This window comes from Haliotis rufescens, unplaced genomic scaffold (assembly GCF_023055435.1).
Source record: "Haliotis rufescens isolate VD_foot unplaced genomic scaffold, xgHalRufe1.0.p SCAF_7, whole genome shotgun sequence".
Lineage (NCBI taxonomy): Eukaryota > Metazoa > Mollusca > Gastropoda > Lepetellida > Haliotidae > Haliotis > Haliotis rufescens.
Window position 1 is genome coordinate 39,539,561 of NW_025964361.1, and position 132,107 is coordinate 39,671,667.

The window sequence follows — 132,107 nt, forward strand, 5'->3', positions numbered from 1 at the left end:
AGGCCGGTTCTGGACGTATGGAAACGTAAATGGCGGTATGTTGCTTGGCAACCACCAAAGGGCCAACGCTGTGTACACCTTCCACTTCTTCTAAGACGACTTTGCGCAAGCAGTGGCTGGTGAAGGCGGTGTCTGATCGCCAGAAGCAACCTTCCATTTTTGGCACATATTTTGACATCTCACTCTGTCCAGTTCAAGACTTGAGGATCTACCCGAAGGCCTCTTAGACCTTACGTCGTTCACGCAAGCGTTTATTCATACCATTATTGACGGCTGCAAATTCAGAGGTATCTCTTTTTGGCTACGTTCCATCATCCTAAGAGCTTACCAGTTTGGGGTATTACCACCTCCAGTTGCTGCCAACCCTCAGGAAACATGGGCATCGGCTTCCACCTTGGCATTGCACAGCAACTGAACACTCTCAGCCATCATGGAGGGATGCTTCTTGAGGTATGACACGGTTTTTGCTTCCCACTACCTTTGTGATGTCTCAGTCGCCCATGTCCATGGTTTTTATCACTTTGGTCCTCTTGTTTGGGTGGTGAGGTGGCCTAGTGGTTAAAGGTTAGCTCTTCACGCCGGATTTTGATTCCCCACATTGGCGCAATGTGTGAAGCCCATTTTCAGGTGTCCCCAGCCATGATATTGCTAGAATTTTGCTAAAAGTGGCGTAAAAAAACATACTCACTCTTGTTTGGCCCAAAAGCTTACAGCTGGTCCCAGTTGCACAAAGCGATCTTAGTGCTACGACTATTGTAAGCCTATGTTAAAATATGGGAGTTACAATCATCTTAGCAATAAGATCGATTTGTGCAACTGGTCCCATCGATTCCCGGATTTTATTTCGTTTTAGGAATTTTGACATTGTAGATCCGTTTACCCAACATTTTTTTTGCAATTTCTGTGCCACTAACTTCATTATTTGTCAAGGTGATAAGTAGATCTAATTGTTTCTCTGTTTGCTTAATTTCTTTCAAATCGGTGTCATGATTAAGCAGACGACATGTCAAGCTCCTCACAGCGATAGTCCGTTCGCGGAGCTCTATGTTACCGAGAGTGTAACGAAGGTGTCACGCGCTGGGAAGGAGCCAGACGACTATTAAACCAAGGGGGGTAATTTAACCAATTTCGTGTTCATGTCCCATGTCAAAAGTACCGGTAAAAACTGTCATTTATCATGAATTAGGACTTCGAAAAAGTGGAGGGTGAAGGGTAAAACTGCAACCGTCTTGTTGAATTAACTTTTTGCACTTGGGTGGACATACCTGCGTATTAATTATTGTCGGATTAGATACTAGACTATCTGTGCCAACTGAAAAAAGGCGATCCATACCTAAAATACTCGACAGATCTGTATACCTCTTTCGAAGCATAGGTTGTCTGTGATTATACTACTGTTACGTGAAACGCCAAACAAGCACAGTCTTTATTAAATACCTGACAGAAAATGACTCGACATCCAGAAGGATAAATCCTACCAAAACTCATTAAAAAAAACAATCACGGGTCAAGTTTCAAAACGAAGGCAAATTTCAATCACAGATAAACTCAATGGCCGAACGGTCGTATCAAAAACTGGGAGTGACATGACAATCGGCACTAGGAGAAAAGGTACAGATAATCGACGTGAGGATTGTGAGAATATGCGGGAAATACCACACTTAACCCACCTGTTCGTAAAAATGGACTTGTCCCACATTTCCCAGGTCGCATTCTATACAGGGAGTCATCGTTATTAAAATTTTGGTAAACATGGTTAAAGTTTGATCAACAATTTGATCAGCTAGCGAGCCCTATCGGCCAGTGTCCGACAGCCGAGAAGAAGGTTCTGGAAGCCAGAGATTAATTCCCCTTTAAAGAGACTGTATATACATACCTCATAGGCCTTTATACTAATTATAGGCCGGCTGGCGTTATCCCTTTTATATACATCTGCCTGTATTTTACCAAATTGAAATATTATTGTATACAACGCCGGGTGACACTTAAATAAAACAATTTTCCTTTTCTCTTCATAATTTTCCAATGTTAGGGTTTTGCTGTATCGATGTTATCATTATAAGGTCTAGTGAACTAAAAATGTTAGTTTCTGTCGCTGCATCTTTTTAACGAGTGCAAATAGCGGAACAAAATTCGTGTTATTTAAAGATGTACAGTAGTGTACACGGTGTAGAATATTTTTATCTTACATATATAACCACGATTCATGCATTCGATAATTAGTGAATACTCGTCAGTTCCAGCTTTGACGTGAATTTGTATTTCGAATTGCCGTTGAGTTTCCCATTGCAAAATGTACTGTACAATCTCGATCTAGTTCCAAGTGTTTGCAGCAGCTTGTTAGAAAATCCACATAGCTAAATGCTAGATGCATCTAGTGATTACTTTTCTAGATATTATATAAAATCATTGTTCATGAGTTTTCAACAACATTACGTAAAGTAGATCTACGTTTCCAGGCAGATATCCAGTTTGAAAAACAGTGTTTGTGTTTTTAGAATGTCTACATAATCGAAACCTAATTTGAAATCCTCAATGTTATTTCAATGCGTAGATTAATGTCATGCTTTAACACATGTCCCAAAACGTATCAGAATTAGCATGGAGATTCAATAAAGTAAAGTAATCAAGAGATCTACAGGACAGATCTAATGTTTAGGCACTGGGATAAAGGTTATATAGGATTACGGAAACAAAAGCCACACCTACTACAATGTCATTTCACAAAAGAAGTGATCGCATGTTGGACTGTCCTTTAATCCCACGATTAACATATATTTGGCAGCAGAAAGTTAATAACTGGGCAAGAATGCAGTATACCAGACATCTAGTATAATGCAGGCCTACTTGAAACCCATAATACATAACTATCAATTTGCAAGAAGTAGAATACACATAGATCACTCACATATAATGCTGGACCTGGCGACCCGTGAAGATCCTGGTTACAATTTGTCCTCAGCATCACATGCTTGTCCTAAGAGGACTGTCGTAAGAGGCAAGTAACGGGGTCGGGTGGTCAGCTATATAGGCTCGCTGACTTGTTTGATGCATGTCATTGTATCGATGTAGATCGATGCTCGTGATGCCAATCACTGAATTGTCTGGTCCAGATTAGAGTATTTACAGATCGCTAAATGCTTAGTTAACCACAAAAAAACTAAAACTGAACCTGGCATTCCTTGTCAGTGCTCGCCATGTCATGACATATCATGGTCATTTATGACGTCACCTATTAATTCCTGAATGACGTCACTTTCAAATGACGTCATGACCACGTACTGTTTGGCTAAAAGCGAATACCATTGTTCAGTCACAACAATAACAAACGACTCTTGAAGACAAACTAATTATGTTCAAAACGAGGTCCTAATTAAAGTATAGATTGTAATTTCAATAAAAGGGAGTTCCGTATTTGAGTACAGTTCATAAAAACAATAGAAAGAAAACATGCAATGTCAAACGAAATGGCATTGATAAAGCACCACTTCTTGTGCAGCAAGCCCCTCTGCAAATCCGAGTTTGTATGGATGACAATTTTCATTTTTACAACAATGAAACCTTAAACAGATGTCTGAAATAATTGAAGATATTGTTATTAGTTCAGTGGGCTAGTTGGCATTCACGTGCAAGTTTGTTTGTTTGTTCGTTGCTACCCGGCACTCAGCAATATTCCAGCTATATGATGGATGCCTGTGTATATGATTGATAAAGCGGTCTGTAAATAATCAAATCTGGACCAGACAATCCAGTGATTCACATCATGAGTATCGATCTATGCAATTTGGATACAATGACATCCATCAACCAAGCCAGTCGGCCTGATCACCCGATCCTGTTAGTCGCCTCTTGCGACAAGCAGTCGCCTTTTACAGCAAGCATGGGTTGCTGAAGACATATTCTACCTGTCACGGGTCTCACCTGCAATGGAAGAATCTGTTTCCATTCAATGAGTGCATGGCTTTATGTCACCTAGCAATATCCCCGCATTATCACGGGAGAACACCAGAAATAGGATTCACATTTTCTCATGTGGAGAATCGAACACAGGCTTTTGGCATAACAAACTAATGCTAGGCTACCCCACCACCCAATTTCCATTGAACTTGGTTGAGTCTGAGCGTGGAGCGATGTGCATGTCGCCTTCATACTTAATGGTATATGGCAACGCGCCATGACATATGAGCCCATGAGCAAATTTTCATGACAGTTTCACACAATCAGCCACATCAACAACAGGAAAGAAGACGTAGAGGAAATGCCGGTTTTATTGCATAAAATGTTAAAGCTGAGTTCAAAGCATATATATATATTTTAATTTCTCTGGTGAATCCAGTCACAACCTGAACCCATATTTCTTGTATCAAACACAAAATCCTACAGCTCACCAAGTGATACAGTAAACAACCAACAAAGTAAGATGAGTATCTACATTTGAGGACCAAACATACAAATACTGGCAAGGCATACAAATGACAAAAACATCGTCATTGTAGATCACTGACATGTGAAAACTAATCGGAATGGCAGAGTGGGTTGAGGAAATGGCTTCATCTCAAGGTACTGAGGACCATGAATTCTTTGGCACATACACACAGGATGTATATCTGTTGCATAATAAACGTCATTTGGACACATGATTAATGAGCTACGTGCAAGGTAAGACAAAGTGTTCCAAATACTAGTTTTTATTCCACATCCTACAATTTATTTCGTGCCTGCAAACACTTGACCTTGTTGGTATTATAACACGTCTCATTTGGGGAAATCTCAACTTCTGAATTTGAAATCATTATCACATTTGTATTGACAACATGATTCAGAATCATAAAAGAGAGAGAGAGCAAATTTCAATTTCTGAATTTTGGAAAGATTATCATTATGAGTAGATACCATTAGTTATCGTCTATAAAAAATAAACATGTAATGACCTGTTGACATAATACCCTTGTGTTGCACAAGTTTGGCACAATGCTCCAAACAAACAAATATCAGTGTAAAATCTTAACAAAAAAAGCTATCTTAAATACAGCATGTATTACAGCTGTAACAACATTGCCAACCATTTTCTATATGTTGGATAACATACTTATTAGATGGGTGTACTAAAGCAGTCAAATGACTTCGAGAACATAACTTATATTGTGACTGATGACAATTGGTAGATCTTCATATGCAAAATTTTCCAGATTTGTGCGGAAGGCTCGGGGTTCGATTCCCGGCCGCGTCATACCAAAAGACGTTAAAAGATGGTACTTGTTGTTACCCTGCCTGGCGCTCGGCATTAAGGGGCTAAAACAAGGACTGGTCGGCTCGGAGTCAGTATACTGTGTCTGAGTGGGATATTCATGTTAAACTGCGGCATGGTATCTCAGTGGGCTAGCACTATACATCGGCATCAGTCCGGACTAGTACAAGCAGCGACACACGCACAGACAAGTCGCTATATAAGTGCAATAATCTTGGACGCGACGTTAAACCCCATTTCACCTCACCTCACCAGATTTGTGTTGACACTGTGGATTGGTGTCCATGTGAGGCATGTAGAACTCCAGAGAAAAAACATATCTATTTTGAGGTAATTGTTAGTATCTCTTGCGTAGGCTGATGGGCTGTCAGAATGGTAGGAGGTAAGATATATACCCCAGATGTAGGAATTGGTAAGGGGGTGCAAATTGGAGCAGGGTGCTTAACAGAGCAAATACATTATTTACATTTTCAGTTCAAAATTTTGTGCCAACCTTCACATAGTTGCCATCTTCCTGAGGAAAGGGCTTTAACTGACTATAAAAGTCCAGATTCCATCCTTGCCAAACTAGGCGGGCATTTCCGGGATCGCCACCAGTGGCAATTATGAGTTATGTCCCTTCTATGTCCCTCCTACGGATCAATCAGATTCCATCTCTCATATCACTTGCAATTCCTTCAAACAAAATGGCAAACATGAAATTCTTACCATGAACACGTTTGTGGCACAATTGAAGGCACTGGAGGTTTATGGTGGGATTACTGGAATGTCTCATATAACACATTCATAAAAAAAGGTTTATTCTTTTATCAATATTACAAATCGATAATAAACCCTCAGAAACAATGCAATCAACTCATTTGCACATCACCCTCATTAAAATATTAATCAATGCACAATGGACATCAACTCATTCACACATGACCCTCATAAAAATAGTAATGAATGGACGAGCCACATCAACTTTAATCATCATGAAAGTGTCCCTGCATTTATGAGAAGCCCATGTGTGTCCGAAGACATAACGCCTATAATCCCTGAGTAATGGTGGTCAACAGCGGCGGCAGTACAGGCTAGTATTCTTGTCTGTACAGGTTGCCTCCTCTTTTATGATGTTGACCTTCACACTTCATCCTTACTGCCCTGAAAACAAACATTCATATTTTCTTAGAATAGGACAATTTGTTTTCATCAAGATTCATGATCTTATCATCCCAAACCGGCTTCCACAGGAGGTATCATTTGGGTAAGTAAGTATAATTGACAGGGTATGGCAATTTCATATTTGTAACACAAGCTAAGTTTGCAACAAGTGATGGTCTCACAAGTGATTGGACAACACTGAAGGGTCAAGGTCACTGTGTGTGAAGTAGGCCTCTAAAAAAACCTTATATATTAAAATTTGATAAAACTTTATATACATGGGCAGTCATGCCAGTTCATGGCAGATTGAAGGTCAAGGTTATTTATCGCCAGAAGTGCTTATAACTTTGTTATTATGTAGTTAGAGGCATGGGACTTTCTGTTTCAAAGTTGTACTGTACTGGGATTTTAATTTCTATCTGATCTGTCTGTCAGTATGCAAAAGTGGTTATTGAGCTATCAAAACAATACCATGGTATTAGGATTCGGAACTTTGTATTTCTATTTCAGGTACACACCTGAAGATAACCGAATAAAAATCAGACTTGTTGCCATGGAAATGGAAAAAATATAAATCCTAAAAATCTGCACCAGAAACAACACCTACCTCCTTCTCAGCTAAGTCTAACTTGTTTCCATGGAAACAGGGAAAAATCAAATGTTGTAAACTTATTTTGAAAAAAGATATTGAACGTTTTTTGAGTTACGCTACGGAAACAAAATTATTATGGACGGACAGACAGACAATGCGTCGACTTTAATGACAAAAAAGAAAGTAGAAACGAGCTACAGGGCAGGCACTTATTTAGGACGCTGATTCCACCACTCAGATAAAGAGAATGGTTAAAAATTCAAATGGAACATGCTGACCTACCTCATATGCATCCCTCCCGACATTCCACTAGGATTTCATTGATGCCGACATATTCAGGTTGTGAGGCAGCAAAAACCACAGCACGGGCGACATCTTCTGCCTCCAGGACTTTACCCGATTCACTCATGTCAAACTGGGACTTTGCCTGCAATGGTCATGATGAATTGTTGCCTTCATTACCATCCTTGACTGTCCAGGGTATTATATCTCCTGGCACAATCCCTACCAAAGTGTCATATGGTATTAGTTCAGCAAAACATAACAAGAGTCATCTTAAGATGTCAAAGTCAAACTTGTTGCCATGGAAACAGAAAAAAAATGTAAATTCTAAAATCCGCTAAATAGCATTTGGCAACCTGGTCTTTGTGTGTGCACAGTTTCAAGAAAGAATACCTATTAGTTTTAGAGATATGGTCCGACAAACACACCACTATGAACAGAGTCAAAGTCAAACTTGTTGCCATGGAATCGGAAAATGAATATATTTTTTAAGATTTCTAAATAGCAAAAGGGACCACTTCAGCCCTTGATTAATACATGTACCAGGTTTGGACATAAAATCTTTCACAGTTTTCAATTTGTGCTCCGGGAACGACATATACCCTCACCTTTAAGAGAATTAGTCCAAATTGTTTCCATAGAAATCATGAAAAATAAAAATGCCCAAAATCTGCAAATAGCAAAAGGTACCACTTCAGGATCTGTTTGGTATATCTGCTAAGTTTTGTTGAAAGATATTGAACGTTTTTTGAGTTGAGCTCCGGAAACAAAATACACCCCACCTTTAGAGAGTAAGTCCAAACTGTTTCCATGGAAATCAGGAAAAATAAAATGATTACAGATGGATGGACAGACGAGGCATCGACTATATACCCCCTCATTATATGCCAGGGGGATAAAAATGTGTCCAAAACATATTTACTCAGGGCAATTATTGCATGACTTCACAGCACATGATGGTTGTAATTATTTGCTCAAATTTCATGACTTAATTCCCTATAAGCAAAGGCATTACATAAGTGCTACAGAATGCCTTTTATATCAATTCACTTGATAACAATTATTGATCTTAATTTCCATCCAGCGAACAAAGTGTGAGTCCTAAACATGTGTGAGAATAGCAAGCTCATACCTCAGCATCTGTTGTGTGGCCTTGAAGTTCCGTCTTTACGTCTCCAGGCTGGATACAGGTGACCTTGACCCCCAACCCCTTGACCTCATGGCGCAAAGCCTGGGACATTCCTTCCACAAAGAACTTGGTGCCTGAGTAGACAGCCAGTCCAGGAAATCCCTAAAGTGAGACAAGTGGCAAGATGTAAAACTGATACAAATGATGACGTTGATGGTTTGTTTGTTTGTTGCAGCAGTCGGTAATATACTAGTTATATCATGGTGGCTGTATATAAGGGAGTCTGGGCAAGACAAAACTGTGACTGATTACTGAGCAAAGTATTTGGCAAAGTGCTATGCTGCCTGGGTGCAATGACACAGTCAACCATGTTACCACGCCTCACCAGCCAATCCAGTTCTTCATTTCTTATGACAAGCCTGGGTTAATAGGAAGTAATTCTAACCTGGAATCCCTGGTATACCCCCAGGCTAAAACGTAAAATATCACCATTGTATTCAGAGACCATATACCATATGTTTTAGGGCTGGGACGAGTCCAAATTTACTACCCGGATCCCCACCCCACCCTGGGTACCCACCCCACCCCTATTACCCCACCCTACCCGGGTACCTGCTGTAGGTCATAACTTGGGCACAAAATGTTCAATTGGGAATTGTTTTACCGGAGCCCTGGCAAAAAGTGTTTAGATATAGTATAAAACGATCTGATTGACCGAAGCTTTGTCTTTACTTAAACATAGAAAAGTCAGAAGGAATGTACATATAGCCAGAAGGAAATGCGAACATTAGCGACTTGTACTAGTGTAACCATGGCGTTGTATTGTTATTATCATTTAACCATATATCACATGACTAACCACGGGTCCAGGTAGTCCTGTGGGTCCCTGGGTCCTACTCAGGACCCACCTGACCCGAGTACCCGAGTATTAGATGCCCTAACATATGGTATATGATCTCTGCTGTACTGTTTCAAAAATGTACCGATAGTGCCTGTAAGCATGGAAAGTTAAATCAAGAAACTTTTATCAACTTTGTTTTAAGCTTACATATATCAAAAAGCAAGGCCATTGCTGATAAACCTAGAAACATAATTGGGTCGAACCGGGATTCGAATCCACAATCATAGGTTTCTGGTGTGCCAAAGGGATTCAATTCTGTTTGCCTTAGGGGACTGGGCCACCCATGCCCCTTCTAACATGGAACTTTAATCTCATTAAAAAGGGTTATATTGATAAAGTATGATTGTGAAGTGGGAGGTTGTGTGGCTGCTGTTGTTACATGTGAAGCAACAACTTTCCTAGTTGAAGGTAGCCTAGGCATCAAGCATTCATTCCAAGAGTTGTTTAAACCCCATTAACGTCACTGCCTATATGTCCTTTATTGCAAGATACTTCTTGTAGTGGTTTCATATTACTGGTGTTGTCTAAAAAGGGAATTGCACTGTGGCCAACTTTGGTCACATGCTACTTTAGGTCTTCTAGCCTTTGGGTATCGCTCACTGACTTTCTTTAATATCTATATCTGTTTAACTCTCACCTTCCTGCCTGCATCCGATGAGATGTTGATGATGTGACCCTTCTTTCTCTTGACCATCCCATCAAGGACACTACCAATACAGTTGGTCACGCCCTGCAAACAGAAGACAGTTATTCAAATATATATTCAGGATCATAAATATTAAAATTCAACACATCGTTTATGGTATAATTAACCTATCCAGTGCTCCAGACAGATGCCGTATTTATGTTCTGAAGAAACGAAAACTTGTCTAATATGGATGGATTGCAAATTATAACAGTCTTAAATACGCGGGTAAACAATACTATACGCTATCATGATCAATTGTTACCATACCATGTCTATTTATTATCAAAAATGTTCTTCAAAACTTAGTTAAACTACCGTTTACCGTATCAGGCATTACCTTCCCCTTAACAGGAATATGTCATTTTGTGTCAGCAGGAAATCGATTTCCTCCCAATCCTGCATTGCCATTGGCTATTGACGCACTCAAATTCTCTTGTCTTGGTTATGTTTACGCTAGTTTGACATCCAAATCCGAATGTACAACAATGTACAACAATGTACAAGGCCTTTGAATGATGCCAGAACAATAACATACCAGTACTTGTCAATTCTACAAACGAGCAGTGTGGTACTTTTCGGTTTGAAAAAATATGTCAGATTATTGTCAATTTTGATACTGACCAGTCCTGTACTCATGTTGTTGAAAAGTTATCTAGGCCACTGCCTATCCATCAATATACTGCATGAAAGAGTGTTCTAAATACACACCAACAATTGAAGCGCCACAGGAACAATTGGAAAAACTCCAGACATGGTGAAGGATTTTCTTTGAATTTAATCAACTCTTTTACGAATGTTTCATTTGTGTAAATTGTGGAATTACTTATCCCTTCCTCTAAAATGATAGTGACTTATAACTAGAAACAGCTACCAAAGCTTTGTATTGAACTTAAGGTGATATGATGTGAAAATACCTGTACAATAAATTTTCACTCAACAGTCAACATGGTCAAGAGAAATTTTGCGGAACATTACCCACAGAGAAATGGATATGTGGTAATCACTTCCCAAAATAGGTTAGATTGTTATTGAGTGAAGTGTAAGTTAACAGGGTATGAAACTTCCCAAAATTTCAGCCAGACCACAGGACTGGCTAGCTGAAATACTTGCCAGCCCTGACCAAAACCTGCCTGCCCTCTATCATGTCTATAATCATATGTTTCTCAGGATAAGCTAACGGGGTTTCTTTTTGGTTACATTTTATCATTCATCTTTACATGTGAATTAATGCTTATCATCGGGAAATATTTTGAATATTTTCACATATGAAATATAACCCGACCGTCGGGCAGGGGGATTTGAAAATCTGGCAGCCCGAGTTGAAATCAATCTGTCTCGGACGGTCGGGCAGGCAGGTATTTCGAACACTGAAGTTAATGACAATGGAAGGGGGGTGGGATATAATACACTGGATTCTCAGGATGTCCCACAAGGGGCAACAGCACTTACTTTACAGTTGAGGTCTACTTGTTTGTCCCACTCATCGAAGTGCAGGTTGGTCATCAGCGTGTAGTACATGATGCCGGCATTATTCACAAGGATGTCCACGGGGCCAAGCGTCATCTCTGTGTGCTTCACCAACTCCGCAACCTCAACACACAAACATCACATGTATAACACACAGGTTTGTTTGTTTGTTTGTTGTTAACTCTTCACCAACTCCGCAACCTCAACACACAAACACCACATGTATAACACACAGGTTTGTTTGTTTGTTGTTAACTCTTCACCAACTCCGCAACCTCAACACACAAACACCACATGTATAACACACAGGTTTGTTTGTTTGTTGTTAACTCTTCACCAACTCCGCAACCTCAACACACAAACATCACATGTATAACACACAGGTTTGTTTGTTTGTTGTTAACTCTTCACCAACTCCGCAACCTCAACACACAAACACCACATGTATAACACACAGGTTTGTTTGTTTGTTGTTAACTCTTCACCAACTCCGCAACCTCAACACACAAACACCACATGTATAACACACAGGTTTGTTTGTTTGTTGTTAACTCTTCACCAACTCCGCAACCTCAACACACAAACATCACATGTATAACACACAGGTTTGTTTGTTTGTTGTTAACTCTTCACCAACTCCGCAACCTCAACACACAAACACCACATGTATAACACACAGGTTTGTTTGTTTGTTGTTAACTCTTCACCAACTCCGCAACCTCAACACACAAACACCACATGTATAACACACAGGTTTGTATGTTTGTTGTTAACTCTTCACCAACTCCGCAACCTCAACACACAAACATCACATGTATAACACACAGGTTTGTTTGTTTGTTGTTAACTCTTCACCAACTCCGCAACCTCAACACACAAACACCACATGTATAACACACAGGTTTGTTTGTTTGTTGTTAACTCTTCACCAACTCCGCAACCTCAACACACAAACATCACATGTATAACACACAGGTTTGTTTGTTTGTTGTTAACTCTTCACCAACTCCGCAACCTCAACACACAAACATCACATGTATAACACACAGGTTTGTTTGCTTGTTGTTAACTCTTCACCAACTCCGCAACCTCAACACACAAACACCACATGAATAACACACAGGTTTGCTTGTTGTTAACGCTTCAACTCCACAACCTCAACACACAAACATCACAGGTATAACACACAGGTTTGTTTGTTTGTTGTTAACGCTTCACCAACTCCGCAACCTCAACACACAAACATCACATGTATAACACACAGGTTTGTTTGTTTGTTGTTAACTCTTCACCAACTCCGCAACCTCAACACACAAACACCACATGTATAACACACAGGTTTGTTTGTTTGTTGTTAACTCTTCACCAACTCCGCAACCTCAACACACAAACACCACATGTATAACACACAGGTTTGTATGTTTGTTGTTAACTCTTCACCAACTCCGCAACCTCAACACACAAACATCACATGTATAACACACAGGTTTGTTTGTTTGTTGTTAACTCTTCACCAACTCCGCAACCTCAACACACAAACACCACATGTATAACACACAGGTTTGTTTGTTTGTTGTTAACTCTTCACCAACTCCGCAACCTCAACACACAAACATCACATGTATAACACACAGGTTTGTTTGTTTGTTGTTAACTCTTCACCAACTCCGCAACCTCAACACACAAACATCACATGTATAACACACAGGTTTGTTTGCTTGTTGTTAACTCTTCACCAACTCCGCAACCTCAACACACAAACACCACATGAATAACACACAGGTTTGCTTGTTGTTAACGCTTCAACTCCACAACCTCAACACACAAACATCACAGGTATAACACACAGGTTTGTTTGTTTGTTGTTAACGCTTCACCAACTCCGCAACCTCAACACACAAACATCACATGTATAACACACAGGTTTGTTTGTTTGTTGTTAACGCTTCACCAACTCCGCAACCTCAACACACAAACATCACATGTATAACACATAGGTTTGTTTGTTTTCTGTTTAACGCCACACTCAGTAATATTCAAGCTACCGGTACATGACGGCCGCCTGTAATTAAACTGTCTGGACCAGACAATCCAGTGATTTATATGAGCAACAATCCACACTGTTGGGGGACAAAGACATGTAATTAACAAAGTCACCAAGCCTAAACACCCGATCGATCCATTTGGTCACTTCTTACACCAGCGTAGGTTGCTGGGGACCAATTCTAACCTGGAATCCCCACAGGGGAACACAACACGTTTATTTGTTTGTTGTTGAACAACACACTATGCAATATTCCAGCTATATGACGGCGGTCTGTAAATAATCGAGTCTGACCAGACAATACAGTGATTGATATCATGAGCATCGATCCACACAATTGGGATACGATGACATGCATCAACCAAGTCAGTGAGCCTGACCATCGGATCCTGTTAGTCGCCTCTTACGACAAGCATAGTCGCCTTTTACGGCAAGCATGGGTTGCTGAAGACCTATTCTACCCCGGATCTTCATGGGTTCACGTGTATTGTGGCATAGAGTATCGCGATGCACTCAGTGACCCTGCCTACGACAACACGTAGGCAGGGTCGTTCAGTACTAACTACTTAATGACTATATTGCACATATTCCAATTTTGTGCTACAGCGACTTAACGCAAGTCGTGGTTTTAAAAAGAAAAATAATATATATTGTCAATACCTCACTTCTCTTCGTTACATCAGTCTTAACAGAAATCGCAACTCCACCAAATTCAGCCATGCTTTTCTCGACTTCCCTCAGTTTATCCTCTCTCCTTGCTGCCATAGCAACCTTGGCGCCTTCGTGAGCCAGTGCCAGTGCAATGGCTGACCCTATGCCAGACGATGCTCCTGTTACTATGGCAACCTTTCCATCTAGAGCACCTGATCCTGTTTCCGGATGAAATAAGGAAGATAATTATCACACAGATGCAGTTTTATGGTTTACATAACCTTTTACCTTTTCTCAACGAAACCGACATAATATCATTCATGAAAGAATAAATTTCTCCATGAATAAATATATTCAATAACTTGCTTGGGGCCGGGCATTAAGGGGATGAAACAAGGACTGGTTGGCTCAAGAGTCAGTATACTGTGTCTGAGTGGGGTATCCATGTTAAACCATGGCATGGTATCTCAGTGGGCTAGCACTAGCACTGTAAAACCATCATTAGTCCAGACTGGCATGTGCATGCACGCACAATGCATTGTTCAGATTATTATTCATCTTTAAGTTCATTTGGATTTGAAATGTAAACAGAAAAAAATGACAATTTCTGAATTTTTAAGGTCGGCAAATCTATGAACAAACCAAAAACAAATGGCTTTAGATGAAATCTTATGTTGTTCTAGACCACCAAACACCCCTCTCTATAGAAAAAACAAAGAGGGGTGACCTTTGATCTAATCACTTGAACAATAATAATTAATTTTGAACATACAAAATGAAAAATAATATGAAGTTAAATTTTCTCCCAAAAAACAATTATGGACTCTTACAATTAATCAATGCATCAGAGTCAAGTGAAAATCACTAAAATTAACTCATGCGTTAAACAATAAATATGATACTTTAAACAATACCATATTTGTTCTAATATGCAACCCCTGACCAACTTCTAGTCAAATCTAAAAGTAATCATCATAAATGTGCCCTATACAGACTGAAAATGTACATGACAGTCCATAATATTTTGTGATTAATACAGACTTATTCTTACAGGCTACAGCAGCACAGAAAGAAAATATAGCGCTGGAATATAAGCAACTACTCTAAACAATACATTTAGAATCATCAGTGTTAGAACTATTGATAGTTTGTTCTCTACTGCTCAAATCTAAAAACAAATTGAACTCCACCCCCCTTTAATTTGCTACACACCAGGGGAACTTAGTAAGGTGAATACGGTAAGTGATTATTGTATTATCTACTCTATATGATCAGATATATCTGAGATAACACTTTTATTCAATATCAGGAATAGATGCCAGTGTTAAATCCCACTTGTTGAACATAGATTTTACGTAACGCAAGTCGAGGTTTAAGTATGTATGGGGTAATCATCTAAACCCTGAAGATGACATTGTGGGAACAGTGTCCTGATAGGTAGAGAACATTCCCATCGTGCTTACCCTCAAAATTGAAAATAAATAAACATTATTAGCATCATAGTATGTGTACATATTCCATGTCCAGGTTCAAGTATGCATGGGACAGTCATTTAAACCCTAAGATGATATTGTGGGAACAGTGTCTTGAGAGGTAGAGAATATTTCCTGTATGGGACAGTCATTTGAACCCTAAGATGATATTGTGGGATCAGTGTCCTGAGAGGTAGAGAACATTTACTTTGTACTTACCCTGGGGATTGAAAATGATTATTATTAGCATCATAATGTGTTTATATATTCCAAATCACATACATAAGCTGCAAAATTAAAACAGAAGTGAGAACTGTCATGCTGGAATGAATCTAACCCTTTGTGGAGGCAGTTTGGGCAGCCATGTCTCTGTGTCGCTTGCTAACAACTGTTATAGATGCCGGCTGTTGTACTACCAGCTTAATCTACAACGCTGCTGAACTTTTGAACTCTCCAAGCCAAACTGTGTCCCATATAGCATAGAAAAATAACATTACAAAGAGTTACTTCCCTTTAATTGGCTGAGAAAGGAGTATTGTCCTTGGAATGTCTTGAAAGTAAATTCCTTTGATACTAAAACGATTTCATCAGATTTCTTATGATATTATTGTTTTATTAGAATTTTCTTTTCTTTTCATCGACATAGCAAACATTTAAAGATATAACTATATTAGGGCTGGGACGGGTAACTCTACAACTTACTAATGTTAGCATTTCTTTCTGACTAAGCACCATTGCTTTTGACCTTTATAGGTTCGAATAAAAATATAACTTCTGTCAACTTCATTGTATGCACAACCAGAGCATTTTATACATGTATCTAAATACATTTTATCGGGGGGGGGGGGGGGGGGGGGTACCCGGGTAGTTAATTTGGACTCGTCCCAGCCCTAAACTATATTGTACATTGTACTTAATATGTCCAGACCATTACAATCTATCAACAGAGTGATGGCGCCCTAGAGTGCTCTACTAAATAAGAGAACATTTCATATGAATTTTCTATTTCACTTAATGCTTATTGAAAGGCAGTTGTGATGAATTTTACATACAACCCTCAAACGATATGAGCATTTTTAACCTAAAGAAAATGTTAACAGAAATACATATTTTTCAGTTGTTGCAGTGATGACTCTAATAATAGATGGTATTTTGATATACATGTACCAGTACCAGGTCCCCTGTACCTCCAGTTCAAGTGAGTGAGTATGGTTTTACCCCGCTTTTAGCAATATTCCAGCAATATCACGGCGGGGGGACACCAGCAATGGGCTTCACACATTGTACCCATGTCGGGAATCCAACCCAGGTCTTCGGCGTGACGAGCGAACGCTTTAACCACTAGGCTACCCGACCGCCCTCCAGTTCAAGAGCTGACTAAAACCGGGATCAGGTGATTAAGGCTTGGTGACTAATTATAATTGGCTCATGTCTTCAGTCACGCTGCCTAGCCAAGATTACTAACATGCAGCCATGATATACGTACAATATTGCTGATTGCAACACAAAAATCTCTGTTTGTTCATAAAAACAAAATATGACAACAGTGATTAGCAGAATACAACTGTCATATTTTTTATCATTTTCTGTAAAATCTCATTCTCTTAACTCATTCTTCCAAATGATATTCCAATATTCTGTTAATTGTAAGCTGTAATTTCAAACTTTATGAAAAATTTAGAAAGACTGTTTGTATGAGACTCGATCATTACCTGTAAGTGTCAACCGCTGACGTCTCTTCACGATAAGTTTGTTGTTGAGAAGGTTTGTGAAGTAGTGGTTGAGCAAGACACTATCGGTGTAGGCGTACGAGAGACCAAGTTGTGACAGCATGGACAAAAGACTGTCATTTGTATATGAGCTCAGCTTTTCAAAGAATGATGCATCTCTGAAAAATAATTAAACACAATAAGCAATTTACAGGGATGGAAATAGATGCTTACCTGCCATAACATTTCCCCTTATTGAAAATAGTTTTAAAATATAAACTGTAGTTTATTCTTACAAGTGTTTTTGTTATAGCTGAAACGAAGTAAAAGAATTACCGTATTCAACGTAATAAGCGCCCAGGGCGCTCTCATAATTAGAAATAGGGGGCTCTTATTAGAATATTATTTGGTGAAAAAAACAGTTGAAAGATAAATTTCGTGATTTATGCTGACAGCCTGAAATGTTTATGTATGACAGATATATGTTTCAAAAATTTAATTGCCGATAATAAAGGGTGCATATATCACACAGTGCGTATTATACGCGAATAGGGGAAGGAAGCGGTGCGTATTATATGCGAATAGGGGTCGGAAGGGGTGCTAATTGGAATTGTTCACTAGCCAATATATCAGCAAATCTCGCTGTGGGCGCTTATTAGAGCGGGGCGCTTAATATGTCGAATACGGTAGTCTCATAAACAACAGGAATATTGGGAATATACAATTTCCTTGAAATCAAATCTTTGCTATGATGTAATGACTCTCTGCATGAAGTTCATACTGGAGTAAATGATGGGACTTACTAAGGAGAATGTCCATAGCATTTTAGTTTCTAAGTTAATTAATGGGTCATATTTTTCATGATATATTATTTAGATGTGCCTGCATCAATTTTTCTAAAGGCATGCATAGCCTTAAGAACCAGTTATTCTTATTTTCCTGCATAATCATTAAATAGATTTAATTAATCCATAGAAAATCATCTTTTAAAAAAGACAATACGCAATAATATGATATACATATATTTACTGATTTATCAATAAAATCTTAAAACCAGCTGATCAATTATTCTTTATAAATTGCACTTGAATCAGCCAAATTAAGAAAAATTTCAATCTGCACTAGATATGCTTACGTGATGTATGTGTCCAGAAGCTGGGATAGCAGACCTGTCTGGTTGCTGTGACCGTTGGACTGTCCGAGAACAGCATCCCGCCATTCAGAGAAGGGGACAAACTTAAGGGAAAAACCATTGCCCTGCATCCGCTCAAACACCCATCTGGAAGTCAACACTATCAAGTTGTAAACATATGTTTTAAATTATAACATAAGATGCAACACCAATTAATGTCACCGCCTATGCAAGACGTAAATTTAAGTATACTTATCAGTAAAATTCCTCCTACAAGGTACAGATGTTGTAATGATTTCTTATTTATTTCTTCTTTTTCTCTCCAAACATTATACAAAAAGTGTCTGTTTACCCATACCTTGCTTTGATTAAGTTTTTCTTATTTATTTCTTATTTCTTTCCAAACATTAATCAAGTCTCTGTTTACCCATACCTTGCTTTGATTGGTTGTGTGTTGATAACATGGAATGTTTTCCCCATTACAGATGAAGGATTCTGGGTAATCTTAACAATGACTTTGGAAGCAAAATCCACAGGTGTCATTTCCATGTTCCAGTTCACTTCTGGAGCCAGTCCTAGTTTTGTACAAGCCTGCAGCACCAGCAGTGTGAAGTCTTGAGGGTTCCATTGTCCTGTTAGCCTGTCACCGGACAGGTTACCTGCAGCAACAAACTCTTAGCTAAAAGAGGTTCCCATTATGGATTCATGAAGTTGTTATGTGAGACCAATTTGTTTCACATGTGAACCTCAATGGATGTGGCACTGGTGATCCAGGTTGTCAAAGGCTCTGTAATTTTTTATGCAGCTGAACTGTGCCTGTAGGCTTCACAAAAGTGATCAACATCTAAAACCTTAACCTGATATGCCATATTCTAAGTGAATTATTGTTCAAAGCAGCATCAAACAAAACTCTCTCTCACTCATTCCAAAATGTTTTTCCAGAGTACAATGTAAAGGGAGATAACTTTACCTTCTCTGTAAATTCTGACTGAATAACTGTTCAAAGCTGCGTTAATCAAAACTGTCACTCAATCCAAATAAAGTCTCAGTAGATTGTCAAGGGAGATGACTCTACCTAATCTGTAAATTGTAACAGGCAGTCCCCTCTTTCCAGCTTTCTTCACCAGCTGCTCGGCAACCCATTTAGATTGTGAATATCCATCTTCCAAGTCGTCATGGTAACTTGATGCATCATCTTCTTCTGAACAACCCGCTAATCCATTCGGAAAAACTGCATCTGTGCTAAAATGACATAATTTTTTACACAAATGCGGATCACAAACAACCCCTAGTTTTGCTTATTGTCCGGTCTATCCAAACTCGACTGTTGGCAAGATGTTTAAAGGTTTAATGTAAATATACTCCTGAAAGAAATACAAACTGATAGACATGTTTTAAAGACAGTAGCAGATAAATGATACGTGAATACACATCAATATGATGTCATTTAAAATTGGTACCAATATAAACATGTTCTGATTGTACTCATCATAACACAGCAAAGATCACATGTATAACCAAACGTAACAATACAGAAAAATAACACCGCACGAGAAGCACAGGACCAGTCCACATGCATGGAAGCAGAACAACACCTTCAGAAGACTGGTGCACGAGAATTTCAGGCAGGTGTAGCCAGGTCATTCGATGTGTCTCTGAGCACCATTTCAAAGGCTGGATTATCCATTAGAATATTGTATAAATTTGATATTAGAACAACAGTTTATAAAACATCATGACTTCTAATTAATTAACCAGACAGAAAGAGACTTTTCCAGTCACGGGCTTCGAACAAGTGGCTACAGTCGGAGATTGCGTTATTTATGTCAAACTATATGGTGCGTTACCTGATGTAGTGGATGGGCTTTACTTTTCCAGTACAGGCAAACAGAATGATGTTGGCAGTGCCGAGAACATTGGGGCCATGGAGAGCCTGAGAACACACACACACACACACAACCATGTATATTTGTACAATCAACTCACCATAGAAAAAACACAAGAACCTTAAATTAGTCTGATTAAACTGAAGTTGAATGTTAAAGTGAAAATGATGATTATTCTAAATCACTGGGTGATTTATAATATTTTATAGTGCTAGTCCATAGATACCATACCGCAGCTTAAGACGAGCACACACACACTCAGTATATGGTGACTCTGACGAGCCGATCAGTCCTTGTTTTAGGTTTATATTATAATAACTGATATAAAAATATAAATATGGGACGTCACATCCTGGTAAGAATAGGTCTTCAGCAATCCCATGCTTGTCGTAAGAGGCTGTTGTTGTCGTTGTTGTTTAACGCCACACAATATTTCAGCTATATGACGACGGTCAGTAAATAGTAGAGTCTGAACCAGTCAATCCAGTGATTGACATCAAGAGCATCGATCCACGCAATTGGCATACGATGACATGCATCAACCGAGTCAGCGAGCCTGACTACCCGATCCCATTGGCCGCTTCTTACGACAAGCATAGACGCCTTTTACGACAAGCATAGACGCCTTTTACGACAAGAATGGGTTGCTGAAGACCTATTCTACCCGGGATCTTCACGGTTCTTAGGTACGTACACTATAGGGGTAGGCCAGGTTGACGATGGCGGCGGTGTGGATGATGAAGTCTATGTCGGTACAGAGGTATGTGTAGTCGTCCTCACTCATCCCCAAGTTTATCAAGGCCACGTTACCTGGGGGATGGGGTAGAACATGCAATAAGTGTCAATTAAAGCGACAGACCCTTTTCCATGTTCATAAGAAATTTCTACCAAAATCGATTGAACGATTTCAACTGTATCATGAGCAAGGAAAGATCTGATTATTACAGAATTTCTGCAAATATGAAAATTGAAGACAACCTTGACAAGATGAATTGTAAACTTATGCCGTAGTTGACAAAGGAGGTTCGTTCAAAGAAATGTGAGTTTATGAGGATCAGTATTTCAATGGCAATAGCAACTCCAGTTTAATGCTGATCCCTGAGGACTGACTTTACCATTCAATCTCAATGTTTCATTTGAGTACACTGAAAATACCATAGACAGACAGTTTTTTCAGTATTCAAGGCCTAAATTCAGTGATTAACCATACTACAAGGACCTTGAAATAGCTTTCCTTATTACTAGTATCACTAATATAAAAATGTCTCACATTTTTCATTTTCAGCAAAAACAAATATTCTCAACCAGTTTAAAAGACGTTTATTAAGATGTGGTGTGTCGAGGTGAAAAGTAGCGTTCAAGATTGTTCCACTTCTATAGCGTCGTGCATGCACGTGCGTGGCTGCTTATACTTTTATAGTGCTAGCCCACTGAGACACCATGCCGCAGCTTAACATGATTACCCTACACAGACACAGTATACTGACTCTGAGCTAACAAGTCCTTGTTTTAGCCCCTTAATGCCGAGCGCCAGGGTAACAACAAGTTCCATCTTTTAACGTCTTTTGGTATGACGCGGCCGGGGATCGAACCCCACCTTCACGCTCTCGAGCAGAGGCTCTACCACTAGAGCATGATGTACTATCTGTGATGAAGTTTGTTACAACATTACCTTTGATAACCGTGACTCTCCTGACGAGCATGGCTTCCACTTGTTTCTGCTCTTCTGTCGCCTCACTTTCAGATTTACCCAGAATGCCATACTTCCTCAAGGTTTCTTTTATTCTGTCAAGTGCCTCCACCTGCGGCAGTTCCCGTACCAGGCAGTATATCAGCAGCTGTTGAGAACGACATAGACATCCTTTCTGTAGAAAGTGCCAGCAAACTGTACATACCTTCTCACCCTACCCTTGGAAATTGTCCCATATTGTTTCACCCTTTGGGGCTGATATCTGTAAGTGTTTTAGTCAAGATTTGACACTACCAGCTATTACTTATGTCACAGTAGCGGGGCGATCGGGTAGCCTAGTGGTTAAAGCGTTTGCTTGTCACGCCGAAGACCCGGGTTCGATTCCCGACATGGGTACAATGTGTGAAGCCCATTTCTGGTGTCCCCCGCCGTGATATTGCTGAAATATTGCTAAAAGCGGCGTAAAACTATACTCACTCACTCACAGTAGCATAGGTGATATATTGATATGTATAAATTTGGAAAATGCCTAATGATAAGGACGCGATTGAATTTGGTTTTACAACCTTTGAACAACATTTCCATAACGTCGTAGAGAATTATCAATTTGGTGAATCCTACGAACATGAGTGTAATGCTAACAAGGACCATAAACACCATCTGTGATTCAAGCTATGATAGCCAGACCCTGGTACAGCTAAGGGAGGTAACTCTACGTAGGGACAATATTGGTTCAATAGTTGTGAGAATAATGTGATGTAGAATTGACTTGAAAAAAGTAGAAACTTTGCATTGTTTTCAGAAGCATGCTCTGTCAGATGAATTGTTTTCACTTTTAATCATCAAGATTAAGCTACACTTTCTTACTGAAGTGCAAGAACAGTAACATCTATTGCTATCAAGCTTTCCTTTCTCTAACATCCTAATTCCACAAATTACATTTATACTTTCCTAAAACATCGTCAGTGGATCATAAGTGAGTATTCTGTCTGGTAAGAAACATAAGTGACAGGTCCCAATAATCCAAGACAAATTAGAATCGCGACCAACCTTGGTACTCAGTAACAACTCTCTGAGTATAAATACTCCTAGGAATCCCGTTGCCCCTGTCAACAAGACTCGCCCCTTATGGAAATGATGGCGATGATGGAAGGTCCGCCAGAATGCACGCAGCTGAATGTCCAGACTGGAATACACATATCATACTATTAGATCTTGTTATCTCCAGCCCATATAACTCCACATACTGTTGAAGACGTGTAATTGTATCCTTACCGTAGAATCCACCTTTTTCGGATATCTTCCTTCTGCTTGTCTTAAACTATACACAAAACTTCATATAATTCGTTTTTCGAGGTACTAATATAGTTTCAATGTATGCATTAAATATGCTGATGAGGGTTGTGAAACATTTGTTTATTGTTTTATCCCACAGTCGCCAATATTCCAGCAACATCAGGGCGGGCAACAAAGCAGTAGCTGAAAGCATGAGCAACGATTCACGCCGTAGGGGAACGATGACACAATCAGATAAATCACAGAGCCCGACCGCCATTTCCATTTTATTCGACCCTTACCGACAGCATGCGGCAACAATGACCAATTCTAACAGGGGATAGAATAGAAAACTACTGCGTTTTACAAAAATACGAAATTATTTTTTTTAAAAGATCATGAAACCTATCAGGTTACCACTGTACCGTTGTGGTTTGCGGGTATTACGATACACGTCTGGAAAACTCGTTTTGCGTTCAGCCAGTATTCCGTCTTTTGGTGTTCCTTAGATCTGGGATTCGCCTGCTTCAGTCTTTTCTAATATAATCCAATTATTTGCAAAGTGTTTTTGTTTGGTTTAAAAACGTTTCGTATAATGTTTCAGTCATATTGTCATGGAAGATCTAGACGTTTATCGCGAGCACGGTTGTGGAGCTGACAAACCAAGAAACATATTCAAGGCATCGGATTCTGGCACGATTAAAGGGGGCGAATTGCTGCGCTGACCATATAAGTGTCTTGAGGTTGGACATCTGGGGTCACGGTCAGTCTCAGCAAGTGTACTTACTTGAGGACGCCCTGGTCGTGTTTCTCGACCTCCGTCTGGAGGTCCAGCTTGGGTCTCTGGGCGCAACACTTGGTGACGGTGTTGTTTAGTTTGCTGTCCAGCATGCGGCTCAGACTGTACACGGTGGGGTAGGAAAACAGGTCCTGTACAGCGATCCGGAAGCCGAACTTCTCCTGGATCACGTTCAGCAACTGGGCAGCGAGGAGGGAGTGACTGGAAGAGAACAGTGCCCAATTGCACAAAGTGATCCTAGCGCTTGCAACTCTCTTACTTTACCACTGACTTACGATAGCCGAAGCGCTAAGGTCGCTTTGTACAAACGGATCCAGAACATGTAGGTATGATGCCGGTATGATACGATGCTGATGCTGACATGAAAACACGTGAGGGTCGTAGATGACAGAGTTGGGAACAATACACATTGGTTCATTCACAGAAGAATATGGTAATGAAAGAGTAAGATGTGTGTAACGCCGCTTTGAACAGTATTCGGCTATGTCATTGGGTGTGGGAAGAAAGTCCCAAGTGATCCAAGTCTTGAACGTTAACCAATTTGGCGAAACACACGAGCACAGGTATAGTGCTGACATACCAAGTGTCCATATAAGGATGAATGCTAGATAAAGAACCTGTAGATGAAGGTAAAACTTATATCAAATTACCAAAACATTTTGCGAAAAGGGCAAGAAGAAAATGTTTAAGAAGTTGGAACAATAAATACCAAACTTACTGGTTGTCAATATCATTAAAACAAATCTTCTCCGAAGATCAGATGGCACCTCCATAAGATGTCGCGTCAGATAAACCCTGAGCGAACTTTGACCACCCAATCAAAATGAAGGAATCGTTAGTTGTTGAGCCAATCAGATTTGTAAAACGATTCGACTTAATTTCTTTACCACCTCGGTTCGGAAATTCCGATCTTAGCAAAACAAAACCGCCACAGAAAACAAATATACCCTTGATATAAAACCAATTTGGATGTAAATGCCATGGCGCTCTGAAACGACATAACAGCGCGGCTTTCTGGTTTGGCAATCGGAACTCTCCGGTCATATTCGTTTTAGAGATACAGCAATCAGATATGCTTGTATGGATGCTTCGCTCACTCGTACCAAGAATTTAGAAGCCTCGACACAGGTTGGCTGGTTAGAATGTTCTCGTGACATGACGTCCCCCATGCATAGAGGGATCGAAGTCAGAGGGGATATCTTTATCAGGTTGCACTGGTTGTCATGTCAATATCTTCGGTTATATTTTCAATTTATTTCCAATACTTGAACATTTGCACCTTGAATTTAATATACTATGCTATTTAAATAAACGTGAAATAAAATTGTTTACCCTCCCATATCAAAGAAACTCTCTTGAATGTCGATGTCCCGCATCTGCAGGACTTTACTCCAGATGTCTGCAACCTTGACCTCTGTTTCGGTTGTCGGGCGACCTTCAACTTCACCTTCCTCTGAATCCTGCTTCTCAAACGGTGGGAGTGACTTCTTGTCCAGCTTTCCTGTCGCTTTTACGATCGGAATACTGAGGGGAGGAATGAAAACCACACGTTTTAGTTCGGCAAAGGGAAACAGGAAAAGGCAGTGACAGAAACTATGTTGTTTTGAGGAATCCAGATCATGCCAATTGGACGCTGAAAGTTTAATGAATGGAGAGCAAAGTTATGCCATAGCTGGACAGTGTGTTCGTAACGTTGCTCTCCGATACATATTCATGAATATAATACCATTGTTATTATAGCATAACTATATGTTTCAGATATGTAAACTGACAAGCAAACGAAACTATGCCTACCAGTTGTTTTTATCATATGTTTGATTTACAGTTGCAAATATCTTAAGTCAGCGATATTATATCCTAAACATTAACTGTACTGGCGCTTAGTCAGCACTTCAACGTGGTTTTAGGTCTTTAAATATATATTGATTTAAATCGTCTATAAAATTAACCCCCCAAAAGCATAATACACATCATATCAAATGTCCATCATAGACATCTAATCTTTGAACACAATAAATTTGTTATTTTCGGCATTTTTATTTAAAACGTGGTTGCAAATTCATTTCTTACCCCCGTCTTCATTGAACCAATTTATTTTTATAAAAACATACCCAGCCATCACGGCCTACGGTGACATACGGATATGTCATGAAACTAAATTTATCTACCTCACTTCACCTGCATCCCCAGCTGCAAGGTGGTCGAATATTATGTAGAGGGGAATGTCCGAGTAACTCTCCATTCCTTAAAAATAATGGAGCAGAGGCCCCGCAGGGGCCGAGGCCCATTATTTTTAAGGAATGGAGAGTTACTCGGATATTCCCCTACTTAAATTATATTTTATGTGACTTGGTATAACGCGTCTTTATACATTCCCTACACCCTAATGCAGGAATGTGATGACATCACTTCAAAATTATTGCGAAAACGATTACATTTTAAAATAACAATCGGTTAGAAGCGGTCCCTCGTTAAGTGACTCACAACAACCAGCGTCACGCTGTAGGCCGTACCCGCTTAACATGTACACAACATGTAACACGTGCACTTAAACAACAACTCTCCATTACTTGGGATAAACTATTATCATAAGGTGATACAATCAGGTGAGTAGTGGACAGATTATAACAAAGATTACATGAAGACTTGTTGACTAATAATATTAGTGTGACAAAGTGCTTTGTTTATTATTGCTGAATATATTGGGAGAATGTTTAATTTTAAAAATTATAGGTTTGAAGGTGTTGATGTGCTCTCTACTTTCCTCTGGCTGTAATCGTATCGTCCGTACCCGTGGATATATATTTGCTTTTCACGCTGAATTCTGCCTTTTCCGGTCTGCTAGTTAATGTAGAAATGTCAGACGAAGAGGATCTCTTCATTACACAGAGTCGGACCTCTGTCCCCCCAAAAGACAGTAGTAGGTTAGACAACTGTGGGGTTTTGTCTGCTTGTGGAAGTACTAGTTTCGAGAGGCCGTATTTTGAATTGTTTTCGGACATAAGTGACACTGAACTCGTATCAACTTGTGAAAAGGCTGAACGAATTTGTGAACAACCAACTCTCGAGTTTTCTGACATAAGTGAGGATGAGCTGACAGCCACGTGCGAAGCTGCTGCGACGGCTACGGACAGTGTACTTTCTGCTATGTCGTCCAGGTTTGGGGTGCCTAAATCGGATGAAGAAATCATGTCCTTTGGACATAAAAGGTACGTTATTCAGTACCGTAGTATATTGTAAGTATTAGGCAATGACGTCGTCGTAATAGAATGATTACAATACTCCATTAATATGAACGTTATGTTTATAGAATTGTGCGCAAATAGCAAATATGGAACGTTAAATCGTCAGCAAACACGTGGTGCATTTCGTTCATTTTTATCATTAATATGGCTTGTTAAAGAAATTAGGTTAATTTGTTAGAATGATGTACACATATATTCCACTTGTTCACATTTCAAATTGAAGCGGTATGGTAGCCCGAACGTTATTGGTGTAGTATTTGATGCTCGTTTTGTTTCTACTACCACTCAGTGTTTTCAAACACCTCCATTACGATAAATCCTTATGCTCGCATTCCTCACTCCCCCCCCCCCCCCCCCCCCCCCCCCACACACACCACCCCAACCTCCACCACACACACACACACACACACACACACATCCCACGCTCCAACCCTTGACGCTCGCATACCAACATCCTATCATATCCAATCGTAGTTGATATGTATTGTGACGGACGAGACAAAAGCTAACGCTGCTTTCCTTAATCCCGCAATAAGTGGGTGCAGCATGAGAATTTCTCCTCGCCTCACACCACCTAACGCTGCTTTCTTTATCCCGCAATAAGTGCGTGCAGCATGGGAATTTCTCCTCGCCTCACACCACCTAACGCTGCTTTCTTTATCCCGCAATACGTGGGTGCAGCATGAGAATTTCTCCTCGCCTCACACCACCTAACGCTGCTTTCTTTATCCCGCAATAAGTGCGTGCAGCATGGGAATTTCTCCTCGCCTCACACCACCTAACGCTGCTTTCTTTATCCCGCAATAAGTGGGTGCAGCATGAGAATTTCTCCTCGCCTCACACCACCTACACTCACATATTGTATGTGATACATTACAACCCCAAACCCTTGTCAGTTTCCTCACTGTCCTGACATATACTTGTGTTCAGAATTATTTAAGCATCATTATTTCTTTTGTATTTCAGATTTGCTGACAGTACCATGACGAAAATTAGATGGTCAGTTAAAAGTTTTAAGGACTGGCAGACGCACAGGAACAGATTAGCAGATGACTGAAACATAAGTCATATTTTCACAGAATTGGAAGATATGACCCGCGATGAACTGAACTACTCGGTCTCCTGTTTTATTTGTGAGGTAAAGAAGTTAGACGGCTCGGACTATCCTCCAGATACACTGTACAGTTTTGTCATCTGCATTCAGCTGTACTTGGATACGCTTGACAAGTGCTACAAACTACTAACTGATGACTCGTTTTCCCAGATTCGGAATACTGTGGATATGTGATGAAAATCAAAAGCAAAACCTGCAAACAGAAGAAACAAGCACAGATTATTACACCGGAAGAAGAAGACGTGTTATGGTCAAAAGGCTGTTTAGGAAGTGACAAACCTTCCCAGTTGCTAGACACAATGGTATATCTGATTGGTATGAACTTTGCACTACGTGGTGGACAGGAACATAGAAACTTGCGCAGAGGATCATTTTCACAATTTGAGATCTGTGAAAGTCAACATGGACGTTATCTTATGTACACTGAACAAACTTCGAAAACAAACAGTGGTGGACTGAAACATCGCAGACTGGACAACAAACGAGTTGTTGCGTACGCAAATGTGGACAGGCCTGGTAGATGTAAGACAGCCTTTTTGGGGTGATCCCAATAACTGTCAGGCCTCGGTTTGGGGAATTAGCTATTGGGAGCTAGCCTTGAAACAAGAGAGAAGAGAGCTGTGAGGTCCTTAGGGTTTATTCAAGCAAGTGTCTATATCATTCAAGTTACATCAATTAATATATTATAGTGACATACAATGATAATAATGATAATGATATGCTAACACAGTGTCCGTCTCATAAAGGCATAATAATAAAAGCAATGGAATTAATATTGGAGTATGTACGGTAACATTATACAACAGATGCGGTATTTACTAGTATAAAAACGGTAATGCCAAATAACATTTCTTAAAAGCTAAATTGAGAAGTCGTAACATTTTAATAGAACATGTACGGTAGACTGCACCAACTGCTTAGATGAGGAACATGACATTTACTTATGAAAAGACGGTAAACATTAATATTTGTAGTTTCAGTAATAATTATCACAACATAATAATTTCGGCTAATACGGAAGGTAAATACTTGATCTAAATAAAGATACGAATGTACGCGGTAGAAGACATAGCTCGGTTTTAGTTAGTGTAATTATTAGTTTTAGTGGTGATTACTTTGGTGACTACGGTAATGAATCACGGCGGCTATGTTGCTATTGACTACGCACATTTCCTGTATATATACGGAGCTAGCTAATGGAGTGAATACGGCAATTGTATACCTAAACGATGCGCGTTTAAATGTACCTTGTTATGAAGTATAAAAGATGACTATAACACTATTTAAATGACTACGGTAATAAAATTGTAGTATAGGTTGTGTTGTAGCGTATGCAACTATATGAGGAAAGGGACTCTTTACAATATATTCAAATACTTACTTAATGAGGATAAAACCTAAGAAATATGGAATGCGTTGTTATAGCCTATTCTGTAAGCGCACACGGAAGGTAAAGCTGCTCATATAACCTTTGATCGGTGGACTGTCGGAAAATATGGACTAACCGACCTACGTATAGAATAAATCGCTACGCTACCTGCACTGTATATGCATCTGGCATTTTGAACAGATGATGTTAGACATAGAAGGGGAATATAATCATGGATGTCGAAATATAGGAGAGAACTATTGGTGCCGCATATTAATGACACATAAACTGGAGGAGCCCACGACGCATTACACTTCAAATAACACTGGGAAGTTACTGTGTATTAAACAGTAAATACTATATATAATGAGCAGTCATTTAGAACTTGTACACAGTAGATTGAGAGTTACAATATGGCAGTACTGATTCAACTTAACTATAACATTTTCTAGACAATAATAACAATGAAATAAGAAGTTTAGTCATAAAATAGGAAAATTTAAATGTTTCTTACCTTGAAACAAGAGAGAAGAGAGCTGTGAGGTCCTTAGGGTTTATTCAAGCAAGTGTGCTGAGGACCAACACCCAAGGAGTTATATACACCCACAGCTCTACTCTTATCACATTAACAATTACTTTGAAGTTGTAATTTCGGTCTCTGTTATCTGCCCTGGGCTGTCAAAGTTGACTACACAAAAGCTGGTGGTAATAGAATGGTATCAGTATTGCCTAAGAAGAGTTTTTTTTAATTACAGTTTAAGATGGTGGTCAAAACCTGCGCCAGCTGGTAACAAAACATTTATCAAGAGAACAAGGGCCGGGGCGGACGTACGCGCCGACTTTATCTATGATTACGTAATTTACTGTTCGCGTGAATGAGCTTGCCAAGGAGCAGCCGTCATGGTCGACCAGTGGCGATAAAAACGAGAAATACTGGTCTAGCGACTTTCGAATTTTAGAATTTCCCAGTTTAAGTTTAATTTGTTTAAAATATAAAAAGTGTAATGAAATATATGCACTGTAACAATACCCCTGTGCGTCGTGGAGCTTTTGTCCTCAAAAGCCAAAAGAAAAGGATTAAAATGAAGCGAATATACATAGATAATCAGAATACAATGATACAATAGATTACGTTGGACATGAACAAATGTGTGCATGAAGATAGTTTGATCAGTTGAAAACATAAGGCACACGATTTCCATTACAAAGATTCTGAAACATACCTACATATTAAACTACAAGAAAAATGACAATTTGAAGTAATGAACAAGCATTTCTGTGAAAAGGAAACCGGTTAACAAGAACATACATAATATGAGGAAAGGTTGTTGTGTGATGAGGGAGTTTTTAGCGTTCCCCAACAATTTGCCCTTACACTGTCAAACATTTCACATCACGCTAGGTCTACGATTGAAAGTATCCGTTGTGAAATATTAGGATATAGGTGGCAAAGGGGTGCTTAAAGAGTTTGTGAATGTGCGGGAAGTGAGGCACCAGAAGGAGGTTGGATGTGCAAATGGGAAGGACACAGAGTGAGTGGAAGAATTGGAATTGTGGCACACTCAAGTCTTGGAGAAGACAGTTGAGATTTTGAGACAAGGATGAGAAATGCTGCCCAAGGAACAGCCAAGATTCCTAACGAGTGGAGACATTGTAGTCCGTTAAGGTGGTGATGACAACGAGAAATTAACGGTAGTTGACGTGTACATATCATAGTTAGGGATTGGAGGCAAAGCAAGTTCACTCAGGACAGGAGGCACGAATATCAGCCGAACTCAAGGATAGTGGCTCTCCATGATGGACCAAAGACAAAAAGAAACCAAAGTACAAGTCAGATGGGATGACCATTGATGCAGGAAAGTTGTGGCCACAACATTTCACTGCGTAGCACTTATAGAACACAAGGCAATTTGATTACCTGTAGGGGGTGGTCAGAGCTCATCTACCTTGACAAATGATGACTTGTTGCCAGGAGGAATAGCATGGAAGGTCAAGACCTATGATTTTGCAAAATATCTGTGTTTCCGTTTCCGTCTGTGACCAGATCCTGTTCTAAATGTATGGTAATCACTTATCATTTCCGCACTAAGGTTGGAGGCAGGTTCCCAGGTGCGTTGGGGGTAACCTTCCCATTCAATTAGGTAATGAGTTACTCCTGACTTCTTTTTAGCTTTGTGTATGCGTTTTACAGCATAAAGTTGATCATCTGGTTGGGCAGATGATGTGGGACTCTGTGGAATAGTGTCAGAGTTATCAGACGAGTGAGGTAGCATAATGGGATGCTCCACGGAAGTGTGCTGTGTTGTGGTAGGGTTGTCAGGATGGGAGGATGTTGACTGAGTTGGAGTTGATTGATGCTGGGCTGTTTGTGAGGCTTCTCTACGAGGATTGTCGGGCTGGGAGGCCGTCGACTGAGTGGGTGTTGCTAGATGCTGAGCTGGTTGTGCAGTTTGTCTTCGAGGGGTTGGAGGTGTATAAGTTTTAAGTCTGTTGGCATGAATGAAGGATTTATGTTCTTTGTTTGTGTTAGTGTTCAGTAGTTTGAATGTATGGTTTAGACCGATGCGAATGATTCTGTAAGGTCCTATCCATTTCTTTGACAGTTTGGGGGAAAGGCCAGTTTTGAGTTGGATCAGTCATGAGAACCTGATCACCAACTGCAAATGAAGGTTCCTTGGCTCTGACATCCTGAAGATTCATGCTTTTATCCTGAGCAGCAGACATGTTGTCCTTTGCAAGGGATTTTGCAACATTCAGATTTTTCAAGAGATCTTGAAGATGACCCTGTGCATCTTTGCCGAGGGTAGATTTAGGCAGCAAGGTTGTGTCAAAAGGAAGATTCATTTCCTTTCCAAACAGAAGGCAGTGTGGTGAATACCCTGTAGATTGACAAGGTACATTGCGCATGGCCATCATAACACATGGAATGAGTTTGGCCCAATTGGTCTGATCAGGGTCAGCATATGTTCGGAGAGCCTGCTCTATGACACTGTTCCTCCTTTCACACATCCCATTAGTCTGGGGGTGGTAGGACGAAGTGTAGTAGTGCTTGATATCGAGGAGTTCACAGAGAGCATTTACTAGCTTGGAAGTGAACTGCCTACCTCTGTCAGTAAGAAGAGTACGGGGAGCACCAAACCGTGAGAAAACCTCAGTGAACAGGATTGATGCAACCTCGGAGGCTTCTTGAGTGCTCTTGTTGGCTGAGTGAGAATTAGCATGTTGGAGAGAAGAGGCAGTCGAGGGTGTAGGCCTCTTGTTGCCTGCATTGGGATTGGCGTAATGGCAAGAATGAGCAGTCGAGGGTGTAGACCTCTTGTTGCCTGTATTGGGATTGGCATAATGGGAAGAATGGGCAGTCGAGGGTGTAGACCTCTTGTTGCCTGTATTGGCATTGGCATAATGGTGAGAAGTGGCAGTCGAGGGTGTAGACCTCATGTTGCCTGCATTGGGATTTGCATAATGGTGAGAAGTGGCAGTCGAGGGAGTAGGCCTCGTGTTGCCTTGGTGATGAGGAAATGACACTTTGGGGCTGCTTGATGGTGACATCAAATGTGAAGTTGGAGTGGGTAAGAGTGGAGATGAAGCAGTGGCAGCTACTTGTGCATATGTGTGGGTTGATGAGATGGGTTCTGTTGAAATGGGTGGGGAGGGTATTTTGTCAGTGTTCGGTTGATGTTCTTGCTCTGCATGAGGAATGCGAGATAAGGCATCTGCATTTGTGTTGGCTTTGCCTGGCCTGTGTATGATCTCAAAATCATACTCTTGCAGCATGAGGGACCATCTACTAAGGCGACCAGAGTCATGTTTGGTTTTCTTAAGCCAAGTCAGAGCTTTGTGGTCTGTGTAAACAGAAAATGATCCATTTGCAAGGTACACCCTGAAGTTTTTAATACCTTCTAGGACGGCCAGGCATTCTAGATGTGTGATACCCCAATTCTTTTCAGCAGTATGGAGAGAGCGGCCGCCATAACATATTACATGTTCTCTACTTTGAGGATCAAGTTGGCCTAAGATGTACCCTATTGCAGTTTGTGATGCATCAGTTGTGAGGATGAAGGGTTGGTTTTGGTCAGGGTATGCGAGGATAGGTGCAGTTGTAAGGGCATGTTTTAGCTTTTCAAATGCCTGTTGACAATTGTATGACCATTCGAAAGATGCATCTTTTTTAAGAAGATTGTAAAGAGGGGAGGCAATGCCCGAAAAGTTTGCTACAAATTTCCTATAATATGATGCCAAACCTAGGAAATGGCGCACGTCATGGACATTTTTAGGAGGTGGAATCTGTGTGACTGAATCTATTTTGGAAGGATCAACATGGATGCCATCTTTGCTGAAGATATGCCCTAAGTAGGTAACTTGTTTTGTCGCGAATTTACATTTGCTGGGTTTTAGAGTGAGGCCTGCTTCACTGATCTTTTGGAATACTGCCTTGAGGTGATTCAGATGTTCAGAAAAGGTTTTAGAAAATATTATTATGTCATCGACATATATCAATATGTAACGCCAATTCATCTCTTTTAGTGCCTCTGAAATGGTTTGCTGAAATGCCATAGGAGCATTTTTGAGGCCGAAAGGAAGGCGATTCCATTCAAAAACACCATCAGGCGTAATGAAGGCGGACTTGTTTTTTGTATCTGGGTGGAGTGGTATTTGCCAAAAGCCACTAGCACAATCAAGCACACTAAAGATTTTGGCATGGCTGTCACCTGCGGCATCAACGACATCTTCAAAACGTGGCAGAGGAAAAAATATAGGCTTAGTAACTGCATTGAGGCGTCTATAATCTACGGCAAAGCAGTAAGAGCTGTCACGTTTCTTAACCATGACAACAGGTGAGTGCCACTCAGAAGAACTAGGTTGAATGATATTGGCATCTAACATTTCTTTTACCTGTCTTGAACATTCTTTTCTAATGGCTGCGTTTTGCCTGTAAAAAGGGAGTCTAATCGGTCTGGCATCACCTGTTTCTATTCTGTGTTGATGTAAGTGGGTGTGTCCTAATTCTGACCAATCTGAGGCAAAAACTGACCTTTGTGATTGGAGAAATGCACGTAAATGTGTTTGTTGTTCATGTGTGAGGTCTGCATCACTAAGATCAAAGTCAATGTCCTGTGAATGTGTTGTGTTAGCACTTGTAGTAGTAGGAGGATCAGAATCAGAAGTGTCAGGAAGGTCAAGGACAGATGTGGGGTCAATCTCTGAGGCTACAGTAACCACTGTTTTTGAATATAAAGTGACATGGCTGTCACTCGCATTAAGCAATCTCATGCAAGCTGATTTTGGATTGTTGGTTATAAGGCACTTAGCACCTTGGAGCTGCATGTCATTTAATGCCGGAACTGGTTCAAGAAGAAAAACTTGACCTTGTTGACAATGAGAAACTTTGATGGGAATGTCAGCTTGAGAGTGTGGAGGAATAATTACAGCCTTGCATGGTCTTGCGTAGCCTCCATTGATTGATGCCAGAGAGACTGAAACAAGACCTTCGTGTATGTGAAGACATTTTGAGGGCAGGTCTATAGTGACTTTGTTTAATTCAAGGAAGTCAATGCCTAATTTGAGAGAGTGATGTAAGTTGTGAAAGACATGAAAGATTTGGGGGAGGTAGATATGCCCTATGTTAATGTCAAGAGAGACAGAACCTAGCACAGAATGTTTTTCACCACCTACACCTATGATTTCAGTTAGGTGAGATGGGCGTAAATGAGAGGGTTTGATGCCAACTTTATTTAAGTAGCCCATGCTGACACAGCTAACTGATGCACCTGTGTCAACAAGAGCTGTAGTTCTCACTTGTTTAACCTTGACATGAACAGTGTTCTTTGTCAAGGGAGCAACAAGTGATACAAAGGCTGACTCTTGCCTGACCCCAGAACGCTGAGTATCAGGTATGAGTCCCTGTGGCTGTTGATATTGTGCATAGTATGCGCGCATGCATACCTTTGCATGGTGACCTATGCGTGAGCAATAATTACAGACTGTATTTCTATGAGGGCAATTGTGAGGGAACCGAAAAAACTCACCACATCCGCGACATCTGCCTCGAAGGTGCTGTGGAATTGGCAGACTTTGACTGTTGCTGGAGCTGTACGGGTAGAAGGATGGCGTCTGTTGTTGTTGCTGTGCTGTGTGGTGGGGCTGAGGTGGTGGAACTGGATACTCCTTCTGTGGTGGCTGATAGTGCTGTGGTGGTTGATATTGTTCCTGCCGTATCTGGTATTGATGTTGTAGTGGTTGGTACTGCTGTGGTGGTGGTTGGTATGGTTCCTCTGGTGACTGGTATGGTTCCTGTGGTGACTGGTATGGTTCTTGTGGTGACTGGTATGGTTCCTGTGGTGACTGGTATGGATCCTGTGGTGGTTGGTATTGTTCCTGTGGTGGTTGGTACTGCTGTGGTGACTGGTATGGATCCTCTTGTGGTTGGTATGGTTCCTGTTGTGGTTGCTGGTGGTATCTTGGTGATGGGGAGGGTGGCTGTTGCTGGACCTGGGGCTCGTGCTGCTGATGGTGGGATGAGGGAGTTGCTGATTGTACAGCACAGACCTTGTTTGTAGTGATCAGCATGGTCACCAAGTTCGTTAATTGCTCAACTTGTTGGACCAAGCTGACCTCTTCCTTGCTTGGGGCCTGCGATTGTACAGCCAGTTGGGCATGGTGACGAACCTCATCCAGGGTCAATGGCTCCTTCATATACACCCACTGCTTAATCTGTGGGAGTAGCCCATTGATGGCAATGGCTACTATCACAGATTGTGGTAAGCAGGAGTGTAACGTGGATGCTTTGACCCTGGTGATGAAGTCTCCAACGTCCTCCTGTTTCTTCTGTGTCATATCAAGAAGACTCAAATTGAAGGCTGATGAACTGCGAAATCGTTGCTGAAAGGCCGCTTTCAGCAAGTGGATGTCAAGCTGTGTGTGCGCAGGCAGGTCCCTGAACCATACTTTAGCAGCTCCGTCCAGGTAGAAGGGTAGAATTCTACAGGATTGGGTGTCTGTGTGACCATGGAGGAAGTTGAAGTTGTAGAAATCTGCCCACCAACTTTCAGCATCCTGCTGACCTGTGTATGTGGGGAGATGTATCTGTGCCATTACTGGGGGTTGTTGCTGGGTAAGATGAGACTGACTGTGTTGTTGCTTCTGTAGGGGACGATGGTGTCAGCAGGCATAGTGTGGTGTCAAGCCGTGGAGGTGGTGGTGATAGTGTGGAGTCAGGTACAGGTAACGTCACAGTCTCAACTTGTAGTTCACAAGGCTGGCTCCAGGCACCGAGGATCGAACGTCTCCACCAATTAAGACAGCCTTTTTGGGGTGATCCCAATAACTGTCAGGCCTCGGTTTGGGGAATTAGCTATTGGGAGCTAGCCTTGAAACAAGAGAGAAGAGAGCTGTGAGGTCCTTAGGGTTTATTCAAGCAAGTGTCTATATCATTCAAGTTACATCAATTAATATATTATAGTGACATACAATGATAATAATGATAATGATATGCTAACACAGTGTCCGTCTCATAAAGGCATAATAATAAAAGCAATGGAATTAATATTGGAGTATGTACGGTAACATTATACAACAGATGCGGTATTTACTAGTATAAAAACGGTAATGCCAAATAACATTTCTTAAAAGCTAAATTGAGAAGTCGTAACATTTTAATAGAACATGTACGGTAGACTGCACCAACTGCTTAGATGAGGAACATGACATTTACTTATGAAAAGACGGTAAACATTAATATTTGTAGTTTCAGTAATAATTATCACAACATAATAATTTCGGCTAATACGGAAGGTAAATACTTGATCTAAATAAAGATACGAATGTACGCGGTAGAAGACATAGCTCGGTTTTAGTTAGTGTAATTATTAGTTTTAGTGGTGATTACTTTGGTGACTACGGTAATGAATCACGGCGGCTATGTTGCTATTGACTACGCACATTTCCTGTATATATACGGAGCTAGCTAATGGAGTGAATACGGCAATTGTATACCTAAACGATGCGCGTTTAAATGTACCTTGTTATGAAGTATAAAAGATGACTATAACACTATTTAAATGACTACGGTAATAAAATTGTAGTATAGGTTGTGTTGTAGCGTATGCAACTATATGAGGAAAGGGACTCGTTACAATATATTCAAATACTTACTTAATGAGGATAAAACCTAAGAAATATGGAATGCGTTGTTATAGCCTATTCTGTAAGCGCACACGGAAGGTAAAGCTGCTCATATAACCTTTGATCGGTGGACTGTCGGAAAATATGGACTAACCGACCTACGTATAGAATAAATCTTGCTTGAAACAGTTGTGTTAACTCTAGGAACCGTTTTGTGACTAAGCTACATGTACGCTACGCTACTGCACGGAAATATAAACTGTATATGCATCTGGCATTTTGAACAGATGATGTTAGACATAGAAGGGGAATATAATCATGGATGTCGAAATATAGGAGAGAACTATTGGTGCCGCATATTAATGACACATAAACTGGAGGAGCCCACGACGCATTACACTTCAAATAACACTGGGAAGTTACTGTGTATTAAACAGTAAATACTATATATAATGAGCAGTCATTTAGAACTTGTACACAGTAGATTGAGAGTTACAATATGGCAGTACTGATTCAACTTAACTATAACATTTTCTAGACAATAATAACAATGAAATAAGAAGTTTAGTCATAAAATAGGAATATTTAAATGTTTCTTACCTTGAAACGAGAGAGAAGAGAGCCGTGAGGTCCTTAGGGTTTATTCAAGCAAGTGTGCTGAGGACCAACACCCAAGGAGTTATATACCCCCACAGCTCTACTCTTATCACATTAACAATTACTTTGAAGTTGTAATTTCGGTCTCTGTTATCTGCCCTGGGCTGTCAAAGTTGACTACACAAAAGCTGGTGGTAATAGAATGGTATCAGTATTGCCTAAGAAGAGTTTTTTTTAATTACAGTTTAAGATAGTGGTCAAAACCTGCGCCAGCTGGTAACAAAACATTTATCAAGAGAACAAGGGCCGGGGCGGACGTACGCGCCGACTTTATCTATGATTACGTAATTTACTGTTCGCGTGAATGAGCTTGCCAAGGAGCAGCCGTCATGGTCGACCAGTGGCGATAAAAACGAGAAATACTGGTCTAGCGACTTTCGAATTTTAGAATTTCCCAGTTTAAGTTTAATTTGTTAAAAATATAAAAAGTGTAATGAAATATATGGACTGTAACAATACCCCTGTGCGTCGTGGAGCTTTTGTCCTCAAAAGCCAAAAGAAAAGGATTAAAATGAAGCGAATATACATAGATAATCAGAATACAATGATACAATAGATTACGTTGGACATGAACAAATGTGTGCATGAAGATAGTTTGATCAGTTGAAAACATAAGGCACACGATTTCCATTACAAAGATTCTGAAACATACCTACATATTAAACTACAAGAAAAATGACAATTTGAAGTAATGAACAAGCATTTCTGTGAAAAGGAAACCGGTTAACAAGAACATACATAATATGAGGAAAGGTTGTTGTGTGATGAGGGAGTTTTTAGCGTTCCCCAACAATTTGCCCTTACACTGTCAAACATTTCACATCACGCTAGGTCTACGATTGAAAGTATCCGTTGTGAAATATTAGGATATAGGTGGCAAAGGGGTGCTTAAAGAGTTTGTGAATGTGCGGGAAGTGAGGCACCAGAAGGAGGTTGGATGTGCAAATGGGAAGGACACAGAGTGAGTGGAAGAATTGGAATTGTGGCACACTCAAGTCTTGGAGAAGACAGTTGAGATTTTGAGACAAGGATGAGAAATGCTGCCCAAGGAACAGCCAAGATTCCTAACGAGTGGAGACATTGTAGTCCGTTAAGGTGGTGATGACAACGAGAAATTAACGGTAGTTGACGTGTACATATCATAGTTAGGGATTGGAGGCAAAGCAAGTTCACTCAGGACAGGAGGCACGAATATCAGCCGAACTCAAGGATAGTGGCTCTCCATGATGGACCAAAGACAAAAAGAAACCAAAGTACAAGTCAGATGGGATGACCATTGATGCAGGAAAGTTGTGGCCACAACATTTCACTGCGTAGCACTTATAGAACACAAGGCAATTTGATTACCTGTAGGGGGTGGTCAGAGCTCATCTACCTTGACAAATGATGACTTGTTGCCAGGAGGAATAGCATGGAAGGTCAAGACCTATGATTTTGCAAAATATCTGTGTTTCCGTTTCCGTCTGTGACCAGATCCTGTTCTAAATGTATGGTAATCACTTATCATTTCCGCACTAAGGTTGGAGGCAGGTTCCCAGGTGGGGGTAACCTTCCCATTCAATTAGGTAATGAGTTACTCCTGACTTCTTTTTAGCTTTGTGTATGCGTTTTACAGCATAAAGTTGATCATCTGGTTGGGCAGATGATGTGGGACTCTGTGGAATAGTGTCAGAGTTATCAGACGAGTGAGGTAGCATAATGGGATGCTCCACGGAAGTGTGCTGTGTTGTGGTAGGGTTGTCAGGATGGGAGGATGTTGACTGAGTTGGAGGTGATTGATGCTGAGCTGTTTGTAAGGCTTCTCTACGAGGATTGTCGGGCTGGGAGGCCGTCGACTGAGTGGGTGTTGCTAGATGCTGAGCTGGTTGTGCAGTTTGTCTTCGAGGGGTTGGAGGTGTATAAGTTTTAAGTCTGTTGGCATGAATGAAGGATTTATGTTCTTTGTTTGTGTTAGTGTTCAGTAGTTTGAATGTATAGTTTAGACCGATGCGAATGATTCTGTAAGGTCCTATCCATTTCTTTGACAGTTTGGGGGAAAGGCCAGTTTTGACAGTTGGATCAGTCATGAGAACCTGATCACCAACTGCAAATGAAGGTTCCTTGGCTCTGACATCCTGAAGATTCATGCTTTTATCCTGAGCAGCAGACATGTTGTCCTTTGCAAGGGATTTTGCAACATTCAGATTTTTCAAGAGATCTTGAAGATGACCCTGTGCATCTTTGCCGAGGGTAGATTTAGGCAGCAAGGTTGTGTCAAAAGGAAGATTCATTTCCTTTCCAAACAGAAGGTAGTGTGGTGAATACCCTGTAGATTGACAAGGTACATTGCGCATGGCCATCATAACACATGGAATGAGTTTGGCCCAATTGGTCTGATCAGGGTCAGCATATGTTCGGAGAGCCTGCTCTATGACACTGTTCCTCCTTTCACACATCCCATTAGTCTGGGGGTGATAGGACGAAGTGTAGTAGTGCTTGATATCGAGGAGTTCACAGAGAGCATTTACTAGCTTGGAAGTGAACTGCCTACCTCTGTCAGTAAGAAGAGTACGGGGAGCACCAAACCGTGAGAAAACCTCAGTGAACAGGATTGATGCAACCTCGGAGGCTTCTTGAGTGCGCATAAGGAAACCTTCAGTCCAGCGTGAGAAGGAATCAACTGCAAGGAGAACATACTTATAACCTTCCTTAGTCTCAGGCAATGGCCCAAGGATGTCAACATGGAGACGAGAGAATGTGTCCTCAATAGGCATGGGCACCATTGGTGCTGGCTTGGCATTTGTCCTTCTTTTGGAGCGTTGGCAGTCATCACAGGACTTGACATAATTCTCAATATCCTGGTATAAGCCTGGCCAGTAATACTTTGTGAGTATTGTCTGACGAGTGGCATCTCGTCCAAAGTGGCAACCACCAGCTTTGGAATCATGGTAGGCAAAAAGAAGCTCTTTGCGACAGCAGACAGGGACAGCTAGCTGTGTTACCATAGGAGGGCGATTGTTTTTCTGACCTCGATGCTTTGCATGATAGAAGTGGTACAGAATACCATCACGTATGTCATACTCTTGAGCAAGGCCAGTTAGACCCTTGACTTGAACATCTGTATAGGTGGAAGGAATTTCACCTTTTTCAATGTAGTCCATGATTGGACAAAGGTCAGGGGATTTACGTTGCTTTTCTGCCAAGTCTTTATCATCAAGATCAGTTCCTATAGCAAAGACCATAGGGCCTGAAGGAGGATCGTGAGGACACGACTTGTAGACAAAGTCTACAGATATAGAGGATGTTATGTCATCTCTACTGATATCTTCTGATGAGACACTGTGTGAGTCAAGAGTGTCATTGTCAATGTTTGTATGCTTTGGAAAGTTGTTTTGTGGAGATGAGCATGATTTGGTTGAAGAGGAAGAAGACCTCAGTTGGCTGGAGGGACGAGACATGAATGGTAGTTTGGTGTGGACACTGTTGTTGGAGGATTTTGTAGCAATGGTGACCGACTTGTTTGTCTTCTTGTCAGTAGGTGGCATGGGACTTGGATGAGCATGGCTGGCTGGTTTGTGAGATAAGGCTGTTGAGGGTGTAGACCTCATATTGCCTGCTTTTGAATAAGCATATTGGCGAGTGAAGGAAGTCGAAGGTGTAGACCTCTTGTTGGCTGAGTGAGAATTAGCATGTTGGAGAGAAGAGGCAGTCGAGGGTGTAGGCCTCTTGTTGCCTGCATTGGGATTGGCGTAATGGCAAGAATGAGCAGTCGAGGGTGTAGACCTCTTGTTGCCTGTATTGGGATTGGCATAATGGGAAGAATGGGCAGTCGAGGGTGTAGACCTCTTGTTGCCTGTATTGGCATTGGCATAATGGTGAGAAGTGGCAGTCGAGGGTGTAGACCTCATGTTGCCTGCATTGGGATTTGCATAATGGCGAGAAGTGGCAGTCGAGGGTGTAAACCTCATGTTGCCTGTATTGGGATTGGCATAATGGTGAGAAGTGGCAGTCGAGGGAGTAGGCCTCGTGTTGCCTTGGTGATGAGGGAATGACACTTTGGGGCTGCTTGATGGTGACATCAAATGTGAAGTTGGAGTGGGTAAGAGTGGAGATGAAGCAGTGGCAGCTACTTGTGCATATGTGCGGGTTGATGAGATGGGTTCTGTTGAAATGGGTGGGGAGGGTATATCATCAGTGTTAGGTTGATGTACTTGCTCTGCATGAGGAATGTGAGATAAGGCATCTGCATTTGTGTTGGCTTTGCCTGGCCTGTGTATGATCTCAAAATCATACTCTTGCAGCATGAGGGACCATCTACTAAGGCGACCAGAGTCATGTTTGGTTTTCTTAAGTCAAGTCAGAGCTTTGTGGTCTGTGTAAACAGAAAATGATCCATTTGCAAGGTACACCCTGAAGTTTTTAATACCTTCTAGGACGGCCAGGCATTCTAGATGTGTGATACCCCAATTCTTTTCAGCAGTATGGAGAGAGCGGCCACCATAACATATTACATGTTCTCTACTTTGAGGATCAAGTTGGCCTAAGATGTACCCTATTGCAGTTTGTGATGCATCAGTTGTGAGGATGAAGGGTTGGTTTTGGTCAGGGTATGCGAGGATAGGTGCAGTTGTAAGGGCATGTTTTAGCTTTTCAAATGCCTGTTGACAATTGTATGACCATTCGAAAGATGCATCTTTTTTAAGAAGATTGTAAAGAGGGGAGGCAATGCCCGAAAAGTTTGCTACAAATTTCCTATAATATGATGCCAAACCTAGGAAATGACGCACGTCATGGACATTTTTAGGAGGTGGAATCTGTGTGACTGAATCTATTTTGGAAGGATCAACATGGATGCCATCTTTGCTGAAGATATGCCCTAATTAGGTAACTTGTTTTGTCGCGAATTTACATTTGCTGGGTTTTAGAGTGAGGCCTGCTTCACTGATCTTTTGGAATACTGCCTTGAGGTGATTCAGATGTTCAGAAAAGGTTTTAGAAAATATTATTATGTCATCGACATATATCAATATGTAACGCCAATTCATCTCTTTTAGTGCCTCTGAAATGGTTTGCTGAAATGCCATAGGAGCATTTTTGAGGCCGAAAGGAAGGCGATTCCATTCAAAAACACCATCAGGCGTAATGAAGGCGGACTTGTGTTTTGTATCTGGGTGGAGTGGTATTTGCCAAAAGCCACTAGCACAATCAAGCACACTAAAGATTTTGGCATGGCTGTCACCTACGGCATCAACGACATCTTCAAAACGTGGCAGAGGAAAAAATATAGGCTAAGTAAATGCATTGAGGCGTCTATAATCTACGGCAAAGCGGTAAGAGCTGTCACGTTTCTTAACCATGACAACAGGTGAGTGCCACTCAGAAGAACTAGGTTGAATGATATTGGCATCTAACATTTCTTTTACCTGTCTTGAACATTCTTTTCTAATGGCTGCGTTTTGCCTGTAAAAAGGGAGTCTAATCGGTCTGGCATCACCTGTTTCTATTCTGTGTTGATGTAAGTGGGTGTGTCCTAATTCTGACCAATCTGAGGCAAAAACTGACCTTTGTGATTGGAGAAATGCACGTAAATGTGTTTGTTGTTCATGTGTGAGGTCTGCATCACTAAGATCAAAGTCAATGTCCTGTGAATGTGTTGTGTTAGCACTTGTAGTAGTAGGAGGATCAGAATCAGAAGTGTCAGGAAGGTCAAGGACAGATGTGGGGTCAATCTCTGAGGCTACAGTAACCACTGTTTTTGAATATAAAGTGACATGGCTGTCACTCGCATTAAGCAATCTCATGCAAGCTGATTTTGGATTGTTGGTTATAAGGCACTTAGCACCTTGGAGCTGCATGTCATTTAATGCCGGAACTGGTTCAAGAAGAAAAACTTGACCTTGTTGACAATGAGAAACTTTGATGGGAATGTCAGCTTGAGAGTGTGGAGGAATAATTACAGCCTTGCATGGTCTTGCGTAGCCTCCATTGATTGATGCCAGAGAGACTGAAACAAGACCTTCGTGTATGTGAAGACATTTTGAGGGCAGGTCTATAGTGACTTTGTTTAATTCAAGGAAGTCAATGCCTAATTTGAGAGAGTGATGTAAGTTGTGAAAGACATGAAAGATTTGGGGGAGGTAGATATGCCCTATGTTAATGTCAAGAGAGACAGAACCTAGCACAGAATGTTTTTCACCACCTACACCTATGATTTCAGTTAGGTGAGATGGGCGTAAATGAGAGGGTTTGATGCCAACTTTATTTAAGTAGCCCATGCTGACACAGCTAACTGATGCACCTGTGTCAACAAGAGCTGTAGTTCTCACTTGTTTAACCTTGACATGAACAGTGTTCTTTGTCAAGGGAGCAACAAGTGATACAAAGGCTGACTCTTGCCTGACCCCAGAACGCTGAGTATCAGGTATGAGTCCCTGTGGCTGTTGATATTGTGCATAGTATGCGCGCATGCATACCTTTGCATGGTGACCTATGCGTGAGCAATAATTACAGACTGTATTTCTATGAGGGCAATTGTGAGGGAACCGAAAACACTCACCACATCCGCGACATCTGCCTCGAAGGTGCTGTGGAATTGGCAGACTTTGACTGTTGCTGGAGCTGTACGGGTAGAAGGATGGCGTCTGTTGTTGTTGCTGTGCTGTGTGGTGGGGCTGAGATGGTGGAACTGGATACTCCTTCTGTGGTGGCTGATAGTGCTGTGGTGGTTGATATTGTTCCTGCCGTATCTGGTATTGATGTTGTAGTGGTTGGTACTGCTGTGGTGGTGGTTGGTATGGTTCCTGTGGTGACTGGTATGGTTCCTGTGGTGGTTGGTATGGTTCTTGTGGTGACTGGTATGGTTCCTGTGGTGACTGGTATGGATCCTGTGGTGGTTGGTATTGTTCCTGTGGTGGTTGGTACTGCTGTGGTGACTGGTATGGATCCTCTTGTGGTTGGTATGGTTCCTGTTGTGAATGCTGGTGGTATCTTGGTGATGGGGAGGGTGGCTGTTGCTGGACCTGGGGCTCGTGCTGCTGATGGTGGGATGAGGGAGTTGCTGATTGTACAGCACAGACCTTGTTTGTAGTGATCAGCATGGTCACCAAGTTCGTTAATTGCTCAACTTGTTGGACCAAGCTGACCTCTTCCTTGCTTGGGGCCTGCGATTGTACAGCCAGTTGGGCATGGTGACGAACCTCATCCAGGGTCAATGGCTCCTTCATATACACCCACTGCTTAATCTGTGGGAGTAGCCCATTGATTGCAATGGCTACTATCACAGATTGTGGTAAGCAGGAGTGTAACGTGGATGCTTGGACCCTGGTGATGAAGTCTCCAACGTCCTCCTGTTCCTTCTGTGTCATATCAAGAAGACTCAAATTGAAGGCTGATGAACTGCGAAATCGTTGCTGAAAGGCCGCTTTCAGCAAGTGGATGTCAAGCTGTGTGTGCGCAGGCAGGTCCCTGAACCATACTTTAGCAGCTCCGTCCAGGTAGAAGGGTAGAATTCTACAGGATTGGGTGTCTGTGTGACCATGGAGGAAGTTGAAGTTGTAGAAATCTGCCCACCAACTTTCAGCATCCTGCTGACCTGTGTATGTGGGGAGATGTATCTGTGCCATTACTGGGGGTTGTTGCTGGGTAAGATGAGACTGACTGTGTTGTTGCTTCTGTAGGGGACGATGGTGTCAGCAGGCATAGTGTGGTGTCAAGCCGTGGAGGTGGTGGTGATAGTGTGGAGTCAGGTACAGGTAACGTCACAGTCTCAACTTGTAGTTCACAAGGCTGGCTCCAGGCACCGAGGATCGAACGTCTCCACCAATTAAGACAGCCTTTTTGGGGTGATCCCAATAACTGTCAGGCCTCGGTTTGGGGAATTAGCTATTGGGAGCTAGCCTTGAAACAAGAGAGAAGAGAGCTGTGAGGTCCTTAGGGTTTATTCAAGCAAGTGTCTATATCATTCAAGTTACATCAATTAATATATAATAGTGACATACAATGATAATAATGATAATGATATGCTAACACAGTGTCCATCTCATAAAGGCATAATAATAAAAGCAATGGAATTAATATTGGAGTATGTACGGTAACATTATACAACAGATGCGGTATTTACTAGTATAAAAACGGTAATGCCAAATAACATTTCTTAAAAGCTAAATTGAGAAGTCGTAACATTTTAATAGAACATGTACGGTAGACTGCACCAACTGCTTAGATGAGGAACATGACATTTACTTATGAAAAGACGGTAAACATTAATATTTGTAGTTTCAGTAATAATTATCACAACATAATAATTTCGGCTAATACGGAAGGTAAATACTTGATCTAAATAAAGATACGAATGTACGCGGTAGAAGACATAGCTCGGTTTTAGTTAGTGTAATTATTAGTTTTAGTGGTGATTACTTTGGTGACTACGGTAATGAATCACGGCGGCTATGTTGCTATTGACTACGCACATTTCCTGTATATATACGGAGCTAGCTAATGGAGTGAATACGGCAATTGTATACCTAAACGATGCGCGTTTAAATGTACCTTGTTATGAAGTATAAAAGATGACTATAACACTATTTAAATGACTACGGTAATAAAATTGTAGTATAGGTTGTGTTGTAGCGTATGCAACTATATGAGGAAAGGGACTCTTTACAATATATTCAAATACTTACTTAATGAGGATAAAACCTAAGAAATATGGAATGCGTTGTTATAGCCTATTCTGTAAGCGCACACGGAAGGTAAAGCTGCTCATATAACCTTTGATCGGTGGACTGTCGGAAAATATGGACTAACCGACCTACGTATAGAATAAATCTTGCTTGAAACAGTTGTGTTAACTCTAGGAACCGTTTTGTGACTAAGCTACATGTACGCTACGCTACTGCACTGTATATGCATCTGGCATTTTGAACAGATGATGTTAGACATAGAAGGGGAATATAATCATGGATGTCGAAATATAGGAGAGAACTATTGGTGCCGCATATTAATGACACATAAACTGGAGGAGCCCACGACGCATTACACTTCAAATAACACTGGGAAGTTACTGTGTATTAAACAGTAAATACTATATATAATGAGCAGTCATTTAGAACTTGTACACAGTAGATTGAGAGTTACAATATGGCAGTACTGATTCAACTTAACTATAACATTTTCTAGACAATAATAACAATGAAATAAGAAGTTTAGTCATAAAATAGGAATATTTAAATGTTTCTTACCTTGAAACAAGAGAGAAGAGAGCCGTGAGGTCCTTAGGGTTTATTCAAGCAAGTGTGCTGAGGACCAACACCCAAGGAGTTATATACCCCCACAGCTCTACTCGTATCACATTAACAATTACTTTGAAGTTGTAATTTCGGTCTCTGTTATCTGCCCTGGGCTGTCAAAGTTGACTACACAAAAGCTGGTGGTAATAGAATGGTATCAGTATTGCCTAAGAAGAGTTTTTTTTAATTACAGTTTAAGATAGTGGTCAAAACCTGCGCCAGCTGGTAACAAAACATTTATCAAGAGAACAAGGGCCGGGGCGGACGTACGCGCCGACTTTATCTATGATTACGTAATTTACTGTTCGCGTGAATGAGCTTGCCAAGGAGTCATGGTCGACCAGTGGCGATAAAAACGAGAAATACTGGTCTAGCGACTTTCGAATTTTAGAATTTCCCAGTTTAAGTTTAATTTGTTAAAAATATAAAAAGTGTAATGAAATATATGCACTGTAACAGATGCATTGTCAATTTGTTTGCAAAGTATTGCTCACTGTGTCCATCTTCATCGAAAACTGATAGCTTTTACTTACGACCATTGGATAAGCCATTTAGAGAGGATCTGTGGTATTGTGATCAACCTTTGGGGAGACATAAGCTTGCGTGTGTTGTTTCAAGACTATGCAAAACAGCAAGTCTTACTGGATACCGTACGAATCCCTCACTGCGCGCCTCAGCAGCAAGCCGACTTTATGAGGCTGGAGTAGACGAACAATTAATATGTGAAGTGACTGGTCATAGATCCACGGCTCTGCGTAACTACAACCGTACAACAGAATCTCAGAAGAAGGCTGTGAGCAGTGTCATTCAGGGTTCGACTGAGACGGCTACCAGCGGCGTTCGCAGTGGTGTAGTCGCTCTTGACAACGAGAAATTGAACATTACCATAAATGTGAATGTGCATTAAAATGAAATCAGGAGTATATGTGCTTAATTTAAAAAAAACCCATTTTGGTCATTAAAGGTTGTTATTTTCCTAATCGTTTGTTCAGCTGCTTTGTCGTTTGAAAGATTTTTTTATTCGAATCCCATTCTAATACTCCCAAGAGTAGTAGAATCGAGATACTGATGGCCTCAGCAACTCTCCATTCCTTAAAAATAATGGAGTGCTTAAACAATAGAGTGACGTCACAAATGTAATTTAAGCAGTGCTGAAACCGTTTACCTTTTAAGGATCACGAAGTAGGATGGTATCATGTAGAAGGGCAGCCTCCTCTTCAGGGCGGCTCTCACCTCCTTCTTGTTGGTCTGCCCTTCTGGCACAAGATAAGAAACGAGGAACTTGTCCTCCCCTTCTTCCCCAATCACCAAGACGACACACGCGTTCACCATCGGGAGTGACATCAGGGCGGACTCCACCGCCTACAGCAAAAATGAATCACACATTATGTTTGAAACAAGCATGTAAAATATATGGCAATGACTTATAATTAAAGGGTTACCATGAACTGAACATGATCCATCTGAAAAGCGAGACCCGTGTCAGAGTTTCTTCAAAGAACATTTCTGGTGTTCCACCGCAGTGATAATGCGGGAATAGAGCTAAAAGGGGTGTAAAACCATACTCACTCACTCATAATATTTTGGTGCACGAGTGACCCAATCGTCTTGTCTCCGAGGTCGCAATTTATTGTAAAGAGTTGCGTCTCTTAGGCGTGCGAGAAACCTATGATCGTAGGTTCGAATACAAGATTCGCGCTGATTATGTTTCTAGGTTTGTCAGCCGATTTCACCAACAGATTTCATGCCGATTCCATGACTATGCTTGTCGTAAGAGGCGACTAACGGGATCGGGTGGTCAGGCTCGCTGACTTGGTTGATGCATGTCATCGATCTTAATTGCGTGGATCCATGCTCATGATATTAATGACTGGATTGACTGGTCCAGACTCGATTATTTTTAAACCGCCGTCATATAGTTGCGGCGTTAAACAACAAACCAACCAACTAAAATGGTAAACGTTCAAGGCTTTCAAAACTTGGAGCCTTCCTCCCACATCAAGCTGACATGCTGGGATATAAGTGAAATAAGGAACCAGTATCTTACCTGTACTTCAATGGAGTACCCTCTGATCTTCACCATAGAGTCACACCTGCCGCATATTTCCAGGCTGCTGTCGGAGAGGACGTAGCCCCAGTCCCCAGTCCTGTAGAGGACGTCCCCGTACGACGCTGGCACCGTGTCTGGCCGCTGGATGAAGCGCATCTCCTGGATGTCGGGCCGCTTCAGGTATCCACGAGCCAGTGTAGGACCACTGACGAATATCTGGAGAACAATGAAAGGGTTAGGTCTTTGAAAGGCATTTAGAAGTGATTCACATAAGGAAGAGAATATATGGATGTCAACTTCTTTATTATGAGGAACACAACGTTTCGGAGTATATGCTTACTCCTACATCAGCCAGCCCCAGAACCACCAACAAGACTGTAGTCAATTTGAGCAGCAAGACCCTCACACCCGCACAGACCTCCCTCCTCGCCAAAGGCCTAAAGTATGTCCCAGTCAGTTTAAGGAAGAGAATATATGGATGTCAACTTGAATGATGTAGGAGAAAGCATATACTCCGAAACGTTGTGTTCCTCATAATAAAAAAGTTGACATCCATATAATCTCTTCCTAATCAAAGGGTTGTTCATATTCGTATCTCGATAACGCGCAAGGATAGCTTCAAGCGGCTGGCGAATATCTAAATTGAAAACGCCAGTGCCTTAAATGTATTCACATCTTTGCCACAAGAGAAGGGTTGATTGAATGTGATTTTGCGCCGCTGAGCAATATTCAAGAAATATAACAGAAATATAACGACAGGGTAGCACAAATGAGGAAGCAATTCAAGCAGCTGGCGAATATCTGAAAAAGGAAGGAAGAAAGGAAGAGCACAAACCACAGACGAATGTTTGATACGTGTATTCGTAATCGTATTCGTATAGGATATACATGGATATATACATTCGTGAAGGATGGGAACATGCAGCGTCAAAGGAAAATATGCGACAAACAGTTTCCAAATATATGAGTAACGGTATTATAACATGTTTCCGTAAAATGACGTCATGCTTAACAATTGTAACAAACCGAATATCATTTCTCTTAGAATTCATACCTCATCAAGTTTGGACATTGAACAGGATCCTCAAAAGCACCCTGTGCCCTAAAAGATGGCTATCGTGACTACAAGGGTGTTTATGGTACATTCAACAGGACCTTCTTGGGTTACTGATTTAACGAGCGCTTCCGGTGGATCCGGTTTCGCACTCGAGAAACAATTATGGCAGCAGTGGGAATCCATATTTTGTACCATATATTCCCGTGTTTTTTTAAGGTGAAAATGGACTTGCCTTTGCATGTGTTTGTGACGGGTGCCACAGATGGGGCAGGATACGTTGCTCTTTTCATGAACATCTGTTACCATCACTATTTTATAGATATTTATAAACAAATGCTTATGATATAGTCGGAATCCTACAATGAAGACGGATCTCCCGAACCTTGCTAAGCTTAGGCTGTAATCCTACTTCAGTTAAAATGATCAATACTAACAGTATTGGTTATTGGCTTGACTGTTCCGCAGTAGTGATAATGTTAAAATGCTTTCATACATTCCCTCCAGGTTCACTTACCTCCCCTGGCATTCCGACAGGCTGAACTTGTTGGTCCTCGTTCAAGATGGCGACATGAACGCCTGGTAACAACTTCCCGACGGGACAAAACTTTCTCGACATCATTGATTCCTAAAAAAAGAACTTACAACATTGAACTGTGTGTAATCCAGGTGTCCAAAAAAGAAAACCAGTAACAGCTTGAACTCATCGAGGTACATGGTTCCGCCACGTTATTGCTGGGCTTGTACAAAAAGCAGGATAGGGTGGTCAGGCTCGCTGACTTGGTTGATGCATGCCATCGTATTCCAATTGCGTGGAGCAATGCTCATGATTTCAATCACTGGATTGTCTGGTCCAGACTCGATTACAACAGACCGCCGTCATATAGCTGGAATATTGCTGACTGCAGTGTTAAACAACAAATAACAAGAACAACATCCAAAAGCAGAATAAACCCCTACCCTATCAAAGTCAGTCCTTAACGAATCAGAAAACGAAAATAGCAACAGTTTGACACAACAAAACATCACCATTTTACCTACACGTAAGTAAACGTCACTTCACATTTATCCCTGTTTGATGCAACAACCACTGATATGATAACATAGCACCCGCTTTTCTTCACAAACCTTTTGGAACAATATTCCAGCTTAAAGCCTTGGAACCGTTCATCATTTAGTTACGTAACCAAGGTAACATTGGCTACGCCCTATACAAAATATATTATTACTTTATTATTGGTGTAGTAAGCTGTGAGATCTTCGCAAGCGACGTCATGACATTCCGAAATGCTGTACAGGTTGACAAAGCGTATCCATGGCAACGTCTTGACGCACCTTCGCAGCAATGCTGTTGTCACCACCTCACCACAGAACCATATTTGTCTGGGTCAAAGAACATGTCTGTTAATGAACCTGTATTCCCAGACAAATCGATGCGTCATGCAAAAGCAAGCTAATTAAATATACCACAGCAGGGAACATCAATTTCATGCTTTAAATTAACAATGTTATTGAATAAAAAATGGTTGTTCGATATTGTAAATGAGATTTTCGGGTCATTAAACATATGTTTTACAAAGGTGATGGTAAATACATTGTATCTGTATGTTTGAAGTTTCGACATTCAATACATTAAAATATCCGTATCCTTTTCCTGCTGAAATACAATTCCCTGTTTTGCAATCAACACAGTCTTTGGTAATGATTATTGTTTGTTTGTTTGTTTGTTTGTTGTTTACGGCGCACTCAGCAATATTCCAGCTACATGACGGCGGTCTGTAAATAATCAAGTCTGGACCAGATAATCCAGGGATTGACGTCATGAGCACCCGGCTAGGCAATTGAAATACGATGACATGCATCAACCAAGTCTTTGAGCCTGACCACTTGATCCCTATAGTCGCCCGATGCGTGCCGTAAGAGGCGACTAACGGAATTATCTCCGTGTCCCAATTGCGTGGATCGATGTTCATGATGTCAATCACTGGATTGTCTGGACCAGACTCGATTATGTACAGACCGCCGTCGTATAGCTGGAATAGTTCTAAGTGCGGCGTTAAGCAACAAACAAACAGACAAACTATAGTCGCCTCTTACGACAAGCGTAGTCGCCTCGTACCACAAGCATCGTCGCCTCTTACGACAAGCATAGTCCCCTCTAACGAGAAGCATGGGTTGCTGAAGACCAATTCTAACCCGTATCTTTACGGGTCCTTCGGTAATGAGGTCCAATGAAATGGAATTAACGCATGATAATACACATGTGTTTGAGTATCAACATCATATTAACATATATATCATGTAGAGAGGTGTTATATAGGCCATGCATCTCATTACCTGGGGAATAGTCTTAATGTTGAGTCCTCGCTGTCCCAGTCCAGTCTCAGCAGCGAGTAGACACGATGCGCAATAGCTAGTGTACATCCTGTCTGTCTCAAAGGTCTTCCCGTGATATTGGAAGGGCAGTTCCACTATACATATTACTCAGCCTGATAGGGACATGGTAAATGAATTGTTCAACTGTAACCTTTGCCTTATAATCAGTATGTATATGTTATGGCAATGGCCGTTTGATCAACCCGTCCAAACCAGTATGTCAACAGGCTTATTACGTCAATAGGTCATCTGTATTGGGGTTATGCAAGGGGTTATGATTATCTGCGTCCTTTACACATTTAAAGAGGATTGGCCGAGTCCATTCTATTCAAGTGCCACGTGACCATTTCCAGAACCCGGATGGACGTACCCTATCGCCATACGCTTATCATAACCGTTTCATAACTATATTTGTTTGTTGTTTAACGCCGCACTCAGCAGTGTTCCAGCTATATGACGGCGGTCTGTACATAATCGAGTCTGGACCGGACAATCCAGAGATTGATATCATGAGCATCGATCCACGCAATTGGGATACGATAACATGCATCAACCATATCAGCGAGCCTGACCACCCGATCCCGTTCGTCGCCTCTTTCGACAAGCATACTTGCTTTTTACGGCAAGCACGGGTTGCTGATGAACTATTCTAACCCGGAACTTCACGGGTCTATAAACAACGTATAAAATATAATGGCATAAGACGCCTTACATATGACATGCCATTATATCTTCTCCGCTTTTCCGCCACAGTAAACCACACGCCGTGATATAACTGGCATAATGTTTAAAGCGAAGTTAAACCCAACTCACTCACTCACTCACTCACTCATTTCTTCTTCAACGATCTATGCTCTTTAGTGAAACTACCGTATTCGACGTAATAAGCGCCCTGGGCGCTCTCAAAATTAGAAATAGGGGGCTCTTATTAGAATATTATTTTGGTGGAAAAAAAGAGAGTTGAAAGATAAATTTCGTGGTTTATGCTGACAGCCTGAAATGTTTATGTACGACAGATATATTTTTCCAGAATTTAATTCCCCATAATTAACGGTGCATATAACACACGAGTGCGTATTTTACGCGAATAAATAAGTCTTGTGTACATTGATCAATCGGAAGGGGTGCTAATTGGGATTGTTCACTAGCCAATATATTAGCAAATATCGCCGTGGGCACTTGTTAGAGCGGGGCGCTTATTATGTCGAATACGGTACTTTGGGACTTTACCCAGAGGAACTGTTGGTCGTCAGTGGTCAAGTGAATTCAAGCAGTCTTTAAGATTCCCCAAATGCACATCTCTACAAAAACAGTGGCGTTGTCGCGCTTTGGTTAATTTGTCAGATTTTATTTCTTTTTATACTGGCGACAATGACCCTTCTATGATTCCATAAATACCTGTAAATAGTCGCGTTAGAATAATTTAAAGCTGCCTTAAGAAATGTCATGAATCTGATCGTGTGAAAGTTGATGTCAAGGCAATGGAAACCTTGAGAACGTCAACGATCGAGTCACGCAATGGTACGCACCTGAGCGTCTTCAGCGACTGTTTGAAATCTATGTCTGCAGTGTTGAGAATTGTCTCCAGCAAGGATGGCGTGAAGAGGATGCGAGTGATGACGTTGTTGCTGATGCTTTGACACAGTAGGTGAGGGTCGTAGATGACGGAGTTGGGAACAATACACATTGGTACACCTAGAGCAGAATATGGTAATGAAATAGTGAGTTTTACCCCGCTTTGAACTGTATTTCAGTTACAATCACAGTGTGTCAGCTTGATGTGGGAGGAGGTGACGGCAGGTCTTAGGCATTTACCAGTTTCGTTGAATCCGCGAGCATGGATATAGTGCTAACAAACTTAGACATATTATCCGGCCGAATCTGGGATTCGAACAACTACGATAGACTTCTGATACACCTCAGAAACGCAACTCTGAAAAGCGAATTACAACATCTTGGATAACTGGAAAACGAACCCACAGTATTTTGAGACGAAACATATATCTCACGTCATTATGAACATCTACACGGTGAGGAACTAGCAAAGGAAATGTGTCACGTTTACAATATGCTTATATCAATATCAATAATGAGTGAGTGAGTGAGTTAGGTTTAACGCCGCTTTTAACAGTATTCCAGTTATATCGCGGCGTGTCAGCTTAATGTGGGAGGAAAGCCCGAAGTGATGCAGGTCTCGGACGTTTACCACTTCGGTGAAACCCACGAGCACGGGTATGGTGCTGACAAACCTAGAAACATAATCGTGGCGAACCGGGATTCGAACCCACAATCATAGGTTTCTGGCGTGTCCAAGGGACGCAACTCTGAACAGCGAATCGCGGCGCCTTAGACAACTGGGCCACCCGTGTCCCCCAATATCAATAATAAATACTACCATATACTACCTATAAATCCAACAATGTTTTGATGAAGATATTCTTCTATTATTTTAAAAAAGGAAATTTTATTTTAAAATCAGGTAAATTCATATAAAACTATATCTTTGAATTAGGTCAAAGTATCCAATTAATATGCCGCAAGAAACCAAATGGACATATCTGTGAACCGCAAGGTCCCTTATTTTTCCGAGCGTATGAATATATCCCCATACATGTACTAAACCAGACGTCTAAACTTCAGTTTCTGGATTTAGCAAAATAAAGAATTGATGCATACCTTTTAGGATGGGCCGGAGCATCTCCCATACAAAGAATATGTTGCTGCCCTCTCTTTCCCCTTCCCCATATGGGTAACTGATGTGACGCCAGTGGTAGGAAAATACGGCACCCCGGTGGGGACACATTATACCTTCAAGAAAGACCAATATACAGTTATACACACACCTTAATACATATAACATTCTGTGTCACAAGATAAATTACCATATATCGGTATTCTATTTAATATAATAATAATGATGTCATAATCAAAGCTTCCATAATTAAATAGTTTCAGAACAACGGATAATTGCCCTGACTAAAGAAGGCACGGGAACTAAACATGCATGTGCGACAGTTCTAGGTTTGCTATAGTTTACTGATGTCAAACAGTCACAATATTTTATCGGAAAGCCAGTTTATTTACTTACTTAGCGGTTGTAAAACTAAAAGATAAAAAAAAAAAATCAACACCTAACGTGCATGCATGGACAATTAATATTTATTGATCTTTCCTTCATGCGACCTATTGTTTTGCTTGTTTGTTGGTTGTCGTTGCCCATTGGCTCACGTCCCAGCGACACTCTGGCTCAAATATTGCTTAATCGGCGCCACGACCTAACTCTTGACCAAGCATGAACCGCACACTGTATTGAAAACAAAGGTTCTGAATAAAAAGACACCATTGCCATCGAGTTCTATTTGGTAGAGTTTGTTCACCTTTAGGTCTGCCCGTTGTGCCAGATGAGTAAACTATATAGGCCAGGTTGTCAAGCGTCACCCCATGGGGCATTTGGTCGCCTTTCTGTTGGTCGATCTGCTGCTGTAGGCGATCTTGCCAGCCATCCGCCAATTCAATCACCTTGTGAGAATCTGGAAATGTTCACATTTTTGGTTAATTTTTAGGTATTTGTTTACAAATTACACACACACGCACAAGCACATGCACGCATACGCACGCAAGCACACACACACATTATATATTAATATCAAAATCTAATCAAACAAATTGTAAATATATTTTGTAAACAAGAAATACTTTTCCCCTAAAATACACTCATCCACTCAAACAAATGTCATTTTAATGATTAGTACATGAACTATGATTTGCCAATGGCGCATCCTTCACTCACACTGTATCGGTCCATTAAGTCTGATTCTGGCAGTAAAAATGTGTCTGTCAATCAGTAGTTCAACCACACATTGATCTCATTATATGTTGGATAAAAAATATATTGATTGACCTATTTTTTCGACGTTATCAGTTATTGTGTTAGATACATTTCATTCGAGCAGCCGGGATGCCAGGAACACAGTTTGGACATCCTGCTTCGGTGACATCATGCGAAACAAAAAATAATATGAATATATCTCCAAGTTATACGGACGCCGAACGCCACCCCTTTAGAGTGCAATTCTCGAAGGCCATTTTTGGTGTCCCTCAAAGTGGCATTATCCAGGGTATTATACTGCCATTTGTCAGGATATATACCCTGATAGCCTTCAGGAGCGAGAGCAATATTCCAGCTTTATGACGCCGGATTCGAACATTATGGAAAGATGGTGGCGTCACGAAGCAATGGTGACGATATGGTCCAGGGTATTTATTATAATAGACTCTGGATAATCGAGGATGGAGAGATCGTTCTATCTATGGGAAATAAACATGCATCTTCGGGTGTTATCAAGTATTTGATCCATCCATATATATCAATATTAAATATCATTTTCCTCAGTTACAAAGATATTAACCGATCTAGTTTTGAAATACATATTGTTCACAGAAATAACATTTTGAATACATTAGACAGAAAATGGAAGATTTGGCCTCACATTCATCAAATCCAAATTAAGATTGTTATCGTAACATAATATTTTAGTGCCCATCTCTTTAATTATCAATATTTCTTGTACATAAGTAAGTTTCACAAATTGAAATAAAAATATTGAATTACGTTACAAAATTAAGTATTTTATCTTCGTCGAATTTTGTAGGAAAAACCTTAAGACAAAATGCTAACAGAACTTTCTATCATCAAATTTTATAAACTATACCAACTAAACAGTTTCATACATGGTATCAGTGGCAACGTCTAGATCTGTGCTAATAATGGACATCAGACCGTGATCCCGCTTTAATAAATGAACCGACCCGTGACATTCTTGGACAGATCCTTTGAAGTAAGAACTGCAACCGGCTGTGCATCTTTCAAGATGGACTCCAGCAGTGGGGTAGGATAGGATGTGTCGATCGGCAGATACGCTCCACCTGAAAATAAATGTTAGTTCTTTGGAGTAATCGGGTGTAGATTTGACGAATGTTTCTAGTGAATGCAGATTTTGAACACTATCAATTAACAAGGCGTAACCCGTCTAGTGTATATACTCTTAAATATAATAGGGGCGGTCGGGTAGCCTAGTGGTTAAAGCTCGTCACGCCGAAGACCCGGGTTCGATTCCCGACATGGGTACAATGTGTGAAGCCCATTTATGGTGTCCCCCGCCGTGATATTGCTGGAATATTGCTAAACGCGGCGTAAAACCATACTCACTCACTCACTCACTTAAATATAATAGCCTGGACTCGGATTGTGTTGCATTAATGCGCTGATTATGTTGCTAATTTCGTATACTTGTCTGCAGCTTTTTTAAATGTGTTAATGATTACAATAAGCAGCTTGTGAAGATTTTATTGCTGACGTATGTATTTATAAGATTTGACATCAATATGTTTTTGCCCGAAGTCAGATCTGAAATATTCCCTTCGTATATAGATATATTTAACTAGCAGTATTCGCACAGAGCGGACGAAAGCGCCATACTGTTTTTATTACAGTCCTATGTTTCTGATATGTACTCTGTTTGTGAAAAAATCAGAAAATGGAATGTTCCCAAATGAACATCCTCGTAATGAGTGAGTGAGTGAGTGAGTGAGTATGGATTTACGCATCACTTGCGACTACCACGTGAAGGCGACACACCCGGATATAACATAATACTATTGAAAACAGCGTCAAACTTGGGTTGGTTTGAATAACTCGACTTGATTTTATTAAATTGCAACCCTTTCGTGACCGGATCAGAGGTGTTCCCCAGCAACCCATGCAAGTCGTAAGACCTCAGCCTCGTTGACTTTGCTTATTGCGTGTCATCGTACCCCCGGCAGGGCCCATTGCTCATATCAACAGCCTGTTTATCTTACCAAGATTCGAGTACATGTATTTACATGTGGGTTGTTGTGACATAGCTTTAATGTTGCTGACTCATATGTAACGAACAAATATAATACTCAAAAGAAGTTAAAGACCATCTTTCATATTACTATAGTTAATCTATCATGCTCCTTAACTTCTTTTGAATAGTATATACTAATTGGTGTAATGAAACCAAGACAAGTTCCCTTCCAAGTTCAAGATTTTAATATTGCCGCGAGCTAGAAAATGGCTACAATAGGAACTTTCTATATAGCCTTTCCATCCAAACAGAAACCTAAAATAAAAAAGCTCCCTAAAAATAAAAATAAATCTGTTTTCTCATACTACACCCTTCAAAAAAGAAAAGAAAAAAGAAACGTATAGGAGATTATGAGAATGTTGATTTTGTTTATTCGTGAAACATTCAATACAATAGAATGTATTTACTAAAGGATGTTAGTCACATGTTCGTTAACTCGTGTAGTGTACAAACCAACCGTTTTAAACTTTTGTAGCTTTATACAGCAGTTTTTATAAGACTGCACGATGCAAATGTCATGGCAAGGATATTAAAAGCAGAATGCTCGTGCAAGTTGTGACAATCATGTGCAGTGACAGTGACTATAAAAGGTCAAACGTCAGTCAACACTTTGCCGAGTCTGCATGAATGCTGCCAATCGCAACATCGCAACGGGACATCTTGAGTGAGTGAGTGAGTATGGTTTTACGCCGCATTTAGCAATATTCCAGCAATATCACGGCGGGGGACACCAGAAATGGGCTTCACACATTGTACCCATGTCGGGAATCGAACCCGGGTCTTCGGCGTGACGAGCGAACGCTTTAACCACTGGGCTACCCGACCGCCCCAGGACGTCTTGAAGCTGGGGAGTGCCAGTCTGCAGTTGCACGTCATTTCAACGTTCACCAGGACACCACATATCGTTTATTGGATCGGTATACCCGCCTCAATTCAACCCCAGATCGTCCGAGAATAGGTAGACATAGTCACCACCCCTTCACCACATCGCTACATCCGGGATCTCACCTGCGTCATCGATATGCTACTGCCACGAAAACCACAGGACACGTGCTTAGTTTGAGCTGGGTATTGGACCAATCAGGAATCGTCTGCGGGGATGGGAATTAGACCCAGAAGACCGGTATTTGTCCCTGTATTGAGATGCTGGCATCGACGACAACGTACGAGATGGAGTACAGGAATGGACTCGGAGAAACTGGCGGCGAGTCTGGTTTAGTGATGAATCACAATTTCTTCTCCAACGCCAAGTTGGAAGACGTCGACGTTTTGAACTGCGCTCGAGAGGTCGACAGATTCGGTAGCGGAAGTGTGATGGTGTGGGGGTCGAAATGAACGTTTTGAACTGCGCTCGAGAGGTCGACAGATTCGGTAGCGGAAGTTTGATGGTGTGGGGAGCCATATCCTACACACGATCTGACTTGGCGGTGGTGACAGAAAATTGGTTCATCGACCAAATTCATCAACGTTACCTTCTTCCGGTTATTAACCGACAGAGGGAGTTTTCAACATGACAACGCTACACCACACACAGTTCGTGTCACTGTTGACTTCTTTCATAATTCAAACGTCAATGTCTTGTAATGGCCCTCAGGAACTCCGGATCTGTGTGATGAACCCGATAGACGTTAACGTCAACGTCAACGTCAACATACGCCACCGACACTTGCACAACTGGCCAACGCGTTGCAGGAAGACAAGGGATGTAGAGCAGTGATAACAACACACGGGGGTCACACCAGGTGCTGATTGGACCCCCCCACACACACACACACACACACACACACACACCCGGTGGACGTGCGTGTGTTTGAACAACCAGCATTTCCATTATGTCTACAGAACATGTGACTATCAAGTTTCATCCTTGTATCAATCAAATTTAATTAAATATGCACATTTAATTGAACACTACCTATTCGGTTTATATCGCGGTGCATCGACCATTGTGACGTCATACATAACTGGATAGATTGGGGCAGTTTCAGGCAGTTATAACACGTCCCTATCGGAGATAATGAGGTGACCTTTGAGCTAGCAACACAATTTGGTGACAGCTTGGAGATAAAATTCCGCGATTGTTATCGTAATCAAATGTCTTAATTAATCACACTTACATAGTTATGTTTATTTCAGTATTAATGACCAATACTGATAATGGGGGGGGGTCATCACAGAATACTTACAATAATAAATTGTGTTGAAAAGTGCTACTATTTTCTATAAGATAATATATCAAAATTAGTAATGGAAAAAAGGGGTCGTTTTTATTGTTTCCAAATATTTTAATCATAACTTTGATCAACAGTTGAAACGTAAATAGTAAATATGATACAGGTTAAATCTGGAAGCATACGAGTTTTCCCAATCTTTTTTTCCCCATCTTTTCCCATTTTCCCGTTAAGTGACGTTATAAAGTCAGTTATCACCTTTGCCGCGGGACGATGACGAGTTCCTGTGGCCCGTGTCGGCGTCATGTGGGAGGAAAACCCAAACTGATACAGATTGTCGTCATTCAGCCATTAGGTGGTGAAAACCACCAGCACGATATGGCGCTGACAAACCAAGCCATTCAAACCCACGATCCGCGGACCTGGCTACGCTAAGAGGTCACTGGGTCATCCGTGCCTCCATTTAATTATGTACTTCGCAGGTTACAACAACGCCACTTTGCGGCTGTTTATTTGCATGCTGGATCCTATCTGAACAAATTGCGGATGTAAACAAATGTTAACACGTTGACCTTTGTGGCACTTTGGCTTTGGACCTTCATACTTGTCAACACAGTCGTGACTGCTGGCGGAATAGGTCGCCATGACATTCCATCCTCCACTCTCCCTCTTGAGCCCTGTTATCACCACAGTCGTAGCATTACATCAAATGCTCTCAATTGTAACAGATAACAAAAAGTAAAGTACTGTGTATTCTATAGTATGAATTACACAATTTGCCTTCTAATTCATGGGCGAAAATCAGACATCTACGGACATCATGTAATTAATGATGAAAATGTTTGATTCTTAATACTTCCGAAAGTTCTTTTTTAAACTCATGAATGATAAAAGTACTTGTTGTGTTGTAGTGAGTGAGTGACGTGTCCTAGCAACAATCCAGCAATGTCACATCGGGCAACAGAAATGCACTTCACACATACTTATCAATGTGAGGATTCGATCCCTGGTCTTCGACGTGACGAGCGAACGCCTTAACCCCTAACCCAATTTATTAGTTGAATGTTTTATTTTGACATACATAGTTGCTGCATTTCAAAGATTGCTTGGTTGGTTTGTTGTTTAACGCCGCACTCAGCATTATTCCAGCTATATGACGGCGGTCTGTAAATAATCGAGTCTGGACCAGACAATCCAGCGATTAATATCATGAGCATCGATCCACGCAATTGAGATCGATGACATGCATGAACCAAGTCAGTGGTGATTAATATCATGAGCATCGATCCACGCAGTTGAGATCGATGAAATGCATCAATCAAGTCAGTGGTGATTCGTCACAGACTTGTATATACATATGTTTGTTTGATGGCGTTCTGTATATAAACGAGTCTGGACCAGACGATCCAGTGATTGACATCATGAGCAGGGATCTCCGCAGCGAGCCTGTCCACCCGATCCCGTTAGTCGCCTCTAACGCCAAGCATAGTCGCCTTTTACGGCAAGTATGGGTTGCTGAAGATCTATTCTATCCCGGATCTTCACAGGTCGCATTTCCAAGAAGACACTATAAATAGAATACTTACACTTTTCCATTTTCCATACATACGGGAATATTGCCATTAAACATTTCGCAATCTTAGTTTAGCTAAATTCTCCTTTCAGAGTATGGTCACGTGTGCTGTTCCTACATACAGGGGAAATGAAACATTCACACGTGCTAATTCCCGCCATAGAATCGGAGTGTGATCGATTTATGCGTGGACAAGGATAGCACCAGTGAAATAATTGCCACCACCTCCATCGATCCCCGAGTACGCTCAACAGTCTCTTGTTTGAGTAGTGTTGGAACATAATGTATTGATTTAAAGGCTACGTTTTAATGAGGAAAAAATTACATGTGTCCTTTTTTATAAGGATTACACAAATATTCAAGTATTCATGTATGTCGAATATACAAATACGGAGTATGAATAATTGTAACATAAATTTCTATATCCTGAGACTGATATACACGCAAGATCCTAATCAAGAAACACAATTCAAGACTATAACTTCAACGGGTGATAACATGCGAGCCCTTCAGAAACCCATGCTTGCCGTAAAAGGCGAGTATGCTTGTCGAAGGAGGCGACTAACGGGATCGGGTGGTCAGGCTCGCGGACTTGGTATGATGCATGTCATCGTATTCCAATTGCGTGGATCGATGCTCATGATGTCAATCCTTGGATTATCTGGTCCAGACTCGATTATTTACAGACCGCCGTCATATAGCAGAAATATTGCTGAGTGCGGCGTTATGCGAGACAAATATGCTTTTAGAGTTTTAGAGACAATAGTAGCAGTGGTAGTGATCTAATTTAAATCATCAAAATATATTAAACGTTAAAATTAATTTTCTTGATCCTCTAGCAGCTTTATCTTGTTTTGTAGTATATGGTCCTATGCAGTGAACGCCCAAATGATGTAACCAATAATGAAATAATGATTCTGTACAGCAAACTGAGAATGACAGTCGCTGTGGTGGTTCAAATATGGCAGTGTTGGTGAGCTCTTTGATCTTTGACAACTATTCCATCTTATAATGGATCAATCGGTAATTGTCGCTACATGTTGCTAAGTTTGCCAAAGTATTATGAATATATTCGTTAAGAAAAACGTCAATTTCAAGTTCAAACAATATCTCAGTAATATTCCAGCTATATAACGGCGGTCTGTAAATAATCGAGTCTGGACCAGACAATCCACTGATTTACATCATGAGCATTTGGGATACGATGACATGCATCAACCAAGTCCCGTTAGTCGCCTCCTACAACAAGCGTAGTCGCCTTTTACGGCAAGCATGGGTTGCTGAAGACCTATTCTACCCCGGATCTTCATGGAGAGACAAGCATGGGTTGCTGAAGACCTATTCTACCCCGGATCTTCACGGGTCGGGAGTATGAATGGATATACCCCGGAAGAAACATGCAGGTCACGATGATATTGATCAGTGGGTTAAGTTGGCACTGTTTGAGAACGGGGCCAGATCAACGCCGTTTGTTTAAAAAGCCTCCGGCCGTACAACTGCGCCCATTCAGCGACCAAATCCGAATTTAGGTCAATGATTATATCCTTGTATGAAATAATCAATAATTCTTGTCACACCACACACACTTATGTTGTCTTCCGATGAATGTTGGAAGACGCTAATGTGTGAAATGAGAGAAACCATTCCCCTCAGGCACAGACAGCGCTACAAGTACTGAACACCCTCCATTAACCAGTGTATTATAGACTAGTATAGCCATTCCATTGTTGATAAACGTCGTGGGAACATTCGCTGCCATCGATTCGTTTCGGAAATGACGTCATCATCTCCATCGCTTCTATCTGTAATTAACACAGATTTTCAGCGTCGTGCTATTCGATTCGGACTCAAGGTGAGGTGAAATGGGGTCCAATCGCGTCCAAGATTATTGCACTTATATAGCGACGCGCATGCACGTGTGTGTGTGTGTGTGTGTGTGTGTGTGTGTGTGGCTGCTTGTACAAGTCCGGACTGATGCCGATTTATAATGCTAGCTCACTGAGATACCACGCCGCAGTTTAACATGAATACCCAACTCAGACACAGTATACTGACTCGAGCCGACCAGTCCTTGTTTTAGCCCCTTAATGCCGAGCCCCAGACAAGGTAATAACAAGTACCATCTTTTAACATTCTTTTGGTATGACGCGGTCGGGGATGGAACCCCGGACCTTCCGCTCTCCGGGTGGACGCTCTACCACTAGACCACGGTGGCGGTCTGAATCGGACTCAAAACGAAGCTATGGTGACGAATTGGTCCAGGGTATTATTACACTGGATCCTCGAGAATAGGCGCAGATTGACTGATGCAGTGCTTTTCGAAAAGGCGACAAATTCTTCTACGAATGAAATCCTTTTTACAATGAGACTTAAAAAGTACCAAGAGTATTTAGACGTCATGGGGATTGATGCCAGGTGCGATTTCAGTAAAACCCCGTTACTAGTGGAAATCACAGCAAGATCCATATTATAACTGAATATCGTTTCGGGCCAAATCAGGCGTTAAACCGGACTGAAAGTCCCAGACAGAAATATCGGTGCCCTGATAGGTATCACGCCCTTCGTCCTGATGTGAGTCAGTTAGGCTTAAAGCCACTTTAAGTTTTTCGCTTGTTGTTTTACGCCGCATTCAGCAATATTCCAGCTACATGACGGCGGTCTGTATATAATCAAGTCTGGACCAGACAATCAAGTGATTGACATCATGAGCATCGATCTACGCAATTAGATGACATGCATCAACCAAGTCAGCAAGCCTGACCACCCGATCCCGTTAGTCGCCTTCTATGACAAGCATAGTCGCCTTTCACAGCAAGCATGGGTTGTGGGTCACCGGTGTGACGAGCAAACGCTATTACCACTAAGCGTTTCATCCTTCTTTAAAGAGCATATGGATAAGCATCTACCAGAAGTGTCGCCACACTTGGTTTCATGGTGTCCCTTATCTCTAAACAGTATCCGGCAGTTTCGTTTGAGGTCTTTGATAAATGTTGATAATGATGTTAACCCTATAACGTAATATCATGGGAAAGCACGTGTTTGGGATGGATTCACTTTACTCTCAAACCAGATATCATTTTTGTATTATTTTTTTCATAAACATGATCACATATTAAAATATTAATGTTTTTGGATGGCAAGGGTTAAGCAGACTTATAATGCCCGGGGGTCTAACGATTTCCTGTATTATCCAGATGATATTGTATTTTTCTGCAGACAGGCCAGTCTAGAGCTTGCCAAACCGTTTCAGTATAGAAAATGTTTCAGCAATCTTAAATTAAGATATAAACGACGAGTCGGAGTTGTATATCATACAATAAAGTACTGCAGGAAAAATAAACCAAGAAGGGCGCAGCCCCGAGTGGTTTATTCTACCTGCAGTGTTTTATTGTACGGTAAACAACTCCCACTCGTCGTGTATTTCTTACATGAGATATCAACATTATGTACAGCTTCTTTAAGAATGTTGATAAAATGTACCAGCTTTAAAAATGTTTACCCAAATTTTAACAACGATGACTCCCTGAATAGAATCTGACCTCGGCCATGTCGGACAAGTCCATTTTACGAACAGGTGGGTTAAGTTTGGTATTTCCCGCATATTCTCACAATCCTCACGTCGATTATCTGTACCTTTTCGCCTAATACCGATTGTCATATCTCTCCCACTTTTGGATGCGATCGTTTGGCCTCTGCAGCTACTGCGTTTATCTGCGTAGCCCAGCTACATCTATGGGGAACAACTCTCTAGACACTCCCCCTCAAAATAATGTCGTCCAATATACGACGTCATCAATTGACGAGCACATGTTCGAATCTCCCGAAATAAAGTCATGATAGAACAATGTTTCATCGTGAAATAAACCACGGTTCGTTCTTCATTGTTCTTTGCGATTTATCGCGTAGGTATCTTATATTCAGCTATAGTGAGTGAGTAAGTTTAGTGTAACGCTGCTTTAAGCACAATTCCAGCTACATTGCGATTGAACTTCACAATTGTTACAAGAATAATTAAGAAACATGTATCCTTGGGCGTAGTAAAAGAAAACCTTCTATCGTGTGCGCAATCCCCAATGACTTGAAGCACTCTTTAAATCTCCAATCTGCCACATCACGAGCACGGGTATGCTGGATTCGAACCCATGATCGAATTGTGGCACCATAGGCGACAACCATTGCCTGAAGGAACATTTCATACCATGGCATGTATGTGTCTAGAATCACTTCTCTACCATTCCTTTAATACGTGCTAAACCCCATTGTTAATACTCATCACCAATGTCCTGTATAACTAATTTCAGCCAATCTGAACGAACTGTGATACTTCTCATGAGTGTTGTTTATATTTATGACTTAAAATACGTGTAGAGTGACCTTAGATATATACGCCTTAGTCCAGAGGCGAAGAGGAAGGTTTCACCATTAGCCTAGCAAGGGTTAGGGTAGGTGCTCCGAGGCACCAACACCACAGCCACGACATCTATTTGCCGACCTGGCACACATAGCTTCTTGTATATATATCGCCTGTATAAGGCAAACCTGTATACGGAAAGCTGTAGACTTGATGTTGTCACTTCCTACCGAGAACCGGAGACCTTGAAACTAGGAATATGCAAATACTTATAATTAACCACACTGGCGTCTCTAACGTATACACCAACGCGTTGTTAATAGTATTGAGTTATTCATGATATTTTTTGCTGAAACAGGTGGTAATTGTGATACACGTGTTGACGAGATGTCATACAATAGACGACGTGGGCTATTGTTGTAGGGACACATCAGGTGTGAAGTCTGGAAAAGGGAGACATAAAAAAGCATTGTTCTGTGGCCTGTTCCACGAAACGATCGTTGCTGCGAATGTGCTAACTACCATCTGTCGAACAGAGTGTTGTTACAGGCGGTGTTAACTCTTAACATTCATCGATAGGGGGGCGTGTCTTCTTGTAGGTTACGGGAAGGGGCGAGTGATGACGAATGGTAAATAATCGAGTCTGGGTCAGGCAAATCAGCGATTGATGTTATGAGCAACGAACTGGGCCATAGTGGTACGCAACAATCAATCCAACAAGTCACCGAGCAGGGCCACCCGTACGATGTGGCATAGATTACTGGGGCCTGTTGCCGGAATCTCCATAATGGAGAAATCACAAGTCAAGTACACTTCTCAACTTCCGGAATCAACAGCTTTGGCAGACTGGTTCCCTGGGTATGCTGCGCTGGCGCTCAGTGTAGCGCCAGCGCAGCATACCCAGGGAACCAGGCTGCAGATTCGGGAGATTTCTCTAACTTAAACCAGGTTATGGTTGACATATAATTGTTCTATAACTTTAATAACGATGTATAGTTGCTTCAGTTTTGCATTAAAACATGCACGTTGATTAAGAATGGCCAGTGAATTCCTGGCTCAGAATCAACCGCAACAACATAATAGCGTGACGTCATCATAGTGGTTTAATTGTGCGTAGTAACCCATGCATGCACCTCACCTGCTTTCAGTATGGCGATGTAGGCCGTGACGAACTCTACACTTTTATCCATGTAGATCCCGACACAAGAATCAGGAGCTACTCCACAAATCACGAGCTTCCTTGCCAAAATATCCGTCCACTGATCCAATTCACGGAACGTCACTTCACGTCCATCCAGTGAAATCAGCGCCATGTTGTCCGGTGTTGCACGAGCTTGACGTGAAAACATCTCGTGCAACGGACCTTCTTTTTCGTACTCCATGATAACAGTCTGCAAGAGAACGATGCACGCATTACAGTCTTCAGTTTGTAAAATGCTGGTTTCAGCAAGCCCAACATTTAATTACCCAAATTCTCTTGAAATGCTAAACACTAGGGCCGTTATACGATTCCCTCGCGTATTCGGTGAATCGAACCGTATGCATTCGTGAATTGAATTCGTTATTCGTTGCCACTAGAATCGAATATTTATGAATATGCAATCATGTGCATTTACATACCCTGTACCTAAATGTCCATACGAACATGTGATATGCATAGGTTTCTTTAAAGACAACACTCTTATAATATTTAATTTGACAGGAATTTGGTCACTGGCCATTGTAGCATTAGAGCAGATACTAAGACTAAGTACCTGGACAAGTGCAGTATGTAAATATATAATAAAGATAATTAACAAAACATGTCAAATAATTTATGTAGTGGTGGGCTCACTGAACATGCTGAATATGACAAATAATACATCAACCGCTGACTTATTATTGTATTCGTTAATTAATATTCGTATTCATTACCCTATAGTCATGATACGAATCGTATTCGCCTCCTAGGTTATTCGTTGTAGCCCTACTAAACACGTCTCTTCAAGCTGTAATATTCGGAGCTAATAGAGTATTTAAAAAGTGTTGGTTGAAAAGCCTTAAAATCAGCCGGGATTTCTTTGGAGCCATGTGATTTAAAGCTCACTCTTGCCAACCTCTGTCACAGCGCAAGAGGGTGGGGTGGGGTCGGGGGTCGCCAAAATATATCATTTATTATTTTTATTGATAATAATTTTGGACGTTGAACAACAAGGCGATAGATAATCTGTCTCACAGTGCCTGAACCATATTATTTCCCCTTCCGCCAAGCCCTTCAGCTATAGCCCTAAATGAAGCAAGTCTAGATTTTCCACAGGTTCAGGTTCTGAATATCCCATCTCACCGTGGCTCCTATCAATTTAAATGGAGTTGTGTTTTTTTTCTGTAAAATGTATTTATGTTCAGGGACTAAGCGTCAGTCGTGACAAGGCGAGTACAGAGTTGTTACACCACGTGCTAAGAAGGAAACGCAATCATACAGTACAGGGACACATGTTGCAAGTAATCGTTATCACATTGAACCTTGAACACAATATGCTGTCTCGTAATTATAGTCAGATACTGGTACATAGACTAATGCATCGTCTCTGATAATGTATTTTTCAGAGAAACAAGCAAACTACATTTAAATTGAAAAGGAGACCAATGTTAGTCTCAGATCTTGTGAGGTGAGGTGAAATGGGGTTTAACGTCGCGTCCAAGATTATTATTACACTTATATAGCGACGTGCATACACGTGTGTGTGTGTGTGTGTGTGTGTGTGTGTGTGTGTGTGTGTGTACTAGTCCGGACTAATGCCGATTTATAGTGCTAGCACATTGAGATACCATGCCACAGTTTAACATGAATTCCCCACTTAGACACAGTATACTGACTCCCAGCCGACCAGTCCTTGTTTCAGCCCCCTAATGCTAAGCGCCAGTTAGGGTAACTACAAGTAACCATCTTTTAACGTCTTTTTGGTATGACGTGGCCGGGGATCGAACCCGGGAACTTCCGCACTCCGGGCGGACGTTCTACCATTTGACCACGGAGGCGGTTCTCAGATTGTGTGGAAAATCTAGACTTGCTTCATTTACATTACAGTTAGGGCTTGTCGAATGGGAAAATACTATGGTTCAAGGGTTGTGTAGGCAAACTGGTATATTTGGCTATCTATTTATATGTAATTATATGCACAGATACATACATATACAAGGAACAACATTAACTAAACACGATCGTAATACAACTGATATAAAAATAATGTATAACACAGGAAAACGACCCTTTGACTAAACTGAATCGATAAAGTGGCGATTCGTCACAGACTTGTATAAACATATGTTTGTTTGACGGCGGTCTGTAAATAATCGAGTCTGGACCATACAATCCAGTGATTGACATCCTGAGCATGGATCTCCGCGGTGAGCCTGTCAACCCGATCCCGTTAGTCGCCTCTTACGACAATCATAGTCGCTTTTTACGGCAAGCATGGGTTGCTGAAGACCTATTCTACCCCGGATGTTCACGGGTCATATACATATGTAGCAGATGTGACATTTGTCTTGTTGTTAGAGTGAGTATGGTTTTACGCTGCTTTTAGCAATATTCCAGCAATTTCACGGCGGGGGACACCAGAAAAGGGCTTCACACATTGTACCCATGTGGGTATTCGAACCCGGGCCTTCGGCGTGACGCGCGAGCACTTTAACCACTAGGCTTCCCCACCTCCCTTGCTGTTAGAACTGCGTTAGACTATGTACTAATAAATCAACTTTATAATTAATAAACACAACAGTTGAATTGAAAAAAATAATCATCACTCCAGTTCGTTGTTATAAAGACAGGCGCACTGTCGTCTCTTTATGCTTGCTAATAACCAAAATACAAGGACTGGTCGGCTCGGAGTCAGTATACTGTGTCTGAGTGGGGTATTCATGTTACACTGCGGCATGGTATCTCAGTGGGCTAGCACTATATATAAAGCGGTATTAGTCCCGACTAGCACAAGCAACACAAACACACGGGCACGCACACACGCACTCACGCACTCACGCACACACGCACGCACAATGAGAGAGATACTGGTCCTGGAAAATATATCTGATATGCTTTGACCATTGGCAGGTTTAAGATACTGGAACATTGTCCATGAGTTGTAATATTTCCTTATTTCCAATCCTTAATATGTGACAAGTAATGTGATAAAATAGTTGTAAAACTTTGTCCATTTTCCCCATACCAGCAGTAACACACATGTGCATGCACGTCGCTATATAAGGTCACTAATCTTGGACGCGATGTCAAACCCCATTTCACCTCACCTCACCTTCTTTCAAATCAAAACTGTTTATAATTTCAGTTTTCACCGGTACATGTATTATATGATAGTATGTGAACACGGAATGCCGTGAGAGCAATTCTAACAGCAATGATGACTCGAACATTCGCTATACGTGTATAAGCAAACATATACTTGGACTTTACATCGCTAACAATCGCCTGTCGCTGACAATGGTTGAATAGGTCGCGATATGTGCGACTTATAAGTTGGACAACATGGATAACCTTACAACCAGACAACCTTACGACATGGTCTTACTTAGTGCTCTTTAACTCGAGTAAGTGAGCATGGTTTTAGGCCAATTTTAGTAATATTCCAGCTTCGGGGGACACCAGAAATGGGGGTCGTGCACACATTGTACCCATGTGAGGTAACGAACCTGGGCTTTCGGCGTGACAGGTGAACGCTTGAACCACTAGGCTAACCCACCTTCTCTCATTAACTCGAAGTCATTGGGATCATCGAGTATATGTCGACTTATAAGTGGTTCGAGACAAGCAAAAGGCCTATATCAGACATGCGGCATGACAACGGTTCAAATAATGACTAACATCTTCTTGGGCGATATATCGACATAAGGGAGTTAGAGTGTCTTATAGGTTATCCTGCATACCTACCAATAAATACTTGTACGCATTCCATTATAATTAACTTGATTTAAAAGGACATGTCATAACACTGTTAATTTTCCTCAACTACAATAAAATGTGTCTAAATGAATCTATAAGAGTAACCATATTCTTAAACACTTACCTTCAGAAACGTCCCCTTGTGTGATTACCGATGTATAAAGTTCTCCTGTTATAACTCGTTCGTGTCTATAGCGACTGACACATAGATGGTGTCGCCTCAACTGACTGACCGACTGACTGACTTTAGAGTATAGACAATTCTGGACGCATCTATATACAGCGTCACACTCTTTGTTTCCGTGGAGTTTAAACTCTACAAGACGACGGTGTGTTGTGTCATGATAAAAACTCGGCCACCGAGCTCCAACGTGGAGCTTGTTTCGTCGTATGATCGAAATCACGTGATGCACGCTAACAAGCCGGAACAGTAAATGAATGGTGCGATATTGTGTTGTGTTCAATGTTCTGGTAGAGTGGGAGGGGGGAGGTAGGAGAGAGGGGGTTGCTGGGGGTAAAAACTGAGCATTAAAGTAATAGAGTGAGGGTGGGGGTGGGGAGTGGGGGGTAATTGAGCCATATGTTGCTTGCACTGACATCTGTTGGATCGCAATAATAGAGTGATGTTTCAACTCTATATAGGACCCTCAATAAGAGTCCCTGTTCAAATGAAACGGCTATATGTGTTAAACGTGAGACATGAAGTTAATCAAAATGATTCATGAAAATATACACACCATTAATTTGACAATTAGTTTAAATATGGCTGTCCAGTGTTAACGAATATTCAGTTGTTCGGGTGCCAGTTAAACAATATGTCAGTGTATAGATTAATAACATCTCGCTACAAAAAAAATACTCGTGTAATGAACTCGGACCAACATTAACCGCTCTAACAATATGTCTACCAAAACTGTTTTAACTTTCTGACATCACCTTCCCACTGAAAAGGGTGTAGCCTTGGCAAAGGACCAACTTGTCTCACAGAACAGCTGTTGGATTAGACTTGCACAAGTTTCTAAGGCAATAATTATTAGTTTAAATAATTTATTTGTAGTCTATATGAATAATTAGAACGCGTTTTCCCTATAAGAGACGAGCGTCCTGATCTGGGTCCACTTGCACAAAGCGATCTTAGCGCTAAGACTATTGTCAGCCTATGTTAAAGTATGGGAGTTACGATCATCTTAGCGCTAAGATCGCTTTGTGCAAGTGGGCCCTGGACTTGCCTTTTATCAGATTAGAGTTACTATACATCCATGCACTTATCATTCAGTACAGCCTTGGAGAAAGGCTATTGGTCGACAACTGAGGACGTTTAATGATTTCCATTTGGGTTGTTATTGATCAAAATGTAAAACTGTACAATATCCATATATACGTACATTTGTAAGAGAGCGTTAGAAAATACATTAATGCAGATGAAACAATCCCACTGAATTACTGAAATGCTTGACTGTCTGTCTGCTCATCACACCTGTGTGTGCATGAGAGAACATATGCAAACGTATGCCCACGCCTCTCGCTCAATTATATACACATAGTGCTTGGAGTTGTGAGTTTGGTTTTATGCAACTTTTAGCATTATTCCAGATCATTGCGCGACACCAGGAATTTGGCTTCGCATATTGAACCGATGTGGGAATCGAACCCGGGCATTCGACCTGCCGACTCGCTTCATCTACTAGGCTACCCAACATCACTAATGTTTAAAGCAGTCGTCGAATCAAGAAAAACAAGTATGGGCAGATTTCTTCATGTAAACAAATATCAATATAAATTTAGCTACCTGATTGGCCAGTCTGTGCGTTGTTAAAACCTATATTACCCACATGCTCCAGAGAGTTCAGAATAGCGGTACTAAACTATACGCGAAGCACGCGCTAGTATTATTATTAACATCCCACTGTAGCTTCCATGGGTGATATCGATTGAGTGAGAACAGGCGATATCTCCTATAGCTAGGAGATATCGCTACAATGATATTGCAGCACAATGCTTTGCAGACCATTATGACGTCATCGATAACGTCATGTTGATACTATCTTCTTGATACGGTTCTCGGACAGAAACTTAAAATCTACTCCTCAATTTATGATTTCCGATCGTCGATTCGAAACTTGTATATTTTCACTGAAAACGTAAGCGTGAAGTTTCGAAGTCTTCAACTGGAATGTGAATTTCACAAAATTCCATGGATTTCGGGTTTCATTTTGAAATGTACTGCCACACTTTCTTGTAATATTTAAAACTACAATACGGCATTTCGAAACCTTTATCAAGTAAAATAAATATTTGAAATTGCCTACGTGGTGAGTTTGCGAAAGGAGCACTTTCGAATAAATGTTTGCTTTTGAGGTAAAGCATCAACAAATTCATTATCTAACGTAGAGTCTTTCGGTACCGCTGTCGGAACAACAAGAATACAGAATTCTACAATATCATGGCAGCTTCATCTCTGCAACTGGTAATCTATTATGAACAAATAAGAGCTTAATACATTCGGTAACTGCTTTTACAAAACTTTCACTCTGTAAATAAGAGTGAGTGGGTGAGTTTGGGTTTACGCCGCTGTCAGCAATAGTCCAACACCAGAAATGGGCACATTGAACCCATGTGGGGAATCGAACCCGGGCCTTCGGTGTGAGGAGCGAACGCTTTAACCACTAGAATACCCCACCGCCCCCGGTAAATACAAAACTCTGATACACCTTTAATGTGACATATAGAATTTGGGTTGACACATCTGTTACATGTGTAAATTGGTTTGTTGTTTAACGCCGCACTCAGCAATATTCAAGCTAAACTAATGTCCAAAAGAAACGATACCACACATTTTTCTAAATATTTTATTATGAAGAGTTAATTTTCGTCTGAAAATTTACTTTTGCGTATCCTACGTTCCAAACCAAATGTATTCGGTCGATAAAACCGGGAACATTTGATCTATTGAGAAAAAAGCGTGCAATTTGCCCAAATGACGTTCCGTCCTATAACACGAAATGCAAGTGCATATCTTCTGTATAAAACTGCTGACCCGACACGTTGGGATCACAGCAACAAAAAGCACACAAAAGAAATGCCACGTTTGACAGCGATTGAGAGAGAGAGAGCGGTAGGAATGCTCCAACAGGGAGTTACGCACCGCGACGTCGCCAGAAGGTTAGGATGCGCGCGCATAACCATCACCAGGTTAATGCAGCGGTTGCCTCAAACAGGTCGGACAGCAGACAGGCCGAGAACCGGGAGACCACGGGTGACCACGCCTATTGAAGACCGCCACATCCGGGTACTTCACCTTCGGAACCGCTTCGTAACGGCGACGTTAACGGCACGGACGGCACTGGGACACGTGAAAAGTCGACAAACCGTGTACAGGAGACTGCGGGCACATGGTATCCGAGCACATCGCCCCTACCGCGGAGCGTTCCTGACACCTCAACACCGACTCAACAGACGGATATGGGCCAGGCGACTTTGACGGTGACAACGGTTGAACTGGGCACGTGTCATGTTTTCTGACGAAAGCAGATTTTGCATCTTCAGGAACGACGGCCGGCAGCGTGTTTACCGAAGAGTAGGTGAACGTTTGGCACTGAACTGCATCCATCAAGTCAGGCCATGTGGAGGCGGAGGTTTAATGGTTTGGGGTGGAATCTGCGGTGACGTCAAAACGAGACGAAACCTGAATGCGCAGTTATCGTGATAACATCTTACAACCAGTTGTGGTGCCATTCATCCAACGACAGCCTAATGGTATCATTTTCCAGCACGATAATGCGAGGCCTCACACGGCAAGGCTGACCCAGAACATCCTAGCAAACGCCAGCATTCACGTTTTACCATGGCCGGCATGTTCACCGGACATGAACCCAATCGAACACATGTAGGACATTCTCGGCCGCAAAGTCAGGAATCGCCCTGTGCCTCAAGTTAACCTCCAGGAATTGGAACAATGCCTCCTCCAAGAATGGCAATGCATCCCCCCACAACGTCATCAGACGTCTGACGTCATCAGCCCGTAGACGTGTACTAGCGTGTATTGACGCTCACTGTGGCCATACCCGGTACTAACGTGACTTTAGACGTGTGTTGTGACATTTTCCACACTTGACTCATCAACTGTGTTCTAATGAAATTTTACTTTTGGACCCCCCCGCGTCTTTACATGTCTGTCCTCATGATTGTAAAGGATTGATTACAATGAATTTTTGTAAACATACTGTGAAAACATTACTCACAAGCCATATACCAATTTTAAATGTCTGTATCGTTTAGTTTTTTTGTAATGTCCTTTCAAACACGTGGTATCGTTTCTTTTGGACATTAGTTTATATGACGGGGGTCTGTAAATAATCTAGTCTGGACCAGACGACCCGGTGATTCACATCATGAGCATCGATCCACGCAATTTGGATATGATGACATGCATCAACCAAGTCAGCGAGCCTGACCACCCGATCCCGTTAGTCGCCTCTTACGACAAGCATCGGTTGCTGAAGACCTATTCTATAACCCGGGTCGTCGCGGGTCTCATGCTTTAATAGCAGGGTGAACAAGGCAGCTTATAAAACACCGTACACAACGCTGCTTACACATTTAACTCTTAAAACACAGACCGCCACCGTAGTCTAGTGGTAGGGCGTCCGCCCGGAGAGCGGAAGGTCCGGGGTTTGATCCCCAACCGCGTCATACCAAAAGACGATAAAAGATGGTACTTGTTGTTACCCTGTCTGGCGCTCGGCATTAAGGGGCTAAAACAAAGACTGGTCGGCTCGGAGTCGGTATACTGTGTCTGATTGGGGTATTCATGTTAAACTGCGGCATGGTATCTCAGTGAGCTAGCACTATAAATCGGCATCAGTCCGGACTAGTACAAGCAGCCACACAAACACACACACACGTACATGCACGTCGCTATATAAGTGCAATAATCTTGGACGCGACGTTAAACCCCATTTCACCTCACCTCATCTTAAAACACAACATAAAGGAAATGGAGTCGTTGGTATTACGTATTTGATGGCAACAAAAAGAAACACTTTGTTCAAGTTGCGTGTATTTTATTTATTTTTCTATTAGGGTAGGGTGGTTTATTGTTGTTCAAGGCACGGACAAACTCAGATTTGAACATCAGACTATAAATTAATGTTTACCCTAACTATACAAAGACACTGTCTCGGGTTCACACAGCACTAATTACACACACCTAGACTGAAGCTGGGTAGCAGACCGTAGAGTATATACAGTCTGTATTCTCCAAAATATGTGTTTAAACATTGTTATTGGTAGAAATAATAAATTTCTTTAATATTCAGTAAATTTACATCATGTTTGAAATCTTATTTCAAAATGTGAAAACTTAAATCCCCTCCCTATCCCGATAGCGTCTATCCCTTCTTATGCTTTCAGTGACAGGCTGCTGTGATAGGAGGGTGCCAACCCCGTTTAGGTACACCGGATGCCGAGTCCTGTTTAACGGTATCCGGATGCCACAGTGCAGCACGCTGGATGACATCAGAAACCTTATATCGGTATATGGTCTTTGATGGCATGAAATGTTTATCTTGTACGCGGATGCCAATAATGCAATGCTGAAATCTATATTTTTTCTTGCAAAGAGTGATAAATCAAACACAAAGTCAATGATCTTGTGAAAATCAAAGTGCAGCTGTGTAAATTGATATGACTCAAGAGGCCTTCATTGGATGCCAAGACAAATTTAGTAGTATTGTCACAGTATCGAAACGTGCAGTTGGCACCCTCTGATATAGCTGGAAGAATGCTGATCGTCGACTGTCGTGACAAACTTTGAGGCACTCACTTTATGAGATTTGCAGAAGGTATTTAATTAAATAAGTCAGGGTAAAATTAAACACTTCAAAAATACAGTTTGTTCACATCGTTACAGAACTTCCAAAACTCAGGTTATCAGCGGGATTTATCCTCATCATAGCTCTATTTGCTGAAGCAAATTAAGAGATTCGGGTAAATCAACTTGACAAGGATATCTGTCAACTCTATAGTAAAGATGTCCTAATGTCATTTAGGTTTTTTACTGATAGGAAACGGGTATGGTAACATACAAAATAAAATCTGTAAGAGACCTTATCAATATTCCGTTAGTGCAACTTCCTCCGAGCCATTCGAGATGAACTTGTACCGTTCTTGTAGGTTACGGAAAGATGCGAATGGTGACCAATGCCTTCAACCTTCATAGGTTCCCTAAAGTTGTAAAAGTTACCTCCCTTAGCAAGATGGACGGAGTGGTGGGAAATCGCGTTCGGTTGGAAGTCATCGAAGGCGATATATTCGAGGGCTACCTGCAAAATGTTGACAGAAGTGTTGGGAAAATAACTCTACAAAAGGGTCTGGATACGCTTGTTTTAATTATTTATTTGAAAACAGTTTCATTGTATTTTTGTCCTGAAGTCGAGACGGGGTTAGTGAAACCACAAAACTTCCAAGGATCATAGTTTTCGTGACTTGGTCATCTCGTTTCTTTGATGGGTCGGAAGTTCTAACTGTAATCTTTGTCATGATAAGCATTGATTATGGTCGAATAGTATTCTATGTTTGCCATTGCAGTGATGGCTAGCCCTGACAAATCTATTATTCCTAACCAGCTGATAACATGCGGACCAAATACTAGTATTTCTCGCCGACAGCTGCGATGGTGTCCTTCAATCATGGACACTTAATACGATGCTTCAATCAATCACCCAAGACGAGCATTTAGGGTTGACTGTAGGACCAATCGCGGCTCTCTGATACAAATATTGGGCAACGACAACCGTGAAATGCTCCTCTGTATTGCTCTTTATTGGGCCCTTAGAATCAGCTGCATTTAGCAGAGCTCCAGATAAGCTTTTGGTGTTGTGGGTATTTTACCCATGCATTTTAAAATCATTGGGTATCAGTAATTCTATCTGGGTATTCAAATTTCTGTTACCCGCTAGTTTTTACACATGTGGGTATTTTAGTTAAGTATTTATAAACCCTCTTCATCTAGATTAGTCCCTGCAAACTGGTGTTGTGTGGGCTCGAGAGCTTTATAGGACTAAAAAATACCACGATACTTCCACAAGAAAGTGTGATGGCAAATGATCATGATGTAACTGTCATCGTGGAGTTTGGCAAGGTTTGCCCGTTTATAATTTTAAAATAAGTTGCTGATTTGCTAGTCGAATACGCAGGGTTACTTCACAATATTTTGATGATACGCACAAGTTATATTATATTTGTATATCTGTAATGTTCGTTCGTTTTAACAATGTAGGTGAAAAAAGTAATGGTCGCTTATCTTGCAGACTAGGCATACGTGCCAATGTTACAAATGAAGAATGAATTTTACAAATAAAGGTCATTATTTACATACAAATAATGAATTCAAAATACAAAACGATACCAATGAACAACTCGCTAACAATAGACGTCATATGTAAAGAAAGAGGAATATGTGCTTAAGAATGTCAGTGGCCAAAAAGGACACTATACTACTAATGTAAAGGACAATGTTGACAATAATAAAGAATGCCAGGTGCAATTTGTAAGCATTCAGCTTCTTACGCCGTGTATGATAAATGCATACCAAAGTACTAATTGTATTACTTCATTCCTCATGACTATTGTCAACGTTGTCCGTAACATTTGACTATTTTGCATACTTTTGTCCTTTATTTCAACTTTGTATGTTTTGACCGGATGACTGCCCATACAAGGCCTATATGAAAAGTGTCGGAAGACTATGTATTCAAAACAACAATTGAGCACCTTTTTATGTTGGAAAAAATAATGGAGCTCCAGTCCTATACATTAAAAAAGAAAATACTGATCTGAAACCACCAAACAAGTAAAGATTTGAAAATGGTTCCAACAGATCAGTGTTGCCACCCCTAGTAAGCCAAGTCATCTTGTGAAGAAGTCTCTGTGTTTCCTCCACCTAAATAAAATTAAATAAGTGTGGCCTAAACACTTACAGTAAATGATATCTGCTGTTATATATGTAGTCAACTCAATGCAATTCAAGTCATCTCTGTTACAGTAACGTTGTGTGGAATTGACACTCACAGCGACAAGAGATTGCAGGGATTGCTGCATTTTGACCGTAGTGAAGTCAAAGACCGTGAGTTTAATGTTTATATGATTCTTGAATAGTGAACATTGCTTTTGTATGATGATGATGATGATGATGATGATGATAACCATGGTAACAGGGTTGATCATTATTATCACTTTGAGGTGTATTCTTACTTATATACTTCTTTTGACAAATACTGAACAAACTTTTAAGATTTGATGTTATCTGTTACACCCACATCAATGTGTCTTCATTTTGCTTTTTGCTCCTTTATTATCACAGTGATTTACCAGGTGCAAAATCCTGCATCCTATATGCATTGAAATGAAAATGGACATAAAGAATATACTGAGTGCATATACTGGGATGTAGAAAATATGTACCGTATTCAACGTTATAAGAGCACAGGGCGCTCTCAAAATTAGAAATAGGGGGCGCTTATTAGAATATTATTTTGAGTTGAAAGATCGTAAATTTCGTGGTTTATGCTAACAGCCTGAAATGTTTACATACGACAGATATATTTTTCAAGAATTTAATTGCCCATAATTAAGGGTGATATAACACACGAGTGCGTATTATGCACGAATAAATAAGTCTTGTGTACATTGATCAATCGGAAGGGGTGCTGATTGGGATTGTTCACTAGCCAATATATTAGCAAATATCGCCGTGGGGGCTTATTAGAGCGGGGCGCTTATTACGTCGAATACGGTTTACATGTTTAGAAATTAGTGCTGCTATTTTATCATAGTTTATAATTTGTACCACTAAAGGGCCTGTCACGCCTAGCTGATTTGAGTCGCCGGAGCTCTACTGGAGCACAAATTTGGCGATTTTAAGGGATCGGTACTAGTACGGCAGCGCAATGGTATCACATCGCTAAGAACGGTAGTACATCATCAGAACATCGTCAGAACATCGTTGAAAAATTGAGCAACAGCAGGTGACGGTAGAAAATTTTGAACATGCTAAAAAAATTCCCGCTGTTGCGCTGCCAGAGCAAACAACGGGACTACATCAGCAGTACTCTGGTATGGCCTCGTTAATGTCGGTAGAACACCAGTATCGCCCTGTAATGGATCGGCGGCTCTCTGGTGGCCTCAATGTGTACCATAGTGGTACCGCTGTGATACCGTAGGACTACCGAATACCACCGAAGTAGTACTGATGCACCGCCTATGTGATACCGGAGCTCCATCGTCACATCGGTAGTGCTTCAGCAGCACAACGATATCACTCCACAATAGCTCCAGTCAACGGTGGTACATCGGTATAACATCGGCAGGGCATCAGTAACACTAAGGTGACATAAAAGTGGTATTTGGTAGCATATCGGTATCACAACGGGAACGCCGGTACTACATTGGTATTGGAATTTTGATTTTGTAAAGTGCTTTCTCGTTGCAGCTCTGCCGATTTTCTCACCGTTGTTAATTTGTTGCTCCAGTTTAGTCCCTGCGAAGTACATCAGTAGTGTGTGACAGGCACTTTAGTAATATTATTCGTGCACCATGGTAATTTTAAATATTCTATACACAATTGAATGCTTCAGGATCTTCTAGTAGCTAACACTTGTAGATTCATTTCAGTTGGAGAATTCCATATCTATTTTTAAAAGACGGCCTCTGAACAGTCACAATCTTGCATCACTTGGTGGTAGAATACTGTACAGTTGTATTCAATTTTTACCTTTTCTCTAGGACCCCCAATTTTTTTTACCTTGGACCCCTACAATTAAAACTTGTTTTTCTTTTTCGGTGTAAGCACAAATAATTTTCTTGTTTGCATTTTTATCCACTATCATATTTGAGAATGGGATTGTGTTTAAAAGTGGTTAGTTTCAGTTTGTCGATAAAATATTTAGTTCGCTTTAATAAACAGTGCATTTTAATGAGCATACAGTACAGGACTGTGTGAAACATTGGTTAAACGTGTTAAAGCATTTGTTTCTTTTCAGTTGAAATATTTGAAGATGTTGACAGCAACTTAAGACAAACCACGGTCAATGCAAATACACGGTGAGACCAATCATAAACCTTTTCTGATTACTACATTTACCATCAGACTGTGTTTACAACATCAATTACCACAGTTGGAGTCAATCATTATTAACGGGTGCAGTATTTCCTCCTAGACTGTTCCCCAGTACTCCATGCTTGTTTAACATTCCTAAACTGGGGTAGAATTGGTATTCAGCAACCCATGCTTGTTGTTAGAGGTGACTAACATGATCAGGTGGTCATGCTTGCTGACTTGGTTGATGCATGTCTTCATATCCCAATTGCGTAGATCAATACTCATGATGTCATAACTTGATTGTCTGATCCAGACTTGATTATTTACATACCACTGTCATATAGCTGGAAGATTGCTGAGTGCGGCGTTAAAGACGTCAGACCTTCTGAAGCTTTGTAAACACTAGCCGATAACCCCTGAGTTTACTGGGCCCCGTTCCACCAAGCGATCTTAGCACTAAGTTGATCGTAACTCCCATACTTTAACGAAGGCTTATGATCATCTTAGCGCTAAGATGGCTTTGTGGAACGGGACCCTGGGCTCTACTCATTTTATTCTACAACAGTGTTCCAGTGACCACAAGGGGCGGTCGGGTAGCCTTGTGGTTAAAGCGTTCACTTGTCATGCCGGAGACCCGGGTTCGATTCCCGACATGGGTACAATGTGTGAAGCCCATTTCTGGTGTCCCCCGCCGTGATATTGCTGGAATATTGCTAAAAGCGGCGTAAAACCATACTCACTCACTCACTCACTCACTCCAGTGACCACACTGCGGGTGTAGGCTTACCACATGACCGGACTTTTCTCTTGTTTGTAAACAAACACACTTATTCTAAAATAAGACAGATAGTCTAATGCAAGCATTTTACATATTGTTTTGCATAATTTTATGGACATGTTACTATCACTGCGACAGTGAGGTGCATGACAATATAGCTTTAAACATAAAAGTTAATTTATCCGTAGCTAAACGTGGGGCTTCGATGACAGCACATGGAGGATAATGGAAATAGTTTTTCACGTTTTAGGATCTTTTCTCAATGAATGTTTAAAGGTGAAGACTTGTCCAAAATACACAAAACTTGATTGGACGGTGTACGTGAAATATGTGAGAGTGACAGAAGAACTCTTGGTCTGAGAGTGATTAGCTTCATACGACCGAGGCATATTTATGTTGTAATCTAGGCTTCGCTTCTAATCCAATTAAGCTTGTAATTAGTATTTTCGGAAGTCAAGAGTCATATGTAAAAAAAAAACATGCACGATTTCTCTTTTGCACCTACTAAAAATCATAACTGAAGCCAGTTTACCAGCCAGCATCGTTTTTGCATTGTCGACTTCGCTGTGCCAAGCTCTATTGTTTTGGTTTGAGACTTGAATCGGGCATGTGATGTCACACTTGGAAATTATTTCATGCATGATTTAAAAACACTTAGAACCGTTGATGTACTGTCCCTTTAAACAACAAACAAGCAGACAAGACAAGTGCTTGTTTCAAGGTACATGGCTGTACATGCCATGGGGATCCCTGTTTAGAACAGGTCTCCAGCAACCTATGCTGGTCGTAACCCTGTGGGACTTCCAGGTTGGAACAGGTCCCCAGCAACCTTTGCTGGTCGTAACCCTGTGGGCTTCCAGGTTAGAACAGGTCCCCAGCAACCTGTGCTGGTCGTAACCCTGTGGGACTTCCAGGTTAGAACAGGTCCCCAGCAACCTGTGCTGGTCGTAACCCTGTGGGACTTCCTGGTTAGAACAGGTCCCCAGCAACCTATGCTGGTCGTAACCCTGTGGGGCTTCCAGGTTAGAACAGGTCCCCAGCAACCTGTGCTGGTCGTAACCCTGTGGGCTTCCAGGTTACAACAGGTCCCCAGCAACCTATGCTGGTTGTAACCCTGTGGCGCTTCCAGGTTACAACAGGTCCCCAGCAACCTGTGCTGGTCGTAACCCTGTGGGCTTCCAGGTTACAACAGGTCCCCAGCAACCTATGCTGGTGGTAACCCTGTGGCGCTTCCAGGTTACAACAGGTCCCCAGCAGAACAGGTCCCCAGCAACCTATGCTGGTCGTAACCCTGTGGGACTTCCTGGTTAGAACAGGTCCCCAGCAACCTGTGCTGGTCGTAACCCTGTGGGACTTCCAGGTTAGAACAGGTCCCCAGCAACCTGTGCTGGTCGTAACCCTGTGGGAGTTCCAGGTTAGAACAGGTCCCCAGACAACCTATGCTGGTCGTAACCCAGTGGGGCTTCCTGGTTAGAACAGATCCCCAGCAACCTATGCTGGTCGTAACCCTGTGGGACTTCCAGGTTGGAACAGGTCCCCAGCAACCTGTGCTGGTCGTAACCCTGTGGGAGTTCCAGGTTAGAACATGTCCCAAGCAACCTATGCTGGTCGTAACCCTGTGGGACTTCCAGGTTAGAACAGGTCCCCAGCAACCTGTGCTGGTCGTAACCCTGTGGGGCTTCCTAGTAAGAACAGGTCCCCAGCAACCTATGCTGGTCGTAACCCTGTGGGAGTTCCAGGTTAGAACATGTCTCCAGCAACCTATGCTGGTCGTAACCCTGTGGGAGATCCAGGTTAGAACATGTCCCAAGCAACCTATGCTGGTTGTAACCCTGTGGGACTTCCAGGTTAGAACAGGTCCCCAGCAACCTGTGCTGGTCGTAACCCTGTGGGAGTTCCAGGTTAGAACATGTCTCAAGCAACCTATGCTGGTCGTAACCCTGTGGGACTTCCTGGTTAGAACAGGTCCCCAGCAACCTGTGCTGGTCGTAACCCTGTGGGGCTTCCAGGTTAGAACATGTCCCAAGCAACCTATGCTGGTCGTAACCCTGTGGGGCTTCCAGGTTACAACAGGTCCCCAGCAACCTGTGCTGGACTTAACCCTGTGGGGCTTCCTAGTAAGAACAGGTCCACAGCAACCTATGCTGGTCGTAACCCAGTGGGACTTCCAGGTTAGAACAGGTCCACAGCAACCTCTGCTGGTCGTAACCCTGTGGGCTCCCTGGTTAGAACAGTTCCCCAGACAACCTATGCTGGTCGTAACCCAGTGGGACTTCCAGGTTAGAACAGGTCCACAGCAACCTCTGCTGGTCGTAACCCTGTGGGGCTCCCTGGTTAGAACAGGTCCACAGCAACCTACGCTGGTCGTAACCCTGTGGGGATCCCAGGTTAGAACAGGTCCCCAGCAACCTGTGCTGGTCGTAACCCTGTGGGGATCCCAGGTTAGACACACCACGTCACCTGCTGAGAAGACCAAACGTGACATCAGAAAAACTTATCCTCCAAAAGTCACCGGCCAGTTGTGATGAGAACAAGAGGGGACAACTCCGCAACGATACCACTGGATCATGTATGTAATATTCATTGTATATTGATTCTAGTTCAGTGATATTTTACTATAGCAACCTATGCTGGTCGTAACCCAGTGGGACTTCCAGGTTAGAACAGGTCCACAGCAACCTCTGCTGGTCGTAACCCTGTGGGCTCCCTGGTTAGAACAGTTCCCCAGACAACCTATGCTGGTCGTAACCCAGTGGGACTTCCAGGTTAGAACAGGTCCACAGCAACCTCTGCTGGTCGTAACCCTGTGGGGATCCCAGGTTAGAACAGGTCCCCAGCAACCTGTGCTGGTCGTAACCCTGTGGGGATCCCAGGTTAGAACAGGTCCCCAGCAACCTATGCTGGTTGTAACCCAGTGGGGCTTCAAGGTTAGAACAGGTCCCAAGCAACCTATGCTGGTCGTAACCCTGTGGGGCTTCCAGGTTAGAACAGGTCCCCAGCAACCTATGCTGGTCGAAACCCAGTGGGGCTTCAAGGTTAGAACAGGTCCACAGCAACCTATGCTGGTCGTAACCCCTTGGGCTTCAAGGTTAGAACAGGTCCACATCAACCTATGCTGGTCGTAACCCAGTGGGGCTTCAAGGTTAGAACAGGTCTCCAGCAACCTATGGTGGTTGTGAGAGGTTACCAAATTGATCTGGTGGTCAGGCTCTGTGACTTGGTTGACTGTGTGTCGCAGATCGTTGCGCAAAATATTGATCACTGGATTGTCTTGTCCAGACCCGATTATTTACAGGCTGCTCTCATATAGCTGGATTATTGCTGACTGCAATGTTGAACAACAAATAAACAACAATAGCTGTACATGTTTTTTGGTATTAATCCTGTTCTTTCAGGAGCTACAATTGACTATGTGCCATACCAGTGATTGTGGGTTTCTACAAAGTGGTAAGCATCTAATATGTCTAAGACCGCATCGCTGAGGATTTTCCTCCCACATGAAGCTGGCGCACCATGACATGATTGAAATACTATTCAAAGTGGTGTTATCCAAACTCACTCACTACTTCAGTTTCGCCAGTTTCCATTGTGTAAGTCATGTATGTAATCTGACAACAAATACTCTTTACCCAGGGAATATGGGCCTCGTCTGACTAAAAATAAGGACACACCACGTCACCTGCTGAGAAGACCAAACGTGACATCAGAAAAACTTATCCTCCAAAAGTCACCGGCCAGTTGTGATGAGAACAAGAGGGGACAACTCCGCAACGATACCACTGGATCATGTATGTAATATTCATTGTATATTGATTCTAGTTCAGTGATATTTTACTGTTAAGGACACCAAAATATACTTGACCAATCATCTTACTTGTGGCTTTCGTTTATCATGATTATCCTTAGGTAGGTAAAACAACATATATTTCTAGGGAGCACTGGTCTCCCACTTCCAAGAAACCTAAAATTGTCACTAAAATAGCTATCAGATCAACTGTTTCCACGGTTACACATGCCAATTTATTGACAATCCCTTCGTTAATTGTCGACGAATACCTACTTTCCTGACAGCTTTCTGATGGGGCAGTACAAGACACGTTACCAATCAAGACTACTTCGTTAGTTGAGTCTGCTCCACATAATGTTCCCTGACCCTCAGCATAGGGCTGATTATCTTCCCCCGTGGAGAATATTACCCCCCAATACTACTTCAGCCTCTCCCCAGGAGTCTAAGGGACAGTCACCATCGGCTAAACACGTTACCTCAGCCTCTCTCTCACCCCCTCCCTCACCCCCTCCCTCACCCCCTCCCTCACCCCCTTCACTTGGCAGATGGAGTTGCAATCACGATAGTTCCTCCCCTTTGGATAGACATCATCAACAATCGGTTCGACATCATAGCAAAGAGTACTCTAGTTCTGACGATTTGGGCTGACATTGACAGGCGAATCAACGTCGTTAGAATTCTAGTTTTAGCAGTTTAGTACTTAAGAATATTGTATGAAAATTGACTAAAGGTATGCAAGTTTTAAGGTTGGCTGTGTACAACTGGAGCTGATTCTTTGTTTCGTCTCACGTCTGGCATTGATTTTCCACACTGAAAGTATTTGGGGGTCTGTTTTTTCGCTGTATTGACTCTATATTCATCAAGTAGCACTCTACTCCCACTTAGGGTGGTCTCTTGAAAATCTGGATTTTCAATTCCAACTACAAAACCCTGCTTTTCAGGTACTTGGGCAAAGTCACTGAATGCACATTCAATGTCTTTGCTTGCCCTGTGTACTGGTGTCACCAATGATTCCCGGCTACTGTTATTTTTCAAAATGATTTCAGTGCAATTACCATGAATATACTGGTACACAAAATATATTAGGTCTTTCTTAAGGTGAATTTGTACTTTTTTTATAATAAAAAGGGCATTACATGTTTTAAGATGGCTGTTTAATGCTCTACTTGAATTTCAACTTAGAGTTAGAAATTTACCCATCGAAAAGCCTCATAAACAAGAAGTCACTCCTGATCACTCACAAATAGAAATGTTCAACTGTTCATCACATTTTATTGTTCTCCTGAACCATAAAAATATGCCCTAATGTGTATGAGGAACACTAAACAGTTTGTCTTTTTTTCATAGCAGTACACTTTATCAAGGCTTTATAAAAGACATGTTTTGTTTTGCCTTTTGTTCAGTGAAGAGCTCAGACTACGACTCCAGCAGTGATGTTGGGGAAGGATCTAATGGTGACTTTCATATCATCGACAAGTTGGATGAAGTGTTCCGTGAAGCAGTGAGTTGATTCACCTCTGGTGTTACTTTTCTATTGTTAGGTTTAAGCGTTCCTGACCTGAACAAAGGGCCGTTTTCAGAAAACAAAGAAAAAGTTGTTTGTTTTTTTCAATTGCCCTCACTCAATTTTTTATCATGTTGATGGATAGAATAATCTAAAAATTACAACAAAAATCAAATAATTTGTATGTACCTTTTTACTTTTCTAACAACAATTAATCAAATGCGTTGTATCAATCATGTTAACCTGTGGCCACCTCCATCACCTTGTCTTAAAGAGAACCAAGCAATCTCCAAGCGAAACATCACAAATCCCAAAGACATCAACTTTGTGGCCTCAGTTCAGAAATAGATTAGATGTCTGTTGTCTTACTGTTGCAATAAAATGTACATGGATGTATTTTTCAACCGTATTTTTCAGATTGAGTATATTCAAGCTCAGAAGGTCATTGGTGTGGGCATGGAGGGTGTATGTATCGGCCGGGACGGGACTCTGTGCTGGCTCCAGGTATGTCAGTTGTTCTACTTTACAGGACCAAACAACTGTCCCTGAGTATAACACCAGCTCAAGAACTGCTTTTGACATTCCTAGTTTGTTTTGTCATCTGCTCTTTCTAATTTTATGATTTATGTTAATTAATCTACCCTTCAGAAATGTTTAAGATTACTCAGAGAATGTGTTCAAGATTCATACAATGAGCTATTTACAACATCAGACCATGCAGCATTGTCCTTCTTTATTTCCCTATTACCCTCCCTTCCCCCCCACCAATGAAATATTATTTTTAACACCACAACTTTTGTAATTGGGTCTCGTACCATAAGATCTTAACACTAAATACTGTTCACTCACTCACTGACTCATTTCCGCATTTGGCAAATTGTGGTGTGTATGCTACAGTGTATAGTACGACTACATCATCATCATGTGTTACCATGGTTACAGGTATCTACAAAAGAGGAGGTTTTCCTCTTTGACGTTCTCTCACTTGGATCAGAGTGCTTCCAACGTGGTCTCCTGGAAATCCTGGAATCAGGCAAAATACTCAAGGTAGGTATTTTTGTACAAGAGTCTAGCATAGGCATGTAGAAGTTGGAACAACATGACTCTTTTTATGGAGAACATGTCTTCCAACAGGGTCAGACACCATTGGTCGTATCCAACCAGTCCGAACTCATTTCGGACTAGTGGTTATATAAATGGCTAGATTTGAGGAGAAAAGAACTGGTCTGTATAGATTTTCACTTGTCCCTGACTAACGGGCTAGTGGCCGTGTCTGTGCCTGTTCCAACTTCTTTATTGTACGAACAATCTTCACCTGTTTCCCATAAAAGTTAGATACATATCCTAGCTGGCAATCAGCTTAAGTTTAACAGTTACTGCACTTTGTTTTAACACTACTCATATAAGTGATGAGCCGCAGCAAGCAATATTCCAGTTGCCACAGCAGCATGTAAAGAACTGAGGGACCCAGACAAACTGGATCTTTGTATCCAAATGTGATCGTTTTGTTTACCATCAGAGGCAGAAAGTATTACCAATCATATATAGTATTTATTTAAGAATGGACTATAATATTTTTTGCGTTTATGGAGGTATAAACTTAGGAAACAGTGTAAAATACTCAATAAATGTCAATACTTGTTGAAGTCAGTTCTTATAAACAAATAGATCAACAATAAACACTTCACAGGCTGCTTATTGAATCATTAACACACTAAAATACTGTGTACAACTATTAGAAATCAGTGACATTGTTCAGTGCAGTAATGTGACACAAGCCCTGCCCATTCTATTGTCATCCAGTCAGTAGTCCGCTAGTGGGTGTCTTCTACTAGTTTTTTGGTTCATGGAAACATAAAGACGAAACAATTACTCGGCTAGCAACACATATTGTCATTCTTAAAATAAAGGATGTTTAAGATGAGACTCTCAATGAAGTAGCTTTAGCAACTGTGTATGAATACAATTTGTGAGTGAGCTGCCCAATTTATCAGATAGTGCCAATTGACTGGCAACCATGTTTCAGCGACATTATTTGTTTGTGACATTGGTCATGATTTGTAATTCACAAATTTTCAGGTGATGCATGATTGTCGCCAGCCATCAGATTTGTTGTACCATCAGTTCGGCGTGGAACTGGTGAATGTGTTTGATACTCAGGTGAGACTTCCAGTGCAGGACATCATGTGACGGAGTAGAATAGGTCTTCAGCAACCCACGCTTGCCATAAAAGGCGACTATGCTTGTCGTAAAAGGCGACTAACGGGATCGGATGATCAGACTCGCTGACTTGGTTGATGCATGTCATCGATACCAATTGCGTGGATCGATGCTCATGATATTAATCACTGGATTGTCTGGTCCAGACTCGATTATTTACAGACCGCCGTCATATAGCTGGAATATTGCTGACTGCGGTGTAAAACAACAAAAAGGGAAGGTAAAAATAGCAACTGTTCCACAAACCATGTATGTATTAAGGTGATGAAGAAACATAGTGTGTATAGATCTGGGAAGCATTGATGATGAATGGTACATTAAATTGGTGATTGTCATGTAAATAGTCATTTGAATAATGAAATGTTGATGACTAGACACCTTCCTTCTTTATGCCTGTTTATTAATAAATAAAGGACCCACAAAGCAACACTCAAGAGTTAACATGCCTGATCTGTTTTTTATGTGTTTAATTTCACCTGTAGTGTATCATGTCAGCCATTTTGACATCCTGTACTTGATGTAAATGTCTAATGACACATGGTCACTGTGACTGACTTACTCACTTACCATATTCGACGTAATAAGCGCCCCGCTCTATTAAGCGCCGAAGGCGATATTTGCTAATATATTGGCTAGTCAACAATCCCAATTAGCACCCCTTCTGATTGATCAATGTACACAAGACTTATTTATTCATGTATAATACGCACTCGTGTGTTATATGCACCCTTTATTACGGGCAATTAAATTCTGGAAAAATATATCTGTCGTACATAAACATTTCAGGCTGTCAGCATAAACCATGAAATTTATCTTTCAACTCTTTTTTTGAGAGTGCCCCTGGCGCTTATTACGTCAAATACGGTAAGTGTATAATTTCAGCTGTTGTTCCTGTGCGTTGTAGGTGGCTGCTGTGATCATCTACCGGATGGAGCACAATGGCGACTACCCACGCTATGTGGAGGGTCAGTACAGTCTGCTGCTGACTCAGCTCAACATGGCCCTGTCTGACATCCCAATCATCAGGTACAGGGAAACACTCCAGAAGGTACGGCAATGGAATTATTGCTGCTTGAGCCATAAAATATCACTCACTCACCCATACGCTGAATAACCTTATCTCCTTGGCAGTGGGGGCGGTCGGGTAGCCTAGTGGTTAAAGCGCTCGCTCGTCATGTCGAAGGCCCGGGTTCGATTCCCAACATGGGTACTATGTGTGAAGCCCTTTTCTGGTGTGCTCCGTCATGATATTGCTGGAATATTGCTAAAAGCGGCTTAAAACCATACTCACTCACACTCACTCACTCAGTGGCAGTGTTACCTATCAATATAATACAGAGGTTGAAGTCTTCTGAAAGCTGGACATGGACTTGTCTTTATTGGGAATTCATGGTGATCTAACATTTCAGACACTGATTGCACGAGGTTGTGGTTGGGTAGGGACCACAAGTTGACAGCCTCCCAGTCCAGGAGTCTCAGTTGAAGTTACTCAATCTCCGGCCATGTGATCTGAATTTTCAGGAAGACCAAGAGGTATGGACTCAGCGCCCCGCCCCCCTCCACATATTGACTACTGCCATGAAGCAGGTGAAGCACCTGCTGCCATTGCGGGTGAAGTTGATGGAGAAGCTGCTGAAGGAGGTGACGGTGGGGACGGAGATCTACTTGGGATATGTCCGCGACTCCTCAAACGAAGACTCCAAGAGAGGACTGGTCAGTAGAAGATTTGGTGATGAATTGCCCATAATTGTTGAACCATCAAGTATAATCAGGGATTTGCCTAAACAGGGTTCTAAACAGGCAAATTAGGAATTATTTTGTTCAAAATTGGGATTTTTGTTATTGTACAAAGGATTTATGCCTCTTCCTCTTCATTGGTTCTGTTGTCAGTGAAGAACGAGTCACTTCTACAAAGCCATAATATAAGAAATAGTGTATTAGCATGAACTGGAGGCTGAGAATTGTCCTCTGAGTTGGTCTAATCCCTGATAATACATTCTGATATTTGCATGATTTAATGATTCTCAATGCTGAACATGCTGATTGGTCGGTTTGAAGCAATGTGATCTCATTCTGCCAAATGTAGAGACTGTCACATGGTGTCTCAGCGTTCATGATGTGTCACTTTGATTGTGCTTTAAAGTCTCTTTTGTCTTTCTGTTGGAGTTATGTTCGTATGTCCCTTTCTTAATGCCCATCGGGAGCGGTCAGGTAGCCTAGTGGTTAAAGCATTCGCTCGTCGAGCCGAAGACCTGGGTTCGATTCCCGACATGGGTACAATGTGTGAAGCCCATTTCTGGTGACCCCTGCCGTGATATTGCTGGAATATTGCTAAAAGCGGCGTAAAACCATACTCACTCACTCTTAATGCCCATCTATATGACACACAATATTCATATATTTAGATGTTATTGTTTTCAGACATAATCTGTGCCATGTTTTGAAAATGATTTATGTACCCAAATAGCTGCATTGATAGTAGTTCTTAGTTCTCCAAATTATGTCCATCTTAGAGACAACTCAGATGGTTAATTTTTCCTTTGCAAATTAAATAGTTTGTTTGTTGTTTAACATGTTTAACGCCGTACTCAGCAATATTCCAGCTATATGATGACAGCCTGTTTGATATTGATTTGTTTAACGGTCTGTAATGGTCCGGACCAGACAATCCAGCAATTGACATCATGAGCATTGATCCATGCAACCAACCAAGTCACTGAGCCAGACCACCTAATCCAGTCAGTCACCTCAAGTAGCATAGAGTGCTGGGGACCTATGTTCTTTCCTGGAATCCCCATACATTTGCTTCTGCCATTGATGTACAGGAATGGCCAGTTTGTAAAGGCAGTATTTTCCTTGTAGATAACACGCCACCTGCTTCCAAATGCCTTCCAGCATCTGACGACGCACATGGACTTCCTGCGCCATCAGTACATGCGGCCCACAAGACTAAACGCCAGGGGGCCGCAGAAGGACGAACTAGGGTTTCATGAGAACTGTGAAGGTGTCAAGGACCCTTACTTAGTGGCCAGGAATGACTCAGTGTGGAGAGCAGCAGGTTTGTGATAACAGTCAAATAGCTATGTGATATGGACTATGTTACCAGACGTCTACTTTGATAGCCAATCGGACTGATCAATATCAGCAAGGTGGTCACATGATCATGCAGAAAACTGGTCTGATGTTGATATCTGGATGAAATAACGATGGTATTTTTAATATTATGTTATTATGATAAGTTTGGCATACTTACTAACTGATATAGATTAATGTCTGTTAAAGGAGTGTTATATATACAGTAGGTACAGTAGATATAAACAGTAAATGATATGACCAGGCAACTGAACTGCATCAAGATGGTGGTCACAGGTCACTCACATCCCTTTTGTTTGTTTTGTTTTGTTTGTTTTTTTGCCACACTCAGCAATATTCCAGCTCTATGAGGTTGGTCTGCAAATAATCGCTTCTGGACCAGACAATCCAGTGATTGATGTCATAAGCATCAATGTATTCATTTGGGATACGATGACATGCATCAACCAAAGCAGCACCACAATCTCATTAATATCAGATCTTAGTTTTCGCTGTCGCTGAACAAAGATGTGAGGACAGCCCATTACGGGTAACATCAGAATGACTTTTCATCTGACTGATCAGAGCATCTTTTACCTGATCGGGAAAGTGGCAGGCAGAATGTGTGTTTTCTAGTCTTGCAACCTTGGAAAGGTCAACACGGGGTGTTCCTAATGACAGTAACAGTCTGTACCATCCAAATCACCGTCTATCTCTCACATAAACATTTCCATAGCCCGTAATGAAGTACTGCCATATAATCATAACCTTCCATCAGACATAACAGAATATTCCTTTGTTCACTTTTCACATTTTGAATCTGGAACTTTGTCAAATAATTGTCAAAGCGTAATCTGGAATGGATGTTGCCAGTTTGAAATTAGAGTCGTAAAGCTCGAGAAAGATGCTGTCTGATTTGCTAATGTTGACTTTTTGTTAGTCATTTCATTGGTCGGTCAAAGTGCGCAAAAGTTTGTTCTGATGTGACCTTTAATGACATGTCCTCAGGTCTTTGTTTAGCCATAGCAAGAACTAAGATCTGATTTTAGTTAGACTGGACCACCCAATCCCATTGATCGCCTCTTACGACAAGCATGGGTTGCTGAAGACCAATTCTAACCTGTATCGTCACAGGCTTTGAGATGATGATGATGATGATGATGATGATGATGATGATGTGCCCAAATCTAAAACTGTCCCTGGTATTTTCCTTTGCAGATCCCCGACGTAGAAGTGATGGAGACTCCAATTCGTCTCATCCAGCCTTTCCTCGAGCCAAGGAGCGTAAGAGTCTGCCGAACTCTGTCAACTCCCTGTCCACCGAAACACCCTCCACACGTGGACACTGTATGCACCGAGGACCATCAGAAGTCCGGAGACCGACCACGGTAACAGACAATCAAACCAATGGACATCATCTACAGGAAGCGAAACATGGACACTGCACCGCCCGAGGACCATCTGAAGCCAGGAGACCTATGACAATCACACAAGATCAAAAGAATAGACTCGATCTAACTGAAACCAAACATGGACATGGTGCATCACCTGGACTGTCTGAAGTCCAGATACCTACAAAACTGCAACATGGTCAGACCAATGGACATGATGTGTCCCAAGAATGGCAAATCAGGATGCCTGCAGGAAGAACTCAAGATGAAGATGATGAACATAGTTTATACTATGGTCATGAAACTCAGAGACATGGACCACCAGATCCAACCAGACCAGTAGAGATGACCGTAGAGAAGACCCCAGAGTCTCAGACTAGTCACAAGATTAAGGTAGAAACTGTATCTGATGAAAGAATAGCATTTATACCAGCTGGGTACTCACAGAATGATCTCAAGAAGAAGAGGAGACATCAACAGTTTTCGGACTCTGACCTCGAGGAACCGATACATATTGACAGTTATTCCTGTCCAGAAGATACTGATGGTGATGATTCATTCAGTTGCATTCCATCCAGAGAGTCTTTGGGGAGACATCACGTCTATGAACATGTTGGTTCTGTCAGACACTACTTTGAAGCTGTTCCTGAGAAGACTGGACCCCTGTCTGACACATCTGATACTGAGAAGGATAAGATGGTCAGTTATGGGGTGGTTAGGAAGGGCATTCCATGCTTTAATATAGGAGGACAGCTTGAAGCACCTTCGAGTGGCGGTGAGAGTAGCCTCTCTGAAACACTACCTCAAAACCGAAACCAAATAAAACGAGACAGTCAGACCACAGATAGTGATGACTCCCTTCCATCCATAAGCAAAATTCATATCAACACAGCTCTACCTCCAGGTATTGGACGAGGAGTTTGTCGGTTTGTCTCGCCAGAAAGTTCACAATCTAGTGTTTCTTCCGAGCACTCCAGATTGAAGTCCCGTCCATCAGCAATCAGTCCACCTCCTCCACAAGAATACCTGAAAAGCTTCCATGCTCCTGGAAGATCCTCTTCTTCTACCTCTTACCCTGAATCAGCCAACAGAACCACCCTGAAGCCCATGGTGAGGAGTGATCTCCCTGGATCCTTACCCTATGGCCGAGAAGCACAGCTAGCAGCAACATCTGGAACAAGGAAGACCTTCTTTCCCAGTTCCTCATCTCCAAATGACACATCCTCATCACCACATACCTCTGATCAGAATCAAGAATCTAGCAGCAGTGAAAAGGCCCCAGCTTCCATTTCATTTGACCGCTTAGTGAAACGGTTTAATTCAAAACTATTTTAAGTTTGTTTTAATGATTTTAAAAAAGCTTTGTTTAACATGGTATGCTGTTTTCAGTTTTGAAATTTACATTGTAAATGTTGTATTTTAAGAATTTAAAACCTCTGAGCGGAAATTATTTTAGAACCTTGCTGTAACAGATCCTCTTAAAGAGACTCCTTTTATCAAGTTGTTGAAGCGTTCAAATACAATGCAATATGTAGTACTTCTTAAGTACAGCAGTGTTGTTAAGGGCCATCTCACATCACTTAGTGATGCAATTGGAGGAGTAACACTACAGAAAACTATGGTTATAATGAACTCGAATGGACCACTAATTTTAGTTCCTTATGACCGTAGTTCGTTATAAGCATATATACAACATCTATACAGCAAATGGCAGAGACCAAAGATTAAGTTTGTAATATCCGTCAGTTTGTTATAAGCGTGTTCGTTGTAAATGTATTTTACTGTATAACCATCAAAGTGCCTAACAATGATACCTCCTTAGGACTGTACCACTCATGTTCTGCAGCTATTGGCGGGTATTATATAGTTACCATGGAAGCTAACATCCAGCTTTTTTGTTGATGAAGTGTCATGTTCATGAGAAATATGCAGCTCTGTTCAATTTTTATAGAAAGACTCATATTTTTATAGAGCAACAAAATACCACTTTATCACTTTGCATTGTGTTCTTGCATAGTTTTTGTACAATACTTGTATTTTTGTATAACGATTTATGATTGGTTAGAGAATGCATTCTTGCAATACATGAACAGAAATCATTGGTAGCACCTAACTGTTAGATTGGCATTCTAGGAGTTAGTAAGTATGAAAACATACAACTTTATGGAACAACTTCTGGTTTATTGCACATAGCAACGTTTCGATGAAGATTCTTACACCGTTATCAAGCTAGAGTGACACCAACCAAGTGATGAGAGGTACATGATATGTTTGGATGAGCAGCAGATTAACATTGACAACAACAGGTAAAAGATTATAAGTAGCACACTGATAATTTTAATGAGGCCAATTGGAAATTGACATGCATCAAGCCAGTCAGCGAGCCCAACTACCGAATCCCGTTAGTCGCCTCTTACGACAAGCATAGTCACCTTTTACGGCAAACCAATCTCATTAAACTCAGATCTTAGTTTTCGCTACCGCTAAACAAAGATCTGAGGACATCCCATTACAGGTCACGTCAGAACGACCTTTCGCGAATTTTGATAGACCAATGAAATGACTGACAAGAAATCGACATTAGCCAATCAGAAGGCAGCTTTCTTGAGCTTTACGACACTAGTTTCAAACTGGTGACTACGCTTCGAAACATATTTTGACGGATTCTCAATTAAAAAAACTGATAAGAACATTCTGGAATTTCTTATAGATGGCCTGGATTGTATGGATATAATCATAAAACCCGTAACTGTCGTTCGGAATACCCCGTGTTAAATATTTCGTGGTTGCATGATAAGAAAACACATTCCGACTGTCACTTTCATGATCTGGTAAGCGACGCTCTGATTGGTTGGATGAAAGGTCGTTCTGACGTGACCCCTAATGGGGTGTGTTATTCTTAATGTACATCTAAATTCATCCAATTATCTGTGTGAAATATGTTTATTCGTTACCTGTTCGTGTTAAATGCAATAAGCCAGAAGTTGTTATCCATAAAGTTATATGTTTTCCTAATGGTAGCACCTGTCTGTCCAGTAGTAGTTCTTGCCAGTATGAGCAGGGTAGCTAGAAGTGGCTGCAGTATGCACTGGTGGTCCTGGCTGTCTAGGGAAATATACTTCCTATTTTCTTTGGTAATCCAGTTAAAGTCATGATAAGCTGTACTTTGTGTGTCTAAAGCAGATAAGTTGCTCTAGTTTGCAAGTATGTGTGGTGGAAAAAGAAGTTTGTATGACTTACTTTAAGTGTTGCCTAGTCACCATTCCTCCTCCTCCTCCTACTACTACTGCTGCTGCTGCTGCTGCTTACTTACTTATATTGGAGATTTAATGTGCGATTTCCGACTGCAAGCGTATGTCCCACCGGAGCTGCTGCGGCTACCACGTATATGACAAATGCATTGAGCTACTTGTTTCTGATTGTTTACTGAAAAGGCCATTTTAATACCCTGCTGTTGGATTAGTTAAGGATTTTGTACCCTCCCCTGGGAAATTCTGAACTTCTTTCCAAAGCGAGTAAGATATGATTATGTTATCTTGAAACGTAACACCTATGAAATGCAGTTTAATGAACTTAACTGATCATATCCAATTGTCATGCAAGGACGATAATTCTGGATGTGTTTCTTCATCTGATGGCTGTCAAGATGGCCATGAAATGGTTTGCTGGCCATACTGATTTAGACATTTCAGAAAATGGGCGTACAAGAAGTCTGATGTAACGAACTTCACTGCCCTTACTACCACCACTACTGACAGTAGTTCTGCTACAAGGAAATATATTGTGTATAAATATCACCAACCATGAAAATTAAATACACTTATTATAGCAGATATTAAAGTAATAGTATAGCACAATGGCTTAGAGAGTAAAGATGAAAGATGCAGACTGTCAAATGGCATGTCAAGTTATGGTGTGGTCCATGGCCATTTATCCGATGTTTCACTATCCGTGTGAATATTGAATGATCATCAAATTCTTTTCAATGTGGTGTCTTTATAGTCATTACAATATGTAGGCTTCTTCAGGCCACATCAATCCTTATTAAGCCATTCTTAAATATATCTTTTTCTATATTTTGCCTTGTAATACAAATAAATGATTTCTGTAAGATAGAAGTGTTTGTAAACAATGAGCATTTGCCATGTTGGATGTTTCCACGTCTGCTGTATTCAGATCTTATATTCCTTCACAGGATGTCCTGCCCAACACCAGGGCCTTGTTCTACAAAGCAGTCATGGCACTAGGCCTGACATACGCAATAGGAATTGCTTAATAGTGAAATCTTTTGTTGTGGACCTTACCTGATGTCATAGAGGTATATCCATACACACTTGTGTGAGTTGAGCAAATTGTTTCGCCATGACAAGTCAGTAAAACAAACAAGTGTGTGACCTTTTGAAAATGGACCAACATGAGAATCATGCAGTGTTCAAGTACTTCGAGAAAATAGGCTTAACACCAAGTCCTTCCATGCGAGGCTCAGAACTTATGAATCAACCCTCGTAGCTCCCATACCTTAACATCAATTTATGATGGCGTAGCTCTAAGATGGCTTTGTGGAACAGGCCCTTGGTGTTTTGATTTCTGCAGGACATCGCCACCCATTTAAAAAAACCTGGTGTCATTACTGTTACTTGATGGTTTGTGAAGGTAGGCGCTTGAATGTTGCTTCTCTTTTTCTTTGGACTCTTTTTTGTTAAATGAGTCATTTATATGTTTAGCTATATGTGCCCAATTCTCTGTTGCATGTATTCACTCTGCTAAATGTATTTTCCAGCATATACGGCAATGGTACTTACGTTTTAAGAAGTGGTTTTACAACATGACATGAAAGCTAATTCTACCCAATATTTCTTCAATAGTCACTAGTCGATGTAAAATAACTGTTAGGAAACAATGTCCCCACTCATTGTAGTGAAATGTCTTATAAAAATGCTTGGATTCAGGGATTTAGGAAGCTTAGCGGTGCAAGAATAGCATGGGTATGGCTCTCTCTTTTGTGTTCATCAACTTAGGAACTTGTTTTTTCCATGTTCGCCAGTCAGGATGGATTTGACTAGAGGAAGCTTGGAGATACAGTTAAGGTTTGGGTGTGGCTCTCTCTTTTTGGGGCGTGGTTGGGTAGCCTAGTGGTTAAAGCGTTAGCTCGTCACGCCGAAGACCGAGTTTGATTCCTGACATGGGTACAGTGTGGGAAGCCCATTTCTAGTGTCACCCCGCTGTAATATTGCTGGAATATTGCTAAAGGCAGCGTAAAACTATACTCACTCACTCACTCACTCTCTTTTTGGTCGACTTATGAAGTCGTTTTTGCCTTGTTGGCCAGTCACATTGAAGTGATCTCAGGTTTTGAAGGGCTTTTTCAAATATAAAATAATGGTGCCTTATTTGTTCTTTTGTGCCAACATTCTTATTGTGTTGTTAACATGATGACTGCAGGGATAGTGCTGTACATCTGCTGCCTATTGACCTACGGGGCGGTGTGTTCATATTTCCTTACATCTTGAAGTTGACATTCATTCCAACACTCAACATTGTCTTCAAACTAAAATATATATTTCTAATTATGTAGGTATTAAAACACTCAAGAATTCTATAAGAGTAACACTTATTTAAGGTCTTTTAAGATGTAAAATATCTGTTGTAGAATAATGTCCCATCTCATTATTGTAGTGAAATGTCTTATATAAAGGGTGGAATTCAAGCCATCCTAGAAAATACACAGACAAATGTTTCATCCAAAGACTTCATGTATACAACACATTTTACATGAATCCAAAAGACTAAAACAGTTTGATTGAATTGACAATGCATGTATTTCCCATTCAATTGACCGTAGCCCATCTTGTCCAAAATTGCCAAAGACTAGAGAATAAAATGCCTTTGAATGGCAGCTAGGTGCTTAGAATAGAGACAAGCAAAGACTGAAAGTATTACAAAATGTAACAAAACCTTATTCCTCTTTATGATATAGTAACCAAGTATTAAATACTATATATTAAAGCACAAGTTATAGTGTTAACTATGTATGTTTATTACTTGCCCGTGAAGAGATCACCCGTTTAATAAACATACAGCTGTATTACACATTGTGTAATACCAAAATGCGTGCTTATGTACTCTCCGAACACATTTCATGAACAAATATTGAAAGCTCTCAACATCCCTTAGCTTATTCAACGACATTGTGTGTGGAGTTGATAGATCACTGAGAGGTGCTTATGCACACTTGATGACCCCAGTAGCCTTGTTGCTAGGCTGACGTCACATGGCATTGTTTCGTCGATGGATCTTGCAACAAAATTCCACAAATTACGTCATCAGGTATTGTGACATGATTGTTAACTTTGAGGTGCAAGGCCCGTTCCACAAGGCGATCGTATTGTAGCGCAGCGACAGTCGTTAGGCTAATTTAAAATATGTGAGTTGCGATAGACTTAGCCCTACGATAATTTTGTGAATTCTAAAGGTGGACTGTTGTATGGTATTAAATTCATATGTTTCAACTTTTGACGTGTTTGAAGTATTATTCTGTTAAACTCAATTGGACTATGCCGTGGATCGTGTAGGTGTCAGCCTATTCATACTCAACAGTATAATTCTAAAAACGTTATAAATGGCAAGTAATAAATAAAATTCTAAACTCGTTCCCGTGTAAAACCAATTTTATGGAACTCGTGAATAGTTGTGGTATCTGACTCGCTTTCGCTCATCAGATACCACAACTATTCATTCGTTTCGTAAAATTGGTTTTACACGGGAGCTCGTTTAGTATTCTGTATATACATGATGACATGTGCGTTATGTTGTGTCAGTGTTTTCTGTTTTTGGTCAGTCTGGACAGTGATTGGAAATGTTATCTATACAAATGGCTACTGTTAAGATATTATGACCTTATTATGTTTCTTGATCCATGTTGTCCGCCAGTCAAACAATACAGACAGTTATATTAGTTATATCTGTAGTCTGTACTTTGAAATTTGAAAATTAGTTATTGATCAGTGTATGCGGGGTCTGAAAAATATTTTTTTTCAGAATGTAAACAAAAGTCACATTAAAAATATGACTTCATATTTGAACTCTTGACATTTATGAGTCATGACATTATGTCATGTCCACAACAAAAAGGGACCCGGGTGGCCCAGTCGTACAAGGCGCCATGATTTGCTGCGCCAGAAACCTATGATTGTGGGTTCGAATCCTTGTTCGCCCTGATTATGTTTCTAGGTTTGTCAGCACCATTCACCGAAGTGGTAAACGTCTGAGACCTGCATCACTTCGGGCTTTGCTCCCACATTAAGCTGATACGCCCTGATATAACTGGAATAATGTTAAAAGTGGCATTAAACCCACCTCACTCACTCATGTCGGCATTGTAGAAGGTGATGGAAAGACATGGCAACATGTACATCATGAAGTCATTGATAGGCATTTAATAGTTGATGGCACGACACATATTTATGATAACAACTTCTTTTATTCTTTGTAACGATGTTTCAGGGCTACTTCTTGCTCAGGTGAATGCTGACTAAGTGTATTGAGCTGATATATATATATGTACTGGAACACTTTGAAACGCATGAGGTTATCAAACACAACAATGTTGTTGTTCGGGTTTGAGTTTCATTCCATGAGTTCTGAGATGGACTTGTGCACAAAAACACATCATGTGTGATGCTTGACACCATGACTTCAGTGTGTGTTAGTATATTGACATGCTGATGTGTTTATACAAGGGAGAATTAATGTACAAAGACAACTGGCAGATAATGATGACTGACAATATCCTTGTCAACGGTTATGGCTAAGTAGATGCTACATTATTATGTCCAGTGTTGACGTTACCTAAGTTTATGTTATATTTCATTTGTTGTATGTAAACACTGCCAAGCTTAGATAATGAAAGTTGACTTACTCATACTGCCTTACATGCAAATGCCATTCTTACTGTGCAATAATATGCAATAATTTAACACGATGTGTCATGTACATAGACTTTTGTACCTGAGTAAACTCCCTGCAGTACATGAAGCTTACTGTGCACTCTATAAACAAACCAACTGTAAATCTTGTACTGTTTGGCACAGAGGCTGCCATTGTTTTGAACTTCTATGCACAGATTCAGATATGACATGAATATGGTTTCCCAGCTGTTTCTTTCATTTCCAACTCCTCATCTGTATGTTTGAAACTGATGTTGAACATTTTGGCAGCCTGTTCTTTCTTTGATTTAACTACTGTAGTCAATAATTCTGATTTGTATGCACACAGGAAACAGATCAGATAGGAGAGGGGTACAGGTAGACCCAGAGGTACCTACTACTTGTCTAAATGTTCAATCCCAAAATTTGACAAAGATATTTATATTTATTACTCAAATTCATGAATTATTAACGGTTGTGGTCACATAGTTAAGACAATACTAAAGATTCAGATACCTACAGTATCAGGCATGTTATATTTCTGTCTAAAGTCAGAATTCCTCCTTTTTCATCTGTTTTCCCCTCAGTGCAGTAATTTCAAATGATATAATTGAAGGCTATAAAGCTTTAGAAATCTTCAACTTTTTACTATTTTTGTCACCTTCAATGACATGCCTGCAGTATTTCCAGATGACCTAAAAACATTGAGCTGGTGCATGAATTGCCAAAGTAAATGTATGCTCTGTAATCCATGTCCATTCACATCAAACAGAAGTTATGTCATTTGTTGCCATCATGATAACAATGACACAACCCAAATAGAGGAAAGCAAATCTGCTTATCTTGATAACAACTCGCAGGACTGCTGCTATATGTACTATTGGCCTGTGGCCCCTAAGTGCTTGAATTAAGATTGATTGATTGATTGATTGATTGATTGATTTGGAAACAGACTTTGCATAAGTAGTTCCTTCCAATGTCTTAAGGCTCCTGATGTACTTCTTTATGTTCTCTTGTCAAGACCAAGTTTGCTTCACACAGTGAGGTAAGCTATATATGTATGAGGATTTGTGAGAAGCTCATTGTCAGGCAGTCTGTACCAAAGGTGTTTGATTCTGATAGCCCACACGTATTATTCAGCATCATTTTCAATAGTTTCTTACCATGTTTACTGTTGTAAGCTGGAGGAAGGAGTATTGGGGAGCCAGGTCCCTGGCCTCCAGCTAATAGACTGTTACAGACAATGTTCGCTGATCAGGGGTTATCTATAGATGGTGCTGTTGTCTCGATGGTGCAGAGACCTGATTCCATGAGTTGATGTGCTTTCCTGGTTGTTGTCATCTCAACACGATTCCTTATTACAGTTGTGAACTTTTCTTTTGTCTTTGCGAATTATTTATTCATATACAAAACAAATAGATATATACTATGAACATTGTTGGGTGATCACTAGACGCGGTATCCAAAGAGTGTCTGTTTTGTCGCCGTGTCATGGTAAAATGGAGATAAACCTAGCGTGTTTTCAGCTTACAGGATTTGAATGTGGATTTATATTTGTCAAAGTAAGAATAATGTCAGGTATCTAATTTTTTGATACCTCAAAATTAACATGCCTTTTCACACAAAATCCTTGTGTATGAAAACATTGCTAGCTTAAGCATATTACAATGGCATTAACCCATTAGAATAAATATACTGAACAACAAAAGTTCCTGTGACATTGAATAAGATTTAATGGAAAGTTATGTTTTTTACCAAATCTGAAACAATTTCGGTTTGCAACAGATAAGAGACTCCTGTAAGTGTTCAAATGGTTTAATTTGCAATACTGACTTCAGAAAATGCGTGATTTCATATAAAAAAAAATGAACATGCCAAAATGTCAATTTACAAATCAATAGCGTGTGTCCACCTCTGGTTGCAAATAACACATCTTCGTCTCACGGAATGGACCAGGCGTCGCATAATGTCTTGTGGGATATCTGTCCATATCTGCTGGAGCATGTTTTGAAGTTCCTGGAGTGTCTGTGGAATATGTGGTTGACGTCGAAGGCGCCGATCCATCTCATCCCACATGTGCTCGATTGGTCAGAGATCAGGGGAGCGAGCCGGCCAGGGGATGACATTCACATTGTTTTGTTGAAGAGAATCCTGAACAAGTCGAGCCATATGAGGCCGGGTGTTGTCATGTTGAAAGGTAATGCCTGGGCCATGACGATGCAAAAACGGTTGAATAACAGGGCTGATGATCTCGTCGCGGTAGCGCTGTCCATTGAGATTTCCCTCTACCACTATCAAACGGGTCCTCTGTCTTGCTGCAATCCCACCCCGAACCGATCTTTTTCCATGACACAATGATTGACATAAAATTCACGTCTTTGTTTTGTTGCTGAGAATATAAGTTACCAGATGTTAAGGATGAACATCATTCTTTGACATGCATGCACCTACACTTCTGATTGGTTGTTACATTGATGTAGTTGTTAACCTTTCATTATATTTTTTCCATATTACGATGTGGCTGCACTTTTTATGAAAGTGCCATTTATGACACTGTCGACCAATCAGAAGTGTATGTGCATATATGTCAAGGCAGGATGTTTATCCATTGGCCAGTATTATGAGTTAACTGACCTATGTATGTTTGACATTATGGTGCCTTCAAAGCTGTATAAACAAAATATATACTAAATTCAATGTGAGTCCATTTGTTTAGCTGTGACAACTTACAATACACTGTCAGTGGTATGTACAAAGAAGGAAGTTTTAGACATTTATTGATTATTATTAGAACAATATATTTTGTCCAAGAAAAACTGAACTTTTGTAATCTTGAAATAGATAAATAATGGAATAGTTGATCCAAATTGGCATATGTCCCTGCTTAGGATACCTTTGTCTTTGTCTCCATTATTGAGGCTCTTCCAACTTTCTTACCCTTGTCTTAGCAGAAGACTATGCAGATGGATCATCAAACCAGTATTACAACTTGTTCAAGGCATGTTCCACAAAGTGGAGTGTTACTCCACATCTTTAACATAGACCTATGACAGTCGTAGTGCTTTCAGGAACTTTGATTACTTTGAGGAACAGGTGCCTGGAACTTCTACAGAACTTAATTATGATATGTGCATGTATCTTTGAGCAGGCAACAGGTACTTTGTTAATTGGATTGATAGTGGTAAACACTTAAGTTGCACACTGTGTGACCAGATACCATGGTGAAGCTTGCATTTGAGTGGACACTGCTTATGACATGTCATGGACGTTGACCTTGTGTGAGGTTGGTTTACTTGTAGATGTACAAGATCCCTGTACTGGCTCATGCAGGGTCAAACATTGAAGCCTGTATTACTCACTGTCATAAGAAGATTGTAGCTGTGTTACTTGGGTATGTGTCTCAGGGATGACTTCAACTTTCCATTAGCCAACTTTCACTTTGTCAAATAATGTTCAATCAGCTCCAGCCTTTGGTGTCTACATTTCACAACATTTGACATACAATCGAGCATGCCCTTTCTACCAAGATTTCAAAGATTGTCATACAACTCTTGCTCAAAAGTTGTTTGATCAAGGTTACAATATTCAAGGCCTCAGTAAAGCTTTCATAAAAAATTATGGTAGACATGTGGAGGACATTTCCAAATTTGACGCATCAGTGAGAAAAATAATTTCGGATGCAATTCCCTATTTTGATTTATGTTCCTGTGTTGCTTTTCAGGTAAACAATTGATTTGCCTTTGCATGTGTTTGTGATTGATGCACGATGGGGCAGAATCTGCTTACATTTTTGCAAACATAGTATTATTACTGTTTGATGGTGATTCATAAACACATGCTCATGATAATGTCCGAATCATACAATAGAGTCTGCTTTTAGATGAGATTTCTTATGAATATGGAAAGAATTTTGTCACTTTTATGTATATTTTTGTCATCATTAAGTCAGAAAGCTGTTTGTTTATTTGTTTATCTGTTAAGAAAAAATATTTTAAAGAAATTTCATTACAGATGTGTGTTAGGTTCTTATTGCATGGACTACAGATGTTTTGTTTCGAAAAATAGAAGAAATAACATATTTCATTATTATTGTACTTATTATTTTTTCACCCTTGGCAATGCAAAACCACACAAATTTTGTTCCACTTTTCAGGCCAAACCTTGTGGTCCCTACTTTTATGGACATTACATCAAATTGTCAACACCGGAGAATAATCTGATTCCATTATCAATTGGGCCTAAAAGGTAGTGCATGCCAAAACTTAGATACATTAATTTATCCTTAAAATTAATCTGATTTGACTTTTCTTCTATTTTTTTTGTCTTATTTGGCATTGTTTCATTCCACAGACTATATCTGGATGTTTTGTTTGTTTGTTTGTTGTTTAAGACCACACTCAGCAATATTCCAGCTATATTATGGCAGCCTGTAAATAATCAAATCTGGACCAGACAATCCAGTGATTGTTAACATGAGCAAAGAATCTACACAATTGGGATACAATGATATGCATCAACCAAGTCAGTGAGGTTGACCACCCTATATCTGGATGTATAACATGCTTGTTTTGACAGGTGAGGCATAACCATATATTAAATCCTCCTTGTTGGTTTTAGCTGAACTTGTAGTACATTATTTCTATTTTAGTTTTGAAATTGTTTCTCTGAGTTTTTTGTGAGAAAGAAGTTCTAATTTTGTTAGACTATATACATGAAGTGGTCTTGGCAATTTGCTGTAAAAATATGTCCCCATGAATTCATAATTTATGTACCTAAATACAAGGCAAAATATAAACAAATTTTCACAATGTTGTGTTGTTTTTTCTTTGATGATTAATATACATATGCTGTTCTTTAGCATATGGCACGGGTGGCCCAGTCGTCGAAGGTGCTGGATTCGCTGTGCAGAGTTGCGTCCCTTGGGCATGCAGAAACCTATGATTGTGGGTTCGAATCCCGGTTTTCGCCCCAATTATGTTTCTAGGTTTTTCAGCACCATACCCGTGCTCGTGGGTTTCACCAAAGTGGTAAACTTCTGAGACCTGCATCACTTCGGGCTTTCCTCCAACATTAAGTTGACACGCCGCGATATAACTTGAATACTGTTAAAAGCAGAGTTAAACCCAACTCACTCAACTTCTTATGTGTTGTTCAATCATTAGTATGAACATCAACACTTGTGGGGAATCCACCTCAGGCTAGGTGCTCTGTAGACAACTAACATGGGGAGTGGATGTTTCAGCTCTGAGACTGACACTGATTGTGTGACATAGTACCCTGATGCCATGGATTGTTGGAGCAAATCATGCATTCAGTTTTCCTGTCTGTGTGTATTATGTACAGACTCGTGCAGTGGAGCTGGAATATTGCTGACTGAAGCATCTTACAACATTCATTCTCTCTTTGGGGGCACGGGTGGCCCAGTCCTCTAAGGTGTCTGTTTGGAACGCCAGAAACATGATTGTGGGTTCGAATCTCAGTTCGCCCCAAATATGTTTCTTGGTTTGTTGGCACCATTCCCTTGTGCATTGATCTCACTAAAGTGGCAAACATCTGCATCACATATGATTTTCCTCACACATCAAGCTGACATACCATGATATAACTGGAATACTGTCAAAATCTTTGACTTCAGTCACACTGCTTGCAGCGGTGATAGATAATGTGTTTGACTCTCAGAAGCTAATGACAATATCATCTCCTAACCTATACACTCAACAAGAAATAACTTATACTGTAGTATACACACAAATTCAAAATCTTGAGTGAGAGTGAATATTGCTTTAAGGCCACTGCAATATTTTAGCCATTCATGTCACTATCTTCAGACCCTAGGCACAAGCCAAACCTCCACCTGAGATGTTTTTTATGGAGAGTAGGATGAAGAAAGTTGTACAATACTTATGCCACAAGGAGTTGGTTGCATTATGCTGACCAAATTGCTTCCCTTAGTTTTGCCAGGATCTGATGATCAAAGCTTTGAATGGCATATTTGCCATTATTATGATCTTTGCTTTGTCAGCATGGTATCAGTGTTTGTAGGTTTCCCCAAAGTGGTAAACCTCCATGATCTGCATCACTGGGTTTCCTGAAGATCCGGTACAGAATGGATCTCCAGCAACCCATGCTTGCCATAAAAAGCGACTATGCTTGTCGTAAGAGGCGACTAACAGGATCAGGGTCAGGCTCACTGACCTTGTTCATGCATGTCATCGAATCCCAATTGCGTGGATTGATGCTCATGATATCAATCACTGGATTGTCTGGTCCAGACTCGATTATTTACAGACCGCTGTCATATAGATGGAATATTGTTGAGTGCTGCGTAAAACAACAAACAAACAAACAAACAGACACACTATACTTGTGACTAACGGGGGCAGCCTAGTGGTTAAAGCATTTGCCTGTCATGCTGAAGACCCGGTTCGATTCTCCTTATGGGTACATTGTGTGAAGCCCATTTCTGGTGTACCCCGCCTTGATATTATTGGAATATTGCTAAAAGCGGCATAAAACCACACACTCACTCACTCACTCACTCACTCACTTGTGACTAACGGGATCAGGGGGTCAGGCTCGCTGACCTTGTTCATCCATGTCATGGTATCCCAAATGTGTGGATCAATGCTCATGATATCAATCACTGGAGTGTCTGGTCCAGACTTGATTATTTACAGACCGCTGTCATATAGCTGGAATATTGCTGAGTGCCACATTAAACAAGCAAAGACAACAGACTGTTCAAAGCGGGTTTAAACCAAATTCACTCCCTCCCCTCCCACATCGGACACATCTTAATGAAACTGAAATTCTGTTAAACCCAACACACTTGCTCACTCATTCAAAGCAGTGGTTCAGTTTGGCTTGAATAATCAGAGTGAGTGAGTACAGTTTTACGCCGCTTTTAGCAATATTCCAGCAATATCACGGCGGGGGACACCAGAAATGGGCTTCACACATTGTACCCATGTGGGGATTCGAACCCGGGTCCCCGGCGTGACGAGCGAACGCTTTAACCACTAGGCTACCCGACCGCCCCTTGAAAAATCAGATTTAACACCATAGTAAACACGAGACGAACTATTAATGCACATGTTTATTCTTGTAATGGAAGGGAGCTGTCACACATATTGTAACATATCCCGATCAACAGATTGTTTATCACCTTCATCATCATGTAATAGAAGTAATGTTTTACCAGCACATATGATAGCAGCTATCATATGTGCTGGTAAAACAATAAGCTCTTTTGATATTGTCCTTCAGGAATGTAGTATTACTTCAAACTTCTTTTGAAAAGGTATTACAAACTAAATTTAAATATTGTTTGCAACTTTAGTTCTATACATCTTATACTCTAAGCATTGATGTTATGAATAGTAAATAAATAGGCATAGATCATTTTTCCGTAAGGGGTATCGGTAAGTCGTAGACTTAGAGACTGATAGCGTTGTATCTTCTCAAGGGACGTCGCTGAGGGATATTTGGCAAAACCTGCAAAAGAGTAAAAAGGTATTAAACTACGTAGGATGTTTTCGCGTTGTTATATTATTTACAAGCACCTTTCTTCCTCTTAAACATTTTCAATGTGACTTCTTCATGTTATTACATCAGGCTCACTTGACATCAACAAATTGATGATTGTCGACAAGGACATTTTGTCTGTTTATCCAAAGGTATAAGTTTAAAAGGGATGCCAAGAGTTAAGAGTATTCCCGGAAAATGTGTTGTCTTGCTTACCTTCAGTTCGCCACTCAGTCTGGTTGTAGCATTGGGTGACCGCCAGATGGACGTGGGGATATACTGTGAAACAAAAGGCACTCGTGTTGAAACATGACATAGGATAAATAGTGTTGGTTAAAATACATCAATGCCTGGGGGTACCCTTAGTCATGTCTCTGTCACATGACTTAACATAATACCTGGAGATCATGGGATAGACTATCTCCCCAGCAACTTATGCTGGCCGTGAAAGGCATCTGGTGGTCAGACTCTGTGACTTGACTGATTGTGTGTCATCGTGCCCCGACGGCGGAGATCAGTGCTCACAATATAGATTGTCTTGTCCAGACCTGATTATTTACAGACAGTCGTCATTTAGCTGGGATATTTCTGTGTACGGCGTTAAACAACAAAGTACAAGAAGAAATTAGTAAATTAGGAAAAATGGTAAAGTTACTATGATATCACCAGGCGTTCTTCATGTACACACAGGCAGGCTTTTACACCAGACCGCCACTGTGCTCCAGTAGATAGAACGCCCCCTCAGAGAGCGGAAGGTTGGTGGCGTCTCCGGTCGCGTCATACTAAAAGATGTTTAACGATCGTACTTATTGTTACCCTGCTGGCGCTCGACATTCATAGGATTTTACAAGGACTGACCGGCTCGGAGTCAGTTTACTGTGTCTGAGTAGGTATCAAAGTTTAAGCGCGGCAATGTGTCTCTGGACTATAAAACCAGCATTAGTCCAACTAGTGCAAACAGACACACACACACGCACACGCACACGCACACACGAACACACACACAGAAACACACACACACACGTACACACACACACACACGTTAAATCCCATTTCACCTCGCCTCTTGTACATCAAGTTACCATTACTTACTTTCTGGTATGTGGCATTGTCTGGGATGTACATGCTGACGGCAGTCTTGGCCCTTTGGACATATGTCTGGATTTCTGGAAGTGTGTCCAAAGATTGAGCTGGGATGGGCAGGTGCAATTCTACTTGGATCTCTCCGTGTTCAGGATCCCAAACTGTGACATCGGGCTTGATTAGAAGCAACGCATCCCTGTACTTCTGGAGCTCCTCCTCAACCATCTCCTTGATGGTCTCATAGATGCTCTGCAGGTGATCCTTGAGGTTGTCTTCCACCTGCCAGTAGTTGTAGGCCCACACACCCTGAACACCAGCAATAAGTCAGCATCACTTAAATTCTTGCTTGATTATCATGTTCAGTGTTTTTTACTTGGTAGTTACTTAAAACTTCACCTAACCTATAATATATCAGATGTATGTAAGGCTCAGACATCTACGGCTCCGCAAGTTGCTTACAGAGTTGCGTCCCTTATACTTGCTAGAGACCCTGATCGTTGGTTTGAATACCAGTTCGACCTTATTATGTTTGTAGGTTTATCACCACTATACACATGCTGGTGGGTTTCACCAAAGTGGTTCACGTCCAAGACATTACTCATTTCAGGCTTTCATTTCACACGAAGCCGACACAAAAAAATAACAGACATACTGTGCCAAGCGGCATTAAACTCATCTACGTTTGAACGAAGTCTCAGTAACTGTGGTTTAGGACTGACCTCCTGGTAGGCATCATTGGTGAGTGAAAGGAGATGCTGGAGGTCCTCCTGCTTCATGACGTCTCCCAGACGGGAGGTCAGCATCTTCTGCGTGTGCTCTACAATCTCGTTGTATCTGCTGGGAATGTTCAGGTCCTGGACATGGTTGGTGATGGTGTTGAGGTATTGCTGGTAGTCAGCAAACTGAAGCCTGGCAGCAGCCAGTCGAGACCGGTTCCTCAGGTTGTCCATGGAATCTTTAAAAGATGTACAGCATTACATGGTTTTGCCAAACTTAAAGTAACTGAAATTTGTTCGTCATATCCGGAGTTTGTCACTCGCGAAACTTTTCCGCCTTTTTGGATTCCCATATTATGCATTTACGGTCTAGTATGCACAAATGTATAAAGAATACAAATTCCATATTTTTTGAAAGAACAGTAGCTTATTTTATGATGAACTCCCATGGTTATATCAATTGTATATTTGATCTCCTTATGAAAACCTACTCGTTGTCGTTAAAATGTTTCAAATTAATTACCTGTTATTGAACCCTGCAGATAGGTGTAATGTTGATGGTAGGTGTTCCTGAAACTCTGCAGCTGCTCGTCAAGACCAGAGATCATCTCGACAGTGTTGATCACGAGCTCGTCCACACCACGCTACAGTGAGAACAAAATGGAGACTTATAAATAATCTTAACTTTCATTGTTAAATAATATATCATTAACAGATTCAGATATCCCATTTAAATAATTAAAATAGATTGAGAACAAACCTTAAACTTGATGAGCGTCTCCGCCACAATGGCCTGATACTTCTGCCTGATGGGGAAGTCTGTCATCGTCTCCATGTATTCAGCCAGTTTCTGATTCGTGGAAGCAAACAGTTCCTTTGTCGAGGTGACCAGGTCCTTGTATGCTTCACTGAAACAATTACTCTTGGTCATAATGTGCGAGTGTGGTGCATGTATAAAACATCAACGCTAGAGAATATCCAGTCTTGATTATCCGCCGAAACAGATTCCATTGGGCATAAAAGTTAAAATAGAGGTGAAAATGTAGGAGTTGATCACTGGAAATCAGTGGTGACACCAGGTGTTCGACAAAATGGGAAGCATGTCCTGCCCTGCTTGTAGCACCGCCACTCATACAATTTGCATGAAAAGCACGTGTTTGTTGCCTGTAAAGCTGCGTTGAGCAGTGTTTCAGCCATATCACAGAACGCAAGCTTGAAGTGGGAGCTCGAAGTGATGCAGGTCATACGACACCGGCGTGATGAAATTACAAGAACGGGTTTGGTGCTGACAAACCAAGGATCATGTTTAGGGATCCTGATTATAAAGTTAATCAGATGTGCAATGTAGTTGGTGCTTTGTTGAAATGTATTTCCGACAGGGCAATGTTTAACTAGAGGCTCACAGCCAGGTAACGCATACTTCTATACTGGTATACTGATGTACTTACAATGCCTGGTCGAAGTACTCTCCCATGGCTGCCAGGTGGAAGTCATTACGGTTGTACATGCGCCTGATCTCCCTCCTGACAGAGTCCAGCTGTTTTTCTATGATGGCCATCTCCGACTCCAGCAGGGTGAAGTAGGGTGAGAGTTCTTCCTTGGTGGCTTGTGCAATCCGACGGTACTTGCCTGACAACTCCTGTCCCACAGACTCGTACACAGAGTGGAAAGTCGTCTTCGCACTTTGGCCATAGTTTTCCACCAGACTGGTCAAGTATGCCTTCAGAAAGAAATGGATACTAAATCAGAAAAAGACGCACAATCTGTATTTTCTTAATAAAATAAAGTTTATAAGGTTTCGTATATATTTATTTGAAATACGTTTTAAGCAATATTCCAGGAATATCAGAACAGAAGACTTCAAGGATGTGTTACACCCAATGTACCAACCCAGGGAATGAACCCGGTCGCCAACGCGCTAACCACTTGGCTACCCCACCACCCTCACAACTTAGATACATTGTTAAGCATTCTGTACCTGAACATCGGCGATCGTCTGTGGCCTCCAGGACAGCCTTGTATGGAGAAGGCGGGATGTGTTAAGTCTGAGGGCAACTAGGCTGTCTGATACTCGACGGGAGTTCTCCTGGTGATATACCTCAGCCTGCATGGCACTTGAGTTTACATATCTGGCGTTCATTTGCAGTGTCTTGCCAGGGTTGTCTGTAGCAGAATGTTGAGACTAAATTTTTTTAAAGTTTCACACGGAATGATTGGCCTCAAATAAATAAAAACGATAAAACCCTTTCCATGATAATGAAAGCATCACCGTTATAAATTTATAAACTTATAAGGGAATATGCATATTATTTAACCTACCCAGATCGTAGTTTGTTTGGAAGTCCACCATTCTTCTGTCAGGGTCTACTGTAAGGTGTGCTTGGACAATCTTGCCTTCATAAATATTCCTGAATTTCAGCTTGTAAGGAGATTCCTCCACCTCACCAGTGAGATCCATGTTCTTGATTGGGGTCTCCATCTGTTACAGTGAATGAGTGAGTGAGTGTGGTTTTATGCCCCTTTTAGCAATATTACAGCAATATCAAGCGGGAGACACCAGAAATGGGCTTCACACATGGTACCCATATAGAGAATCGATCCAGGGTCTTCGGCGTGGCAAGCGAACGCTTTAACCATTAGGCCACCTTGCCACCCTTCCTATCTCTCCCTTCCTATTATCTAGTGATGAGAGTTGTGTTATTTACGTTCACATCAATATTTACGCATAACTCATTATGAATTTGACTTTCTGTATGAGTATTAGGTATAATAGATAGCCAATCGTACCTGTAGTTGTATCTGCTTCCTCAGTTTGTTAATCTCTCCTCTGAGAGCAAAGTTCTTTCTTTCCCTCCTGGCTGTCAGGTAGGACATACTAGCTCCAGCAGATACTTTCTCACTGGAGCTGCCGATGTGGGATGCAAGTTTGACGTCCACATCTGTGTATGGGTGGCTAATGCCAACCACAAAGCTATAATTGTTGTTGCCATAGCCATAGGAAATGTCCTCCAGATGGGATGTGAAGGTGATTGTCTTTCGGGAGTCACTGGAGTAGGACAGCTGGGATTTTCCATTGAAGATAGTCCTGCCATCATTCATCAGCATTTCTGTGTCGATCTGGATGTTCTGAAGATTATTGACAGTACATCAGATTAGAATGTATTGACCTCATATTGTAAAAATGTAAATTGTTGAACATTGGACAGTTAAATCTTGTGAAATTAATTTCAAAGTATCAATTTTGTCATGAAATGTTCTATGTTAATGTGCACTGTGCTTACCTTGCCAACAGAAGGAAGTCTGAGAGAGAGATCTGCCTGCGTGGATCTGTCATCAGGTGTCAGGACAGCTTTCATGCCAATCTTCTTTGTGTCGTCTCTGTCAGCATCCCAGGAAAAGTCCCCATCAAGAGTTTTCTTTGAACCTGTCTGACTGTACGATCCATCCATTTTGAGACTTCTCATAGGTGACCCCACTTTGAAGGTGCCCTCGAACATCTTACTGTAGCGGCGGCTTCGGTCCTTGACATCCACATCGTAGAATAGCTTTTGCCCAGCATCTTCATTCCAGATGAATTCTCCATGACTCTTTGTCTGGAGCTGTGATCTGAGGACGTTTCCAATGATGCCAACAGTGCGTGATGGGTGGATAAGCTTTAGTGTCAAGTCTTTGTTCAAAAGAGACTGCCTGCTTCTGTCTGTCAAGGAGGTTTTGATTCGGATGTTGCTCTCTGGCTCATCTCTATCCCAGTTAACAAACATGTCTCCATCAATGTTCTTATCAGCAATTTCTCCTGAAAGAGTCAGTTGCATTGGCCTTGGCTTCCTCATTGTGAATGTTCCCTGCTCCCTTGAGCCTCGGGAGATCTCCATGTCCACATCCAGAACAGTGTTGCCATTGTAATCAGCTCCCAGTTTCTCTGTATATTTGTCTGATCCTTGATGATGTTCAAACCTCAGAGCAGTCAGTTTCGCAGTTTCAAATGGAGTAACAAGGGTGAAATCAGTTGTCAGTTGTTTCTCATACAATGAATCTAAGAATTGATAGGATCCATCAAATGCTATTTGGTCTCTTGGACTCCATGTGGCCTCAATGTGAGATTGGTATTCGTTGTGTCTGTGGGTGTTGTGTAGAGCCAATTTCATACCATTGGAAAGAGATATCAAACCCTCCATTTCTAATGGAGATGTGTAGCCAAGAGATGCTTCACCCGTGAGAGTACCAGTCTGAGGGGTTTGTATTGTTCCTGTGGATCTGAACTTCCTCAGTTCACCAGCATGTGTTAAAGAGATCTCGGCAGAATCAAACTTTTCAAATGGCGTTGAGAGGCGTGCAACAGCAGTGTACTCAGGAGAAGACATGTCAATGGTGGACTCAAGACCAAAGCGATTGCCGTTTCCAGCATCCAGTTTGCTTCCTAGGAGGTATGTTCCAATACCATGCTCAAATGATGCTGATGCAGAGAGAGCCTCATATTGTCTGAAAGGTGTGGTCAATTTGACATCCACGTCATATTTGGGTGAGATTGTTGCATGGAGTTCTCCTGTAATCTTCTGTCCTTGTGCATACTGTACAGCCCCATTATAGTTGATGCCATTAGTTGTGGCAGTATGGTCGATCTCAGCCTTGGTGAATTCATAACCTTGGAAAGGTGTACTGATTTCTAGGCTGCTTTCTAGACGGTCAAGGTCATGGCTGAAATGGTTGATCTTAGCAGTGATCTCTCTCTTGTCCATGAATTGGATCTTACTTTGGGAGGCAAAGCGGGTCCATGTTCCGGAGTGATCAAATGAGAAGCCAACATTTCTGTAGGGTATGAATGGTGTCGTGATTTTGATCTCACCATGGACATCATCTATTGCCCTGAAGGCAGCCTTCATACTTGCCTTCTTCTGGTTGTAATCACCATTGATGCTCATCTTGATGTTCCCCAGCTCACCTTCCTTGCGGACTTTGATGTTTCCTGTCTGATGAGCTCCTGCCAGATTAAAGGCAAATCCTGACCTGATATCAACATTCCCATTTCTGACCCGGAAGGATGTGTCAGTTGTGATTCCTCCATTGGTGCCCATGTCAGCAGACATCTTGTTTTTGAAGTTGGTTGGTGTTCCAGTGACATCCAGCTGTACAACAAAAGGTTGCGTGTATGGGTTTCTGACGGATACTTCAGTCAAGAGCTGCCTTGTACTGAAGACGTTGTTTAGAGAGGCTTCCAGTGTTGATTCTCTGACTCCAATGGATCCTTTAGCTTTGAGATTATTGATATCACCATCTTTACTGTAGGACACCCTCATGCTTTCCATGCCTTGAATGTTGCTGACAATATTCAGGTTACCTCTCATCGAACTACCAGTATAGACTTCAGAATCTGCTGTGATTGACTTTCCAATAGCTTGCACTTCCAGATGACTCTTGCAGTTGGCAATGGGTCCCTCATGAGTAAAGATGATTCTGCTGTTGTCGAGGTCTCTAAAAGGAGTTTTCAGTGTAGCGCTTATGTCAATTGTTGGTGACAGCATTCCATTAACAGTCATCAGTACTTTTTGACGTTGGCCATAGGTGACATCAATGTTTGAAGTAAGACGGCCATTCTTTACAGAATGATGGAACTCTCCAGATTGGCTCTCATATCCTTGGAAGGGTGTTTTCAGTTCAGCACTGGCTTGCATGTGTGTCAGTCCAGATTTTAAGAAGGTGACTTTGCCTTCAACAACCTCCCCGTCCATGTAGCGAAGATTTCCTTCAGTATTGAAGCGGGATAGGGATCCTGAGTGCTGGATAAACCCTCCGACATTTCTGAAGTTCTGGAAAGGACTCCTGATTTTCAGATCTGCCATGATGCTGTTTTTGAGACTGGCGCTCAGCTCAACCTCGAGTGTAGAATCTTTAAGGTTAAGAAGAGCTGTGGTTTTCAGATCACTGAGATCACCTTTCACACTGATGGAACCCTTCATGCTTTCATAGCCAGGAATGTTTGTTGTGATGATGACGTCCCCGTTTGTCGATTCTAACTTTGCAAAGTTGGTCTGTGCAGTAAGCCTTGTCCGGGCAAACTCAAGTTCTGCATTGCTTTTCAGATTGCTGAGAGGTCCAGTAGAAGTAAAAACGGCTCTACTAAGTTCATAGTCCCTGAAGGGAGTTTTGAGCACTACATTTACATTGATATCTCTGGCAGCATCTGCAGTTATGTCTGATGTAATTCTCTTCCCGTAGCCATATGTGACAGCTGAGTTAGATTTAAAGTAATTGCTTCTGGAATCATGTCCATATTCAACTGTCATCACTTCATAGTTGGCGAATGGTGTCTTCAACTCACTGCTTGCCTTCATCTGCCTGTATCCATTATGGGTGAACTTTACCTTCCCTTCAATTGTCTTCCCATCCATGTAACGGAGCTGTCCTTCACTACTGAAGTCATTCCAGTTTCCTGTGTGATCAACGACAATAGCTGTATCCCTAAAGTCCTGGAAGGGTGTTCTGAGAGAAACGGTTCCTTTGATGTCTTGGGCAATTCTGCCTGTGACATCAGCTTCAATGGTGGAATCCTTCAGTGAAGCTGAGACGCTACTTCTGAAATTGTCTCTGGTTCCCTCCTTGTTTAGAGATGCCTTGACCATTTCCATACCTTGAATGTTAGAGGTGAGGGAGAAGCTAGCTCTGGTAGAAGTTCCATGTTCAAATGATGAATCAGCAGAGATTGATCTGTCCAGAAGTTCCATTTCTGCATGACTCGTGCAGCTGTCAATTGGTCCATTGTGACTGAAAACAAGTTTATTGTTTTGGAATCTACTGAAGGGTGTTTGAACAGTTAGATCAAAGCTGATCTTAGGTGTTGTTTGGAAACGGAGATCAGATGTAATTTCTTGACCACGCCCATAGGCAATGAACGCATTTGATGTTATTTGAGAGTCCTCAATAGAATGACGGTATTTGAGAAGGGAAGTTTCAAATCCTAGGAAGGGAGTCTTGATTTCTGCTTTGGTATCAATATGAGAAAGGCCAGACTGCCAAAAAAGTAGGGAGCCCTGCAGAGCTTTACCATCCATATATCTGATAGTGCCTTCACTTGAAAACCTTTGCCTGTTTCCAGAATGTTGAAGAGAAAGTCCAACATCTTTATAATCTTCAAAAGGTGTCTGCATGGTTAAAGATCCTTCAATGACGCCATCCGTTTTTAGCATGAGAGCAATGTCAACTTGATCATTGTCTATGGTACCAGTAGCTTTGGCATTCATGTCACTAAGGTAGCCTTCTTTGTGAACCTTTAGCCCAATGCTTCTGCCTCTCCAATTTCTCGTGTAGCCAATGTTGGTAGATAGATCTATCAATGGATACCTGTAAGTGAATGCTGAATCCGAGTTGAAGGCATATTGTGAGCCAATTGATCCGGATACCTTATTTGTGAAACTTCTTAGTTGACCATCATGATCTATAACAAACTTGATGTTGTCAGAAAAGGGGGATTTGACAAGTAGTGATGTGTCCAGTCGTCCATTTGAATATCTGTTCTGACCAGAAATGTCAATAGTTTGATCATTTCCATAGGTGATAACCATACCTCCTCGTATGTTACCCAGGTAGCCACGTTTATTAAATGAAACTTTAGTTTCTGTCATGCCACTGAAAGGAGTTTTGAGCATGAATGTGCCAGTGGATCTGAAGCCATGATTGAAAGTTAGGTCCACTTCACCAGTTTTCTTTGCCATTTCCATTTCTCCATGACCCTTAAAATTATCCCAGGTGCCTTCTTGCCTAACAGATAGCTTGTTCATTTCATAACCATAGAAAGGTGTGCTGATGACAAGACTGCCCTCATACCCCTTTGCCCAGTTCAGTTTCAGATCACCAGCCAGGTTCTTGGCAGAAGCAAATGTAACATCAGCATGTGTTTGAAGCGACATTCTTCTCAGAGCATGTTTTAGGGATGCACTCATGTGTTCCATTCTTTCAAATGGAGTCTTGATGGTGACATCGATGACAATGGGGGTTCCCATGGCGTAGACTGCATCAAGGCTTAAAGTCTTCCTTGGGTAATATTCAGTTTCAATGTGTGAACGTCTTCCTTTGCCTGTCAGTTCACTGGTGGCATACACCTGCATGTATTGGTACTCATGGAAGGGAGTATCAATCCTCATCTTTCCGTTCATGTCGTCCAGGTTCCAGTTTAAGATTCCAGCAAAGTTCCCCAGGACTGGGGTGATACCGAAGTTGGCTTTGCTCATGAACAATCTACGGTCACCGTTGTATGAAAGTCCAGCTTCAAAGGATTTATAGTCATCAAAAGGAGTCCTCAGTGTTGCCCGGTAATTGTTCAGGGTATCAGGAGCTATGTGTGCTTCAAACTCAAAGGATTTTCTGATGTCATAGCTGAAGCTTCCTCTGGATACCAAATCAGATCCTTCCCTCTTGTGGGATGCCTTCAACACAATATCCCGGAAGTTTTCATATGGACTTGTCATCCGTAGGCTTGTTTCAATATTCTCTGTAGAAGGTGCAGCAAAGGATCCATCAACTGATACTCTGTTATCTGGAGCCCATTCTAAGTCAGCATGTCCAGTGAGTGGATATGCTGCATAGCGAGCATTTACCTTTCCTTTGAGGTTTGTTATGGGTGATTCGAGAGTGATATCCGACTCTGCTTGCCCATTGGATCTAATGTAGTTGATGCCTGCTGATCCTAGTATAACCTCTCCCTTCTTGATGTTAGATGAGTGTCTGATGAAACCTCTTCCATGTTCATGCTCAAGATTGATGTCCATATTGCGAATTGATTCCCATGGAGTTTCAATTGTTACTCCTCCTGTGGTTCTTGTTCTGGCTGATGAAGCATGGTTTCCAAATATGTTAACAAAAACTCGGTTGTTTCTTCCCCACTCGGCTGTCATTGTACTCTTCACGTCATTGTTAGTATTTCCGTGTTGCCAGCTGTTGGTAAATCGCGAGTTTGGAGAAGAGAGGGTGAGCTTGCCAGTGTTTCGAAGCTGCCATCCCGATCTTTCGTGGTTCATGTCCAAATCATACATGTATTGGTCACCGTTGATATCCAGGGCAACATCAGTTACAAACTTTCTTAAATCATCATTGTGAGAGAGACGGAGATTAACAGCTTGCATACCCTTGACGTTGGACTTGAAAGTCACAGTTCCTTCAATGTCCCTTTTCTGGTCAGTGCATCGGTTCTCTCCTGTCAAAAGGAGCTTGGCATTCTTTCCCTCTAAACTTCCCTTCATTATGGTATTCAGTGAAGGTGTCATTACATGACCTATTTCGGTGCTGAAGCTTCTGTATCCTTTGAAAGGCGACGTTCCCGTTATAGTGAGGTCTAAGTTTCTCATAGAGAAGGGTTTCTTCATGCTCACAGCAGTAGTGATCTGGTTCTTCTTCCCACCCCAGGAAAGCTGCATGGAAGATCCATATTTTTTCTCATTTTTGTCACTGCTGGCTTGAACAATTAGGTTCTCAAATCCTTCAAAAGGAGTTTTCACTCTGACAGAGCCATCAAGTGACTGTCCAGTTTGTGTCTGATCCCTTTTGAAAGATGTATCTACTTTGATCTTCTTGTTAGCCTCCCAAGAGAAATCAGCACGTGTTGTGTACTGCTTGCCACTGGCATGTTTAATATTGAACTCCAGGTCTCTGCTTGGGTATTTCAATGCAACTGTGGAACCGAAATTGCCAGGTGATTTTAGGTTGAGCTTTCCTGCAAGGAGGAATCTTCTGGAAGTGTTCTTGTCAGCATCCCATTTGGCATCTGCAGAGCCTTCATAGGTTACACCTCGCCTTTCCCCCTCCACCTGAACAATGACATGTCTTGTCGGATATGTAATGTCCATTGTCCACTTCGCTGTAGGTGTCCTGGAGTATTTGAAGCCTGTGTTGATTCCATAGACATCTCCATCATAGTCAGCCTGGGCAGAAACCTTGAGGTCTTTGTTGTCAAGGTTAGTTGAAGCAGTCAGTTGGATTGGCTCTGTGTGATGTAGGTTGATGTTAGATTTTACCTGGTGGACTGTAGCCTTCCGTCTTTTGTAGGTTGTTACCATAGTAGACATTTCTTTGTCATTGTAGAAGGTCATGGAGTGTGTGTAGTCTTTCCTTGACTGGATCAGATCGGTCTTCAGACTCACTTGTTTGCCAGGATATGAAAGGCTAGCTTCACCAAAGAGATTAAGTGTCTTCTTTCCACTGTTTTGAAGTCTTAGAGCAGCATCAATGCTTTTTCCTTTGCCATAATCAAATGTGATGGAGGAGTTCACATTGCGACTGTCGTGAACATGCCGTCCTTTAAGGCTTAGTTCTACATCCTGAAATGTTAGTCAAAGAACCAATTTAGTAACTGATTTATGTGGATGATTTATATATTTTGAATGTTGCAATAACATGGTGTTTGGTATTATTAATGCAAATTGTGTGTGTGGCAGGTGCTACTGGTATGACAGGACATCCTTACCCTTTTCACGAACACCTGGTGCCATCACTAATTTTCTGTGATCCATTCATATAATTTTCACCACTTTTTTGCCTTTTAATAGTTTTGCCTTCAAATATTTAGACTGGTTATTCCCTGGCTTTCACATTTAATATTTATAAGCATGTTAGATACAAAAACTCACCAGTGGTCCTACAGCACTTGTGATCGTGATGTTAACGTTGGCTCTGGAGCCAATATCATGGTTCACCAGAACATAACCTGTGATCTGACGGGTAGTGTCCTTGGATTTAGGTCCATATCTAAATTTTGCACCAGCTTCTGTGTGTTTCTTGTTGTGAGAGAAGTCAAGATCTGTGAAGAAGTTCACGTGAGGGTATCTCTTGTCTTCGAAGTTTCTAGAAAGAAAGCAAATGGTATACACACATGAGGCATCTTCGCTAATCAACTACTATTTTCCAATGTGTTGATACTATTGTGTATGCATATGATTTATCAACGATTACACATGTGACTTACGTGTTGAGCTGGTAGTTCCAGAGTGACCTGGTGCTACGATCAGTGTATTTAGAGCTGAATGTGATCTTGTCTTTCTTGATACTTTGGACCTTGGGCAGGTTGTAGTCAAGAGTTATTAAGGAGCTGACAGTGTTCTTCTTGGTCTGCACATTGCCACTCGCCTTGGCGACCAGGAAACGGGAGGATACCGAGACACTTCCAGAGTACTTGTTGTTGGTAACACCTGTCTTCTTGACATCACCTGATTTGGACATACATGGTTATTGAATACATTCATCAGTGGCAAAAACAACTATACATTAATGTCATTAACAATATTGTAATGAACAGTGTCTTGGCACAAGTCGCCATGCCATCATAGATACCACAAACTGCTCTTCAGATATGCATCCATAAGGCGTTGATTGGTCTGCAACCCTGATTGACAATCATCATAATCCTTGTTTTGTCAGCACTATACCATACCTTGGATTCCACTAAGTCGTAAACATCGAGGACTTGGATCACTTTAGCCTTTCCTTTTACATTTAAATGGCACACCCTGATATAACCAACTTCCTGTTCAAAGGGATGCTAAACTCAAATGACTAACTCTATTCCTCTGTTAGGATGGACTAAATGTTGTTGTGTTTTGGTGGAGTGTCATCATTAGCAGTGATATATCCTGATTTATTTATATAGACGTCATAGTTGACTTCATTGCGCTATATGTATAAGAATTCCATGTCCAAATGTCCACAAAGGTCATGCTTTTTCATATAGCATGAATATGTTCCATCCCAAAATACTTACATTTCAGAGTGATTGGTTTGGCCAAGACCTTGTGGACATCCAGAGTTAGACTTCCCTTGAGGGATTTACCCTCTTTGTAGTCCCCTGATCCGGAGAGGGAGATGAGCTCCAGCTCTGGTGTTTTCACCATCAGTGTGGGAATGACCTTTATGATGGACCTCTTCCTGCCACTGTCCTGATACACCAAACCAACTTCTAGGAGGTAATTCTGCTTTGGGGCCAGGCTGAAGGTACCGACCAGACTCTTCTCGATTTTAGAGTTCAGTAGGGCGGCTGCAAGAGGAATGCAAGAATATTGTCGGTTTCTTGTATTGATTAATTATTGAGTGAGTGAGTTGGATTTAACCCGGCTTTTAGGTATATTCCAGCAATATCATGGTGGAGGACACCAGAAATGGGCTTTACATTGTCCCCATAAGGGGAACTGAACACGGGCCTTAGGTGTGACAAGCGAAATATTTAACCACTATTCCACATCACTGCCGCTTTTGTGTGTGGAAATGCTATGATCGTATTGAATGATAGGTACCCCCTAATTTTACTTACATCTAATGCTGACAGCATTTGGCGTTATACCAGTGAGTGTTAACTGAACATTGGCTCTCTTGAGTGAATTAGTCTCAACAGTGCCAGAGAGTAGGATGACTTTGGCTCCTGGACGTCTTATCTCCAGTCGGGGGGTGTAGGTCACAAATGTCTTTACTTTCTTGATGTCCACTTCACTGATTACTCCATATTTTGCAGATTCATCGACGATCAGATTACCTCTCATGCCTACATTGCTGTTGTCATATGCCAGGGATGCTGAAGAGAGACATAGTTATTAGAACCATAAATCCAAACATAACGAATTGTAAGCTCTATTTTTTATCAACTGCTACAGCAAAGAACATCGCATGACAATTACGCACCTTTGAATGCTGCCTTCTTCCATGGAGATGCCAGGCTGATTTCAAGCTCTTTTCCTTTGGTATTCAGTAGAAAGTCAAAGGCCAAAGATCGGTCTGTTCTGGATCCAGGTGTGTTGACAGCTATCTCAGCAACTGTCGAATACTGGTTCTGAAAGGCAAATATAGACATATTCTGACATCAGTTTGAAAATTAGTTTCAAAGACAAATGACAATGACCTATCTTAACGATAAGACATATCTGCTGAAAGCACTCCAACATAGGCATGTGGTTATGATTAACTATCAAATGGCAATATTAGAAGGAAAACCAAGTACGAATCCCTCAGGATCAGACTCAGTTAATGCCATATTGCATGAAACATTCTCCGTAACTTCGTCTCTATTACTGACTCACATACACGTCAAATGGTCAAAGCATAGGGCATTTCAAACAGTTATCAATGAACTCACCACTGATTGTTTAGCCATGAGCTTGTACCCAGTGTGCGTGTCTCTCTTGTAAAGAATGAGGCTTTGGGAGAAGGGCCCTGTGAAGGGGAAGTATGGGGCATCATCCACCATGGAAGCATTAGGCCACTGGAATTCATTACAAAGTTCCAGACCAGTGATCGTTGCCAGCCTGGTTCCTGTGCACAGTTCCAGCTTCTTCCTGTTGCCTGTGACCAAGTCCTGTGTCTTCTCCTGATCACCATGGATGCTGAAGAACCTTGTGCTGCAGCACACAGAAGGGAATATTATTCCTTTTAAATTACTATGATATATATGTATACAGATTATATTTTGACTGATTGATAGATGCATTGGTATCTAATTCAATAATATAATTGGTGTGTTATGGTAAAGTCGTCTCTCTTTTGCAATGCAATAATAGCTATCACATATATATTTGCTGGTGACAAAACAGGGATAAGAGGGATGGGATAAATAGTGGAGCATCAGTGTATAGAAATGCCTACTTGACATCCAGGATTTCCATCTTCTGTTGTGGAAAGTCAAACTCAGCACTGATGACTTTCCCATGTTTGAGTTCTATGCGGCCTTTTAGGGCAGTACTGGAATGCCATGTGTTGGCAACTCTAAGGCCAGTTTTGGTGACAAAGGCATCCATACTCATCGTGCCAACAATCTTGATAGCTCCGCTGTAAAGGAAGATAATGGGTTTAGACTTAAAATAGTCATTGTTCCACCTATAAATCGCATGACACACATGAAGACCTGCCAAACAACCGTGTAATGACTGAATACTTAATATTTGGGCTAACCTTGGTTTGATGTGTCCATCGATGAGGAGACTGCTTGGTGAAGTTGTCATTTTACGGAGGTCCACTTGACCAGAGGCCAGAAGGTCAATGGTTGCTGTGCCGCTGACGGTGAGGTTGAGAGGGAGACCAGAGCTGGTGGGGATGATCATGCTACTGTCCAGGATATTTGCACTCTGTGTGAAGGAATAATCACGCTTCTTGGTCATCTTGATAAGGAAGTCAAGGAAATTGAAGTCCTTGATAGATGCCAGTGGGTCAACACCTTTGAAGTGATCGTAGTACATTTCATTGCCAAAGATCCTCATGTACATGTCTCCTCTGAGGCGATCCAGGTTAACAGTGCTCTGAAACCAATGGTAAATGTATAGTTTGTGTGAGTGGGTGTGATAGTAGGGTTTTAGAATGCTTTTCTTCATATTCCAGAAATATCATGGAGAACAGCACTAGTTTCACACCATAAACACCCGTAAGGATTGGAATCAAGGTCTTTGGTGTGATGAGCAAACTGATATTTTGATTAAGATGTTCATTACTACATTGTTTGAAAATATTTGTGTGTCTTGTGGGTAAAAGATATTGATGATGAAAAGAAAAGTACCTTTGGTTTCTTGGCTGCCTTCCCTCCAAAGTAGCTGTATGGGCCCAGGTAGTTCTCAATGAGATACTCCACTCCTTCCATGCGTCCACCCAGCTCAAACAGATTGAGGGAGTTCCCAAAGAGATCAACTGTCATGTTGAGCATAGCTGAACGAGGGAAGAAGGATTTATCTGAAAAGATGACATTACTCTCCAGCATGGCACCTGTGTTGAACTTCTCGAGGAAGAGGGAACCTTCATAGTTGCGTGAAAATTTGAGTGTAGAGAGGTCGAAAGTCCTTCCAAGAGTCTTGTCCTCCAGGATTCGTCTGATGGTCTGTTTCTGTGGACTGGATGTTTCCATCAGGTTGGTAAGATGAGACCAGACAAAGGATCCAACTTGATTAGCTTTCTCAGATTCGAGAGATCCCTGGATTCTCCTGAGGACGTCTTCAGATGGACACTGCATGACAGCCAGGTAGGCAGCAATTCTTAGCTCGGAGTCCTCATCAGAATCTTGGTAGATGGTCATAACTTCACTTCTCTGTAATGAAAACACGAATGGAACATTATCATTTCCTAAGTCAGTCAACACCTGGCAATCAGAGAAATACTCTAGGGACTATAAATTAAGATCGTGATACATCAACACATCCACATATCAGGTTAAAATAGTTTGCGGGACCTCACTGTATTTTCCACACATCCAATTTTGAGACAATGGGGCTCCACTGTATGTCGTGACATGAAGATGTATAAAAATCACATATGCTCGAGTAAGATATATATTTCTTTAACTTACATCGGCGGTGCAGGGTAGTCTTCTGTAGGCCTGGATGGCAGCTACTCGGACCTCCGTGGGGTTGGCTTGCCTGTTGAAGCAGCTACTGAGTGTCGTGGTCAGTCTATCCAGGTGGCCTGCATTTCCCAGGGCACGAAGGGCCACAAGGCTTGTCTCCAGATTAGAATCTCTGATGTAGCAGCCGTAACCAATGGTCTTCTCCATGGTAGAGAAGATCTGTGTGATGGCTGATTCGTCAGAACAGGATTCATGGTGGTTGCAGTAGTTGTTGACCATTGTGGAGACTGGGAGCATGGCAGAGCGGCTGTATTCGGGCGAGTCAAGAAGTGCCTATAAAATAGAAAAATGGCGTGAGCTGAAGATTTGCTTAATAACTACAGCGTTTTTCATATTCGAGACACAAAAAAAGAATGCTTTTTAAGAAAAGTATTCACACACTGAATAATGCAGAAGATTTCGTGGCTTGGAAAATCACATTTGAAAACTTTTTTTCAACCAATCAGATAATTGTGGCACACTCTTCAGTAGTGATGTAATTGAAGAGAATCAGTAATACTATGTTTTTGTGTGAGGAGATTATGAGCTGACCTTTACTTCCTGCATCATATCCAGTGTTGGGTAGTTGATGAGAGACAGGGATGTGATCCACATGGTTGCCTGTGCGCCGAGGACTTCCCTATTCAGTAGAAGTTCTTTCAAGAAGGTAACAGATGCACTTGTGCTGGCCATTGGGATAGAGTCCAGGAAGAACTTCCTGAAACCAACCAAATGAAGAATATTTAAAAGTATGTATACAGCAACGATTCCTGTTGGTACAAAATGAAGGGAGTGGGAATAGCCCAGTGGTTAATTGTTCTGTAGCCATGCAGAAGCCCTGGGTTCGAATCCGTACATGGGTAAGAGCCCGTATCAGTCGTTTCAGCTGAAATATTGCTGGATTATTGTTAAGAGAGGCGTAAAACGTACTCACTCACTCAGATGAAACAAAATTGTTTATTCATAAATAAATAAATTATAATGTGCTATATGTTTTTGTCAAAGAAATACATATGGCTTATACTTACTTTACTCTCTCGTTGTTGTCGGTGCAGACTGTGCCAGATTTTACTTGCTGGTAGATACGTCTGAGGTCATCAACATTCTGCTCTTTGACGATACTGACAAGCTCAGAAAACATACGTGGAGTGTCTGGGCGGATATCCTCGCGTGTATTCTGGCAGATCTCTCGCAGTTTACTCTCGGCATCTCTCGCTAGCTGACCCTTGTTTCCTGGGCCGTAGGCATGGTCAAACACAACTCCTGCCCGATTCCGAATGTAATCTAGAAACATCAAATATAATGGACAATTAGAAAAAAATATCAAATATAATCCTTATATTGATGTCAGGAAAATTTTCTTTTACAGAGATAGCGCTTTGAGAATATAGACTGATCACCTTGTCTTGTTGTGACACCAGATCTCTGAGTCTTGTAGTTGAGTCTCTGAAGTACTTTGGTGGTGGCACCGCTGGTGGCCCTGGAGAAAGGTCTGAATGTGTGGGTTTCCCGGATGAGAGCACTCTTGAGGAGTCCATTCTTGTCCAGTTCCTGTTCACATTCGTGTGTACTCTTCATGAGGGGCAGAGACTGGATCTCTGAAGGAACTCTGTACTGCATGCCATGAATGGAGCTGTGATAACCATTACGATCAGTGCAACCAAGGAGATCCTTGCTCTTCTTAATCGTTGTAGAGTACCACCCCCGTGATGCTACAGTGTAGTCGGTGTTGCACTCGCCTGTGACGTCACTCTGTAGCAATTAGGAGAGTGAGGTGAGGTGAGGTGAAATGGGGTTCAACGTTTGTGTGTATCTGTGTGTCTGTGGGCGTGCGTGCGTGTGTGCGCGTGTTTGTCTGTCTGCTAGTACTATTCTTATATCGGTTTTATAGAGCTAGCCAATTTAAATATCATGCGACTCTTTAATAAATACACACTTTCCATCTTTTAACATCTTTATGGTATGACACAACCGGGGATCGAACCAACGACCTTCTGTTCTCCGGGGTTAAGTATAGTAAAGTACATTACATTACATTACATGACATTACATTACAGTATACAAGGTACCCCATTGTGTAAGACCAAATGATGATTTGTTTACCTCTTTTACTCTCTGATTTTGGTCCAGGTTATCCATACTGTTCTGGACAGCAGCGAGAAGACCTCTCTTGATGTTTAGGGCCCATGTGGTTTCACCCTCAGTGGGACACAGTTCTTCCACCACGCCATCTTGGAAAGAAAAGCGGAGGGGGAAACGTTCCAGATTCCGTCTGAACTGCCCTGACTCATCAGCGTACTTCATTGGTGTAGAGGATGATGGATCAGACTGGTAGACTTTCACATCGCGGAGCTGTAATATATGTTTGTAAAATGTCATAGCAGTAATGCACTGCACACGCACATAGCAGCAACAGAATCGTCACACGTGGTTAAACCATAGCTCTATAAGTTGATATTAATATATGTTTGTAAAATGTCACAGCAGTAATGCTCTTGTGGGTAGAATCGTCATATGAAGTTTGCCTTTGACTCTTGACTGGCCTTTGCATGTGTTTGTGACGGGTGCTAAAAGTGGGGCAGGGTACGATAATTCTTTCGCGAACACCTGTTATCGTCACTATTTGATAGTGATTCATAAACATCCTTATGATATAGTCGGAATCGTAGGACTCTGCGTTTAGGTTTTATCTTTTATGTAACCAAGGCTGTAATTTTGTTGATATCAATATACGTTTGAAAAATGCCATAGTAGAAAAAATGCACTGGGACGTGATCAAGCTATGGTTAAGTGGACAGTAATGGATTGAATTGTCTCTGTTTCCACTTACCCTAAGCACCATGTCGCACTTAGACAGCACCTCAATGTCAGCAGTTGCCCGGATGCCAAGAGTCGCTTGATCGCTGGACGCTCCTTCCATGGATGTATGTGTCTGAACATTGTACTCGAATTCATAGGTTTGTCCGGGGACGTAGTTGAACTTGGTCGTGTCTAAAATAGCAAGAACCTGGTATCAGCAAGAATTTAAATGAGTGGAGAAACAGATTTTCAGATATATCACGGACTGCCAGGTTAATATTGGAGAAACGTCAACAATGTTATTGCAAACAGAGAAAACGTGTATGATGCTAACAACCAAAGAGCACAATCAGCGTGAAGCCCACGACGAGCGGATCCTGGCAAGAAAGAGGGACGTAACTCTGAAGAGATTCGTGGCGTCTTAAACTACTAGTTAACCCATGCTCCAAACAGCAGGGACATGAACATTCCACTGAATATGCCATAGATACATATTTTATATAAAAAGATAAATTAATCATCTAGCTACAGTGAGCAATTGATGAACTGTTGTACTCACCTCGGCATCGTCTGGCGCAGGATGTAGTTTCGTCACGTGATTGGTAGGTGATGGGACCTAACATGAGACAACAATATTTTATCAGAGTTAAAAATGGTGTAGAAAAATAGATTTTCTATTAAATTATAACATTGATATCAAACAGATTTGAAAAGTACCTGCAGTATTATTTTTGATGTTATGTTTATGTCACACAGAAAAAGAAAACGTATATGAAACCTTTTTTTCATGGCATGAGGGGCGGTCGGGTAGCCTAGTGGTTAAAGCGTTCGCACTTCACGACGAAGACCCGGGTTCGATTCCCGACATGGGTACAATGTGTGAAGCCCATTTCTGGTGTCCCCCGCCGTGATATTGCTGGAATATTGCTAAAAGCGGCGTAAAACCATACTCAGTCAGTCATGGCATGAAATGACGTTTTTGATACGACATAAGTTAAATATCCAACTTACCTGCCAATGCACTTGCTAGCAGAGCTAACAGCGTAAAGGCTGTTGTTGAATACATAGTGTTGGGTTCTCGGGGAGACCCTTCCCGCAGTCGTGTGTCTGTATGATGGCTGCTTGCTTGACACTGTAGTGTGATGGGACGTGCGTCACTCCGTCCTGGCTTCTGAAGCCAGCGGGCACAGGGGGGTATTATATACAGCTACGGGCTGTTCAAAGGTGACTTTATTGCAGATGCTGACCAACGCTATCAGTGACTTTTGTCCATGTTGTAGTAGGCAGATATAGTACATCTATATATACAACATTGCAGTGTGATCAGCAAAGAGATAACTTTTGATAACATACCGATTAGGGGCTTATTAGACAGTATATGCAGCCCTTTGTGAAGATGATGTATAGCATTGACGAGCACACATGTAACAGTAATGTAGGTTAATCAGACTTTGATCTGTGTCAATTTCACAAGCGTGTGAAGTAGTACAATGTAGGTGAGAGTAAATGCGTTTCATAACGATAGTGAGCTGCCAATCTATAATTTTTTACCTTATTTCAGTTGATGAAAAACATTCTCCCTGCCTTTGTGAAAGTGTA

At 41.3% G+C, this 132,107-nt stretch overlaps 4 protein-coding genes across 7 annotated transcripts; 1 reads left to right on the forward strand and 3 right to left on the reverse strand.

Moving 5' to 3' along the window:
* Positions 1-5,376: 5,376 nt before the first annotated feature.
* Positions 5,377-72,644, reverse strand: LOC124144201 (glycine betaine reductase ATRR-like). 2 transcript variants are annotated; one of them, XM_046513489.2, is made up of 26 exons: positions 72,407-72,644; positions 68,485-68,737; positions 58,170-58,286; positions 56,738-56,890; positions 56,037-56,168; positions 54,890-55,055; positions 52,214-52,367; positions 51,502-51,612; positions 49,928-50,146; positions 49,046-49,242; positions 25,441-25,632; positions 24,097-24,309; positions 23,085-23,220; positions 22,017-22,182; positions 21,039-21,154; positions 20,306-20,391; positions 19,534-19,700; positions 18,892-19,117; positions 18,462-18,605; positions 17,330-17,505; positions 14,155-14,363; positions 11,433-11,573; positions 9,933-10,025; positions 8,398-8,556; positions 7,266-7,410; positions 5,377-6,391 (listed from the first exon to the last, which is right to left on the reverse strand). In XM_046513489.2, the coding sequence occupies exons 2-25, from the start codon at positions 68,726-68,728 to the stop codon at positions 7,267-7,269; spliced, it is 3,861 nt and encodes a 1,286-aa protein (XP_046369445.2). In that variant the 5' UTR covers positions 68,729-68,737; positions 72,407-72,644; the 3' UTR covers positions 5,377-6,391; position 7,266. The 2 variants fall into 2 exon arrangements, with proteins under 2 accessions (XP_046369445.2, XP_046369446.1); XM_046513490.2 differs by lacking the exons at positions 54,890-55,055; positions 56,037-56,168; positions 56,738-56,890; ... (1 more) ...; positions 68,485-68,737; positions 72,407-72,644 and adding an exon at positions 53,322-53,438.
* On the reverse strand, positions 29,089-43,104 carry LOC125376042. 3 transcript variants are annotated; one of them, XM_048387329.1, is made up of 2 exons: positions 38,116-43,104; positions 29,089-29,976 (listed from the first exon to the last, which is right to left on the reverse strand). In XM_048387329.1, the coding sequence occupies exon 1, from the start codon at positions 42,895-42,897 to the stop codon at positions 40,129-40,131; it is 2,769 nt and encodes a 922-aa protein (XP_048243286.1). In that variant the 5' UTR covers positions 42,898-43,104; the 3' UTR covers positions 29,089-29,976; positions 38,116-40,128. The 3 variants fall into 3 exon arrangements, with proteins under 3 accessions (XP_048243286.1, XP_048243285.1, XP_048243287.1); XM_048387328.1 differs by lacking the exon at positions 29,089-29,976 and adding an exon at positions 29,987-31,961 and having other exon boundaries at positions 40,164-43,104; XM_048387330.1 differs by lacking the exon at positions 29,089-29,976 and adding an exon at positions 31,824-33,010 and having other exon boundaries at positions 41,215-43,104.
* Positions 72,645-78,536: 5,892 nt separating the features above from the next.
* On the forward strand, positions 78,537-97,629 carry LOC124144202. Its single transcript, XM_046513491.2, has 12 exons — positions 78,537-78,651; positions 80,327-80,407; positions 82,323-82,383; positions 86,793-86,947; positions 88,350-88,447; positions 88,868-88,954; positions 89,393-89,497; positions 90,530-90,610; positions 91,575-91,718; positions 92,192-92,383; positions 93,533-93,728; positions 94,961-97,629. Exons 1-12 carry the CDS (start codon positions 78,540-78,542, stop codon positions 96,466-96,468), a joined length of 2,820 nt encoding a protein of 939 aa, XP_046369447.2. The 5' UTR covers positions 78,537-78,539; the 3' UTR covers positions 96,469-97,629.
* A 12,510-nt stretch (positions 97,630-110,139) lies between these two features.
* LOC124144204 lies at positions 110,140-131,676 on the reverse strand. Its single transcript, XM_046513492.2, has 28 exons — positions 131,520-131,676; positions 131,068-131,124; positions 130,540-130,700; positions 129,813-130,061; positions 129,110-129,461; positions 128,738-128,993; positions 128,262-128,427; positions 127,674-128,003; positions 126,894-127,415; positions 126,296-126,639; positions 125,990-126,172; positions 125,484-125,745; positions 125,033-125,180; positions 124,668-124,925; positions 124,122-124,394; positions 123,330-123,570; positions 122,995-123,208; positions 115,663-122,685; positions 115,169-115,507; positions 114,701-114,860; positions 114,360-114,544; positions 113,830-114,101; positions 113,142-113,289; positions 112,905-113,025; positions 112,385-112,620; positions 111,675-111,971; positions 110,799-110,861; positions 110,140-110,552 (listed from the first exon to the last, which is right to left on the reverse strand). Exons 1-28 carry the CDS (start codon positions 131,572-131,574, stop codon positions 110,493-110,495), a joined length of 12,975 nt encoding a protein of 4,324 aa, XP_046369448.2. The 5' UTR covers positions 131,575-131,676; the 3' UTR covers positions 110,140-110,492.
* Between the last annotated feature and the right edge of the window lie 431 nt (positions 131,677-132,107).

Coding starts and splice junctions, on each gene's coding strand:
- LOC125376042 (XM_048387328.1), bottom strand. CDS start 42,897: ATGCTGCAAGAGTATGATTTTGAGATCATACACAGGCCAGGCAAAGCC. Junction 31,962..40,163: donor TTACCTAATTGAATGGGAAG/GTTACCCCCACC, acceptor TTGAATGGGAAG/GTTACCCCCAACGCACCTGG.
- LOC124144201 (XM_046513489.2), bottom strand. CDS start 68,728: ATGGAGTACGAAAAAGAAGGTCCGTTGCACGAGATGTTTTCACGTCAA. Junction 58,287..68,484: donor CATCGCCATACTGAAAGCAG/GTGAGGTGCATG, acceptor ATTTATTTTCAG/GTGGAGCGTATCTGCCGATC. Junction 18,606..18,891: donor ACACAACCAATCAAAGCAAG/GTATGGGTAAAC, acceptor GTTGACTTCCAG/ATGGGTGTTTGAGCGGATGC.
- LOC124144202 (XM_046513491.2), top strand. CDS start 78,540: ATGGACGGAGTGGTGGGAAATCGCGTTCGGTTGGAAGTCATCGAAGGC. Junction 89,498..90,529: donor AATCAGGCAAAATACTCAAG/GTAGGTATTTTT, acceptor ACAAATTTTCAG/GTGATGCATGATTGTCGCCA. Junction 90,611..91,574: donor TGAATGTGTTTGATACTCAG/GTGAGACTTCCA, acceptor TGTGCGTTGTAG/GTGGCTGCTGTGATCATCTA.
- LOC124144204 (XM_046513492.2), bottom strand. CDS start 131,574: ATGTATTCAACAACAGCCTTTACGCTGTTAGCTCTGCTAGCAAGTGCA. Junction 128,004..128,261: donor ATATGATGCAGGAAGTAAAG/GTCAGCTCATAA, acceptor TCTATTTTATAG/GCACTTCTTGACTCGCCCGA. Junction 124,395..124,667: donor AAATGCTGTCAGCATTAGAT/GTAAGTAAAATT, acceptor TTCCTCTTGCAG/CCGCCCTACTGAACTCTAAA.